Source organism: Erinaceus europaeus, chromosome 1 (assembly GCF_950295315.1).
Source record: "Erinaceus europaeus chromosome 1, mEriEur2.1, whole genome shotgun sequence".
Lineage (NCBI taxonomy): Eukaryota > Metazoa > Chordata > Mammalia > Eulipotyphla > Erinaceidae > Erinaceus > Erinaceus europaeus.
This window is the reverse complement of record NC_080162.1, coordinates 175,468,360-175,612,538: the sequence shown is the minus strand read 5'-3', so window position 1 is coordinate 175,612,538 and position 144,179 is coordinate 175,468,360. Positions and strand designations below refer to the sequence as shown.

General features: G+C 36.7%; 1 protein-coding gene across 3 annotated transcripts; it reads left to right on the top strand.

Moving 5' to 3' along the window:
- Nucleotides 1-52,106: 52,106 nt before the first annotated feature.
- Nucleotides 52,107-133,920, top strand: PKIA (cAMP-dependent protein kinase inhibitor alpha). Of its 3 annotated transcripts, none has more exons than XM_007531896.3 (3): nt 52,107-52,257; nt 126,196-126,373; nt 130,470-133,920. In XM_007531896.3, exons 2-3 carry the CDS (start codon nt 126,223-126,225, stop codon nt 130,547-130,549), a joined length of 231 nt encoding a protein of 76 aa, XP_007531958.1. In that variant the 5' UTR covers nt 52,107-52,257; nt 126,196-126,222; the 3' UTR covers nt 130,550-133,920. The 3 variants fall into 3 exon arrangements, with proteins under 3 accessions (XP_007531958.1, XP_060055837.1, XP_060055843.1); XM_060199854.1 differs by lacking the exon at nt 52,107-52,257 and adding an exon at nt 101,467-101,579; XM_060199860.1 differs by lacking the exon at nt 52,107-52,257 and adding an exon at nt 115,746-115,875.
- Nucleotides 133,921-144,179: the final 10,259 nt, after the last annotated feature.

The window sequence follows — 144,179 nt, the reverse complement described above, 5'->3', positions numbered from 1 at the left end:
TGCAGTCTTTAGGATCCTATCTTTATCCTTACTTCTTCTCATTGTGACTATGATGTGTCTTGGTGTCTTCAGGTCTGGGTTGATTCTGTTTGGTACTCTCTGGGCCTCTTGAATCTTGATGTCCTTTCTGTTATTCAGGTCTGGGAAGTTTTCTTCTATTATTTCCTCTAGAATGTTTGCTTCTGCTTCCTCTCTTCCTCTGGCAGGCCAATTATACGAATGTTACTTCTTTTGAGATCATCCCATATGTCTCTGTTGTTCTTTTCAGTGTCTCTCAATCTCTTTTTAAGCTCTTTCACCTCTTTCTTCATTTTCTCTAACTCATCCTCTGCCTGACTAATTCTGTTTTCTGATTCTGTTAGTCTGCTTTCCCTTGCCTCAGCTTCTTTCTTCATTCCAGCTATTTCAGCTTTCAGTTCTCTAATTGCCTCAAGATAATCAGTATTTTCCTTGGGGGTCTCAACTGTTGTTTCCCTAATACTGCCATTCCTTTCCTCCAATGTTGTTTTCATTTCTGTGATTAATAAGTTTATTATTGCTTGCATACTTTTCTTATCTATGGTTACTTCTGGCTGATTTGTAGTTTCTTCTGGGCTCTTGTCTTCATTCATTAGAGTAGCAGTTTATTTGTTTTTGATCTACCCATTTTTTTGATTTATGTGTTTCCTTTTTTTTATGCTCTGTTGTTCCTCAGTTGTTGTGTCTTGAGTACAAGTAACACTGTACTAAATACCTTTATGACAATTGCACTCACCAACCTCAGGAATTACAGTAGCAACTGAAGCAAGTATTGAATCAGTTTAATCGTTACCAGTTAGCCAAACAATTTCTCCAATCCATGAAAAAATAGTAACCAAATCCCAGTGAAGAAAGAGAAAATAAAGAAAGGATAGCAAGAATAGACAGTTATGCAAGTCTACTATCCACTGTATATTCTAGGGGTAACAAGAGGGGAAAGGGAACTAGAGCAGAGATACACACATAGAGAGTCCACTCTGAGTCAGATTTCTTCCCCAAAATAATTCACAAATTCAGAAAGGCATAGGAGAAGGAAGAAGTGTATGACAAGATTAAAAAAGAGAGAGAGAGAAAGAGACGAGAGGGACAAAAGGGAAAAGATAAGAAAAAGAGCTGTAATTAAAGAGCAGTGAAAGGAAATTCCCAAATGTGTATCAGTGAATTCAAAAAAGCACACTATGGTGTGGGGGCTGGGGGCTGTGACTTTGGAAGCTGTAGGATTAAGGAAGAAGGGATGACAAGAATGAGAAAAGGAAAAAAAAGAGAGAGAAAAAAGAAAAAGGTAAGAAAAAGAACAGTCATAAAAGTGCAGTAAATGGAAAGGGTTCTTTTTTGTGTATTTATTTTTAATTATTTAATTAGCTGTGTGGGGTGAGGTGGGGGGGGTTGGCTATTTAGAAATAAAAAAGGCCAGAGGTTTCAGAAGGGTATAGACTTAGAATTAATGATACTCCCTGGTGGGCAGGAATTTGGTAAAGAAAAGGAGCTCCCCTCCCCTGCTAGGAGCTGGTCCCCAGGGTCTGGTTATGGGGGGGGGGGGCAGGAAGGAGGTATGCTTGAAAATTAAAAGGAAGAAAAAAAAAATTTTCCCCTTTTTTCCCTACTCTAATTCTTAACCCAAATTAAGTTATAGTCACCTCCTTGGTGTCAACGCTAGGACCCCTTATTGGGAGGCCTGCTAAAGGCAGAAAATCCTACCGTTTCCAGGAGATGTGGTCAGAGCTCAGCCACTAGCAGCTTCTCAGTCCACCATCTTCTGGGAAAACCTCTGCCTAGGCTTCTAATAATTATTTTGTTACTTTGAAACAAGAATCCCTTAATTTTTACATTTATTCTTCTATAAATTTTTTTACTCATGTATTCCCTTTTGTTGCCCTTTTTATTATTATAGTTCTTCTTATTATTTTTTAAATAATTTATTTCTTTATTGGGGAATTAATGTTTTACATTCAACAGTAAATACAATAGTTTGTACATGCATAACATTCCCCAGATTCCCATTTAACAATACAACCCCCACTATGTCATTCATCATCTTTCATGGACCTGTATTCTCCCCACCCACCCACCCACCCACCCCAGAGTCTTTTACTTTGGTGTAATACTCCAATTCCATTTCAGGTTCAACTTGTGTTTTCTTTTCTAATCTTGTTTTTCAACTTCGGCCTGAGAGTGAGATCATCCCATATTCATCCTTCTGTTTCTGACTTATTTCACTCAACATGATTTTTTCAAGGTCCATCCAAGATCGGCTGAAAATGGTGAAGTCACCATTTTTTACAGCTGAGTAGTATTCCATTGTGTATATATACCACAACTTGTTCAGCCACTCATCTGTTGTTGGACACCTGGGTTGCTTCCAGGTTTTGGCTATTACAAATTGTGCTACCAAGAACATATGTGTACACAGATCTTTTTGGATGGATGTGTTGGCTTCCTTAGGATATATCCCCAGGAGGGGAATTGCAGGGTCATAGGGTAGGTCCATTTCTAGCCTTCTGAGAGTTCTCCAGACTGTTCTCCACAGAGGTTGGACCAATTGACATTCCCACCAGCAGTGCAGGAGGGTTCCTTTGACCCCACACCCTCTCCAGCATTTGCTGCTGTTACCTTTTCTGATGTATGACATTCTCACAGGAGTGAAGTCATAACCAAAGAAGTGAAAGACTTGTATACTGAAAATTATGAGTCACTACTCAAAGAAATTGAAAAAGACACAAAGAAGTGGAAAGTTATTCCATGTTCATGGGTTGGAAGAATTAACATCATCAAAATGAATATATTACCCAGAGCCATCTACAGATTTAATGCTATCCCCATCAAGATCCCAAGCACATTTTTTAGGAGAATAGAAAAAATGCTACAAATGTTTATCTGGAACCAGAAAAGACCTAGAATTGCCAAAACAATCTTGAGAAAAAAGAACAGAACCGGAGGCATCACACTCCCAGATCTCAAACTGTATTATAGGGCCATTGTCATCAAAACTGCTTGGTACTGGAACATGAACAGACACACTGACCAGTGGAATAGAATTGAGAGCCCAGAAATGAGGCCCCACATGTATGGACATCTAATCTTTGACAAAGGGGCCCAGACTATTACATGGGGAAAGCAGAGTCTCTTCAACAAATGGTGTTGGAAACAATGGGTTGAAACATGCAGAAGAATGAAACTGAATCACTGTATTTCACCAAATACAAAAGTAAATTCCAAGTGGATCAAGGACTTGGATGTTAGACCAGAAACTATCAGATACTTAGAGGAAAATATTGGCAGAACTTTTTTCCACATAAATTTTAAAGGCATTTTCAATGAAATGAATCCAATTACAAGGAAGACTAAGGCAAATATAAACCTATGGGACTACATCAAATTAAAAAGCTTCTTCACAGCAAAAGAAGCCACTACCCAAACCAAGAGATCCCTCACAGAATGGGAGAAGATCTTTACATGCCATACATCAGATAAGAGTTTAATAACCAACATATATAAAGAGCTTGCCAGACTCAACAACAAGACAACAAATAACCCCATCCAAAAATGGGGGGAGGACTTGGACAAAATATTCACCACAGAAGAGATCCAAAAGGCCGAGAAACACATGAAAAAATGCTCCAAGTCTCTGATTGTCAGAGAAATGCAAATCAAGACAACAATGAGATATTATAGTTATTATTGTTGTTATTGTTGTTGTCGTTTCTGGATAGGACAGAGAGAAATGGAGAGAGGAGCAGAAGATCAAGAGGAGGAGAGAAAGATGCACACCTGCAGACCGGATTTACCGCCTGTGAAGCAACTCCCCTGCAGGTGGGGAGCCAGGGCCTAGAACCAGAATCCTTACTCCGGTACTTGCACTTGGTGCCACCTGCGCTTAACCCACTGTGCTACCGCCGGACTCCCAATGTACATTTGTTCTTCTTCTTCTTATAGCGTTTGCCCTTCTTCCATAGCCAGTCAACAGCGTCAGGTTGAAAGCTGTCAGGAGCTGCTTGTTGCTGGCTTTGAAAGTGACTGGGATCCATGTGGATTCAGTCGGCTAGGAAGGATCGTCAGTTTCCCCAATGAATGGGTACTCACGGGATGCACCACGAGAAGGTCGATCCAATGCATCCCACATTTGTTCTTAATACAGTTAAATAGCAGAATGTAGGAATAAAGCTGGAAAATACAATTAATAATGGTGAGTAGTGATCAAACAATCAGTGATATCAAGATCATATCATAGTAATCAATCATGCATTCGATCAATATCAAATATTTCACAAATTAAAGAATTGGTATACAAAAACACTAAAGCAATCCCTCTCTCTCTCTCTCTCTCTCTCTATATATATATATATATATATATATATGTATGTATTCCATAAGTACAATAAGTTATAAAAAGCTGACATAAAAGTAAATTTTACAAGACCAAAAGTAAGTTTCTAGAGATTAGAATACAGTGCTTGAGATGGAAAATACACTGGGTGATTAAAAATACATATTAATTTCTAGAGAAGGAAATCAAATAGGTAATCTAGCATATGTATCAAGTGTTTGATTTAAATACAACTAATATCAGCAATTTTATTAAAGGAAAGTAGTCATGAAAAGCCAGTTAAAAGTGAGAGACCACCAGATCAAAATTTCATTCTCTTCCTCCCCCATCTCTCTCTTTGGTCCTCTCTGCCTCTTTCTATCTGTCTTGTTCTGAAAAAAGTCAGCCTGGAACAGTGAAATCCCAAAGATGACAAAAACAAATATGCAAACAACTATCACTGAGCCTGCTACATGACTCAGAATTACTGCCCTTAATATTTATGCCTAAGGCCTTGAATTCTACGACGCTTAGACTCCTTCAAGGTACAGCATGAAAGCAACACATCAAAAAGGATGGTGGAATAGTGCTTTTTTGCTCTTTTCTTCTTTCTAGTCTACGCTTTTAAAATAAAATTTTAAAAAGGGCAGAGGATATGGGTCATCAGTAGAAGGTCTGTGTGAAGTCCTGAGTTCATTTCTAACCTTCTCATCAATTGAAAACAAAGGGATATCAAAACATGACATAGAAAGGAAGAAACATTTTCTCATAGTTCAATGAGTTAAAAAATGGAGATTTCTGGGTAGAGGTAGATAGCATAATGGTTATGAAAAGAGATTCTCATGCCTGAGGTTCCAAAGTCCCAGGTTCAATCCCCTGCACCACCATAAACCAGAGCTGAGCAGTAAGTACTCTGGTAAATAAATAAATAATAAAATTTCAAAAAAAAAATTGAGACTTCTTAAGTAGTATAAGCAGCATGAAAAGTCTAGGCCATTTTGAGGTTGATTCAAAATATAGTTTTAGCAAATGATCATACATCTCTCATGTTGATGTTATTGTCATCCACCACATAGTGTCATTAATTTGGACTCCTTGATATATTTTAATTATTTTGTAATTTGTTTAGTTGTGTGATATTACAAGTAACATAATTATACTAGTTTTACATTTTTCACTATTCTTGTGAAATAAGGTAACAAAAATGGGATGACTCAACAGCAAATAAGTCATTAGAATTTTGTTTGCTCCATTTAAAATTTTTACAGATCACCTAGTGTGAGAAGCATTAAAGAATCTTTTCTAATATTCTCTTTGGGTCTACATTTATATAGCATTCTCTTCTCTCTGTGTGTACATATGCTATTTAAATCCACTAGAGAACAGTAAGGCACTTAAATTGAATATGAAATATTTTTTCAAATAATTTATAACTTTATTGGGCAGTAATGGTTAACAGTACAATTATTGGCAAATGAATATAATTCTCATCTGTCCTTGATAGGCGTCTACACAACACTCTTGGTGCAAACTCAGGTCTTTTTCCACCATTATGTACCAAGAATGCAATGTCCTCTCTACCACCTCCCTTTCCCTCTTCCCCCAGAGTCCTTTGCTTCAGTGCAAGATACCACACCCAGCTCAAGTTTCATTTTAAGTTTTGCTTTACCCTCCTTTCTTAATTTCCACCTATAAGTGAAATCAAAATGTAATTTATTTTTATCTTCCTTCTGTTTCAACAAAAAAATTAGGACTGAAATTAGGATAAATATATATATATACATTAAAGATATATGCTCAACAATTTGTTTGGCTTTGTATGTTAACTCTCTTTTCAATCACCAGGTTCCAGATGCCATCAGGATGCTAGCCAGGCTTCCCTGGATTGAAGACCCCACCAATGTGTCCTGGAGCTCAGCTTCCCCAGAGACACACCCTACTAGGGAAAGAGAGAGGCAGACTGGGAGTATGGACCGACCAGTCAACGCCCATGTTCAGCGGGGAAGCAATTACAGAAGCCAGACCTTCTACCTTCTGCAACCCTCAATGACCCTGGGTCCATGCTCCCAGAGGGATAGAGAATGGGAAAGCTATTGGGGGAGGGGGTGGGATATGGAGATTGAGTGGTGGGAATTGTGTGGAGTTGTACCCCTCCTACCCTATGGTTTTGTTAATCCTTTCTTAAATAAAAAAAATTTTTTTTAAAAAGATATATACACACACAGAATGGACTATAAATTGAATTTGAAAAAGTAATCCTGACATTTGTGTTAACATGGATAAACACAATAAGTGAAATAAGTCTGACAACAATGAAAAACCACATGATTTTGTTTATATGTGGGATTTTAAAAAATCAGTGACAAAGAAGCAGACTGAAATGGTGTTTGCCTGGGTTGAGAAGGTGGAGGCAAATAATTGGTCAAAACATACAAAGTTGAAGCTCTGAGGATAAATCTTCTTCTTCTAGCATTTGCCCTTCTTCAGTAGCCAGTCAACAGCGTCAGGTAATGTACTACATGATGGCTATATTGTTAATACTGAGTTGAGTACTGGAAACTTGATAAGGGAAAATTTCACATTTCTAATGAAAGAAAGAAGGAAGGAAGGAAGGAAGGAAGGAAGGAAGGAAGGAAGGAAGGAAGGAAGGGAGGGAAAGACAAAAAAAACTATTCAAGGAGATGTGCATATTAATTAGCTTCAGTATAGTAATTATTTTGCTATGTGCATGCATTTGTTTGTTAATATAGCATCATACTGAACTCCTAAGATGTAAACAATTACTACTAATGATAATATTTTTTTAAAAAGTCGAAGGACAAACTGGTAGTAGTCTAGTCAATAGCATACCAAGTACATCAGCCTCATTTACAGTACTGGAGTTGATAAAATTGCAGGGTCTGAGGTTGAGTGGTGGACACGCTGTTTAAGAACATATATTACCATGTACATGGTCTTAGGTTCAAGCCCCCAGGCCCCACTTGCAAATGGAAAACTTCTTAAGTGGTGAAACAGTGTTGCAGGTTTCTCTTTCTCTTTTTTATTTATTGATTATTTTAATGAGATACAGAGAGATAGAGATACAGAGTGTTTCTCACTTCTTTTTTTAGTTTTTCTGTGTCTTATCAAGTAAAATAGGATTATAAAAATGTGGTGCATTCATAGTGCAGGCACCAAACCTTGCAAAACAACCCTGGTGGCAATTTTTTAAAAATTACAATTTCTTTAGGCCCTGCCTCAAACAAAATCTGAATATCTAAGGAAGAACAGAGAGAGAAAGATGTCAAAAATCTCCACAGGTGATTCTTAGATTCACCAAAGTCTGAGGAATACTACTTTATAGGGACAGTTTTAAGTCCGTAAGTGGGCAAAAGTAAATCAAGAAAGGAAATGTAGTAACGCACCACTGCTAGGTTCATCTGGAGATGAGCTTTGCAGAATCCCATTGAAACAACTGCAAGAGAGCCTCTATTTTATTTCCCTTTTTCTCGTTAGTCAGTGTTGACCCCATGGTTTGTTATTTTCCTGTTTATTAAGACTTACATGACTGCCAGGTGATACAGCTTTCATGCCCCATAGATTTCATCAGATTGGGGAAGATTGAAAGGAGAAATACATATTCTGAAACTTTTCAGAATACATTCAAGTATATTTCTTCATTAGTGTATTTTATTGTACTATGCTGTAATTTTTTTAGGATATGAGGATAGTATGAAATAAAGAAGAATTTTATAAACCATTAATTTGAATTTCTCTGTGCTTGAGAAGGAATGTCAGTTATGTCAGAAATGTCATGTGACCCTAGAGGGCCTCCAAAGCAGACTTCCAGTTGTCTCACTTACTTTCATTCTTTGATCTAGAACTGGAAGGAAATAACTGCCTATTAAGTGTCACTTTTTATTCTTGAAACTTACCTATACCACCTTCAAAATGCTTGTATGAGCTTGTAGAGAAGACTCAGCAAATCTACCCTAAAATGTGTGTACTTTTATTGAGAATGAGAAAAACTTCAGAACTAAGATGGCAACACAGCTCCACTCCACTCCATCACCTATCTTAGCTCTCTGATTTCTTTAAAAAGGGCTTTTATTTATCTTATCCCTCTCTTTTCTACATTTGCCAAACAAAAATCTTAATAATCTGAGTACAGTGGCAGCCAGAGTCAAACCTGGCAACATTGTAAGCACAAGGCAAGTAAATTATCCACCCTTCCATTCTTCTTTCTTTCCTACTTTCCAATTGAGTGGTGTTTTGTATTTCCTACTCTGAAGAAAAAAAAAAAAAACCTAGATCCTTTAGTTTCAAAAACCTTCGATTAGTCATCTATCTTACCTTCTATGATTCATTTCATAAATCCACTCTAGTCTATAGTCATCTTATTCTATTTTCTTTAAAACACATTATATGGGAGTTGGGTGGTAGCGCAGCGGGTTAAGCGCACGTGACGCAAAGCACAAGAACCAGCTTAAGGATCCCGGTTCAAACCCCCAGCTCCCCACCTGCAGGGGAAGTCACTTTACAGGTGGTGAAGCAGGTCTGCAGGTGTCTTTCTCTCCCCCTCTCTGTCTTCCCCTCCTCTTTCGATTTCTCTCTGTCTTATCCAACAACAACGACATCGACAACAATAACTACAACAATAAAACAACAAGGGCAACAAAAGGGAAAATAAATAATAATAGAAAAAAAATTATATATATTATGATTCCGGAAGTCAAAATATGCTAGTGTTTTAGTTAAGAAAGTGAAATTTTGGGGACCAATGAGATAGATCACTTGGGAGTGTGTCTGCTTTGCTAAGGGTTTGCATCAGGCTAGAGCCACCTGTGAATCACATGGTAATACTTAAGCACTGAGGGAAACTTTAGTGTTCTCTCTCTCTCTCTCTCTCTCTCTCTCTCTCTCTCATCTGGAAAATTTGGACTGGAGTGAATTCCTAGAAACAATAGCAACAAAGAAGAAAATGGCTTTTTAGAAACATACACAAAGTAAGATCTTAAACAAAAAAAAGAAAAAGAATACTGGACAACTGAGAGGGAAAAAATCAGCATAATTAACTGAAGCAGAGTCATTCGTTAACTGAGTTCTCTTGGGACAATTTATGCAGGCACTAATATTCAATGTTGCTTGTAAACTGACAGAAGAAGAGTCATCATTTTGAATCTGTTCATTTTCAATGAAAAAATATTTTCCTTTGAATGTGACAAATAAAATACCAATATGGGCCATCTGGTATCTGGACAGAATCAATTTCAAATACTAATCAAACTCAATTCAGTCAGGACCATTAACACAGATGGGCTTATTGCCCAAAAGTTATAGTTTCGAGAATCAAATGAAAATGGCACTCTTCCAGTATCACAAGTGAGCTAGGTTTCTGAAAATATGCTACTAAGACTTATTCAAATAAAAGGCTTTAATAGTAAACATATGGTTATATTTACTATTACTCTTTCATCCTTAAATAATTTTATTCAATATTCATTTTGAAATTGGTATGAAGCCATGACAAAGAGGCCTAAGTATTTGGCAGCACAAAGCTGAACAATTTATCAATATTTGGTAAAGCAGAAACAGCATTTATAAAGACCAGATGGTCATTGCATATGAAACTTGAAGTAATGGATATCATTTACACATGAAGCACAGGGTGAAAAATTGAGGGATAAAGAGTTTTTTGGGGAATGGGAAAGGAGAGTGATTTTCGACTTACTCCTCTATTCCTTACATACAAGATCATAAATAATCTCCATTTGCTTTATATAAGAACCTAACAATTGTGTATCATGACAATTACTATAATTTTATCAATGATGAAGCTACAGTGGCTATTAGAGTTTATCTAATTTCCCAGTTTTACAAATCGCAATACTGCGATTTAAATGATGGTGTTGCCTAACTGCAGGTAAGTAGGCTCCCACTGGTTATAATTATCCTTTTCACCAATCATTTGTACCATGCTTCCTCTTAAGATAGGTCACTGGATTATTAATGTGCTCTAACTAGTGTAGAGTAAGCTGAAGACCCAAGATATGTAAAATAAAAATTAATTTAGAATTAGTTTAGTACACAGGTAAAAATAAAATAAAAAAAAAAAAAGAAATATGAGACTGGTGCGGTGGGACCTGACTGAGTGCAAAGATTACCCAGGTTTCAGCCCGTGGTCCCCACCTACAGGGAGAAAGCTTTGAAAGTGGTGAAGCAGGCTGCAGGTGTCTCTCTGTCTCTGTCCCTTTCTATCTCCCTACCCGCTCAGTTTCTGACTGTCTCTATCCAAAAAATAAATCAATATAATGATAAAAAAAGAAAAATGTAATACTCTTTATTGTTGTCAGGGCTAAGCATAATGTTAGATAACTTACATTTTCATAGGCAAAAATGAATGAATTGTATCTTATTAGAATGTCAATAATTAATATCTGAAACTGAAATATGCTTCTGTTTAGACTTTAGAACATCAGAGTTAATTTGTATAAATCTCAGGGATAAATCTGAGTATAATTTATCCAAACTCACAATCTGATTTCTGTTGTAATTTAAAAAGCCCAAGTTATAATAAATACAATAACTTGGGTATCTGGCATTAGCACAGCAGGCTAAGCGCACATGGCATAAAGCACAAGGACAGGAGTAAGGATCCCAGTTCGAGCCCCCAACTCCCCACCTGCTGGGGGTCACTTCACAAGCAGTGAAGCAGGTCTGTAGGTGTTTGTCTTTCTCTCCCTCTCTCCATTTCTCTCTGTCCTATCCAACAACAAGGATAGCAATAACAACAATAATAATAACCACCACAACAATAAAACAACAAGGGCAACAAAAGGGAAAAAAAATGGCCTCCAGGAGCAGTGGATTCATGGTACAGACACCAAGCCCCAGCAATAACCCTGGAGACAAAAAAAAAAAAAAGCAAAAATATATAAGTAAATAGATATAATAACCTAATATTAAATTTGTAAGGATGGAATTTAAGCTTGACTGATTATGTCTAAAACCATATTTCAGTAAAAGAAAAACAAAGCACATTCCAATGATTCCAATAATATATAAGCAAGCTTATTTACTTCCAAATCCAAAATTTCATAAAAGAAATCCACCTAAAATAGATATCTTAGCTTCTTCCAACATGAAGACACCAAATCTCATTTCTATACTCTTACCTTTAGGTACATGATTACTGATCTATCTGTTCTGCTTTATATCTTAATGCTTTACAGCTACAAAGTTAGAGATGCTACCATGACACCAACCTGACTTCCCTGGACAGACAACCTTAGTAATGTGTCCTGGCACCCCACCTCTCCAGAGCCCTGCCCCACTAAAGAAAGATAGAAACATGTTGGGAGTATGGATCAACCTGTCAATGCCCATGTCCAGCAAAGAAGCAATTATAGGAGACAGACCTCCTTCATTCTTCACCCCATAAAGACCTTTGGTCCATACTCCCAGAGGGAGATAAGCATAAGGAAGCTCCCAATGGAGAGCATGGGTTTTGAACTCTGGTGGTAGGAATTGTATGGAATTTACTCCTCTTATCCCACAATCTTGTCAATATTTTTCCATATAACAATTCACCCCCATCTAGGTCCTCCTCTTCCATCATGTTCCAGGACCTGAACCTACCCCCTCCCCACTCCAGAGTCTTCTACTTTGGTAGAAGTTTGGTACTAGTTGGTGTAATACAACAACTCTAGCTAAAGTTCTGCTTTGTGTCTTCCCTTCTGTTCTTATTTTTCAACTTCTGTCTATGAGTGAGATCACTCCATATTCATGCTTCTCTTCCTGACTTATCTCACTTAACATGATTCCCTCAAATTCCATCAAAGATGAGGTGAAGAAGGTGAATTCACCATTTTTAATAGCTGAGTAGTATTCCATTGTTTATGTTGTTGCTGAGTTTGGTGAGTTCTTTATTTTAATTATTGGCCGCTTGACTGGTGTTTGGCATGTAAAGATCTCCTATTCTGTAAGAGGTCTCTTTTTTGTGGTGGTGGTTTCTTTTGCTGTATAGAAGCATTCTTATTTCTTTTTTTTAAATTTTTTATTTAAGAAAGGATTAATGAACAAAAACATAAGGTAGGAGGGATACAACTCCACACAATTCCCACCACCCAATCTCCATAACACACCCCCTCCCCCAATAGCTTTCCCATTCTCTAGCCCTCTGGGAGCATGGACCCAGGGTCGTTGAGGGTTGCAGAAGGTAGAAGGTCTGGCTTCTGTAATTGCTTCCCCGCTGAACATGGGCGTTGACTGGTCGATCCATACTCCCAGTCTGCCTCTCTCTTTCCCTAGTAAGGTGTGTCTCTGGGGAAGCTGAGCTCCAGGACACATTGGTGGGGTCTTCAATCCAGGGAAGCCTGGCCAGCATCCTGGTGGCATCTGGAACCTGGTGATGGAAAAGAGAGTTAACATACGAAGCCAAACAATTTGTTGAGCAATCATGGATCCCAAGCTTGGAATAGTGGAGAGGAAGTGTTAGGGAGGTACTCACTGCAAACTCTAGTGTACTTCTGCTTTCAGGTATATATTTTGCAGTAGTTTATGGGTACGTGTGAACATAAGCTCTCTCTCACAGAAACTGGTGTATATCTAGGTTATGGGACTTTGTTAGAAAGTGAACTACCTGAGATGGAATTAAAGTATACTATAAAAGGAAAGGTCTCACCCAAGTAATGAAGCTGAAGGGTTGTCATTCCACACGTGAAGTCTCTGGACACAGTCTGAGGTGAAGCATGTTGAGGTGGCAATCGTTGCGTTGGTTAGGTTGTGATCGGCGGATGCAATATTATTTGGTATGGATTGGGAGACACATACGGGAAAGTGGGCCCTATCCAAGGGTTCCAGGACTGGGGGAAGTAGGGGCTCTATAGTGGAGATGTGAGGTTCCTGCTGTCTTAGGGTTCAAAAAGACAATCGATAGTTAATGTTATCATCACATTATTTGTTAATTGGGTTAACTTTGAAAAGTCCTTTTGTTATGGTTTGCTGTACAGTATCCAGTATCTTGTATATAGCTGTGCTATTGGATGCTTCTAATCTACTTGGTCTAGGCTTTTGAGAGAGTCCGCATATCAAATACACAGCCTATATATTAAAAAGATTCAGTTTGTGTTTTGAGAAACTTTGAGACATACAATTGATTTCCCCCTCTCATATTAATTAACTAGTGATTTATATGTCTACATTTTGCTAGGAGTGTACATAAACACCATTCACACCACCAAAAGACTGTGGCCCATCCCTCCCGCCCACTCCCACCCCCCACTGGCCCAGGAAGCTGCATGTCTACCCCTCACCACAGGGCTATTACTTTGGTGCCCTACTTACAATTTGATCAGGTCCTGCTTTTAGTTTCCCTTTCAGATATTCTTACTCAACTTCTGTTGATGAGTGGGATCATCCCATACTCATCTTTATCTTTCTGACTTAGTTCACTTAACATAATTCCTTCTGGCTCTGTCCAAGATGGGTCAGAGAAGGTGGGTTCATTGTTCTTGATAGCTGCATAGTATTCATTGTGTATATATACCACAGCTTTCTCAGCCACTCATCTGTTGTTGGGCACCTGGGTTGCTTCCAGGTTTTAGCTATTATGAATTGTGCTCCTATGATCTTATTTCATGTATGAACATATACAACCCTTTTCAGAATTCACTCAAGGTACAGATTTGTCTGAGATAAGAAAGTACAGACCTAGAAGGTACTACATTAATAACTTAAACCACTATTTGAACAGAAAAAATATTTTTAAGATATAAAAAATGCATAAAGTATGTTGACTCACTCACCATGTATACCTGAAATACCTAACTGAAAACCTCTGGGTGCTACATGAAACTATGATTTGAACTTCCTACAAAAAAATAAACCCTAATGATGTGGGTGGACCATACAGAAATTTCTAAAACATCTTTCACAAAATAGTGGCTTGCAAAGTAACCAACATCACAGATTTAAATCTAAAGTTAAAATTACCCTTCACAGAAGTACTGCACTGAGTCAATGTGGCTGAATCTTTATATTTCCACATCAAGTCATTTGGTTAGGGCTACAACCAAGAATAAGAAAGACTCCTGAAAAAAACAGCTGTCTTAAACTGAAAGACCTATGTGCAGAGAGAAATGAAGCTGTGAGCAATATCAGTCAGCACTTCTGGAAAGAGCTTCTTACTCATGAAAGAGATTCTGGAGAGTAAATCCCTGTGCTATTACAAAATACAACATAACTTCCGCAAATCCCCGGCTAAGACTGAGGAGTCAAATCATCAAAATATTAAGCCAGTATCCAGTGTGAAAATGGTGCATGATGGCAGATAAGGGGCTAGGTGTGGGGAGAGAGGGTTAAAATGTTTTGCAGAAAACTGAGAAATTTTACACATGTACCAACATGTATTTATTGTAGGCTGTAATCATTAATTTCCCCAATTAAAAAACAATCCCAGATTATTTAATATTGCATTTGGGAATAATTTTTCCTACAAACATATGTGAATCAGAATGGCAGTTAAAAGATTAAGAAGTTGAGCACAGGGTTTGTTTTTTTTTTTTTTTCTAAACACTGCAGCACTAATGGGAAACAAATACTGAGTGGTATCAGTAGGTGATTTTAGAGTTCTGAAACTTTGAATTGACCTAGAAGTAATGCAACCAGAAATTGTTCATCCCAAAAAGAAGTTTCAAACCAGCTTTAACTCTTCTGATGATGTCACATTACTATAATTCAGGATTGTTTTATGCCTTTAGTTGGCTCCCAAAAGCAAACACAGATCCTTTCTAGAGAAAGGGTGGGATGGGTAGGACATAGGGCATGCAAAAAAAATTTTCATACCTGAAGCTCTAAATACCAGGATTATCTCCTTTTACCAATCTAATCCAGATTACAAACTAAGGAGTACTACAAACTGAGTAGTGCTCTGGAGAAGGAAGGGAGGGAGGGAGGGAGGAGGTGAAAAAGGGAGGAAGGAAGGAAGGAAGGAAGGAAGGAAGGAAGGAAGGAAGGAATCATTACATTAGAGCATAATGTTATTATAATGCTTGATATAAAATAACAGGACATAAAACTAGTTATGCACATAAGGAAACAATACAACAGAAAAAAAAAAACTAAATTACCAAACAACAGACAGAAACATAAAAGGATTCAAATAAAGGAGGTATCAGAAACAGATTTCAAAATAACTACTTCCAGTGTTGCAAAAGAATATAAAAATTTATTGTTTTGCCAAAGAACAAGAACCTACACACACACACACACACACACACACACACACACACACACACACACACTTGCATAAATGGAGTCTTGCTTTATTACCCTTTGAAGATACAAATTAACAAGCCCACTTGCTATATACTAGGGGATATTGATACAGGTGAGAGGGGTTGCAGAGGTCAGTTTGAAAATAACCAAAGTTGGGGCTTGAGAATATCTTAAACTGTTGTTTGTCCCATGGGGGGAGGGCAAAAAAAATCAGTAACACTGGGTGGGGTCAGAGGGTAAAGCACACAACTTGCAGGTGTGAGGTCCTGGTTTATTGATGCTATGCGCTGCATACTGACAGGTAGTCTAGTTTCTATTGATTTCTCCAAATGGTAAATATAATGCACATGATTTTTAAAGAAATATCCTAGGCAGTTTATAAAAATTTTTCATCTTATTTTGTGTGATAACATTTGGTACTTGTGGTCCGGGAGGTGGAGCAGTGGATAAAAAATTGGCTTCTCAATCATAAGGTCCTGTGTTTGATCCCTGGCAGCACATGTACCAGAATGATGTCTGGTTCTTTCTCTCCTCCTATCTTTCTCATGAATAAAAAATTAATTCTTTAAAAGAAAAACAGTTGGTATCTGACTATTCTTTTCATAAAGTAGGGCCAAGAGATCACTCACTGGAGTGCACTATTAGTTTGTTGAGATTTTAAGACAGAGCTTCAGCTTTTACTTGGTTTTAAATATGTGTGGAATGTTATGATAAGACATATTGGTGGCCAGACAAACAGAAATTCTAGAGAGACAAAAAAAAGTCAAGTGATGTCAATAATTTAATAATGTGGAATAAAACAAATATTGATTTTGATTATATATATATATATAAACAATTTAATTTTATGGATCATGCTTGAGGCTTCTTACCTAAGATATTGTGTCAAAACTAAGGTCACCTTTTACTCTGTTCTGAAGTTTTGCAAGTTTTGGCTTTATACATACTAGGCTTATAATCAATTTGGATTAATCTTTCATACAATTCCAGATCAACCAAAGTGTATTGTATATGCATGATTTTGATGAGGCAGCACTTCTGAGAAAATACTACTCTTTATTTAAATAATTGCCTCTTCAAATTTGTATATCATTTGGCATTATGTGTATACGGGTATATTTGTAGCCTCTATTTCTTTCTGTAAAACTCTTGTCTAACTTGATGCTAGTACCATCCATCTTGTTTTTTGTACCTTAATAGGTCTAGAAGTCAGGAGATATAAGTATTCTAATTCTGCCATTCATCCATATAGTTCGTTGTGCTATTCTAAATTTGTTCTTGCAATTCTGCAAGAATTTGGAGGGTCTACTTGCTACTTTCTAGGAGGAAAATATCTTCGAGCATTTTAATTGTAATTAGCAAAGCTACATGTCCACTTGAGTAGAATATAATAAAAAATATTGTATCATCTTATCCATTAAGACCTAAAAAATATTGTATCCTCTTACCCATTAAGACCTAAAAAAGACAACATAAACTACTTAATCAAATAGTTTCTACCTAGACCTAGATAGGACATTGTTTTTTAATTGTTTATTCATTTTTTCATTTAAATTTTTAATCATTTATCTCAGCAGTAATTTATAGTTTTCAGAACAAAGTATTTTCATATCTTTTGTAACATGCATCCCTAAGGATATTCTATTTGCTATGATATTTTGAAAACATAGCATTTTTTAATATTTGAGTGTCCAATTATTAATTTTTTGCTTTTTAACCTTCTGTACTGGAGCTGTGCTAATCTTTGCATGCCATTTATCAGACAAGAGGCTAATAACTAAAATATATAAAGACCTCATCAAACTTAGCAACTAAAAAGCAATTCAAAGTGGGGAGAAGATATAAACAGAATATTCATTACAGAAGAAATACAAAAGGCCAATAGACATGAAAAATTGCTCCAAGTCACTAATTATGAGAGAAATGCAAATAAAAACAATGAGATACCCTCTCACCCCTGTGAGAGTGTCATACATCAGAAACAATAGTAGCAATAAATGCTGGAGAGGTTGTGGAGACAAAGGGTCCTTCCTGCACTGCTGAAGGGAATGTAAATTGGCCCAACCCCTGTGGAGAGCAGTCTGGAAAACCCTCACAAGACTAAAAATAGACCTTCTTTATGACCCTGTAATTCCTTTCATAGGTATATATTCTAAGGACTCAATCATACGCATTCAAAAAGATAAGTGTACACCTACGTTCATAGCAGCACAATTTGTAAGAGCCCAAACCTGGAAACAACCCAGGTGCCCAACAACAGATGAATGGCTGAGAAAGTTGTGGTATTTACACACAATGAAATACTGCTCAGTTATTAAGAATAATGAATCCACCTTCTCCAACCCATCTTGGATGGAGCTAGAATTAATTATGTTAAGTGAGATAAGCCAGAAAAAGAAAGATGAGTATGGGATGATACCACTCATAAACAGAAGTTGAGAAAGAAGAACAGAAAAGGAAACCCCATTTTGGAGTATTGCACCAAAGTAAAAAATTCTGGAGGGAGGAGAGGGTAGATTTTCAGCTCCACTATAGGGGTGGGGGGGGGGGGCATGGATGCTTGGTGGTGGTAATGGTGTTAATATATACTTCTATTAACTTACAGTATTACAAATCACTATTTAATCAATATGAGAGGGAGAAATAGCTTGAAATTCTCAAGCTTTTTAATGCATAGACTTCAGCTCTGAGAATATATTCCTTTAAGTACTTAAGGTTTCAAATTAGTAAACTGACTGAATTTCAACTCTGGGCTTAAGTTGTTAATGCATTTATAATAATAATATTTTTTAATAGTAAATCACCTAAAATCTTAGATCAGGGAGACCAGAAGCAACTGGTCTTGTCAGTATATAAGATATGTGTCCTGGGGCCCTGCTTCCCCAGAGCCCTGTCCCACTATGGAACAAGAGAGACAGGTTGGGAGTATGGATCAACCTGCCAATGCCCATGTTTAGCCGGGAAGCAACTACAGAAGCCACATCTTCTACCTTCTGTACCCCATAATGACCTTGGGCCTATTCTCCCACAAGGTTAAAGAATAGGAAAGCTATCAGGGGAGGGGAAGGGATACAGATTTCTGGTGGTGGGAACTGTGTGGAGTTGTACTCCTCTTGTCCTATGTTTTTTCTCAGTGTTTCTTTATTACAAATAATTTAAAAAAAAAAAGATACAGTTATGTAAAAGGGTTCCTTTGTCCCCACAGCCTCTCCAGCATTTATTGCTGCTGTCCTTTTTGATGTATGCCATTCTTACAGGAGTGAGGTGGTATCTTAGTGTTGTCTTAATTTGCATTTCTCTGACAATCAGTGACCTAGAGCAGTTTTTCATATGTTTGTTAGCCTTTTGGATCTCCTCTGAGGTGAATGTTTTGTTCATATCCTCTGCCCATTTTTGGATGGGGTCATTTGCTTTTTTGGTGCTAAGTTTGCTGAGCTCTTTATATATTTTAGTGATTAGTTTCTTGTCTGATGTATGGCATGTGAAGATCTTCTCCCATTCTGTGAGGGGTCTCTCTGTTTGTTTAATAGTTTCTTTGGATGTGCAGAAGCTTTTCAATTTGATGTAGTCCCATTGGTTTATTTCTGCTTTAGTCTTGCAATTGGGTTTGATTCATCAAAGATGTCCTTGAGGTGTATGTGGGAAAGTGTTTTACCAATGTTTTCCTCTAAGTATTTGATTGTTTCTGGTCTGACATCTAGGTCTTTGATCCATTTGGAGTTGATTTTTGTTTCTGGTGAGATAAAGTGGTTCAATTTCATTCTTCTGCATGTTTCAACCCAGTTTTCCCAGCACCATTTATTGAAGAGAGCCTCCTTTTTCCATTTAATCCTTTGGGCCCCCTTATCAAAGATTAGATGTCCATAGGTGTGGGGATTTACTTCTGGGCTTTCAATTCTGTTCCACTGGTCTGTGTGCCTATTTTTGTTCCAGTACCATCACTAGAGTTTGCAGTGAGTACCTCCCTAACACTTCTTCTCCACTATTCCAAGCTTGGGATCCATGATTGCTCAACAAATTGTTTGGCTTCGTATGTTAACTCTCTTTTCAATCACCAGGTTCCAGATGCCACCAGGATGCTGGCCAGGCTTCCCTGGATTGAAGACCCCACCAATGTGTCCTGGAGCTCAGCTTCCCCAGAGACACACCTTACTAGGGAAAGAGAGAGGCAGACTGGGAGTATGGACCAACCAGTCAACGCCCATGTTCAGCAGGGAAGCAATTACAGAAGCCAGACCTTCTACCTTCTGCAACCCTCAATGACCCTGGGTCCATGCTCCCAGAGGGCTAGAGAATGGGAAGCTATCATGGGAGGGGGTGTGTTATGGAGATTGGGTGGTGGGAATTGTGTGGAGTTGTACCCCTCCTACCTTATGGTTTTGTTCATTAATCCTTTCTTAAATAAAAAAATTTTTTTAAAAAGATACAGTTAATGTAAGTAACATTAAGTGTTATAAATCATGGTAAGGTCTTGTATGGAACCTCAAGAGCTTTGCTCATTTTCCTTTTATGCTCCTGTTAATCCATATCATTTCATACTTCATCTGCTGATCTCAGCCAAATCATTGCAGCCAGTGCCACTTTAACATGCTTCACTTTGGACTATGTTCAGAGATGCCAGGCCTGTGATTTAACCCCCCAGCTCCAATACTCCAGTAAGAACTTTCCTAGCTCATAGGACTCCTTAATTCCAGTTTGAGTGGATCACTTCCTAACAAAGTTACAGAGATACAGACCAAGATCCATGAGATAGGGCTCACGTGCACATAAGTTATTGGAAAACATATACCTTAAAGTGTACAATAGATTTCAGTGACTCAATATGTGCGACAAGCAAGTAGAAAGACCTAAAAAAGACCACGATATAGTACTTAATCAAAGAGTTTCTCCATCAGGAACAGCCTTATGGACCCACTTGTGGGCCTTTTCAGGACCTTGCCCTCTATGTAGAATAACAGTGATAGAAATTGCCCTACTCTTTGAAGACAGACTGGGTAAATATACTCTCCCACTAGAGGAAGATGGGTCCTAAACTGACTGAAGTTTAGAATGTTTAGAATGTTCTCATCTATGACCATGGAATGTGAGCTCAGACCTACAGGGATACAGAGGTTACACAGGCCCCTGTGTTAAGTATGAATAGACATGGACCCTGGGTCAAGTCAATGGGGTTTACAGTTGACGGTATTTATATACTTTTCCCATATTTGGGAACTACTCTATGTCCTGATCCAGCTTTCTGGTCCTATTCCCAACTCTGAAAAACTTCTTGAAACAAAACTTTTGGTTACCTGAATGTTAGCTGTCCAACCCAGGCAAAATTAGTAAAGTTACAGGCCCATCAGAATATACCTAAAATAGACTTCCTGTCTTCTTCCAACATGAAGATTCAAACCTCACTTGCTATACTATTACCTTTAGCCTCCTGATTCTATCTATCTATCTATCTATCTATCTATCTATCTATCTACTTTATATCTTAATTCTTTTCAGCCACCAAGTTGGATATGCTACCATGATGCCAACCTGACTCCCCTGGGCAGATAACTTCACCAATGTACCCTGGAGCCCTGATACCCCAGAGTCCTACCCCACCAGGAAAAGAAAGATACAGATTGGGGGTATGGATCATTCTGTCAATGCCCATGGCCTGCAGAGAAGCAATTACAGTAGACAGACCTCCCACCTTCTGTACTCCATAAAGATCTTTGGTCCATACTCCCAGAGGGATAAAGAATAAGGAGACTTCCAATGGAAGTGATATAGAACTAGTGGTGGGAGTTGTGTGGAGTTGTACCCCTCTTATTACACAATCTTGTCAATCATTATTAAATAACTAATAAAATAAATTTAAAAATTTATTTTACAATGTTCAACATAAGACAGTATCTAAGGGAGAACTCTAAACAATAACACTATGCAAAAATCCAGAATGATTACAATATGTGTATTGTATCAGCATGACTGCTCTGTATTAACAATACATACATTTGTTGAGAATGAGAAAAAACAGTGATATTTCAAAACTATTTGTTAACAAAATATACATAGAAGCATACTTTCATATGATTGTTGAGTAAATGATGAAGTGAGTCTTGTGAACATTTACTGCTGCAGCTTTTTCTTTTATAGTGGCAGCTCATTATATGTTATTAGGAAGGTTAATCTTGTCAATTAGTACATTGATTAGGTAAAATTACATCTTTGTATCCAAGCCAGAAACAATAAAAGTGTAGATACCTAAAGAATACCACTCTCAAAATTTAACATATTTTCATGATACAGTGAATTTGTCCAAGTCCAGTTCTGTCAAACTTGGAAGAAAAAAAAAACTGAGACAAGAGAATGAACTGTTAGGCTGGAGAGATAACTCATTATGCAGAATAGCTGTATTGCCATGCTCACAAACCAAGCCCAACCGACCCACCACATACACACTGTATAGGAACTGAGGAAAATTAAGTGCTGCTGTATCTCTCCCTCTCTTTGTCTATCTATGAGAAATAAGTGGCACAGAGTGATAAAACTTTCTGAGTGTGAAGTTCCAGTTCCACAAAAAGAAATCTCAAAAGGTAAGCTAAAATTACAGTAAGAATGATTTTAGTGTTGTGAGATCATAAAAAAGCACATTAGGCATATAGATTATTGCCATATACACTTTAAGAGTTACATAGCTCGTCTATTGTTTATATCGAAAAGATACAGATATTATTAGAAACTAGTGAGTTGAGCCAAGGTGAGACAACTATAGGACTGAATAGTGAGTATTATAAATCTTAAAGTTTATACCATTATAATGTGTGAGTGGCTACCTAAAGCTTAAATGTTGGTCATAGCACATAGCAAGTGATAATGAAACTACCTAGGTAGAAAATTGAGAAAGATTTAAGAGGAGACAAGATTTTGAGTAAATTAAATGTGTTGCATGTAACCGGAAAATTCACCATGTGCTAATGGCCACCAGAAGAGTTCAAATGTATTCTTTTTCCTAAGGCACTAAGAAATCATTATGTAAAAGATATAATTCAGTGTAATCTACTTTTAATGCTAAGATTGACAACTATTCATGCTACTGTGCTACTGAATTCTTCGTATGAACAAGAATAATGCATTTTCAACTTCTCTACTCCTACATTCTGGTTCCTATTTCTTGTTTAATTTTATTGTTTTATCTTTAATTTTATTGTTTTGTATCTTTTTATTATTTTTTGTTTGTTCAATAACTATCAATAAGGTTGTAGGATAAGCGGGGGTATAAATCCACACAATTTCCACCACCAGAGTTCCATATACCTGTCCCTTCCATTGGAAGATTTCCTATTCTTTATCTTTCTGGAAGCATGAACCCAGAATCATTATGGGGTGTAGAAGGTAGAAGGTCTGGCTTCTTTAACTGTTTCTCTACTGGACATGGCAGGTTGAGCCATACTCCTAGCCTGTTTCTGTCTTTCCCTAGTGGGGCAGGGCTCTGGAGAGGTGGGATTCCAGGACACATTAGTGAGGTCAGCTGCCCAGAGAAGTCAGGTTGTCATCATGGTAGCATCTTCAACTTGGTGGCTGAAAAGCATTAAGATATAAAATAGAACAAATTGTTTAATAATCATGAACTTTAAGAGAATATAAAAGATGAGATTTGAGGTCTCCATTTTGTAAAAAGCTAGGAAGTTTACTTTAAGTATATTCCAAAGACTTTACAAATTTTACCTGAGCCCAACAGCTAACATGCATATGGACTCAAGGTATTATCTGGGAAGATGGTATGAGAGTTGGAAATAAGACTAGAAATCCATATATGGGAAGAGAGCAGTTCCTAAATATGGAGTGAGTATAAATACTGTTAACTATAAACCCCATTGAACTGATCTGGGGCCCATATTCAGCACAGAAGCCTGTTACCTCTGAATCCCTATAGATCTGAACTCATATTCAATGGTCATAGCTAGGAATATTCCATTACTCTGGTGAGACCTTTCGTAGCTCATAGGACTCCTTAATTCCATTTTGGGTGGTCTACTTCCTAACAAAGCCACAGAACCTAGATATAGACCAGGGCCCATGAGATATAACACAAGTGCACATGTATTCATAAGTCAGGGAAAAATCTACACCTTAAAGTAAAGGTATACCATAGTTTGCAGTGACTCAATTAGTGCAACAAGCAAGTAGACATTAAAAAAAAGAGACCATAAGGTACTTAATCAAATAATTTCTACTTAGAACAATATACTCTCCTTACCTACTTCCCATTTCACTTCCCTTAATCACTCCAAGGCTAAACTTGTCAAATTAGGGACTACAAATGCTGGATAAGGGCAAGAGGCAGGCATACTTTAATTATGGCTCTTTTGGTCACTGCCAGGCCACCCCATCCCTAGTCAGGGAATCCTAGAATTCCCACATCAATATGATGTGCCTAGACCTCTAGCAGATCCCTTGCTCTCCCATTGAGGGTCATCTCCATCAGGAACATCATAAACTCTCTTGTGGTCCTCTACAGGACCTTGCCTTCAATGTAGAACAACAATAGTAGGGACTTCCCCTCTCTCTGAAGAGAGACTGGGTCAATATACTCTACCACTTGAGGAAGACTGGTCCTGCAATGAGTGCAGCCTAGAATATCCTTGCTTTGGATCTTAGTCTTTCAGTCATAAAGTTGCAGATGCTACTATGTTTCCATTCTGACTTCTCTGGGCATATGACCTCACAAATATGTCCTTGGAACCTCCTTTCTCCAGAGCCCCACCCTACTAAAGAAAAATAGAAAAAGTCTAGGGGTATGGACTAACCTGACAATGCCCATGTTCAGTGGAGAAACAATTACATAAGCCAGAACTCCCATCTTCTGCACCCCTAAAAGAATACTGATCCATACCCCCAGAGGTAAAGCAATGTTAAGGGAAAATAACAGAGGGCTCTGAACTTCAATTCTATCAAGGTCCCAAGACCTGGAGAGAGAAAAGGAAAAAGAAAGGACATTCTGAAGTAGCAATAGGTACAGGTGTGACTTGAAGGTGGGACCACAGGAAAAAATGGGAATACACTTCATAAAGAATTTTGGTCCATACTCCCATAGGGATAAAGAATAGGAAAGTTTCCAATGGAGGGGATGGAACACAGAACTCTGGATGTGGGAACTGTATGGCATCATACCCGTTATCTTACAATCATGTTTGCCATTATTAAATCAATAAAAATTAAAAGATCAAAGTAACCCTGGTAACAATAAAAAACTTAATAATAAAAAGAAAAATGGGCAAATATATATATAGATAGTTACAGAAATAGTAGTCAATCCATATCTGTGACCTTTCAAGAACTACTACAGTTTCCAATGGAGGGAATAAAGATCCAGAATTCTGGTGGTGGAAACAGTATGGAATTATACCCCTATTGTCTCATAATTTTGTAAATCAATAATAAATCAATAATAAAATTGAAAATAACAAAAAATAATGAAATTTATTCAAAAGTTATGAAAACACAAAGTTGAAGGTACACATATACACTAATGGTCATAGCTGCATTATTCACAACAGCCAAAATTAGATAAAAGAACTTATGGAACATATAGTCAATGGGGTATTACTGGGCAATAAAAATGATGATATTGTGTCATCTGGCATAAAATGGATGAAACTGGAGGAGATTATGTTTAGTGAACCAACTAAGGAGGTAAAAGACAACTACTGGATGGACTATAGAGAATTGAACACATGAATTTGGAAGAAAAAAGTCGATGTATATCTAAGACTGTGGAAGAACTATAGTGAGAACTACAATGGTTATGGTAGAGGGCTGAGAATAGGGGCACAGATAGAAAGAGTGGTGTGGAACTATACCCCTAGTTAATATAATCTTATAAATCATTATTTAGTCACTATGACAGCAAAAAATAATAATACATTCCTGGAATAGAGATCCAGTGATGATAAGTCATTATCAACAATAATGTAAGTATAATTACCATAACAGAGGAGATACCAAAATATTAGTCAGCCCTGAAGACTTCTTGAGTCTTATCTCATAAAACATCGTGTTCCTAGATGTGAGATATATGGGAAGTAGATTATAGTATTTTATGATTTATAAAACAATGCAGTCAAGACTTGGCAAGAAGGATGACATCATCCAAATTACATATCAAAATCACTCACCCAACTTCTCGATCCCAGTTCCTTCTCATACGCTGTGCTAATGAGTTAGTTTCTTGACAAAGTGCATATTGATAAATAACTCTGTAAAGATGCATCAAATATAAAAATATAAATGGCAATCTATGTAGGTTTATCTTCAAAGAATCTAATAAGCAATATATGTAACTGCATAGAGGAAAATGCCAAGATCTTTTGAAGTCTTTTGGATACAAGAACTGACATGACACTAATAAGAGATACAAAGTGTCATTATAGACTTCAGATTAGAATATGGCTTATGAAGACCAGATAACAAATATTATTATGACCTCAGTACATCTCATAACATTACTTATTTGTATGTACACAGATTTTGTAGACATTTTTATTGTTGGAGAATTCAAAATTGGGAAAGATATTTCTAGCAGATGACATATAATTCACATTTAATTTTCGGATCTATGGATTGAAAGTCATGATACTAAAAGTAATCAGCTAAAGTCTATAAATGTAGCTGAAAAAAATATTAAATCACAAACAATATGCTATCCAGATGTACTTGAAGATACATATGAAACATTGAAGGTTAAGAGAATAACTAGCTTGTGATGACATTCACATTGTCCTTAATCTTTTCAGATTCAGATTCATTCTCCTGTGACAAACCAGTAAATATCAAAGCTTCTCAATTCAATCTAGGGCATCATCTTTTTTTTTTTTTCTTTATTTTATTTTATTTTTTCTTTACCAGAGCACTGTTCAGCTTTGGTTTATGTTGCCGGTGGGGGTGGGAGGTGACTGAACGTGGGACTTTTGGAGCCTTGGGCATGAGTGACTCTTTGCATAACCATTATGCTATCTACCCCCTCTTGGCCATCATCTCATACTACAATGCTTTCGCATATAATTTCAGTCACTCTCATATTTGCCCATATTGTGTAATGTAAACCTCTATTCAACTTATTGTTTGAGTACCACATACCTATGTCTCTTTGCTTATACAGCACCTCCATTCTGATAAAATAATCATCTCAAATGTTTCTCAAAGCAGAGCCATGACATTTTAATACTCAAATCATATCTGCTTCTACTATGCTATATTTCAGTAAATCACTGTAACTATTATTCTGTAATCCAAAAATAATCAACTTTATCTCCAAATCTCAAGTTTGTTCTCATCTGTTTCTCTTGCTTTCAACCCAAGTGAAACTATTTCATATCCTTGACCTGGAAAACCACAGCAAACTCTTAGCTAATCTCCCACATCCACTTTTGTCCTCTTCCAACTTGTTTTACATGTTGTACCCAAGTGGTATTTTCAAAACAAAAATGTGATCATATTTCTCATTACTAAAGTATCTTTTCAAAGACTTCCTCTTTCTCTTTGATAGAAATCAAAATACTTAGCATTTCTTCTACTTTCCCCACTAGCCTCAACCTGTGCCATTTACTCCTTGCTGTTACCTTCCCTTTCTTTTTCATCTTTCAAGTGTACCATCATACCCGGGGCACACGACTTTCTCTTCAGGAACTGTAGTATCTTCTAAGCACTTCTTTATTCTTCACCTAGTCAAATTATACTCATACATCTTATTTTATTTCACTTGTCCATTTTTCAGGGGAAAAAATCCAGTATTAGCACTCTCTATTATGCATAGTATAGAGGGTAAATTTTTGATATTTATTCAGAGTATATTTAAAATGATATCATACCAAATGAGTAGAAACAAATGGCTCCCTGTTACACCTCAAGCTAGAAAAAAAAAAAAAAGGCAAGATAACATTTCCTAAAGACTCATTAAGACAAGGGTTCCACCACTACTTCAAGGGAATCAATAAAATAAATGAATAAATCTGTGACCTTTCACATACTGCTCTCTTAGAGAAGATTGTGTAGTATACTGCTTTGCTGTGCACACTGCCCAGGTTCAAACCCAGTCCCCACCACATGGAAGGAAGCATAGGTCTCCTGGTCTGTCTCCCTCTCCCTCTCTGCCCATTTCAATAATCACTTGAGGTAGAGGCTAATATCTTAAGTTTCCTACTTCTTCAGGATTTTGTAATTTTTGTTAGTAAAAAAAAAAAAAACCTTCCCTTTAATAATAATAATGGTGATAATAATAATCCTGTTAGTGTTCTCAGCTGAAAGTAATCTCTTCTTCCCACCTCTAATTCACCACAATAGTTTAGCCAGAGGAAGAAGATTTATTTCACAAAACAAAATTCCAGAATTGTGAAATTATGTACATGTTAAAATTTCAATAATATTCTAATAGTTGAAATTCATTAAGATATTTATTTTCAAACATTATATACTTACTACTCAATAACTAATATGTACGAGAGTTTCTGACGTAGAAAGTAACTCATAAATATACATGTATGACTGTTCTTGACTGAATATGGCTCTTCCTCAAAATAGTTTAAGCAGAGAAAGATTTACTTCACAAAGCAAAACTATAGAATTAGGGAAGTTTTATGATGAATGTGGCAGTTTTTAAATATTATCAAGCCTTGGGATACTTTACCTTTCATTCTGTCTTCTGTTTAAACAGTAGGTTGTTTTTGTTAAAACATAAGCCACTTACTTAATCTCTGTTTCTTAGTTTCCTTGCTTATTAGATGGTTTAAGTGATAAGAGCTTCTATTTTAAGAACAACAACAAAAAAAGTTTCTATTTTGTAGGTTTATTATGAAAAACAAATGAGTTTGAGCACAGAATAAGAGTCAAACACACTAGCATTGCTCCCAGCTCAAAAACAATGTCTGCTCCATATTAAAGTGTTAAACAGCAAAGAAAAACAATTAGAACGCGAGACAACAGAGGGATGGAAGACAGGCTAGCTAAATCATGTGCTTTATCTTGCATGAAAAGCCCTGGGCTCAAACCTCAGAACCACGTGGGAGCACCACAACACTGGGGAAAGCTCTATAGATGGTGATAGAGTGCTGTGGTATTTCTCCCACTCTCTCTGTCTGAAATAAAAAGATTGAGAAAGTTGGCCCTGTAACAGAGGTTTCACAGATACACAAGGCCACAATTTCTTTTTTTTAATTATTATTATTATTATTTTAAATCTTTATTTATTGGATAAGGACAGCCAGATATCAAGAGGGAAGAGGGTGACAGAGAGGGAGAGATACAGAGAGATACCTGCAGCACTGCTTCACCACTCGCAAAGTTTTACCCCTGCATGTGGGGACCAGCGGCTCGAACCTGCATCCTTGCGCATTGTTAATACATGCACTCAACCAGGTGCACCACCACCTGGCCACTTCAAGGCCACAATTTCACTCTCTCTCTTCTCTCTCTCTCTCATCCCCTCTCATACTTATATATAGCAAATAGACACACACACACACAATTAATTTTTAAAACAGTACTGCTTTTTTCATCTTTGTCTGATGGGCTTTCAATTAAGACCTGTAATCAGTATTTACTTATAAGAACAGCTTTCTTGGGAGTCGGGCTGTAGTGCAGCGGGTTAAGCGCAGGCGGTGCAAAGACAAGAACTGGTGTAGCGGTGCAAAGACAAGGACTGGTGTAAGGATCCTGGTTCGAGCCCTGGCTCCCCACCTGCAGGGGAGTCGCTTCTCAAGTGGTGAAGCAGGTCTGCAGGTGTCTTTCTTTTCCCCTTTGTCTTCCCCCTCCTCTCTCCATTTCTTTCTGTCCTATCCAACAACAACAACAATAATCATAATAACTACAACAATAAAACAAGGGCAACAAAAGGGAATAAATAAATAAATATTTAAAAAAGAACAGCTTTCTATATGATTACTATAACAGTGATAAATGAGCCATACATAAAAATGTAATGTAAATGGCCCATACATTTTTCCTAGTTTTACTGAGAAATTGGCAAATAACCTATGCAAGTTTAAGGTGTACAATACAATAATTTTGTACACGTGGACATTAAAAAAATGACTGTTATACCTTAAAATCTACAAAGTACCTGAAAAATCTAGAAGCAGTCCCAGAGAATCTATTGGAGAAATTATAACAGTTTTCTTCTCTTTGAATGGGTAAGTTCTTACAGCTCTGATTCTCACATGTCATTAAGATGGCTGGCTAAGAGAAACATTTGTTCATTTGTCTGAGTCCTCAGGACTTAGAGGAAACTCCATAACAACTTTTGAACCCTTAATCTCTGCACAAAGGAAGTAATAAAAAAAAAGCCCATAAAATCCAAAGAAAATCTTCTGGAGATGGGAGGCAGAGAGAGTGATAACTTTAGAAAATTAACCAAGATTTGTATGCACTCATCTTGTCAGATCTCAAAAGTGAAAGAAAGCTACCTTATCTCTTTTACTACACACACACACACACACACACACACACACACACACACACACACACACACACACACACTTACACAGTTGTCCTTTCCAGGAAACAAGCAAATGGGAAGATGGTGCAGAATTGGGCTTAAGAAACTGCTGAAAGTGGCTCAGAATGTAGAACAGTGAATAAAGTGCAAAAGGTTCTGAGTTCTATCCCTGGTATTGCCCGTGTCAGAGTGATACTCTCTCCCTCTCTCATTCATATAAATAAAGAAAGGAGGGGGAGAGATGAATTCATTGGAAAGGAAGTACTAGAAAAATATTATCTCTAAAAAATTAATCAAATTATTGTATGCTCATTCAATCCTATTTGTTTAACTTTGTAAACCATATAAAATAAGGTGATGAGATGTTGTCACACTGATTTCATGTGTTTTATTTAAGTCCAAATTTATGCGAACAGGAAATGACATAAGTTGTTGGCCCAGATGTGCTAATATTGTGATTTAAACAAATTTTATATGTTAAAGTCAGTTCACAAATCATATCTTTTATAACAGTGGAATAAATCACAGCTTTGAGCACCTCCCCAGCTATTCTTACCCAGCTTGGTTTATTTTATTATCATCAGGGCTATTGCTGTGACTAAGTACATGCAAGACAAAAACCACAGCTGCAAGCAGTTATTTTCTGTCCTTTTTTTGATACAGAGAAAAATTGAGAGGGAAGGGGGAGACAGGCAGGGATAGAGAGAGACACCCCATAGCACTTCTTCACCACTCATAAAGCTTCCCTCCAGTGGGGACAGAAAGCTTGAATCTAGTCCTGGTACATGGCAACTTGTGAGCTCAACTTGGTATACTAACTGCTCTTCCCTCCACTATGATTTTAAATTTGACTTTATTTAAGTTCTGTTCCAAAGGCAAAATTTCTTTATTTTTATGGCATAGTTTATAGTATCTTATAGCATATACACATATACATAAATATATCACATTTTAAAATATATTATTGGGAGATTAATGGTTTACAGTAAACACAGTGGTTGGTACATGAATAGATTTTTCTCAGTTTTCTGCAAAGCATTCTTACCCCTATCCTAGTTCCCCCTGTACCATCATGCACCAGGACCTGAAAGCCCCCTATACTCTAGAGCCATTTAATTTGGCGCAATATAGCAAATCCAGTCCAAGTTCTACTTTGTGTTTCCCCTTTCTGTTCATATTTCTCAGCTTCTGTCCAGGTGTGAGATCATCCATATTCATGGTTCTCTTTCTGGTTTATCTCACTTAACATGACTCCTTAAAGTTCCATCCAAGATGAGGTAAAGAAGATGAATTAATTATTCTTAATAGCTGATATATATATATATATATATATATATATATATATATATATATATATATATCACAGCTTTCTGAGACACTCATCTGTTGTTGGGCACCTAGGTTTTGGTTATTACAAATTGTACTGCTACAGACATAGGTATACACAGATATTTTTGGATGGATGTATTTGATTTCTTAGGATATATTCCCAGGACAGGAATTGCTGGATAATAGAGTATGCCTATTTCTAGCTTTCTGAGAGTTCTCCAGACTGCTCTTTACAGGGATTGGACAATTTGCACTCTTACCAGCAATGTATGAGAACTCCTTTACCTCCTCCATATCTTCAACATCTGTTGTTACTATTCTTTCCAATGTTTGACGTTCTCACAGAGGTTGAGGTATTTCATTGTCTTTATTTGCATTACTCTGACAATCAATGACTTGGAGCATATTTTCAAATGTATATTGTCTTTACTTTCGTGTTTCTGACAATCAAGGACCTGGAGAATTTTTTTTATATATCTGTTATCCTTTTGGATCTCTTCTTTCATGAATATTCTGTTCATATCCTTTCTCTACTTTTGGATGGGGTCATTTGTTTGGGTTTTGTTGTTGTTGTTGTTGCTGCTGCTGCTGCTGCTGAGTTTGGTGATCTCTTTACATATTTGGGTTATTAGCCTTTTGTTTGATGTATGGCATGTAAAGATATTTTTTCATTTGGGAAAAAGTCTGTTTTGGCAGTGGTTCCTTTTCTGTGCAGGAGTGTTTCTATTTGACGTAGTCCCATTGGTTTGTTTTTGGTTTTGTTTTCACTGCAATTGAACTTATGTCATTGAAGATGCCCATAAAACTTAGATGGAAAAGAGTTCTGCCAATATTTTGCTCTAAGTATTTGATAGTTTCTGGTCTAACATTTTTATCCATTCTCTTTCCATCTCTCCTCAAATGTTGGTTCATTTCATCTCCCTGCTTCACCCAGATATAATCCCTAAACTAGAATCCTTGACTGTCCCTAAGGCACTTTCACTGGCAGAGTTCTTCACACTGATTCTTTCTGGGAGTGTGGAGAAGGAGTAGTTGAAATTTGGACAGAGCTAGAAGGAATTATGTTAAGTGAACTAAGTCAGAAAGATAAAGATGAGTATGGGATGATCCCACTCATCAACAGAAGCTGACTAAGAAGATCTGAAAGGGAAACTAAAAGCAGGACCTGATCAAATTGTAAGTAGGGCACCAAGGTAAAAACCCAGTGGTGAGGGGTAGGCATGTAGCTTCCTGGGCCAGTGGGGGGTGGGAGTGGGCGGGAGGGATGGGTCACAGTCCTTTGGTGGTGGGAATGGTGTTTATGTACACTCCTAGCAAAATGTAGACATATAAATCAGGAGCAAATTAATATGAGAGGGGGAAATCAATTGTATGTCTCAAAGTTTCTCAAAAGACAAACTGAATCTTTTTAATATATAGGCTATGTATTTGATATGCGGACTCTCTCAAAAGCCTAGACCAAGTAGATTAGAAGCTTCCAATAGCACAGCTATATACAAGATACTGGGTACTGTCCAGCAAACCATAACAAAGGGACTTTTTTCAAAGTTAACCCAATTAACAAATAATGTGATGATAATATTAATTATTGATTGTCTTTTTGAACCCTAAGACAGCAGGAACCTCACATCTTCACTATAGAGCCCCTACTTCCCCCAGTCCTGGAACCCTTGGATAGGGCCCACTTTCCTGTATGCATCTCCCAATCCAAACCAAATAACATTGCATCTGCCGATCACAACCTAACCAAAGCAACGATTGCTACCTCAACATGCTTCACCTCAGACTGTGTCCAGAGACTTCACGTGTGGAATGACAACCCTTCAGCTTCATTACTCGGGTGAGACCTTTCCTTTAATAGTACACTCTAATTTCATCTCAGGTAGTTCACTTTCCAACAAAGTCCCATAACCTAGATATACACCAGTTTCTGTGAGAGAGAGCTTATGTGCACACGTATCCATAAACTACTGCAAAATATATACCTGAAAGCAGGACTACACTAGAGTTTGCAGTGAGTACCTCCCTAACACTTCCTCTCCACTATTCCAAGCTTGGGATCCATGATTGCTCAACAAATTGTTTGGCTTCATATGTTAACTCTCTTTTCAATCACCAGGTTCCAGATGCCACCAGGATGCTGGCCAGGCTTCCCTGGATTGAAGACCCCACCAATGTGTCCTGGAGCTCAGCTTCCCCAGAGTCACACCCTACTAGGGAAAGAGAGAGGCGGACTGGGAGTATGGATCGACCAGTCAACGCCCATGTTCAGCGGGGAAGCAATTACAGAAGCCAGACCTTCTACCTTCTGCAACCCTCAATGACCCTGGGTCCATGCTCCCAGAGGGATAGAGAATGGGAAAGCTACCATGGGAGGGGGTGGGTTATGGGGATTGGGTGTTGGGAATTGTGTGGAGTTGTACCCCTCCTACCTTATGCTTTTGTTCACTAATCCTTTCTTAAATAAAAAATTTAAAAAAAAAATAAAAATAAATTTAAAAAATTAAAAAAAAAAAAAAGAAAGAAATTCTTTGGCTGCTAGTTTTCAGCCCACACTTTTGAAAGCTGAGCAGTGAAGTGGCAACCAAGACAAACTACTTCTTATTATCTCATCAAAATGCCTGTATTCTCAGCCCTAGCACTTTCTTATTCTGGAGATATAAGTGGTGACAAAAGTCTACTAAATGTATTTCATTGTTGTTTATAAGATAGTATCAGATTCTTTTCCTGTTTTCATACTGGCCCATTATGCAAAGCAAATCTCATTTCATCAACTTTCTGTCTTGTTCCTCTTTTTCTCTCCTATTCACTTTATACATTCTAGACACACTTTTTCTGTGTTCTCAAAATGTGTAGTAAAGGCTAAAATTTCAATCAAGAGAAAAGCAAATCTTAGAATGCACAAAGAAAAAGTCCCAAATAGTTGGGGTTTTTTGTGTTTGTTTGCTTGTTTACAGTATTCTTGCTTTGAATCAACTCTGCAAGACACTGTCTCTATAAATCTAGTGTGTTTATTTTATTTACTTCATATGAGGTAGAATTTTACATGAAAGAGAGAGAGAGTAAACTTAGAGCTCCACTCTGGTACACCAGGAGCCTCAAGCTTACAAGTCCTGTGTTCAGTGAGTTTAGCTGTTTCTCAGACCACAGTCTTAGCCTTAAAGATTCTAAAATTGTATAACTTCCACTATGCTTACGATATGAATAGAAATCTGGGCATGGAATCTGTATAAATCCTATTGTATGATTGCAAGACTACGTGGGTAAGAAAACAATAATAAAACACCAACTGAAGACAGTAAGTCTATGAAGTCAATTCACACTTCAGGAAATTAAGGGTTGTGATAGGGACTGCTAATTGTGCTATTATCTTTCAATAAATAATTTAAGGTTTTGTTAATGGAGGCAAATTGATCTTCAATACCGATGCAACTGCAGATGTCCTGATAATACTCTATGTTATCAGGACATCTGCACTTTATAATCTGCATATATTTTGTTTGTGTGTGTGTGTGTGTGTTTCTTGCTGCTGCCTGGCCCTTACCACTCCAAACCAGGTTTTTTCAGTTGGTAGAGCAGAGACAGAGACAACAGGAAAGGGGAAAGTTACCACAGAACTGAAGTTTCCTCCACTGTAGTGGAGCCAGGTTCTAGCCTGGTCACATGCTTGGCTCACAAAGCAGACATACCATCTAGGTGACCAACCTTGACTATCTCTTTGGTATTTAGCTTAATTTCAAAAAAAAATATTTTTAATGTAATAAGAGTTTAATGGTTTAATGTATGTATGTATTTTTGCATCCAGGGTTATTGCTGTGGCTCAGTGCCTGTACTACAAATCCACTGGAGGCCATTTTTTCCGCTAGGCAGGACAGAAATTGAGAGGGCAAGGGAGATAGTGATGTGAAAAGAAAGACACTTGCAGACCCGCTTCACCACTTGTGATGTAACCGCCCCTGCAGGTGGGGGACAGGGGGCTCAAACCCGGATCTTTGAACAGGTCCTTGTGCTTCATACTATGTGTGCTTTACCCAGTCCGCTACTGCCCGGCCCCTCTGTAATAAGAATTTTATCTATCTAACAATCGATCAACTTATTTATTTATATTTATTCCCTTCTGTAGCCCTTGTTGTTTTATTGTTGTAGTTATTATTGTTGTTGTTATTGATGTCGTCGTTGTTGGATAAGACAGAAAGGGGGAAAGACAGACACCTGCAAACCTGCTTCACCGCTTGTGGAACGACCTCCCCTGCAGGTGGGGAGCCAGGGCTCAAACCGGTTCCTTAACGCAAGACCTTGCGCTTTGTGCCACCTCCGCTTAACCCACTACGCTACTGCCCGACTCCCAAGAATTTTAAAGTAAAATATTTCTTTAATTAGTGTTTTTTTCCATGAAATCATGATTTGCTCAGACTCCGTTTTTAGTCAAGTTTGTTTTCTACCTATGAAATTTTATAGTATAGTCCAGCCTGAGTTGGAAAACACATGATTTAATGTGTTTACAGCACTGAAAAGTCAATAAAATTAGCAAGAATGGATCTCTCCGGTCATATAAGTTCATAAATCGTCACAACCTCTCTGCCCCATGAAGCAGTTCCACTGTAATAAGTGATAACACTCACTGATACCTAAATGCAGAAAAATATTTTTACTACACCTAAATAGCTCAAGATCTTTTGATTCCATCCTATATAAGTGAGAGTAAAGACCCAAGACATTTAAAAATTTTTGAAATTCCTATGAAACTTTAAAAATCATTAATTCCAAAATGGAAGAATCTGAGGTGAAGTTGAAAGGAGGTAAAGCTGTGTACTGTAGGTAACTGGTATAGGAAGGAATTATCTTTGGCCAGATCTTTGCTGCTGAATTATTTCTCACTGTTTTGCCTAACATTTAAAAGAAGCTGCTTGAAAAGTTTAATCTATTGTCAAATCTCCTGAAAATGCTGCTATTTTGCAGCTATGATTGGCAACTTTTTGAATCGCAGGTAGAGACACAGATGTTTCTACCTGGCTCTGATTTAGCTTAATTTTATATTGCAAATAGCACCTCTTTCATCAAAGCACCATGTCCTATAATCTTCAATTGCTGTTTGGTTGGCCATAACCCAAGTTCATCCCTCTTCTGAAAATATGCTGAAAGCAGCAAGAAGCAACAACACATAATAAGTAAGTGCATAGTAAATAAATGCACATAATACACACTGATAAACATAGTACACATAACAAATAAACACTAAAAAAATAAATACGAAATGTGGATTGGGTCAGGTAATCATCCAAGTTTCAAAAAATACTTGCCCACAGCAAACACTAGCTCTCCAGGAGGCTGCATGGGGTACAAAAAAGTAGGGCTTGTAGTTAAAGATAATAGGTTTAATGACTCCAGCAGAAAAAAATTTCTTGTCAACAGAAGATAAGAGATGAAAAGTTGCTGAAGTTATAAGTAAACTAGGAGAAGGCGGTAGCATGAAAGTTACAGGTAGTAAGTGCTTTGAGGTGGGCAGGGGGCAGTGATTAAAATGGTCAGAATAGTTTGTAAAATTACCTCCTACTTTTCACACCCCATAAAAATCTCTGGTTCATACTCCCAGAGGGATAAAGACTAGAGACCCTTCCAAAGGAGGGGAGGGTATATGGAACTCTGGTGGTGGGGTCTATATGGAATTGTACCCCTCTTATCCCACAATCTTGTCGATCATTATTAAATCATTAATAAAATAAAAATGAATTATTTCTAAGAACTGATTCTTGGAGGGAGCTGGGTGTTCACATACCTGGTTGAGAACACGTTACAATGTACAAGGAGCAAGTTTGAGCACTCCATACCCCAGTTCCCGCCTATAGGGGGAAAGCTTATGAAGTGGTAAAGCAGTGTTGCAAGGGACTCTCTCTCTCTCTCTCTCTCTCTCTCTCTCTCTCTCTGTCTCTCTCTCCCCCCCTCCCTCTCTCCCTCCCTTCTTATAACCTCTTTCCCTCTCAATTTTTGGCTGTCTCTATACAATAAAAAATAAAGATAATAAAAATTATATAGAAAGAATAATATTGGTGTGGTACAGTTAATTATAAATATGTCTTTGACTTTAGTATGAGAGCTACTCTCTACATTAATCCAGTTCTCAAGTCCTACAGTCTACTCTAATACCATCCTCCCAATCCTGCCTTTATGGCAATACTCAAAGATCATTAGAGTCCTAGTGTCCTGAAAGTGTTTATATCTGAATAGATATAGTAACTACCACTCCTCCTGAGTTTCTTATTCTCAGTGATCCTAATCCTATTCTTTGACCCTCCATTTATTAAATGTTTGTATGCCTTGCCACCTTCCAGACATCAAGTTCCAGATGCTGCCATGACCCCATCCTGACTACCCTGTACAGATAGATGACTACATGGAGAAGTGTCCAGAAACCTCATCTCTCTGCAGCCCTGCCCCGCTAGCAAATGCTAGGAACAGTACAATTGTGTCTAGGAGCATGGATCTACCAGGCAACAGCCCACATGTCAGCAGGGAGCAGTTACAGAAACATTAAACTCTATCCTTCAACATCCCCCAAAGAATTTTGATCCATATTCCTGAACAGAAACGTTGAGGCTAGGGAATAAACAGGCAGAACCTGGGGAACACTGACAGTACTGTGACAAGCTAGAGTACTTGCTCCCCAGACAGAAGGGCTTCCAAAGTTATTAGAGAAAGAAGTATTACATAAAAGGTAGTAACAGATGTGGGTGTGGCTTAGAGAAGAAAACAGGCAAGCTTAGAATTTTATAAATTGATGCTATGGGTATGGTTTCTCTCTGCTCATGAGAGCATGTCAACATGTTAGTAAAGTTTATAACTGAGTGCCTAGAAACAAGTTAAGTTACAGCTGGTAGAGAGAATGCAAACTGGGGTAATCCAACACATCAGGAATGATTTCCTGGGTACAAGAAGAGAAGAGAGAAGAGAATGAAATGAGTAATCTATAGGCTCCTGGTAGACGCCCACTTCTACATTCCAACATCCCGGTGGTGGGCTCTGATGGTAGCCAACCTGTTCTCACCTTTATTGTCAGCACCTTTTTTTTTTTTAAAGAAAGGAAACATTAACAGAACCGTTGGATAGGAAGGGTACAACTCCACACAATTTCCACCACCCGATTTCCGTATCCCCTCCCCTCCTCTGATAGCTTTCCCATTCTCTATCCCTCTGGGAGCATGGACCCAGGGTCATTGTGGGTTGCAGAAGGTGGAAGATCTGGCTTCTGTAATTGCTTCCCTGCTGAACATGGGCGTTGACTGGTCGATCCATACTCCCAGTCTGCCTCTCTCTTTCCCTAGTAGGGTGGGTCTCTGGGGAAGCAGGGCTCCAGGACACATGGGTGGGGTCGTCAGTCCAGGGAAGTCTGGTAGGCTTTTTAATACATAGGCTGAGTCTTTGACATGTTGACTCTCTCAGAAGTCTAGACCAGGTAGAATAGAAGCAACCAGTGGCACAGCTATATACAAGATGCTGGGTATTATACAACAAACCCTAACAAAGGGAAAGTTAAAAGTTAACCCAATTACCAAATAATGTGATTATAACAATAACTATCCATTGTCTTCTTGAACCCTAAGACAGCAGGAACCTCACATTTCCACTATAGAGTCTATATTTTCCCCAGTACTGGAACCTTAGGGTGGGGCACACTTTCCTGCAAACTTCTCTCAATTCATATCAAATAATACTGTATCCACCGATCACAACCTAATCAACGCAATGAGTGCCACCCCAGCATGCTTCACTTCAAACTGTGTCCAGAGACGTCAGGTGTAAAATGACAACCCTTCACCCTCATTACTTGGGTGAGACCTTTCCTTTCATAGTATACTCTAATTCCATTCCAGGTGTTCCACTCCCCAATAAAGTCCCCAAACCTAGATATAGACCAGGTCCCCTGAAATAGAGCATATGTTCACACATCCATAAACCAGGGCAAACTATATACCTGAAAGCAGACGTACACGAGAGTCTGCAGTGAGTACCCCCCCAACACTTCATCTGCACTATTCCAGCCTTTAGGCCCATGATTGTTCAACAATTTGTTTGGCTTTGTATGTTAACTCTCTTTTTAGCCACCAGATTCCAGATGCCAGCATCCTTGATGGACATTGTTTCTAACCAATCAGCTCGTGCTGCACCCAGTTGGAAACTGATAAAAGCTGTGTGCTGTGGGACAAGCATGTGCAGGTCTGGTAGGAATCGGCCTGTAACCCGTTAAAGTAATAAAGTATCTCCCTGCCCTCCAAAAAGAATTTCAATGTTTATACAACTATGACACTAGTTCATAATATACTTTAAAAGAATATCAAATGTTTAACAAATTTTACTCTTTTCTTTCAGATAAAGTTAGTCTAGTTATTAATGGAATCCCCAATTTTCAAATTAATAAAAGAGTTATTCCTCCAGTGATTTCATTCTCTTTTGATCATGTTCACCATTTCTTTAATAAATAATTTTCCTTGATTACAATATTCTACACTTTGTTTTTCTTTTAAAAAACAAGCTAAAATTCACAGAGAAAGTTCCATAACCTCCCACAAGGGGGCAAACACACACCATAAACACAATTTATGGGAAAACCACAATTTCACAATAAGAAATTTGGGGTTTGGAGAAACAATAAAAATGGACTGAATAGCAAGGTTTAGTCCATATTTTAAAAATATATATGCTATAGCATCTCTTTTAAGATAATATATTTGGTTTATTTTCACTTTTGTTTTTTCTCTTTCTCTTTTTCCTCTACTTCCTTTCCTCCCTTCCTCCCCTTTTGTTTGTTGCTGTTGGTGTAAGGGCTTGAAACCAGGACCCATGCATGAGGAGAAAGGACTCCATCACCCAGCTCCAAACCTAGTCCCTTACTTTCTATTTTCAATACCAAGGAAAACATGTATAAGTTGAAGTTAGAAGTAAAAGTCTTCCAAATATCTCTTTAGAGGTGAGTGAAGGATTCAAAAATGATGCTGTTTCTGTTACATTTATTCCTAGTTTTAAATTAAAACATCTGTTCTTTTGTAAACTTCATTTCTGAAAGACTATATCAAGATCAACACCTCAATCAAAAGGCATCACCAATTTAAGCATCAAGAAATTGCAAACAGACTTCATCTGGAATTGAGCAGTTCCTGTATGGCAGTGAACTCTGGGGGTTCTACCTATGTTTACTTTCAACATAACATTATAAGTTAATATTTTTTGCTCTTGCATTCTGACTTAAAATTAATATCAAGTGTGATGTCTGAGGTCTAATTCCTCAGTTCTCTGCTTAAACACATTAAACTCAATGGTACGTCACTAAAATCACTCTCATATACAAACTAGAAAGAGAAGGATGAACATGTGATGATGATTCTACTCATAGACAGAAGTTGAAAAATAAGAGAAGAGAAAATGCAAAGCAGATCTTGGACTAGAGTTGGTGTACTACAGCAAAGTAAAAGACACTGTGGTGGGGGACCGGGCGAGGGTTGGGGGGGGGGTAATTCAGGTCCTGGAACATGATGCAGAGGAAGACCTAGAGGGGGTTATGTGGAAAGCTGAAAAATGTTACACGTGTACACTACTGTATTGTACTGTCAGCAGTAAACCACTAATCCCCCCAATAAAGGGGAAAAAAGACCACTCATGTGAAATCCCTTGTCATCAATTTAAATCGTGTCTGCCATGTGAAATGCCAACCCTAGTGAAACAGGATCTTATGTCAATTCAGCATCTGTGCCAAGCAGACAAACATAGGTGAAAAAAACCATGATGCTGGTTTCATTCCAATTCATAAGTACTAATCCTACATGAATTCTTACTATTGGAAATTAAATACCACCTCTTTTTCTCACCACCCTGAGCAATAGTTTCATAATTTCTCTCACATGCCTTTTAGTTCACTGAACATATAGGTGGAATCAGAATAGAGTCTCCACACATTCAAAATATTAAATACATCAACATCCTCATATCTATCTGGAAACACACACTGCATTCTTTCCACTTTGCCAGATGAGACACTTATCCTCTTATCTAAAGTCAGAACCTCCACTCTGCACCACATCCCTTTGCTTCTGACTCATAAAGAAGTTTCCTTGTTCTGTGGCTCCTTTCTTGCATAATCTATTATTTGCTCTCTCTTAGTTCCCACCAATATATAAAGAAGGTAGGCAACTCACCCTAAATGGAGAAAAAAAATCTTTTTTTTTTGTTCCTGTATTATGTTCTTATTATTGTTCTGTTGCTCTGTTCCTTCTAACATCAAAAATACTCAAAACTTAGTGCTATTAGTTGTTTCCATTTCACTTTCTCCCATTGACTTATTTTTGCCCTCTTCACTGCACAGAAACTATTTTTATCAAGATTATTATTTCCCTATAGCCAAATCCTATACTATCACTTTCCTTTTATTCAGCCTAATACTAATACTATCGTGTAACTAATACTTATTCTTCTTTCTATCACCTTCCCACTTGTTATTTAGAAGAATCTTTACCCTGATAATTTCATCTTCTCTTTGCCTATCCTCTAGATATTTTTTCTATTTTCCATGACTCAGTCCTCCAGCATTATCTGTTGTCTGTCCAAAATTACGTTTAAAGTGACTTATTTGGTTTAAAGACTTTAAATACTTTGATGACTTGAAATTTTCCCTTTAGAACCACGAAGTATCTCTCTGGTATTCCAAATAATTAGATTTAGTTGTCTACTTCACAACACTACTAAGATCCAACAAGCATCACAAATTTAGCAAGCTCATACACAAATGCTTGAGCCCATAACTCTCTCTCCTGATCACATCCTAAAAGGCTGTGATTAGAATAACTCACTTGATAATGTGCTGTTTTGTCCTATGTGTAACCCAGGCCCCACTACACTGGAGGAAGCTTTGGTGTGATGTTCTCTCTTTTTCTGTCCTCTTCCTCCTCCTCTTGTTCTTTTTCCTCCTCCTCCTTCTCATCCTCATCATCTTCCTCCTCTCCCCTCCCTGTCTCTACCTTTTAAAACAAATTCATAATTGATTTACTTGCATACAATTCTAATTTCATCCTCTAACAATGTTCCCCCTTTGATTATATCACTCAAAGCTGATATTTGCCTCGCTAGAGCACATCAAACAAATGCTCACTCTATGACTCAAACATCTTTAATGTATTTGTATATCTCACTCCTAAGAAAATTAAGTGATGGGGGGACAACATAATGGCTATACAGTCTCTCCTGCCTGAGGCTTCAGTCTCAGTTTCAATCCCCTGCACCAACATAAGCTGGAGCAGAGCAGTGCTCTGTTTAAATAAAAATAAACAAACAAAAAAGAAAGAAAAATAAATTAAATGATCTAGTTTCCTTCAAATCTCTGTACAAATGTCTTCTGACGTTTTACAGAACTACCCATTTTTGCATTCTTCTGCTATTTCTTTAGTTCACAAGTTTTTTTTAATTTTATTGTTGGTATGCTTCTAGTTCCGCTTCTGGGATCCCTTCTGTTACATTGCTTGACGTTGTGGTCTATTTACATGGTCATTCTGTTACATTGGTTTGGTCTCACTCCCCCTGCCTCGGGGAGATTTGGTTTAGCCCTTGCTAGTTTTGCGCTTCTTCCTTCTCCCCTACACTGCGTACTTCCTGGGTTCCTGAAGCTGCCTGTGGAGGAGAAAGATGCAGGACAGATTTGTGTGGTGATTAGATTAGATTAGTTTTTTAAACCGTTTGCTCATGAATAAAGAAATACTGATTCTCTGCTCAGCCGTGTGTCCCTGGTCTCTGTCTCCCGCCCGTGAAGCTAGCCCGGCATACTGGCGCCCCGAACATTGAGGACAATTTATATTATTTATTACTTTTTGCTGGGCTACCGTTGCCAGAGAGAGAAGAGACCAAGAACTCTTGGTGGCATGGTAATACAATTCTTTATTCATGTGGATGCACCAGAGTTCGGTGTGAGCACAGCAGGTTTAGACCACGTGGAGCTAGCCAAATGGCCATCTCCCTAGCCAAATGGCTGCCTCCTGCTATGCGTGCCAGCCCTTCTCCAGGTTGAGAGGCTGAAGAGAAAGAGAGAGAGAGAAGAGCAGTGGGCTTTATAGGGTAAAAACAGAAGAGGCAAGTCGGGAACAGGATTGACTAGGAAAGGGAGTGGAGAAAACAGGGCACTCTGGGAAGGTAGAAAGCTTCCGCAGCAGTGGTTGCTATAGTTTTTTTAGCTCGGGGGAATGGGTGATACCCTGAGGGGGTAATCTGGTGGTGGAGGAGTCATTTTTAAAACAAGGCAGAAGATTGATGTGTAAGTAATAATACTTGCATGGAAATACGGTGGTTTGTGGGTCCTGCCTAACTCAACATCATCTGTACAATATCCCAACAACTTTTAACAGATCAGTGCTAAACTCTGACTTCTGATGATATAGAGGTTTGGCTTCTGAAGGTACTGTGCTGCTGTTTCTTTACTGGCAATTGAAAACTTTATGGGTCACCAACTAACATGCATTTGTTATGCCGTTATGGTCATCTCCTTAAAATGAAATTTAAGGTCTACAAAGATGAGATTTATTCATTCATTCCTGTATCACTGAGTAGTGGCTTGCCTGATAACCCCAGTTAATCCAAAGAGTGATGTTTTAAAAGGTTTATGCAGTGCAAAACCTCACTCTAGTCCGCTACTCACTGAATGTTATTATCCAACATTCTGCTTTCTGGTATGTTCCAAGAAGAGAGGTACAAACTATTTATATTGACATCAGACATTTCTCATTTATTTTCCCTTCTCTTTCTTGTTCTCAAAGCTTTGCCTTTCACTATGGTACAGTTTCCAAAGCAGTTAATTCCTGAACTTCGATATCTTTAATGTTTATATTTTCTCTAGTAATTATCAATAATGATTTCATTCTGTAAGTAAAATGTCACTGGTTTTTGCTTTGATGGATGAAGGAGTCTAAGTTATCACAAGAAACTGACTCACCTCCAGTATATGTGGATTCACACAATGGAAATTATACCGGGAAGGACAATAAAATAGGCAATGGGACTCTCTCAAATAACCACAGTTAATTTTAACTATGCCTCAGAGAAGTTGAAAGACAAGATCAAATGTCTGTGTTCACTCCTCTGTTTGTTGAGGAAATATTGATTTAGAAAACTTTTTTTTAAGTCTACTGCTGTGGCTTGAATTTATGACTTCTAAGTGATAAGAGTTTTTCAATAGCCGTGGAAATAAGTTTATATTCCTCAGGTAGTATAGATTAATAAATTTTAAATGGTATTTTATTTTACATATCACTGAAGTTGTCTATAAAATTGAGATGGAAAATAGTTCTACCAACATTTTCCTCTAAGTATTTGATAGTTTCTGATCTAATATCCAAGTGAAATATAATGATTGAGTTTCATCATTCCTCTTCACATTTCAACCCAGTTTTTCCAACATCTTTTGTTGAAGAAACTCTCCTTTCCCCATTTAATTGTCTGGGCACAAGATTAGATGTCCATGGGTGTGGGAGTTTATGTCTGAGCTCTCAATTATATTCCAATGGTCAATGTGTCTATTTGTCTTCTAGTATGAGGCAGTTTTATTACAATGGCCTATAGTACAATTTGAGTCTGGGAATGATGCCTCCAGTTCTGTTCTTTTTTTTTTTTCTTTCCTCAAGGTAGTTTTGGCAATTCTAGGTCTTTTCTAGTTCCAAATAAACTTTTCTAGTTTAAAAAGTTCCAAATTTGTAGTTTTTGTTCTATTCTCCTGGAAAAAAAAATTGGATGGGACCCTGATGGAGACAGCATTAAATTTATATGTGACTCTGAGTAGAATATTCACTTTATTGGGGAATTAATGTTTTACATTCGACAGTAAATACAATAGTTTGTACATGCATAACATTTCTCAGTTTTCCATATAACAATAGAACCCCCACTAGGTCCTCTGTCATCCTTCTTGGGCCTGTATTCCCCACCACCCCCATCCCAGAGTCTTTTACTTTGGTGCAATACGCCAATTCCAGTTCAGGTTCTACTTGTGTTTTCTCTTCTGATCTTCTTTTTCAACTTCTGCCTGAGAGTGAGATCATCCCATATTCATCCTTCTGTTTCTGACTTATTTCACTTAATATGAACTTCTCAAGGTCCATCCAAGATTGGCTGAAAACAGTGAAGTCACCATTTTTTAATAGATGAGTATATATTCCATTGTGTATATATACCACAACTTGCTCATCTGTTGTTGGACACCTGGGTTGCTTCCAGGTTTTGGCTATTACAAATTGTGCTGCTAAGAACATATGTGTACACAGATCTTTTTAGATGGATGTGTTTGGTTCCAGAATATTCATTTTGATGATGTTGATTCTCCCAGCCCACGAACATGGACTATCTTTCTACTTCTTTGTGTCTTTTTCTATTTCCTTGAATAGTAACTCATAATTTTCAGTACAGAAGTCTTTCACTCCTTTTGTTAAATTTATTCCTAGATATTTTATTGTTTTTGTTGCTATAATTAAAGGAATTGATTTCTGGATTTCTTCTTCTGCTACCTTAGTGTTTGCATAGAGGAATGCCACTGATTTTTGTATTTTAATTCTGACACCTTACTATATTGTCTGATGATTTCCATAAGCTTCCTGCTAGATTCTTTAAGTTTTTCTATGTATACTCTCATATCTTCTGCAAATAATGAGAGTTTGACTTCTTCTCTTCCAGTCTTTATCCCTTTGATTCTTTGCTTCTGCCTGATTGCTATGCAAGAATTTTCAACACTGTGCTGGATAGTAATGGTGATAGTAGACAGACAGTCTAGAACCTGATCTAAGGGGGAATGCTTTCAGTTTTTCACCAATGAGTATGATGTAGACTGTAATTTGCTATATATGGACTCCACTACCTTAAGAAACTTTCATCCATTCCTTTTTTTATTTTTTAACATTTTGCTTATGAAGGAATGTTAGATTTAGATTTTGTCAAATGCTTTCTCTCAATATATTAAGATAATCATATAATCATGTGATTTTTGGTTTTGCTTTTATTGATATGCTGGATCATATCATATATGATTGATTTACATATACTAAATATATAAATATATTTACATATATTAAACCAAACTTGAATCTTGATAAACCTCACTTGGTCATGATCAACAGTCTTTTTAATATAGTGCTATATCCTGTTGGCTAGAATTTTGTTCAATATTGTAAGGTCTATGTTCATCAGAGATACTGGTCTGTAGTTTTCTCTTTTTTGCTGTATCCCTCACTGTCTGCTTTTGGTATCGGAGTGATGTTGGCTTTATAGAAGCTGGAAGGGAGTATTCCTGTGTCTTCAATCTTTTGAAAGAGTTTTAAAAGTAGAGGTATTAACTCTTCCTTGAAGGCTTTGTAGAATTCATTTGTAAAACCATCTGGCCCAGGACTTTTACTCTTGGGAAGGTTTTTGATAACTGTTTTAATTTCTTTGGCTGTGACTGTCCTGTTCATATTTTCTAGATCCTCTTTATTTAATTTTGGAAGTTTGTTGGTATCTAGGAACTAGCCCATTTCTTCCAGATTCTCTAGCTTGGTGGCATATAGTTGTTCATAGAAGCCTCACATGATAAGTTGAACTTCTTTGGTGTCTGTTATGATATCTCCTCTTTCATTTACAATCCTATTTATTTGAGTCTTCTCCCATTTTTGTTTAGTGAGTCTGGATAAGAGTTTGTTGATGTTGCTTACTCTTTAGAAGAACTAAGATTTAGCTTCATTGATTTTTGTATGGTTCTCTTATTTTCAAAGTTATTTATTTATTTATTTATGCCCTACCTTTAGCTATTTCAGTCCTTCTAGTTGCTTCTAAGTTTTTTTTTAATTTTTAATTTAAGAAAGGATTAATGAACAAAAACATAAGGTAGGAGGGGTACAACTCCACACAATTCCCACCTCCCATCTCCATAACCTACCCCCTCCCATCATAGCTTTCCCATTCTCTAGCCCTCTGGGAGCATGGACCCAGGGTCATTGAGGGTTGCAGAAGTGCTTCTAAGTTTTTAAGGTGTGTAATCATGTTGTTTATTTGAACTTTTTCTCATTCCCTAATATGTGCTTACATGGCTATAAACTTCCCTCTCAGTACTGCCTTAGCTGTGTCTCAAATATTTGATATGATAGCTTGTGTCATTTTCACTGAACTCTCAAAACATTTTGGTTTCCTCCTTAATTTCCTCTTTGACCCAGTAGTTGTTAAGTAGTGTACTGTTGAGTTTCCATATTTTGGAATTTTTACTAATTTTTTGTTTGTTGTTAAATGTTAGCCCTGTGGTCTGAGAAGATGCTTGGGATGATTTCAAAGGTCTTAAATTTGTTGACACTGTCTTTCTGGCTTAACATATATTCTGTCCTTGAGAATGTCTCATGTGGACTTGAACAGAATGTGTATTCCAAGTTTGTGGGTGTAAATTACTCTGAAAATGCCATATATATATATATATATATCCATATCTTTAATTCCCTCCTTTCTTTATTAATTCCCTGCCTCAATGATCTGTCAGTTTGAGAGAGTGGAGTGTTGATGTGCCCTACTATTACTTTGTTGCTATTGATATATTGGTATAGCTCTTTTATTAGATATTTGATGTATTCAGATGCCCCCTCATTGGGTGAATAGACGTTAATAATTGTTAAGTCCTCTTGGTTGACTGATCCCATGAGAATTAAATAATGTCCATCCCTATCTCTTATTATTTTAAAGTCTTTTGTGTCAGATATAAGAATATCTGTTCCTGCCCTTTTTTATAGTCCATTAGCTTGTATAATAGTTTTCCATCCTTTCAGTTTGAGTCTGTGTTTGTCTTGCCTCCAGGGTTACTGCTGGGGCTCAGTGCCTGCACCATGAATCCACTGCTCCCGGAGGCCATTTCTTCCCCCTTTGGTGACCCTTGTTGTTGTAGCCTTGTTGTGGTTATTATTGTTATTGTTGATGTCGTTCGTTGTTGGATAGGACAGAGGAAATGGAGAGAGGAGGGGAAGACAGAGAGGGGGAGAGAAAGACAGACACCTGCAGACCTGCTTCTCGGCCTGTGAAGTGACTCCCCTGCAGGTGGAGAGCTGGGGGCTCCAACCAGGGTCTGGGTTCCTTACATGGATCCTTGCGCTTTGTGCCACGTGCACTTAAGCCGCTGTGCCACCTACGGACCCCCATCTATGCACTTTAATGGGTGGATTCAGGCCATTGACATTTATTGATATTATAGATTTAAAATATTTTAATGTCATTATTCTAAACATTTAGAGTGTTCTGATATATGGTATGCTTTTGGTGATGTGATTCATTATAGGAAATCTTTTAGAATTTCTTAAAGGGCAGGCTTGATAATAGTTAATTACTTCAAGTGTTGCTTAGCTGTGAAGGTTTTTTGTGCCTCCGTCCAATCTGAACGACAGTGTAGTAAAATACAATAATCTTGGTTGAAAGCCTTTCTGATTGAGTGCTCGATATATATATTTGCCCTTCTCTTTTTGCCTTTAGAGTTTGTATGGAGAAATCTGCTGCTAATCTTATGGCGTTTCCTCTGCAAGTGATTCTTCTTCTCTTACAGCCTTCAGAATCCTTTCTTTTCTTTTTTCTTTTTCTTTTCTTTCTTTCTCTCTTTCTTTCTTTTTTTTTTTTTTTAATCAGAGCACCACTCAGCTCTGGCTTATGATGCTGTAGGGCTATTAAACCTGGGACTTTGGAGCCTCAGGCATGAGAGCTTCTTTGCATAAGCATTATGCTATCTACCTCTGCCCCAGAATCCTTTCTTTATCTTATTTCTTTTCATTCTTAATATGATGTACCTTTACATCTGGGTCGGTATTGTTTTGGACACCCTGGAATGCTTGAATCTTTATGTCCTTTATGTTAGAATAGGAAAGTTCTCAGCTATCATCTCCTTAGAATGTTTTCTTCTCTGTCCCCTCTACTTCTGGCAAGCTAATAATGCATATATTACTTCTTTTGAGATCGTCCATATGTCTCTGTTGTTGTTTTTAGTATCTCTTAATCTCTTTTTATTTCTCTTCTTAGTTTTCTCTAACTCATCCTTGAGCTTGATAATTTTGTTCTCTGCCTCAGTTATTCTGTCCTTTCTCCCCTCAGCTTTTTTCTAGAGCTCAACTATTTTGCTACCCTGTTCAGATATTGTATTAGCTTGTTCAGCTACCTGTAGTCTTAACTTGACTATTTCAGCTTTCAGCTCCCTAATTACCTCAAGATAGTTAGTGCTTTCTTTCAGAGTCTCCTTTGTTGTTTCTCCATTTCTGATAATATTACTTTAAAAAGCTTTCCTCACTCCTGAGATTACTGCATCAGTGTTCGGATGTTGTCCTCATTCTTATTTGCTTTTAGCTGTTTAGTATATTTTTCTAGGTTTTTGTAGTGGTTCATTTCTCCAATGTTTCTTTTTTGGCTTGACCATTATATTTGGTGTGTTATGAAATTTACACAAATTTCCTGGCTATTTCTATTTATATATGGTGTGAGGTGATTTCTGGTTGGTTGGCTACTGGATGCCTGAAGCTGCCTGCCATTGACTTTTGCTATGTTTCAAGAATGAGTGGAACTGTTAGTCTAATGTTGACACAACTGCTTTTCAAAGATAGGAGGTAGGGCATCTTGTGTTGAAATTGAAGAGAGTAGTTGGTGATTGGAAGAGCAAGACAGTACCTCCTTATGCTGAGTACAGCTCCTGCAGTATACTTTTCAATCCACTGATCACACTTGCCTGAATTGACTTGTGTCTAAGAAAGGTACTTAGGAATTCACAATTACAAATCTTAACAGTTGCCTTTGTTTTATCTCAATCCCTGAGGTAAAGTACAGTAGCTTTAAGCCCTTGTTATATTGACATTCTGTAATTAGAATTTTTAAGAGGAGATGTATGCCTGCTCATATGGAAAAGGATATCTGCATCTGACAACTTCACTTCATTATAGAATCAAAATAATCTTCTATGGTTGGGATTTACATGTACTTATTGCTTTCAAAGAGGCAAATATAATTCCCCACTTCTTAAACCCTGGATTTCTTGAATATGAACTTTCTTTGAATAATTATGGTATAATAATGATAAAGGAGTCACTCTATAGTGGGCGTATTTGATTCATTACTACAGCCAGGTGGTCAAAGTCAACACTGATAATCATAAACTATGGGGATTACATTAGAGTCTTGATATGATCTTATAAAAGTGAAGGAGATAGTATACTGATTATGCAAAAAGAGACTTTCATGCCTGAGGCTCCAAGTGCCCAAGTTCAATCTACACACCACCATATACCAAAGCTGACCAGTATTATCAGCTATGTAATATTTTAACCCAGATCCTACTTGATACAGATTAAAATTCCCTGACCTGTGGTGATATTAATAGCCTAATTTTGTGATCATGATGCTCACAGTAGTGAATTAGGTTGTTTCAGTTCTTTAAAAGCACATTCACTAGGATCAAAAATTCTATTTGAGTTTTGCTGGACCTCTGCTAGACTACCTCCCAATTTTGGAATTGCTAGGCAGAAAGACAGAAGCACTTCACTGGGGGAAAAAAGGTGCTTTTCTGTTCTTGTACAATACAGTAATTATTGAGCAAAAAGCTGGCCTGGACCGACTTACCATCAACTTCAAAATGCAAGGCAATTTTAAAAGAGGCAACTCTACTCCTATAAAACGCTAGCATAAAGAAACCTCTCTACCTGGGAATGACTCAAGATGGAAAAAGAAATCCCAATCAAGTGTAAAGAGAGCAAATCCTTGATCCCCTTATCCCTTAACTCCCCAAGTTGCTAATCTGTTCAGTAGACACTGAGGAGCTAGAGAATGAAAAAAGGGGGCGGGGAGAGGTGGAGGAAGCAGGGAGAAGGCATTAGCCCTAGCTTCAAACCTTGCTAATACCTGGTGACAATTTAAGGGGAAGAAGAGATTTTTATGTGTATGTGTTTGTTACTGAATTAAATTCTGATAAATTCAGTAAAGAAAGAGATGCAACATCTATTACTGTGAATTCTGCTTCTTGGTTTTCACAAGTTACAGCTGTCACCAGAGCAGTCAGTACAATTAGGAGCCTGAGAGAATTTAAAGAGAGCATCTATCCTCTAAGTGCATCACTAAACAGCTACAAAATCCTGGAACGTCCCCTCAGTTTTCTAGAGTATTTTCTCCGTCGGCCCTGCTTTCCTCTTCCTTTAGGAATTTCCCATTCCATTACGTAGACTAGAGGGCGAAAGGTCCCAGCTTTCATAGTTGTGAGTGGCGCCTGTGGACGTGTGTGCATGTATGTACTTGTCTGTTGGGGACAGTGGAACAAGCGAGCAAGCTACAAGCGGCTTAGAAAGAATGATAAAAAGATAATAAACCACGCTTGGAATGCTTGGATTTTTGTCTTAAGAGGCAATTTCAAACTCAAATTCAGCGATTTGAACAATACTGACCAAGGAAGATGAAGAGGGTGGGAAACCCGCACAGTATAATGGATCTGTCCATGCTGCGGGAGAGACAGGGGAGAACCTGCAGGAGACTCGCTATGCAGAAACATGTCTTTGGCTCCTCTCTCTCCACCCACAGTATGGAAATTTTTCCTTTCCAAAAGCCTTAATTGAAAATAAGCCTAAAATCGGAAGGGACAGTTGTCTTTGGAAGCGGTTTGTAGACACCCTTTTCCAAGACCGGGAGAGGTCCCTTTCTCCCCCGCAACTGGCGCGGAATGTGGTGATCCGGCCCGGGGCGGGGGATGACTTCATGCAGCCGAGCTCGGCGGCCAGAGCAGCTGCTGCAGCTGGCAGGTGGGGTTGGGGCCGACGGAGCTGACCATTCACAAGGCCAGAAAGGAGACACTGCAGCCCAGAGGCAGCAGGCGCGAGGGGCATAGCACTGATTCGATCCAGGGAAGGTAAGCCACCCGGTTATTATTAGCCTCGGCCACTCTGTTTGGTGCTTTCCCCTAGGTTAATAAAGGGATTAGCCTTACAGAGAAAAGGACATTTAGCAATGGGAAAAAGGAGCAACAACTGGAAATGGAATGCTAATTAGACAAGTGCATACAATTAGAGAAGTGGCAAACAAAGACCTTGATCAGACTGTACTCTTAAAAATAATCTACCATTTCAGTAACAGAAGATCCAAATGTAAAATATTCTCAGTTATACTTTCGTCTTTCTGCTTTTAACCCTCAATTGGTTGTTTTCTGGTTTTGGAGCAGCAGGTCCTTGGATGCAGCCTGGGAAAGTAATCAGAAATCTTCCCTCTCTTTCTACAGCCCTGTGTCCTCTTGTCCTCTCCCTTCTCGGTGGTCAGATGGGTCTGTGCTCATTTCTATGCCAAACACCTAATTTTAAAATACTGAACCTTACAAAGAGTCCTTTTAGAAGGGAAACTTGGCTTATCTCTTGTAGTTTATCCTGGGTACTTGAGCGACTCCTGTCTGCTTCTCCTTTCATTCACCATTTTCAGAAAATGTTCTGCCCATTTATGTGTCAACTCCTGTCAGTTCCTATTCCCCATCACTGTCCCATGACTGGTTTGTTTGTTTTTTGCTGCTGCTGCTTCTTCTTCTTCCTCTTCTTCTTCTTCTTCTTCTTCTTCTTCTTCTTCTCCTCCTCCTCCTCCTCCTCCTCCTTCTCCTTCTCCTTCTCCTTCTCCTTCTTCTTCTTCTTCTTCTTCTTCTCATTCTTCTCCTTCTCCTTCTCCTTCTCCTTCTCCTTCTCCTTCTCCTTCTTCTTCTTCTTCTTCTTCTTCTTCTTCTTCTTCTTCTTCTTCTTCTTCTTTTGTCAAGGGCTCAGAAAGGGCATTGCCTTGCACCAGTTTTGGTGTTCCCACTATATACTGTTACCTGTGCCCTTCCTCCCAGCACAGAGAAGCAGGAGATGTCCTGCTCTCATCTCAGTACAGTTTCCCATAACTCCCTTGATTTTAGGTCACTGTGCCTACCATAAGGATGGAGAGAAAAGCAAAATGTGTTTAGTTGTGTGTAACAAAGTCACAGCTACATATTTTGCAACTTGAACATTGGCATAGGTTGAAATATAAATGTGAATGATGGGTCTACCCAGATTTTCTTGAAGCATTTTTAATCCAACTAGTTTATAAAACACAAAGCTGAATAGGCTGGTTGTGGCAGGGAGGGGGCTGCAAACACTGCCCTCAACAAGCAGTTTGACTTAGGGTTCCCCAATAACTGCAAGACTTTTCAGAGAGACTTCCAAGAAAGCTAATGGAACTGCCCAATTCAAGTTTTACTGAAGTAACCTCCATTTAGTCACTGGAAATTAGTCACTCCATTTAGGGGTTCCTACCTCTTGTCCTGGGACTACCATATAACCAACCCTCTTACTGCTGGGCCCTATTTATTACTGTCACCACCTAGGGATGCCATTTGAATAATATGGTGTGAAATGGTTAAAATGGCTGTGATGGGGATTGCTAATGTGCCACTTCACCAACAGAGAACAGTTGCAGTAAGCCAAACTGTGTGGTGTCAGTGTGCTAATATGCCCTTTTAAAAGGAGATCTGTTATCTTTCAACTGGACATCAGATAGTTTGATTCTATCATCATGTAATCTTCCCCCCAGCAAATTAAAATAAGGGAACAACAAGAAAAAAGGTCAGGCTTTCTAGATAAAAGATCACTTCTGTTTACACTCTCGTTTTAACACCATCTGTAGACAATGACACTTGTTCTGGGGGGGGGGATCATGACAATTTTATTATACATTATTTTGTTTTTCTGATTACAAATTCTCTGTCTCATAAAAAGGTGTGAGGTGGTTTCTTTGTCTGCACCTTCAGGATGCAAAGCAGAGGGAGTGGAGGAGGTGGCAAATCCCACTCTAGGTAGCCCACTCTAGATAATGTTCCCCTAACTCATAAAAACCTCAGAGTTGATTATTTGTTTGTTGTTAATATCATTAGTAATATTGTGCAGCAAGTGTGGTCTGAGTTTGAAAAATAAGATTTTCAAGATGCTAGGATTTTAACACAGACCCACCAGCTAGAAGAGGGAACAAAGAATGAGAACAAAACCCTTTATTCTACAGTGTTTCTTTCCTCTTCTAAAAATATCTTACCATATAAAATTATCCTAAGTAAGAAAGAAGATTATAATTTATTTTTTAAAAATTAGCCCAAGATATATTAAATGCAACTTACTGCAACTGTTCAAGTATAATAAAATATTCTGTGAGTTTAAGTCATCTTTATGTTGAGAATGGTGCATGAGTATATCCTAATGATGACTAGATATTAAAATGTTTATAACCTGGTCTCTAAAGGAACTAAATTATTTGGCAAAGAATATGGATCAAGAGTAGGGGATCAATGCTACCTAATCTGGCATGGTACCTGCTGGTGATTTTCTACAGGAGATGAATCCACTGAATTCTGTACTAGACTTGGAGAAGCTTTTTTTTCCCTTTATTTTTATGGACAGAAAGAAAATAAGTTAGAAATTATGATGCTTTGTTTCACTGTAACTGAGGAAGATAATTAAACTTAAGGAATATCTGCATGTGGATTACTATCCTTAAACCAATTCTGAATAGAGTTTCTAAATTCAGAACCACAAGATGAAATACAGAAGTGATTTCATGATTAAAACTGATTCATTATTATTTTTCTTTTTTTTTTTGTTAAATATTTCCTAAGGAAAAGTTCAGTCAATCATCTGGTGTTCATATATGGAAGAGAAATGAAAAATAGGGAGCTTTGCATTATTAGATGCTAAATGTACAGTTGGCAATCTTACAGGTTTGAGGAGATTAAATTGAGTCCATCTACTATTTTCCAATTCTGTTATAAATAAATTTTGATAGCTAGTAAGTATCAATATCTTTTTAAATTTTTATTATTTTTTATTTACTTATTTCCCTTTTGTTACCCTTGTTGTTTTTCATTGTTGTTATAGTTATTGTTGTTGTTATTGATGTCGTTGTTGTTGGTTAGGACAGAGAGAAATGGAGAGGAGAGGAAGACAAAGGGGGAGAGAAAGATAGACACATGCAGACTTGCTTTACAACCTGTGAAGCGACTCCCCTGTAGGTGGGGAGCCTGGGACTGGAAGCGGGGTCCTTGCGCTTTGTGCCACTTGCTCTTAACCTGCTGTGCTATCTCCCGACTCCCCATCTTTTTTAATTTTTAAATTTCTTTATTGGGTGATTAATGGATTACAGTGAACAGTAAGATAGACCAGTTTGTACATATGTAATATTTTTCAGTTTTCCACTTTTCCATTCAATGCCCACTAGATCCTCCTTTGCCATCATGTTTCAGGACCTGAATCCTCGCCCCAACCCGAGTCCTTTACTTTGGTACAATGCATGTGTTAATACCTTAAAAAGCACCAGTTTGAGATTCAGGTTTTTCATTTTATAGCAAAAACATTTTCTGGTGTTGCATTACTGCTACCAGCTACAATTACACTAGTCTTACCTTGAAATTTTAGAAAACGGGAGAAATAAAATAAAACTAGGAAGAGCAGCCTAGGAGGTTGTACAAGCAGAATGTCAGACTTGTACAAATGAGAACCTTAATTTGAACCCCAGCATTGCATATGCCAGAGTGATGATTTAGTATTTGCAAAATGTATTTCATTTAAGTAATTAATTATTTAATCAGTTAATTTTATTATTTATTTTACCAGAGCACTGCTCAGCACACTTGGGAGTTGTGGTGACTCAGGCATGACAGACTTTCTGCATAACCATTATGCTATCTCCCCAATCCTCAGTAAATAATTTAAGCACTAGCAGTAGCAAGACTGAAGAAAACTGGCATACCTTCGCTGGGAATGGTTAGAAAGTGTGTTATTTAGAAAGTTTGTCTGTCGCCTCTTTTTAAAAAATTTTAGTTTTCTTTAATTTTTTATCATCTTTATCTATTGCATAGAGACAGCAGAAACTAGAGGGGAGAGGGAGAGAGACAGAGAGACACCTGCAGCCTGCTTCACCATTCATGAAGCTTTCCCCTGCAGGTGGGGACCGGACCGGGGGCTCTAACTGTGGGCCTTGCGCATAGCGACGTGTACTCTCTGTGCATCACTGCTCAGTCCCCAGCAGCCTCTTAACTGCCAGATTTCTCTAACATTTCACCCTATCATTATGTCTTTATGTTTGCATCTGGTACGCTTTAAGTACTTGGATATAAAACTTCCTCAAGGTGCCGTGACATCCCTTATAGTTTCCATTAAGTATTCCAGTGTCAGCCTAAAGGAGTGGTATTTCTTTCCAACTCATACCCTCCACTGCTGTGCCCATATGTCGTCATTTAGTCCTTTTTCCTGTTACATGTTGAATCCTCGATCTCACCCGGCACTGATTTTTTGGATGAAGCCTCTCCCAATCCCTCCTTCCTCCCTGGGAAACCCTGTGACAATTGTAATGATTTTTTTTGGTCTAAATTCCCATGACAGTCTAACTTGTTTTGTCCCCCTTTTGTGTGAATATGTTTTTCTCTTCTAAAATAGCCTTGGAGTTCAGGGTCTGTCTCTGAGAACTTCTTACTGCCTGCAACTCCTAGGGTATTGTCTAATGCATAGGTGCATAGTAACAGCAAAAATCAGATTTTAATGAAGAAAGCATTATTTCTCAGTAGTATCTCTTTACCTGCTTTTCTTCATTTGCCCAGGTAGGCTCTCAGTGTGTTTTCAAACAGCCAATTCGGTTTTTGTTTTTTTAAACCATATGCAGGTTGGGGCCATAATGGATATGCAGATGACTTTCATGTCTAAGGCTATGAGCTCCCAGGTTCAATTCCCAGTACCAGCATAAACCAGAGAGGGGAAAAAAAAAAAGGAAAGAAAGAAAAAAGTTCTTATGCAATAGTAAATACAGTGAAAAAGTTGTCATGTCCTTACATACTATATCAAAAGCATAGTAAGCAAAACTATAAAAATATTATTCTTGTTTTCAGTGCTTAAATTCTATTGAAAAAGGAAGAAAGAAAGAAAGAAAGAAAGAAAGAAAGAAAGAAAGAAAGAAAGAAAGAAAGAAAGAGAGAGAGAAAGAAAGGGTGGGCAGAAGGAAATATTTTACCTATATAAGCATTTGTGTAGTTCCCAGCTACTCTGCTAGGTTCTTTCAGCTATAGTATCAATTTTCAGTATCCAATTACATGTTAATTTCGCAAAGAGGGAACTGGGACTCAGAGACTCACCTACATGGCAAAGGCTCTTTCTGTATTACCATACTGCTCTTTGTAGAGTATGGTGAAGAAATGCAATATAAAATCATAAGATCGGAGATATCAAAGTCATTTAAAATTGCTTTGTGACTATTTTTTTCAATGTTTGAGACTAATAAATCTTACCACTTTTGGTAATTCAGTAAAGGTCATGCTGCTACTCCCTACCTATCAAACTACAGTATATCAATATTGTATACTGTATACATAAACTATAATGCACAATATATAATATAAAATTAGGCATACAATCACAGGTGTTGAGGGGCTCACTAAAACTCCTCTCCATAATAAATGGTCTATAAACAGTTTTGTGGGTTCACTTTAACAATGCCCTTTATGTTCTTTTTTAAATATTTATTTATTTATTCCCTTTTGTTGCCCTTGTTTTATTGTTGTAATCATTACTCTTACTGATGACGTTGTTGTTGGATAGGACAGAGAGAAATAAGAGAGAAGAGGGGAAGACAGAGAGGGGGAGAGAAAGATAGACACCTGCAGACCTGCTTCACCGCCTGTGAAGCGACACCCCTGCAGGTGGGGAGCCTGGGGAGCCGGGGCCTGGAACCGGGATCCTTACTCTGGTCCCTGCGCTTTGTGAAACCACGTGCACTTAAACAATGCCCTTTATTAACCTAGACATTGCTGGTACTTGAAATGAGGGTCTCCTCCTATTATTGTCCCTGTTATAGAGCCTGATGGGAAACTCTACTAGCACTGGCACAAAGGCAGCTACTAGGAAGAGCTAGGGAGGGAAAAGATTCAAAGAGCCTTGATTCACAGTAAAGGAATCCAAGAACAGAATCTAAATGCTAAAATGATTTACGTAGGGTTTTCCAAACTAATTTTTACAGGAAAAAAAAAAAAAAAAAAGAACAGTTCTCAGATTTACAGTACAGTGCTGCCAAGCTTGTACAGCATTGCCAGGAACAGTGCTGTGGTCTAATTTAAATATGTTCAGGTTTTTAAGGATGAACTATGCCATTCTCAAAGTTCTTTTTGTTGTTGTTGAGCTAAAGTTGCTTCAAATTTTATTTTATTTTTTCTTTCTTTTTTTTCATTCTCAAAGTTCTTAGAGAAGCATTTGAAGAATCTTTTTGCTTTTTGAGTCAATTTTTTTAAAAAAATCACATACATGTTTTTTTTTTGGTTTTTTTGGATGAGATTACCACACAGCACTGGCTGTTGTTAAAGTTTAGGATTAAACCTGGAGCCTCTTGCATGCAACAAGTTTTACTGGCTGTTTTTCAGAATTTAAAAGAATTGGTTTAGGATTTCAAAGTAATTAGTATATGAATGAGATCAACTACTCACCTACTTCTGATTGCTATATGTGTTTATATATTCATGTATATGTTTATATGTATTTGATGTCTTACACTTGCTCTTACTAGGTTTTAAATGCTACCTGATTATGTGACAATAATGGAATAGACACCTTTCATCTTGGCCTTTCATTTGATGTTCTTTTTTATTCATAAAAACTGACATCAGCTTTTTTTTTGCCTTGAGCAATACATTTTACAGTGCATACAAAATTTTCTTCTGTATGTGAGTTTCATGCCATAATTTCCAGTGTTCACCAAATTCAATCTAGAATCATCTCTTCAGAGTAGAGAACTGCAACCTTATGAATCATCATATGTTTGGGGTCAGTAGGTATTGTTCTATTTTCAGGTTGGAGAATAAGTAGAAAAAATGTGAAAGAAACTGCATTATTCCAGATTTAATTTAGCACAAAATGTGTTAGTAATAACTAACTGAATATTGAATTATTGACTATGAATATTGAATTATTCTCCACAATATACTTGTCACTAATTATTAGCAGAATATTAGGGAGGTAACATCTATAGAATTTATTCAGGTTTTTATTTAAACTAAAGTACAATTTATTTCATCTACTATTTCAGTTAAACAGAAGTTTTCTTGAACTTTTAGGCTAGCTTTCCAGTGGAGTAGCCTTTCACATTTTTAATTTAAAAAAGCAAATAAATATTGATATGGTCATATTCAGTTATTAGTCTTAGAATAGTGTATGAAATGTCTGATATAATTAAACACACATAAATGTTGATACATTCTTTAAAGCATATGAATTTCCAATTTATTTATTTCATTGTTCTATGCTGGACATTTATTCACTTTACAAAATAACTCACAGGTAACTTTTACTATTAATTATTCTGAGATAGAGTAGGAGATAATATCTAATACTGTAAAAATTTCTTTTGTAAAGTGTTAAAATGAGAATTAAAAAAAATCTTCAGTGTGGTCTTAAATTAGAATACACAGAGCAATAGGGCACAGAGAAAAGTTTAAAAAGTCAATTATACAAATGGTTAACTGAAGTAGAGGCTTTACTTAATGTTTATTCCATTCTGTATTTCCAAATTTATTTAATGTGTAGATGATGATGATGGTGATGGTCTGCCACCAGGGTTTGACTGGGGCTTCTCACTTGGATAATTCCACCATTCCTAGCAGTCTCAGTTTGTTTGTTTGTTTTGTTTTTCTTTTCCTCATACAGGGTGATAAAGAGTGTTTGGTGGGGGGCATATTGCTCAGGTGGACAGGACTACGGTACCTTCCTACTAGCCTCTGATTGGGTCACCTAACTCTAACGGTGGTAGAGCAAGGATTATCCTCATTCATGATGTTTAGCAATTTGTCTATTTAAGGATTTTATACAGTAATAAAACAGCAGGACCAGAAATTTGGACCTCTTTCCTGCCATGGCCAAACCAGTGCTTTCCTCCATATTATTATAATTAGGTGTGTTTAAGATGTAGGCACAAAATAGAAATATGCCTGATTGTTCTGTTACAAATTTACCTATTGATGTCACTGGAACCTGAACCAGGAAAATCTTTATGGATCACTTTGCACTCAGAGAGAGCAATGTCAAACAATTTATTAAGATGTAAAGAAAAGTTAATTGTCTTCATTAATACCATTGTGTATATCTAGCAGTTTCTTCAGAGAGCAGTGCCTCCTACCTAAAGGATGAAATGACTTAATAAATAAGGATTGGCTAAGTCGATGGCCTACTTGAGTTAAGTAATGAACATGTCTGTTTGCATAGACAGAATGCTGACATTCATGATTTCTGTGCACACACATTTGTTAGTCTGAGGAGTAATTTTTGTTCCAAGTTAGAACATTACTTATATTATCTATTTCCTCATAACACATCCTTATAATCTGCATATTAAAAGGTAATAAATCTAATCCATGGTAAATTTTTATAACTATATTGGATGATTTTAATTAATTTCTACTAAGTTTCTCTGTTAAGTACAAAATCTATTTTAAGCAAATCATTTATAAGACCTGCCTTTTTAATTAATTAATTAATTTTTATTTATTTATTTATTTATTTTATTTAAGAAAGGATAAATTAACAAATCCATAGGGTAGGAGGGGTACAACTCCACACGATTCCCACTACCCAATCTCCATATCCCACCCCCTCCCCTGATAGCTTTCCTATTCTCTATCCCTCTGGGAGTATGGACCCAGGGTCGTTGTGGGTTGCAGAAGGTGGAAGGTCTGGCTTCTGTAATTGCTTCCCCGCTGAACATGGACGTTGACTGGTTGCTCCATACTCCCAGTCTGCCTCTCTCTTTCCCTAGATAGCTAAAACCTGGAAGCAACCCAGGTGCCCAACAACAGATGAGTGGCTGAGAAAGCTGTGGTATATATACACAATGGATTACTATGCAGCTATCAAGAACAATGAACCCACCTTCTCCAACCCATCTTGGACAGAGCTAGAAGGAATTATGTTAAGTGAGCTAAGTCAGAAAGATAAAAATGAGTATGGGATGATCCCACTCATCAACAGAAGTTGACTAAGAAGATCTGAAAGGGAAACTAAAAGCAGGACCTGACTAAATTGTAAGTAGGGCACCAAAGTAAAAACCCTGTGGTGAGGGGTAGACATGCAGCTTCCTGGGCCAGTGGGGGGTGGGAGTGGGTGGGAGGGATGGGCCACAGTCTTTTGGTGGTGGGAATGGTGTTTATGTACACTCCTAGTAAAGTGTAGTCATATAAATCACTAGTTAATTAATATGAGAGGGGGAAAATCAATTGTATGTCTTGAAGTTTTTAAAACACAGATCTGCCTTTTTTTAAGGTTTCTGAAATATCAACACTATAACTTTCTTTTTAAAATAGTCTGGCACCTACTGAGTACTCTTTAACCTCCTAAAAGAAAGCAAGGAAAAGAAAGAATTTATGTTTTTAATTTAGTGAAGGGTCCTTGATTTAAGAATTCGTCATTTCCTGTCATTTGAATTTATACTGCAACTCTCTGGGTTTTCTTTCCGTATGACTCTCCTGCAGCATCTTTACATATATCACTCTTTATTTTATCTTCCAATTGCTATTAGTAAAATTACAGCACATTTTTCTATTATTTTTTTAAAAGATTTGTATGAGGTTGGGTGGTAACGCGGCTGGTTAAGCACACACGGTGCGAAGCACAAGAACCGGTGAGAGGATCTGGGTTCGAGCCCCCATCTCCCCACCTGCAGGGCTGTCTCTTCACAGACGGTGAAACAGGTCTGTAGGTGTCTATCTTTCTCTCCTCCTCTCTGTCTTCCCGTCCTCTCTCCATTTCTCTCTGTCCTATCTAACAACGATGACATAAATAACAATAATAACTACAACAACAATAAAAAACAAGGGCAACAAAAAGGAAAATAAATAAATAAATGTAAAAAATAATCAAATTAAAAATAAATATATATTTATAAGAGAAAGTGACAGAGAAGGGAGATGGAGAGAAGGAGAGTAGAAGAACAGTGCACTGTTCAGTTGTACCATAAGATGATGTCAGGGATTAAACCTCAGGCATAAGTTTCATTCATTTCAAAATTTCAGTACCATAAGAACTATATTAGCAACAGATTATACTAGGGAATGGTGATTCTATTTTTCAGGGTTTTTTTTTTTTAAGTGAGAAGCTAATGGTATAATTACTACAGCATTTCTTTTCTCCATTTAGCTAATGAGCTATTCACACCAGTGAATGTTATATTTTGAGACTATGGAACTAAGTACTAAGTATTTTACATACCCAGAGCAGAAAAATATAATACTTAACATGCATACTCTGTACTAAAGCAGTTATAAAACGAAATGATTTCTACAGCTCAACAATCATAAAAGATAATAGGCACTATGATAACCTAGTTTATAAAGAGGAAAACATAACAGAAAATAACAGTAAGTTAACAATGGTCATACAGCTAAAAAGACACAGATAATTACTTTAACTTAGGTTGTCTGCATTCCCGAATCCTATAGATTAATGAATATAATGGTTTTGATTCTCACTATGGTAAATGCTAACTCACTTTCATTATAGACTAAAGAATTGGGGGGGGGGATAAAAGAGAGAAAAAAAAAGAGTAGGTAGAGATATCAGGAGTGATTCCAAAATTCTGCCACTTTCTTGATTGTATATACTATAAGTTATGGTGAAATTCAATTTAATTATTTGCAATATTTTTGCAAAATAAATTATTTAAAACTTCCTCAAGTGAAATCTTTGGTAACATCAGATTGGAACAAGTAAGCTACTATTTAATTAGAATTATAATTGAAATGAAATAGCAGACCATGTTTGGAACAAAAAATTTTTTTTGGTAATTTTCACAGTAATCATTTGCTCTTCTATTCTATCATCAAGGTGGATTTAATCCAAATGAAAAAATAATAATAATAAACCTTCTCTCACTGATTGTTCCACCAATGAGGTAGATGGTTGGAGCTCTGCGAATCTTGCAAGTGCACTCTCTCCAGTGCAAGATTCAGTGCATACTCAGAAAGTAATAACATGCTACCAATAAGCCTTTAGCAACACTGTAAACTATGAGTTACCAGAAAATAATTCCAAATAGCAGGCATGTTCTGTGTCTTAGGCAATAGATAATTTGTAATCATGAGCAACATTTCGTCTGGACTATTCATGTGTCCTTAAGCAGTCATCCCGTGAGTACCCATTCATTGCGGAAACTGACGATCCTTCCTAGCCAACTGAATCCACATGGATCCCAGTCACTTTCAAAGTCATTAACTGGCTACGGAAGAAGGGCAAACGCTAGAAGAAGAAGAAGCAGTTAGAACCTATTTCTATCTACAAGTGCTTAAAATTAAGATACGTATGGATTTTAATCAAAGTAATTTGGGAATCATATTATGTGTCTATTACATACCAGACACTGTCCTAGCCACTGGCTGTAAAATTACTACATTCAGAGATTATAAACCGCATCTAATGATGAGCAAGGTTGTTAAGAAAGAGCCTTTAGCGTTAAAGTTCAAGGAGAAAATAGATGTAGAAATCAGATGCAAAAAAACAAGTTTCAGTTTAATATGTATTGTTGACATTTTAGGAAGAAAAACATCAGACAAGAAATTTTCAAGATGAATGATGTACAATTACTTAGCTGAACTTATTTCAAACAAGCAAGTTTCTTTTCAGACTGTGTTTTAATTTGTTTCTATTGATTTATTTTATGAAAAAGATACAAAGATAAAAGTACAGAATGAGAAGAGAGAAAGAAACAGAGAGAGACCAGAGTACTGTTCATCTCTGGCTTATGGTGGTGCTGAGGATTGAATCTGAAACCTCAGAGTCTCAGGTATCAAAGTCTTTTGCTTAAACTTTCCAGACTGTGTTAAAAAAGTGTTGACAGTAGTTATGAAGCTTTATGAATGATTATTTAGTGAAGGTAGAGCATATTTGCTGATATGTGACCATTTGAATATTTTGAGAAGCTTATTTCAGAAATTAGGGGTTTTTTTCATTAATGTGTATCTAACAGTTACCCATTAGTCTTATTTCATACCTCCAAAATGAATTGAAACTTTCCAATTATAAATTACAAACTGGTATATTGTTTGTTTATTCTAGGGCTTCATGTTTAATCTTAAGGTCAGGTAGCAAGAAGAGCCCATGTATTGAAAACATGTCAAAACTTAAATTTTTTATTGGTTATTATATGGAGTTATTACGTTATCATCAGTAATGACAGAAGACATGGTGAAACTGTTGTCAGTATTCAATTCTGCATTAAGTTTTGAGAATTCCAGCATTTCTTAAAATACTTATTCTAATCTTTGACAAGTTCATGCCTACTCTGAAAATCTCTTGACATTTCAAAAATATTCACAAAAAACTCAAATATAAATAAAATGCAGATTTGTACATTGAAAGATGATTACTGAAAACATTGAACTATACAGATGTCAAGCAGGCCACTGGGGAGTCAAAGATAATGAAGGTACAGTTTACAACACTTTACAATTTCCCATGTAGTGACTGGCTGCTGCTTATTCTTTACATGACATTGACTTTATATACCCACTGTAATTGGCAGTTAAATGAATGTATGAATTGTATGTATGAATTGAATGTATATAACAGAATGTATGAATCAGATGCTTTTTCTAAAAACAAAAATCACATTTAATCAATGAAAGTGCAAGACATTTGAGCTTTTCCTTTGATGAGCATAATTATCTATTTTTGAGATGCAGTAGAAGTCAGTGAATAATTCATCAGCTACAGTTCTTTGGGAACTAAAATGAATGGTGTTTTCTCTTTTAATCTCTGACTTTCTACAGATGTAGCCAGGTGTAATCAAGTCACTATCACTTTCCTTGCCAAAAAATCTCCAATAAACAACAGTGATGGTAGATGCAGGCTATTTACTGCCAAGAGGCTGAGAAAATTAGTAAGCTGAACTTGGGACTATTTGAAAAGCATTTTGACATCTTGGAACTGAAAGTGCTATTTAAATAAAAGGAGTATTTGTTAAAAATGAGTATTTGTTGTTGTTGAATTGTTAGTCAGCCCCTATAAGGAAATATCCTGTCAGGTAATAAAATAGAATATAGAGGAACTGTCATGATGTAAGATTGATTTTTGCTAAAGAGACTTCAAAGTAACTGTGTGTTTCAATTTGAGGTTATTTCCAATCATTTGTAATGTTCATAGTAAAACCCAGCATGCTTTCCTCCACACTTTTCTCTTGAGTTTATTCGTTTTCTATTTATCTCTCTTTTCTCACTAACCAAAAGGAGAGAATCTAGTCTTAAGTTTTAGTTAGTGTGACTCAGAAGGCTTGTCCAAATAATTACAGCACTAGATTATGGGAAGACCATTACCTGGAAATGCCGTGGGGTTTGTTGTTGTTGTTGTTGTTGTTTGTTCCAGTAAGTTCCCGGAAGTTCTGATGGTACACATTTGATATACCCACTGCTCAAGTAAAAGTTTTTTTTTTTTAAAGCAAAGTAAAATGAGAGAAAGCTGACGTCAGCCTCTGATCCTCAACTATGTATTTTTTTAAACATTTTTTACTGCCCAGCTCCCTCACCTATGTATTTTTAAGCCTGGGTTAAGTTGTAAAGCTTAACTATTTTTACTAAAATATAAAATTCCTGCTCCTACTGCCCAGGACTAGACATTTTCTTGGCTGTGTCTAAAAGGTGGGGAGAAAAATGTAAGAAAACATGTAAAGAGACTCTAGGGGCCGGGCGGGTTAAGCACACATGGTGCAAAGCAAGGACCAGCGGTTCGAGCCCCTGGCTCCCTACCTGCAGGGGAGTCGCTTCACAAGTGGTGAAGCAGGTCTGCAAGTGTTTATCTTTCTCTCTCCCTCTCTGTTTTCCCCTCCTCTCTCCATTTATTTCTGTCCTATACAACAACAACAATAATAACAACAACAATAAACAACAAGGGCAACAAAAGGGAAAAAATAGCCTCCAGGAGCAGTGGATTCATAGTGCAGGCCCCAGTCCCCAGAAATAACCCTGGAGGCAAAAGAGAGAGAGAGAGACTAACTCTAAAAAACTCTTATTTGTACTCCCTCCTCCATCACTAGTTCTCCATTTGTTTTTCTTCTAACCTTCTCAGACTAAGTAAGGAACAGCAGTCTTGCTGGTATGCTTTCAGCATACCTAACATTCTCCCACTTCAAATCTCTGCCCTTACAATTTCATCTGCTAGAAATATTCTGGGAAAGTAATCCCTTTACACAGAAACAAAATATAATAGGACTTATAATAGAGAGGCTAAGACTACCTTTAAGATTCTGATAAAATGTTACCTTACCAGTAAGGTCTTAATTATCTTATTTAAAAAGTTCTGTGCCTGCACACATTCAATTTATAGTTGTAGACATTAAAACACTGGAAGTCTATTCTGTGCTTTATTTATTTCTGTATATACATTTTTCTTTAACTGTATTGGTTTGTTTTCTGTCCTACCCAGCTAGGATGCAAATTCTTTGAGAGGAGGACCTTGTCTTTAATTTGAAGAAACTATAAAAAACTGTAACTCTTCAAGTAAATATTTCTCAAAAAGTGAAAAAATACTGTAAATTCCAGCAATTTATGTGCTGCTGTTTGCTCAAAGGGCTGTTATACTTCAATCATGTTTAACTACTGGCAGAACTTTGGAACCACTATTTTTCTTAATGTCTTCTTGTTTCAATCATGCTTTTACCTCTGACCAAAATAATCACTTACAAAACATTTTTGTTGTGTTTTTACACTTCTGCATTTGATTCAAATTCAGATGTTCTGTCCCCACAGGTGTTTTATGACCAATTTATTATCTATATTTCCCATCCCTCCTTAGCATCCAATCTTGGTATTTAAACCACTCTTCTTTTTTTCCCCAGAAATTTTAAGTTTTATTCAACAAAAGTGAGAACATACATATGGCAGACGACGTAAGGATCATAAAAGGCGGGGCTGGGGGGTGGAGGGCAAGGGCGGAATGGAGCAAGAGATTGATTGTTACATGTTAAAGTGTGGTCAAGCCAAAAGCCTGAGTTACCATTCTTTATATTATTGTGTCTATTTGAAATTTATTCTAGTTTTACTTTAGATCAAAAGCAATGGCAGGGGAGTCAGGCGGTAGCGCAGCGGATTAAGCGCGTGTGGCGTGAAGCACACGGACCGGTTTAAAGATACGGTTTCGAGCCCCGGCTCCCCACGCCTGGGAGTTCCTTCACAAGCGGTTGAAGCAGGTCTGCTGGTGTCTACATTCCTCTCCTCCTCTCTGTGTTTCCTTCCTCTCTCCATTTCTCTCTGTCCTATCCAACAATGACGACAATAAGAATAACTACAACAATAAAAACAAGGTCAACAAAAGTGAGTAAATAAATAAAACAATGGCAGAATGTCAGGCACATGCAAATTCTTCATAAATGTTGACTAATTTAACAGCAATCTACCTTGTGTTTTTCCTTAGAGAAAAACTATTCCTCAGACAGTAACTATTTTTTACAACATTAAATTTTTCAGTTGCCTAGGTGAGTTACAGGAGATAGCTCACTTAGTAGAGCATGCAAAAAGCACTGTGTTTAAGTCATGGAACCACAAAGGGAGAACCAAGGATAACAACACTAGGACAGCTCCAGGAATGGTGTAGTGTTGCCCTGATAAGGTGAAAACCTTCTCTCTCCTTTCTGTCTTTCCTTTATCTTTCCTGCCCCCTAAAAAAATAGAGTAAAAATAAATCTTCCCAGAAGATCACTCGATGGTGGTACTGCATATGCGCAAGTCCCTGGGTGCCTCCAAATAGAAAACAAACAAACAAACAAAAAGACATTGGAGATATTAGAGTAATAAAAAAATGTGTGTGAAATGAAGAGAATGGACATGTCAACTTGAAAACAAACCATATGCAAGTCTTAGACTAACTTGAAATACTTTCAAATATAGAATATAAAAGAGCAGGGAGTCGGGCTGTAGCGCAGCGGGTTAAGCGCAGGTGGTGCAAAGCACAAGGACCGGCATAAGGATTCCGGTTCGAACCCCGGCTCCCCACCTGCAGGGGAGTCGCTTCGCAGGCGGTGAAGCAGGTCTGCAGGTGTCTATCTTTCTCTCCTCCTCTCTGTCTTCCCCTCCTTTCTCCATTTCTCTCTGTCCTATCCAACAACGACGACAACAACAATAATAACTACAACAATAAAACAACAAGGGCAACAAAAGGGAATAAATAAATAAAAATAAAATATTTTAAAAAAGAATATAAAAGAGCCATGTGAGCTCATTTAAGGATAATAACAGTGGTGCTGCAGGCCATATTGTGAAAGATAGAAATGCCCTGGAATGAAGATCCTAATACTAAAGAAACTGCAGTATTTCTCAAATATGTGTCATTACAACAAAACCTGTCACAAACCTTATGGACGGCCTTGTCTGACACCACTTGGTGTGTTTAAGAAAATTTGAATATGCAGTTTATGTTGAAAGAGTAGGAAAGCAAGATACTATCTTAGCCCATTTATTCATGTTTCTATAATAAAATATCTCGGACTAGGTAAGCTATAAACAATAGAAATGCATTGCTCAAATTTCTGAAAGCTAAGAAGTCAAAGCATGGTTCCACTATCATACTTGAGCACTTTCAAAAGGCTCCACCTATTAATACTGTCATATCATGCATTAGAATTTCAAGATATGAGTTAGAGACACAATTTTTCGCCCATAATAGTGTACAAATTTGTAGCCTAGGAGACAGGCACACTTGTAGCAGTTACAATAGTGCGTGGTTTAGGTTTGGGCATGTTTCAAGAGGATAGTGACCCAAATTCAGCAAGCAGATCTTGTACTCCATGAAAAGGAAAAACGATTCTGATTCTTACATCATCAAATTTGTACTTCCCTAACTTGAATTTAGAAAGAAATACCATCTATTTATCTAGCATAACCAGTGTTCATATATACCTTCTGGAATGAAGTAAACTACAGTTCACTAACCTAAGCCTCTTACCATTCTGAATCGACATCTCAATATTTCAGCTCCTAGAACTCCATTGGAGCAATGAACAGAGACCAAATTAACATGCATGAAGGGATCAGAAGTTAAAGTATTGTGGCCATGTAAAAGTAATATAAAATCTGAGAGCCATCTGTTCTTCACGTTAACTTCGTAGTTTGCAAAAGTTGTCGTCTCCTTCTTTCCAGTATTTACCTTAGTTGCATATGTCAGGTATTTCCATATATATCAGGTATTTGTTTCATTTTTCTCATTGAGTATTGAAATAGCTTTTGTTTGTTTTCCAGAAAATGACAGCTTGTTACAATAACTAGTATAGTTTATTCCAAATACCATGATACCCCTCCTGCCCATCCTCTCTTTTGTGCCCCCCCCCCAACTCTTAGTTAAGGCTCTTTTGCTTTTCACCTCAATTCTTGTTAACAGTCACTTGTATACCCACTTCCTATCTCTCCCATCTGCTGGTCTTCTACAGTACAGTAATAGCAGTTGTGAAGATGATCTTTTTAGATCATTGTTAGTCTGGAGTCTATGGAATTCTACATTGTATTCCAAGTATTTTAAGCCCGTGTAATAATGTATACAATTGTGTGTACATTTTTATCATCTATTCATTAATTTATCTCTGCCCTATCAAATAAAAGAAAGAAAGGATAGATTGAGACTATCCTCCAAACTAAGTATATTGATGCTTTCACTACTGGAAATAATGGATGGAATAAAAAAAATGTATGCTAATTACAGTTGCAACTACTTGAAAATAGACACCCTTGTTAAAGGATTATACAAAACAAATTAGCTATATTAGGGTGCCCCAAAGAGAATTTTTTAAAGGAAAGGTGGAGATCCTCTCATTTTTATTTTACTTATTTATTATTGGATAGAGACAGAGAGAAATCAAAAGGGGTGGGGAAAATTGAAAGGGAAAGAGACAGAGAGATACTTGCAGCCCTGCTTCACCATTTGTGAAGCTTTCCTTTTGCAGGTGGGGACCATGGACTTGAACCTGTGCCCTTGCACACACTATGTGTGTATTTAACCTGCTGCACTACAGCGTGGCCCCCAATAGAAATGTTTTTTTAAATCAGGTATTTAATTTGGAATTATTTATCCAACCTCTGTCTCAGAAGAAAACTTTAGAAATGTCTTTTGGATCTTAAAATTGTCACCTGGCAAGCCAAACCAGGCTACTCTGGGTAAGAGTTGAAGAATATCAGCTGTGGGCTGAGCTAGAAATTAGTGTCATGGCAACCACCAGAGATTTTCTAGAAAAGGTTTGACTTAGATTTTTTTTTTTAATGGGATGACTAACAACATCTCTCAATATAATTCTGATACAGAAAGATACAGAGAACTTGATGATGAATTTTGCTGAAAATTTAGGACTGGTTGATTTAACAGCCTTAAACTCAGAAGAGAGAAGCTCTTGTGTCAGTTTAGCACATCTTATGTATTGATTAGATTTGAGCACCGTAATGCTAGTATGATGCCACTGTATTCTGTACACATAATTATGTAATGAGAAAACACCAATATGATAATTTTCCCTTTATATTTTTCAACTGACATGGCAGAGAGAAACTGAGAGGAGAGGGAGAAATAGAGTGGGAGAGAGAAAAAGTGACACCTGTAGCACTGCTTATCTCATGGAGCTCCCCCTCTGTAGGTGGGGACAGGGGGCTTGAATCGTGATCTTGATACAAGGTAATGTGTGCACTCAACAGGGTGCACCACCACCTGGCCCCTCAATATGATAATCATTTTATTTCCTGTAACACAGAGTACTTCACATGAGACAGAGATAATTTTGTAGAGATAATCATTTTCAAGAAAGGAATTCAAATCTCCTTGTCAGATATATATATATATATATATGTATTTCTGATTCCTGACTTTGTGTTCTTCTGTGGTCTTCTGTGTAATGTCCTGGAAACAGATCTGAGGAACTAGTGATAGCAATAGAAGTCATTGCAATGTATTGATTGTAAAGGGCATATCCCATCAGTCTCATTACCTCATTTACTGAGTAATACATCATTATCTTAGGTAGTGATTCCTTATAATGGTGTCCAAACTTCCTTCAAGAATTTGTGAGTGTAATCCCATCCAGTTTAAGGTCAGATTAGAAGTGCCTCTTAGATCATTTTGTGAATCCAGGTTTGCTTACCTTGTACAAGATGGACCAAACTACTGACCATGAGAGAGTATGTAATGAAGGCTGCCTAAATGGTAAATGACATCTTTGGCTTTTTCTAATAACAGCAACTATTGCAGCTAAAATGCTATTCTTACAACTATAATAAAACTATGAGTGGCTTCTTTAATTCATCTCCAAAGTCTGTTTTTTGGCAGCGTCACTGAGTAGAGTGAACTTTAGTATCTTTAAAAGGAGTACAAATATAAGAACATAAGTTTAAGATGAACGAAATATCCACAATTACATTTAAGTGGAAAATTTAATTAGCACCTTTTAGTCTGAGTTTGAGGAGAAATTTGTTAACCTGGATACATCATAGAGTTTACCCAGATAATTAAATTTCTCATAAAACTTCTGTACCCAATGCTTTATAAAAGATTAAATTAACAAAACCAAAAATAGTCAAATCATCTTAACAGAAAAGGTCATGTGACAACATTGGGAAGCATTATGAAGTGAGCTGAAATTAACAAGGTGTGGGCCAAGTTTAAAGCCCAAGCAATTCAAGTCTCATCATTGAACTGATACATAATAAAAAACATTAAATGCGGGAGTCAGGCGGTAGCCCAGCAGGTTAGTAGCCCAGCAGGTTAAGCACACATGGTGCAAAGCACAAGGACTGGCCCCTGGCTCCCCACCTGCAGGGGAGTCCTCCACAGGCAGTGAAGAAGAGTTGCATCTTTCTCTCCTTTCTGTCTTCCACTCCTCTCTCTATTTCTCTCTGTCCTATCTAACAAAGATGACATCAGTAATAACACAAACAACAAAGGCATAAAAGGGAAAATAAATAAAAATAAAAAATTTAAAAAAACATTAAATGCATTTAAAGTAAATATAAAAGAGAAAATAAATAATAAAAACTGACAACTGATTGTGTAATACCTTGTTCTTAAAGCAATTAAATATATACTACATATATCTCAGATCTTCTAAGGCATATAATGCGTGTTACTATTTTTCTGAATTTACTAATAAAGCTAAACTTTTTAACTAACCACTTATCAGAGAGGCCACTTCTTAAATTAAATAAAATATTGACATTTCTTTTCATTTTTAAGCATTTGATCACAAAATTAAAATGCAGGATTTTAAAGAATTAATCACTCTAAGATGTATGTTTAAAGTTACTTTACTCTGCTATTTCGTATGAAGACTATTGCAGTGGGTTTAAAATATCTGAAGAATTTTCTATTTATTTAATAACCACTCATATTAAATTTTAGAATCAGGAAAAGAGATGTGCTAATATTTGCCAAATTTTATACATAAAAAAGGAACATAAAAACACTTCTTCCATTAAAATCATTATTTCTCTATACTAAATTGACATACATCTTGGACATGTGTTTTAATGAATAAAATGTTAATCAACCAAACTCATTTTGTAAAATTACTACTGCTTTAATTCATATGAAAACTTGTTGCTAATTTGAGGCTTTCTAAATGTAAAGTCATAAGGTAAGTTGAGTAATTATTAACCTTGAAATTTAACTAGGAAAGTGACTGAGTTGGATTAGCCATGAAGTACTTCTACTGGTTTGATTTATATAACTCTACCCTAACAATTCTTTTAATAATCAATCAAAATGGAACTATGTAACTATTGTGTCTTTTGACAACTGTCATGTAAACATTTCTCCAGTAAAAATTGAAACAGTAAAAATATCAAATAAATGCAAAATTAATCATTTTTAAATTTTAGTAAACTTTTGATAATATTCAAGATTAACCAGAATGAATTTAAGTAGTAATGGAAGAAGGAGAATTATCTAAATTTAATTTCTTTAGTCTACTAAGCACAGACATATTTTGCCCAATTTATTTAACTTCAGAATATTCATTTACATTATTTGAATCTGGAAAGTTACCTCTATTAGTCTATTAATGTTTTAAAATTCTAAGAGTAAATTGTTATTAAAAAATTTTAAAGCCAATACAGTTATTTATAATGACCCCACATGGATATTGAGATAAATAGCTATGAAATAAGTTAAATATAATGAGTTTATTAGTTGAAGTTTCCCAAAGTATAAGAAAAGTAAAGTGATTTTGAAAAATCATACCTCAAGTTAGAAATGTATAGATACATTATTTAGTACATATCCACAAAAGATGAAGACTTAACAGATAGCTTACTCACTAGGATTTACTGTAGCCTTAGTAGGAGCCATGGCCTGGATTAAAACCCTGGTATCTCTTGGGAGCATCATGACACAGGTCGGGAAGCCCCACAGTCGGTGTAGCAGTGCTATGGTGTCTCTACTTTCTTTCTCTTTCTCTCTATCTTCCTACATTTTCAAATAACGAGATTGTGATTCAGGGGGTTTTCTAACCAATTTGTATATTCACAATATGCTAAAACCAAGGGTAGAATTATAAAATGCCATGCCGCCTAATGGATAAGCACAAGATTTTTTATCTTGCTCCGTTTCTGGTCTAAGCCAGTTCACTCCTCCTCAGGCAACCTCATGGTCCCCAGCTCCTCAGAGATGGCAAAATGTAATGGAAAGCATGTACAACGGACGCCTCTGAGATCCAAATGGTCCTCCAGTGCCACCACACCAGGCCATATCAAGTTGAAAGCATAAAGTTTAATTCATCAAATTCATAATTATAAGAACTGTGAAAGAGCTATCTGAGCTCTCAGTATATAAAATAAGCTTAATAAAAAATTTACAGAAAGGCAGCTGGGATAATAAATAGTAATGTGGGTATTTACATGTATGGTACATGATGTAAATTACACATGTGCTATCTATGTGGTATGGAAATTCCATTAAAAATTTGAAAAGGAAATTACATATAATGCAGCAACACCACTCTTAGCCATTAATTTCAATGTTGTGAAAACACTGACCTTAAAGGATATTTCTGTCCCTATTTTCATAGAAGAAATACTCACTATAGAATCAACTTAAATATTCATTTATAGATGTCTGAATAAAGAAGCTTTGGTATAGGGGCCAGGTTGTGGCGCACTTGGCTGAGATCACATGTTACACTGCACAAGGACCTAGGTTCAAGCCCCCGGTGCTTACCTGCAGGGGGAAAGCTTCACTAGTGGTGGAGCACAGCTGCAGGTGTCTCCCTCTCTATCTCCCCCTTCTCTTGATTTCTCACTGTCTCTCTCCAATAAATAAAGATAATAAAAAAATTTAAATAAGTATATTGGTATAGATAGTCAATGTAAGTCAACTACTTGAAAGATAAAATTATGCCTTTAGCAGCTCTGGCTTACAAGGGATTGAACCTGGGACCTCAAAGCCTCAGGCATAAGAGTGTTTGTGTAGCCATTCTGCTAAACTCCCCTCCCTATTACTTGGTTATTTCAAAATAAAGTAGATTGACATTTTTTTCTTAAGAATTTTAGATTAGAAAAAAAGTTAAATTAATCCAATCAAAGGTTAAAAGCAGGGTTATTATATATTTTCTTTGAAATTCTTTGTTAAATCCATCTACTTTATCAGCTGACTGATTTTACTCTTCTCCAGAAAAAAAAAAAGAGTAAAATAGAAAGTAGTCTGTGCCTTTCCAGCTCATCTTAACATCTTCCAAATTTTACCAAACATCATTCTTTTAATTATATTCTGATAGAATTGTGAATGGAAATGAAGAAGTATCTTACATAGCCTCTTAGTCAAAGTGTTTTTAAATAAAATTTTCAGGGTATTTTTAAAAAGTCAGCTTCCTCAGAGGCAGGCACATTTAAAATAATTGACTTTATCATCATGCTCCAACAAGACTCCAAGGCTTCTTGGCAACATAATCAGCATCCTTTGTTGGGACATGTATGAGAACAATGGTGAAAGGTGATTGAAATATTCTTAAAAAGTCAAATTCTTTTTTTTTTTATCATCTTTCTCTCTCACTCTTTCCCTCTCTTTTTCCCCTTTCTTTGCTGCCAGAGTTTTCTGCTTGTGTGATTTCATTAGCCATGATGAACTTTTTTATTTACTTTATTTTTGATAAAGGAAAACATAGAGGGAGACAAAGGAAGAGAGAGAAAGACTGGGGAAACAATACAGCACTGCTTCACAGCTGGAGAATTTTCTCCCAAGTACACTACTACCTTGTGGTGCCTGGGCTCAACCCTGTTTCCTCAAAAAGGATAATTTGTCCTTTCTGCCCAATGAAGCACCTTATAAAGCAGTTTTTTTAACTAAATCTTTATGAAAACACAAAACACCATGGGGATAATGAGATTTTAAATTTAAGAATTGGTTTCTGGTGTTGGTGCAGCATTGTTTCATAGTTAAATATAAGCAGATTTTCATAGATTAAATGGAAAATATTGTGCTTAATGAAAGTAAGTACTAAAATCACATTTTATTAACACAAATGCATTTTTGTGGGTGTGGTCTTTTTATTTATTTATTTATTTATAAGAAGGAAACACTGACAAAACCATAGGATAAAAGGGGTACAACTCCACACAATTCCCACCACCAGAACTCCATATCCCATCCCCGCTTATCTTCATCCTATCACTTCTCCCCCTGGAAATGTGGATCAAGTTTGTTTTTTGGGTGCAAAAGGTAGGAGTTCTGGTTTCAGTTATTGCTTTTCTGCTGGACATGGGCATTGACATGTCGATCCATACCCCCAGCTTGTTCCTATCCTTCTCCAGTAGGCCAGAGCTCTGGAACGGCGAGATTCCAGAACACACTGGACAGAGAAGTCAGGATGGAATCATGGCAGCATTTGCAACTTGGTGTCTGGAAGATGGCAGGACATAAACTGAGACAAAATGGTCAGTGATCGGGAACCAAAAAGTAGGAATAGAACAGATGAGATTAGGGACCTTAGGGTGGTAGAAAGTCCATCTTACGCATGTTCCTGGGGGCACACAATATGACAGTTTTCCCTGAAGTTGGATAAAAATATTGTCTGAAAGTTAGAGAACTGAACACACATACTTAAACAAGACACAATACAACCCATATTTATATTGGAAAACTATAATGGTTACCTAGGGGAAGGGGACAGGGCACAGACTCTAACAATCTTCACCAATAAAAGGAGAACTTTGAGATTCTTTGCATGTCTAACATGTGTCTAATGTGTCTGAATTTCATGTTTATCACTATTAGGAGAACCACTTTTTCTAATCAAGAAATAATGGTCTTACTGAATTGTTTGGGAAGCTACTGTCTTTATATGCAAATAGCAAAAGTGCCCAGTAGCATAGCTAGCCTCATTTTAGCTTTTCTATGTGTCTGATTATATAATGCAGAGTGCTTTTTAGTTTCTGGAAGCTGAAAATATGCTAATATGTTACATTCTTTGATAGGTAGACTTTGTGTTTAAAAAATAAAAACTTTCAATGTAATCTTTATAAAAGGGTTAAACACATTTATTTTATCTTTCTTGAAGTATTATAACATCACCAAAAGATCATCTTTAAACAGTCAAATAAGAGCTTCAGAAAACCTTGGGAGACAGTCAATATATCAACAAAACAAACCCAGAGGACAGTTTATAAATGTTAAAATTAAATAGGCAGTAATTATAACAGAGGGAAGGGAAAATGACAAAACTACTTTGTAGACATACACAAGCAATAGCTTCAAGAAATTCTTTATATATATACACATATATATATATATATATATACATATTTTTTATTTATAAAAAGGAAGCATTGGCAAAACCATAGGATAAGAGGGGTACAACTCCACATAATTCCCACTACCAGATTTCTGTATCCTATCCCCTCCCCTGATAGCTTTCCTACTCTTTAACCCTCTGGGAGTATGGAACCAAGGTCACTGTGGGATGCAGAAGGTGGAAGGTCTGGCTTCTGTAATTGTTTCCCTTCTGAAAATGGGCATTGATAGGTCGATCCATACTCCCAGCCTGCCTCTCTCTTTCCCTAATAGGTTGGGGGCTCTGGGGAAGCTGAGCTCCAGGACGTATTTGTGGGATTGTCTGTCCAGAGAAGTCTGGTCGGCATCATGCTAGCATCTGGAACCTGGTGTCTGAAAACAGAGTTAACATACAAAACCAAACCAATTGTTGACCACTCATGGACCTAAAGGCTGGAATAATGCAGATGAAGAGTTAGGGGGTCTTAAATTTTGTAGATAGCTAGTAGGCATATTTTAGTTATATTCCAAAGGACCTGTGGCTATACTAGTTTTTTTTTTTTCCCCTGATCCTGAAATCTGATATGCAGGTGGATCCAAGTTATTGTCTGGGGAAATAATGTCATGGCTGGAAAAGGAACAGATAGCTGGATCAGGGAAGAGAGTAGCTCCCTAATATGGGAAAGGGGTATAGATATTGTTGACTGTAAATCGCATCGATTAGATTAGGTCTGGGGCCCAGAAATTAATAATGTTCAGCCAAGAGAAATAGTGAACTTCCAGAAAATGTGGATGTCACTAATAAAGAAATAACAGTAGAAGACAGTGACATGTTTTATTTATTTAATTCATTTATAAAATGAAAAATAGAAAATATTTACAAAACCACAGACTAAGAGGGGTAAATTTCCATACATTTCCCACCACCAGAACTCCATAACCCATACCCTCCACTGCAAGCTTTCCTATTCTTTATCTCTCTGTGAGTATGGACCCAAGATCATTATGGTATGTAGAAGGTGGAAGGTCTGGCTTCTGTAATTCCTTCTTTGCTGGACATGGGCATTGGTAAGTCGATCCATACTCTCACCCTGTTTCTGTCTTTCTTTAATGAGGCATGGCTATGGAGAGATGGAGTTCCAAGGTTCATTGGTGAGGTTGTTTGCCCGGGGGAGTCAGATTGGCATCATGGTAGCATCTGCAACTTGGTGTCTGAAAAAGCACTAGGATATAAAGAAGAACAAATTATTTAATAATCTGGAACCTAAAGGTATATATATATAGCAGATGAGATTTGAGGATTCCATTTTGGAAAAAGTGGATTCATTTTAGATATATTCTATGACTTCACTAATATTTGCCTGAGCCTAACAGCTAACATGCAGGTGGGCCAAAGGTATTATCTGGGGAAATTGTGTTAGGGTTGGGAATAGGACAGAAAACTGGATCAGGGCAGAGAGTAACTCCCAAATCTGGGAAAAGTATGTAAATACCATTAACTGTAAACCTCTTCAATTTGATCTAGGGCCTATATTCAATGCAGGAGCCTGTGTAACTTCTGCATCCCTGTACGTCTGAGATCTCATTCTGTGGTCATAGCTAGGAACATTCTAGGTTCCACCCATTGCCAGACCCATCTTCCTAGAGTGGTAGAGGATTTTGGTCCAACCTTGCTTCCAAGAATGGAGCAGTCCCTACCATTATTGATTCACATTGAGGGTAATGTCCTATGGGAACCCACTTAGGGATGCATTATGTTCTTTCTGATGGAGATGACCAGTGACAGTGGAGAGAGGGATCTATTAGAGGTCTAGGCCCATCGTGTCTGTATGGGAATCCTAGGATTTCCTGAATAGGATCCCAGGAGATGAGATGGTCTGATAGTAAGCCAAAGAGCCATCATTAAAGTACACTGGACTCTTGCCCTTATTTAGTTTTTGTAGTCCTTACTTTGTCTGACAAGGTTAGCCTTGGAGTGACTGAGGCAAAGGAAATAGGAAGTAGATGAGGAGAGTATCTAGGTCTAAGTTGAAACTATTTGATTAAGTACTTTATGTTGTCATTTTTTTAGGTCTTTCTACTTACGTGTTGCACTTATTGGGTCACTGAAAACTACTGTGTACTTTTGCTTTAAGGTCTATATTTACCCCTAACTTATGGATACATGTATACATGTACTCTGTCTCTTGGGCCCTGGTTCATGTCTAGGTGTTGGGGCTCTGTTAGGAAGTGCACTACACGAAATGGAATTAAGGAGTCCTATGATCTAGGAACGGTGTCACCAGAGTACTGGAGCTGGAAGGTGTACATTGTAGGCCTGTTATCTATGGGCACAATCCAAAATGAAACATATAGCAGTGGTATTGGTTGCATTGGTTAGGCTGAGATCAGCAGATGCTGATCAATTGGTATGGGTTGAGAGAAGCCTACTGAAAAATGAGCCATGTCCCAGATGATCCAAAACTAGGAGAAATCTGGGTTTTATAAAGGATGGGGAGGGTTCCTGTTATCTTAGGGTTTAACTATCTTCTGATAGTTATTATTATAATAAAGTTATTTGGAAATTTAGTTGACTTTGAAAATCTCATTAGGATTTTTCTGTATCATACATGACCTCGCCATGATGTATGTCATTTAATGCTATTTACATATAGCTCTATCTAATATAGTGACTCAGCTAGCTGCTTCTGGTGTCTCTGGTATAATATTATAGTTGATTTACTATTTTGGGGGAAAAGCCATATTGGAAATGTATTAACAATTTAAGTCCACAATTAAAATTGAATCAAGGTACCAATTTGAATCCTTAAATGCTTAGATTAAAATGTACTCAGAACTGGGGTCTATCAAAAAGTTTGAGGCATGCAATACATTTTCCCCCTATTGTATTGATTAAATTGTAAAACTCTGGGAAAGGGGGGAGGGTAGATTTTTCAGCTTCACTAGAGAGGGTTGGGGGTAGAGACACAGACCTTTGGTGGAGGGAATGGTGTTAACACACACACACACACACACACACACACACACACACACCACGTATTTCACTAACTCTGTAAGGGAGATTTGCTATTGTTTGAGCTGAATTTGATATAATTGTAGCTAATATAATTTTTAGATTATGGGAAACATAATGTTTACATAGGAGAAGCAGTCACTAAATTTTCAATATTGCTTTTTAGTACTAAATGATAAGCTGTTTTCAATGACTACTTGTTCACTTTTTAAACAGCCTGAATTAAAAAATTTTTTTTCAAATTTGAGGAATGGGAAGTTAAATAAGACAAGTCAGATTTCTATAACCCAATTTCTGATGCTCAGAGTGGACAGGATACAAAGTAGTACATCTTTGAAACCTGTGGAAATAGACATCTTCCTTGCGCTGTCTGAATGGTAATCTGTAACATTCGGGGGACACAAATCACTTGTGGGTTATGCTTTTGGGAGGGAATTTCAACTCCGGAGTAGCATTCATCTTTGGGAGACTCTTTTCTTAGTGGTTAGAATAGACCTTGTATAAAAATGTTATCTTGGCATATTTCATCAAATTTCCATTCTAATATTCATATTTTAAAGACTTTAGAAATTATTTTGAATCTTCATTTTTTTGATAGAACAGAGAGAAATTAAGAAGGGAGAGAGAGGGAAAGGGAAGGTGAGAAGAAGAGAGATACTGCTTCACCATTTGTGAAGCTTCCTCCCTTGCAGTTGGTGACCAGGGGCTTGAACCTCGGTCCTTAGATGAGGTAATGAATTGCTGGCCTCTTTTTATTTCAGATTTTCTTCTCCTTCTAATTTTATTATTCTGTCCTCTTTATTACCTAATCTCTTCTGCAAAAACTTTATGCCCTCAAGTTCTCCTCTCTCCTCTGAAAAATCAAAACATGCTTCTGAATCATTCAGGCTGAGATAAAAATGACTGAGATCTTAAGAGTGTTATGGGTATTCAAATGTCAGTGTGAAAGAATGACTTAAGCTGAAGGGATGAGGTTGGGAAATAAAATGATGAGAAATGACTGCCAAGTTTCCAGTCAACATGAAAAAGGAGTTGGATAAAGTAACCTTAGTGTTGTGAATGGCATGGAAATTACAGAAAAAAACAAGCAAACAAACAAAAAAACTAGGTATCAAAATGATTGTGTCTGTTTGTACCAAAAACAAAACAAAACCCAGACTAGGACTATTAAGTCTCCTTAAATTTATTAATGTACTGAGAAAAAGCTATAAACTTCAGCATCATTTTATTTCTAAGTTGAGTCACATTTGAAGGACAAATCAATAATAATAGCTAACTAGAGAGGTCTGTCAAGGCTATCAATTTTTTATGGCCTCTGTATGCTAGTTTTTTTTTTCTTTTTTCTATTTATTTAGTCCTTTTTGTTGCCCTTGTTGTTTTATTGTTGTTGTAGTTATTATTGTTCTTGTTATTGGTGATGTTGTTGTTGGATAGAACAGAGAGAAATGGAGAGAGGAGGGGTAGACAGAGAAGGGGAGAGAAAGATACCTGCAGACCTGCTTCACCTCTTGTGAAGCGACTCCTGGGATTTTTACACAGGTCCCTTTGCGCCACCTGTGCTTAGCCCACTGTGCTACCGCCCAACTCTCTGGTTTTTTTTTTTTTCACAGTATAAGCAAGCAATACAGCCTATCAAGAATTTTGGTAGTAGATAATGAAAAAAATAAAATTTTGGTGACATGCTTGAAAGTACCTGCCTTACATGTTGATGCTCTGGGTTCAGTCTCCAATGGTGTTCTGGTTTATCTCTCTCTTTAAAAAAAAACCACAAAAATCACAGTTGGCATTTGTCTCATATATAAAAAAATAATACTAAAGGGAAAATACCAGGCACAAATTAATAGTATTTGATTGATTGGTTTTTTACTTCATTCATAGAAAGTAAAAAGTAATGTGTCTGGAATTTCATCATTTATTTTTTTTTTAACCTAAGTGTAATTTGTGTAATTTTCTTTTTCTCATCAGCTACTCTGTCCTTTGTTAAAAAGTGAGAAAATGAGGAACTAAACTGATTGTAAGCACAGTAGCTCCTAAGTTCCTAAACACGCCTGGTGATTGTGAATAAAGGCTTTCTCTATAGTCAGTGGCACTTTAAAAGAAAAAAAAAAGTCTGGTGCTGACATATTCTACAAAAGCATGTCCAGATACAGTCAGAACTCCTTTCCAGTTTATTTTTTTTTCAAAATTAAAAAAAAACTATACCTTTCACAAATCTTAATGTTTTCCCAATTCACTTTCATCATGGAATTTATAGCACCCTTGGGAATTAAATGTTAGTTGGATACTATGAGATTTAAAGATGATAAAAGAATTCATATATTTCCATATGTGACACCAATGACATTTAAATTTTAGCGCTAAATTATTGTTTCATAAGCAGTAAGAGCTTGTGGAAACAATATATTTTTACCCCCTTAGCTTTCTATTGTTTGTGAGCTTAATTATACCAGTTGGCCAATTAATGGCAACATATGACAAAATTTCCCTGACTGCTAATTAATTGAGCTTAGTTTCACTTGTTTTGTTACTGGTAGATAAACCATTAATTCTATATATGAATATATTATTCTATTCATTCTTTTTCTCCCCCACCCCAATATGCCACATATGCAGAAAACCTTATCTCACTTAATTTTGAGTCAGGTTACATTTATTATAATGAAGAGAAAAGCAAAAAAGAATTAATGTAATGTAGTATGACTTAATTCACAGCTACACTTAAAGGGCAAAATAACAGAGAGGGGATATAAATTTTAATAGTCTGCTTTAAAGATAATTGGACAACCAAGGGGCCACAAGGATAACTGAGCACACTGGGGCACAGAAGTTGTAATTCTGAGGACCTAGATTTTGTTCCTGGCACCACCACCACATTCAAGATCTGAGCAGTACTGGTCTTCCTCTTTCATGTTCATTCCTCTCTCTCTCTATTTCTCTCTCTCTCTCTCTCATTCATAATTGTTAGAAAAATAGAAGTTGTAGAATATAAATAAGCCCCTAAATAACACCACAGATAAATTTCCAGGGATATATATATATATCATGCACCTAATTTGTCTTCATGGGTAACAAATAATAGTTACAGATAATCAAATGGTTACATATATGGATAAATCAGATTATAAAAAGATAAGTAATGATGGCACCGTTTACCTTCATTTCTTTCATTATACTAGAACTCTTTGTTTTTTGTTATTGTTGCTTATTTATTTGTTTTTGAGTCATCCCCAGGGCTTCGATGATCCCAGCTGACTTTTTATTGATTGATTTACTTTTAGATAGTGAAAGAAGCCATAGCACCAAAAGCTTCCTTCAGTGTGTTGGGGGCTGGACTCAAGTCTAGGTCAGACACTTGATAAAGCAACTCACTATCCAAGCAACCTGTTTTCTTGGCCCTATACCAGAAGTTATATAAGATTATTTGATTAAAAACATCACAGTGATTTAAGCACTGTGTGACATGAAACAAAGATGAGAACATAGGGCAAAGAAGAAAATAAGTAATGAAAAAAAGAAACAAGAGTTTGCAACTGTGGGAGTCAGGTGGTAGCATAGCGGGTTAAGTGCACATGGCCCAAAATGCAAGGACCAGTATAAGAATCCCGGTTTGAGCCCCAGCTCCCCACCTGCAGGGGAGTGGCTTCACAAGCGGTGAAGCAAGTCTGCTGGTGTCTTTCTCTCCCCCTCTCTGTCTTCTCTTCCTCTCTTCATTTCTGTCTGTCCTATCTAAAAACGACATCAATAACTACAACAATAAAAATCAACAAGGGCAACAAAAGGGAAAATAAGTAAATATTATATATCTTTTTTAAGTTTGCAAATGTATCAATTTGCTGTTGTCTGCTAGGATGGCTAATGCTATACAAAATTTCTCTTTTTTATTTTTTATATTTATTTATTTACCCTTTTGTTGCCCTTCTTGTTTGTTGTAGTTATTATTGATGTCTTCGTTGTTAGGACAGAGAAATGGAGAGAGAGAGGGGGAAGACAGAGAAAGAAAGAGAAAGATAAAACACCTGCAGACCTGCTTCACTGCCTGTGAAGCAACTCCCCTAAATTGGGGAGCTGGGGGCTTGAACCGGGATTCTTCACAGGTCCTTGCGCTTAACCCACTACGCTACTGCCCGACTCCCCCAAATTTTCATAATGTTCTTGCCATAATCATAATCATTCATTTTATTTTTCAATATTCATATTTTATTATTTAAAATAATTTATTGAAATAGCGTTCCACCATGCCAGTGCACAAGTTTCAGGTGCAGATCATTAAAAAATCAACATGTACATAATCGCGCATAAAGCTCACCACTGAAAGTTCCATTCCTTGCATTCTTCACCACACTTGGCTTTTTTCACCTGATTTTCTCTCCTTCTTTACCATTCTTCTTATAGCCTCTGGTCTTATAGAGTACAAGTTTGTTTTTGTCTTATTTAGTTCACTTGTTTATTTTCTTTATCTATATGCCACATAGGAGTGAAATCAGAAATAAGCCTGATAGGAAAGATACACCCATATTATAAACAAGGAAATGAGGCCTATGAAATGCAGATTGTGGCCACCAGCTACTCAGGATTCTGAAGGGGACTCATGGCGGGAATTTCAATTCCAGTTAAATGAAGAGATACTGTTATAGATGCAAATAAATTTGATTCAAAATTATCTATTTATTTTACTATTTCTACTGCCACGAGCATTATCACTGGGACTTGGTGCCAGCACTATTAATTAACCCACAGCTTCCAGTAGCCATTTCTTTCTTTTTTTTCTATTTTATTTGATAGGACAAAGAGATATTGAGAGGGGAGAAGAAGCTGGAGAGATAAGCAACTACAGACCTACTTCACCACTCATAAAGCATCTCCACTGCAGGTGAGGAGTGGGGCCTCGAACCCCAGCTCTTGAGCATGTTAATAGGTGTGCTCAACCAGCTGTGCCATTACCCAGCTCCATTATTTTCCTTTTTTGAAAAAATATCTTTTGGTAGTTGGGCGGTAGCGCAGCAGGTTAAGCACACGTGGTACGAAGCGCAAGGACTGGGGTAAGAATCCCGGTTCGAGCCCCCAGATCCCCACCTGCGGGGGGGGGGGGGGGGGGGGGCGTTGCTTCACAAGTGGTGAAGCAGGTCTGCAAGTGTCCCTCTTTCTCTCCCCCTATCTTCCCCTCCTCTCTCCATTTCTCTCTCTGTCCTATCCAACAGTGATGACATCAATAACAACAATAATATACAACAATAAAAAAACAAGGGCAACAAAAGGGAAATAAATAAATATATAAAAATATCTTTTAATTTATTTACCATTGGTGTACAGTTCTTTTTTAATATTTATTTATTTCCTTTTGTTTCCCTTATTGTTGCTATCGTTGTTGTTGGATAGGACAGAGAGAAATGGAGAGAGGAGGGGAAGACAGAAAGAAGGAGAGAAAGACACCTGCAGACCTGCTTCACCACCTGTGAAGCAACTCCCCTGGAGGTGGGGAGCCGGGGGCTTGAACCGGGATCCGTATGCTGGTCCTTGCACTTTGAGCTACCTGCGCTTAACCCGCTGCGCTGACTCCCCACTGGTGTACAATTCTATAAAATTTAGGAGTATATTTCACACTTACACACACACACACATACATATATAATACATACTATGCCACTTGCTACAGGAAAAATATTATTCTAGCCATTGCTCCCAACTTCTCTCTTTTATTATTTATCCTGTAAAAAAAAAAATCCCTATTTGGATCCATTGATCTTTTTGAATAGTCCTCTTGGTGACTTTTTTTTTTAACTTCTGTTCTAAATTTTATTATTTCACTTCTGCTAACTTTTGGGTCTGGTTTTGATCCTTTCTGCTTCTGTAATGTTGCCTTGTATATTTGATATCTACAGATTTTTTTATTATTTACTTTCCCTTTTGTTGCCCTTGTTTTATTGTTGTTGTAGTTATTGTTGTTGATGATGATGTCATCATTGTTGGGGAGGACAGAGAGAAATGGAAAGAGGAGAGGAAGACAGAGAGGGGGAGAGAAAGACACCTGCAGACTTGCTTCACTGCCTGTGAAGCGACTTACCTGCATGTGGGGAGCCAGGGCTGGAACCGGACTCTTTTCTCCAGTCCTTGCACCTCAAGCCACGTGTGCTTAACCCACTGCCCGCCTGACCTGCTTCAGATACTTTTTTTAAAGCAGGCTTATGTTACTATGAAATCCCTCAGAATGTTACTTTTCTTACACCCTATAGAACCTGAAACATGCCCCTTTGTTTTCATTTTTCTCTAGATAATTTTATTTCTTTCTTGATTTATTTGTTAAACCAGTGTTTGTTCAGACACATGAACTTTTGTTTATACAAATTCAAGATCTTTCCTAATCTCTTCTTGTTACTGGCTTATCAACTCATTCCATTTTGATTGAAAAAGACACTTGATATTTTAAATTTCACATATTTATTAAGAATCTGTTCAAAAATTTTTCCACATTAAAAAAGTTTAATTATCTTTCTGAAAAGGCATACGGCTAGATTAGAGGTCTAGTACAGGTTGTATTGTTATTTGAAAAATTCGGAAATGCTATGCATATACAAACTATTGCATTTACTGTTGACTGTAAAACATTAAGATCCCAAAAAAGAAATTAAAAAATCTAGTTTTTCAATTTGATGTAATCCCATTGGTTTACTTTTGTTTTTGTTTTTCTTGTAGTTGGACTTAAGTCATTGAAAATGTCTATAAAACATACATGGACAAGTTCTGACAATATTTGATAACTTCTGGTATAACATCCAAGTCTTTGACCCATTTGGAATTTACTTTTGTGTGTGGTGAAATATAGTGATTCAGTTTCATTCTTCACGTTTCAACACAATTTTCCCAATACCACTTATTGAAGAGATTTTCCTTTCTCCACTTAATAGTTTGGGTCCCCTTGTGAAAACTTAGATGTCCATGTGTGGGGGGATTTCAAACAATAATTTTTAAAAATACTTTATTTTAGTAAGGGAAAGAGATACAGAAAGAAAATTATATAGAAAAAGTCCAGAGAACTACCTAGCTCTGGTTTATGGTGGGGTTGGTGGCTTGAACTTGGGACCTCAGAGCATCTGGTATAAAAATATTTTGCATAACCATTATGCTTCCTTCCCAGCCCATCAGGCAACAATTTCTAAGAATTTTATATTATATACAAAAGAGTTTCACATGAAGCAGAGAGATTAAGAGAGAGATGAATCAGAGTATCAAATTTGATCACTAGTGGTAGTGATCAAACTGGGAACCTCAGACATGCAAGTCCAATGTCTCACCAGCTTCTCTGGTAATACTTTTATGCAATATTTTTATGATTATTTATAATCTTTATAAATGCTCCTGAGTTCCTATTTTCTACAATGAACAGTATGGAAACTAAGATATAGAGAAGTCCATGTAAGTGACAGGGCTGAAATCCAAATGTAGGTCAGTTTCAGTTTTGATCACCATCAATTCTATACCCTGTACTCCCACTCTCTGCACATAATCAATAAATGTTTATTGATTTCCTTTGGCCAAGGTTAAGAGTAAAGAACACCAATAGCATGTGATTATACTGTAGAATTACAAAGAAAAAAACTGACCTAGTATAGATTAATTTCTTTTTTTTAAATTTATTTACTGGATAGAGACCGACAGAAATTGATAGGGAAGGTAGTGATAGTGAGGGAGAGAGACAGAGAGTCACCTGGAGCTCTGCTTCACCATTTGTGAAGCATTCCCCCTGCAGGTGGGGACCGGAGGCTTGAACCTGGGTCCTTGAGCATTGTAACATGTGCACTCAACCGGGCGCACCACCACCTGGCCCTACATTAATTTCAATGTAAATCAACTATTACAATTCTAATCATTAGTCATCAAGTACTCATATCGTACTGATCGTTAAGTACATTAAGAACATTCTTATTTCAGTATCTCAGAAAGAAAGAGAGGGAGGAGGTGAGTGAGAGCACAGGAGAGTAAAACAGAAGGCTGGATAAATATAGTAAGGTAATTTAAAAACAGAAAGATTAGGCACCAGCAATGAAACTGAGAAAGAAGTTTCTTGCCTGATTGTTGAACTTTGACCAAGATCTTAAGGAGAAAAAGACAGGTGCTGATGGCTAGACTGGAAGGTACTCCTCATAGTAGAAAGAAAGTTTTAGTGTAAGCATTGTATTGTTTGCTTAAAAAGTATGGACACAGAGAATTTGGGAACTGAGGATCTAATGAAATCTTACAAGAACCTCATACTAACTGATTGTGCCACTAGAGCTGCCCCAGTCAGACCTTAAGGAAGATTATTTTACAGTTTGAAAAAGAAAACAAATCGATATCTTTTTATCGCATCGTGTTTGAACATGACTGCTTTATGGCTATGTTGAAATGACTGAACCAAGTTCCATATCAGATCTGGAAGAAACGTCTGAATCACAGAAGTTGAATACATGAGGCAGGTTTTTGTTGTTGTTTTTTTCCAACTCCATAGATAAAATTCCACTCCACTTCTTAGTGTTCTGCATTCTGAAAAACAAACAACAATAGCAATAACAAAAATGTATTTCTTTTTATCTAGTCTTGATCTAGTAGAGAAATTCCAACTTGATAAATATATCAAAATATAAATAAAATATTTTCTACCATCAGTTGGGCATAACTATTCATTGATAAGTTTTCCAGAGGGAAGGAGAAAGAGAAAGATAGAGGGAGAGAGAGGCCACAGCATAGATTCTTCCTCCAATGTAGTAGAAGCTAAGCTTGAACATGGGTCTGATTTATGCTCCTGGCAAAACAGGTGCATTATGTAAATGAGTTACTTTCTCAGCCCTAAATAAAACTTTTGAATTTAAATAATCCTTCTTATAAAAAAAATTATTCATCCGTTCAACATACACATGAAGGTTTTTGATAGTACCATAGTAGCAACATGATAGCCTGTATTCTTTGACTCTGTATTCTACATTTAAAAATGAGTGTTCCACAACTCTTCCTAAAGAACTGTTGTAATTCCTCCCCAAAGATAATTTATGATTCTGTATGCCTTGCTTTTACATATGGTTAGCATTATTTTGATTTTCACTCTTCAGTTTTGTGTTTACAAGCCTTTTGTTAAAGCAGCTGGCATACATACAAAAATCCCCTGGTTATCACATGTAGAATACTAATTCTGTTTGTGTTTTGGAGTCATTAGTCTTTACAACTAGCCCAGTGGACTTGCAGGCAAAACAGTACTTCTTTTTGGCACATTCAGAAAAGAATGTTTATAAATCTGCCTTAATAACTAAAGATAATTGTTTTATTATCACTTTAAATTTCTGTGACTTTCTTTTTTTAATTCATCACAAAATTTAAATTAGGTTAATGCTACGCTGCCTTTCCCTTTACTTCAGCAAATGAAAATAACATTTTGTATGTAGAAAAATGTTTTTCTATTCTCATCTTGAATCATCGCTCTCTTCTTTGAAGATTAGTTCAGATTAAGATGTATTTATAGCTCATGGAGTTGTTGACAGATTTTCTTCTTTAAAGAATAATTTATTAAGTATAAAAATATGTTAAATATATAAACAGTAACTGATTAGGTGATTAACATTTCTAGTACTGAAATTTGATTCACCAAGAAGAGTATATTGGAAAGGCTGGTGGGCAGTGAAAGAACAAACATAACTTTAATTAAATCTTGCCCAGATTGTGAGACCATTAGCCAGAAATATCATGAAAAGTAGAAAAACAGGTTTCATCTATTTTAAGGGAGTATATTTGTGAATCACTTAAAATATAGTGCGTTTTTTTCACTGTTTCAATATATATATATATATAACATTTATATGTGTCATTTAATTTAACTACATTCCTCTAATGGACAGTTGTGTCTATTTATAGATAACAACAAATTTAGAAAAACTAAGAATGTTACCTATTTTTAGTACTCGTTAACAAGTTAAAGTTCTAAACTGCAGTAAATCCAAAATGATCTAAGTTCAGAGTAAAACTCTTTCAGACCTATCAATGAGTCTTTGTCTCTGAGAATTAATGAATTCTGTGAGATTTATTCCAGAAAAAAAAGCAAAACCAAACAAAACAGAGGATGATGATGTGTCAGTACAAATCTCAGTAGACATTTGGTGTAGGCTTAACTTGCTTTTCTGATATAACTTTTGTAAAATTGCTTCTCTCATATAGCGGTTTAATTATTTTCTTTTAAGTCTATATTTTACATATCAGAAAAGTGTTTTGTTTTAAAGAAAAAATTAAGAATTTATTTAACTATTATTTCACTCAGGTACCAGTTTTCATAGTATACACTCTACGTCTGCCAGGACTCAAGATAAAAATGTATCCACAAATTTCTCATTATATTATATTTACTCCTGGTATTGAAGTAGATGCACTTTAAAAAATATGGTGACAAAAGAATGAAATGAATAATAAAGTTAATGCTGCTATCAGATCTTCTGAAACCAAATGCTGCCAATATCCATAGCTAACTATGTAACATGGGAAAAATCACTTACAGTTCCTGAAAGCATTTAATTTCTCATCTGAGAAATGGGATAGTAAGTGTGTAGGCCTTTCTGGTTAATGTAGGAGTTAATGCAAGTAAGATGGTGGATATTAAATGCTAGCTCTTGGTAGTATCTGCTATTATTATTAATTCTTGATTATGTAGGCTCCCTTACGCTCCCCACACACACATCTCAGCACCATGCCTAACATATAGTAGTTTTTTAGCAAGTATTAAGCGAATTGAATGGATTCTGAAATATTAGTAGTTCATAAGCAATAGCTTAGTCATCCTTTCCCTGCCAGAGAAGTCAGATGATCATACCCTCTTTACTTAACTCAACCTTTCATCTTGTCCCTAGTCATAAAATAACATTCCTGAACATCAAAAAGTTCAAACATCTTTAAAATCACAGTTATAAATAGCCTTTTCTTTCCTAGCTTAATACACCTTAAAACTCCACAGTCACCAAACTTGTGTTAGTGCAATTTAGTTGTGATTAAAATGATGATAACTTGTGAAGTGTTATTAATAAGCTTGTTGGAGTCTTTAAAATGTTTTACTGTTTAATCCACACTTCATAGCAATTTTGTTTCAGTAGGAGGCTCAACAATCTAAATAATATTTCAGAAAGCACAAATCAGCATCTAAAGGCTATCTGTTGCAAAGACTAAAATGTACACTACTGAGCAAAAGATGCAGGCGTCATGTGTCCTGACCACAACCAGCATCTTTGCTTACTTTAACTCTGCCCCAGGCATATTTGCTTTATTCAGATCCTCAAATGCAGTAACTTTTCACTATCTCACAGGTTTGTGTTTTCAGCTTCATTTACTTATGTCAATCTCCCATTACTAGCTCTGTTTGAAGTCACTATTGCTATTTTGGTCAGAGATACTCACTCCTTAGTCCCTCTTTCCTAGTCCTTTGATCCTGTTGTCTTTCTTTCATTATATATTTGTTTATATAGTCATTCTTTCTCTCTACATCCTCAGGGCATATTTTTAAAACAAACACTCTGACTTTTGCTCACCATTGATTCTTTTGTGAATTTAAGCAGACTAGTGCATGAAAATAGTTCAGGAAATGTATTGAATAAATAAGTAAATATGAAAATGGCTGAAAAAGATGAAACCTTGTAAGGAGAAAATTTCTATTTGAAAGGAACAGAGTAATGAGAAATGATGACATGCAAAAGAGTCAATCATACATAATTACTAGTATATAACTTAATAGTTCACATTCAAGACAAAATGTTCCAGTGCTTTCTGATAGTTTACAAGTCATTAATTAACCTTTGCTTCAATTAAGGTCAATCTGTGAGACATTATTTAACTTGCTTACTGTAAAGTTCCAGCATTAACTTAGCCATGGACATCACCAAATCCTGTTCTTGTGACCTTATGAAAATTATAGGTAGTGCCTCTGTATCTCAGTTTTCTCTCTCTTATTATGGAGTATCACATACAATTATGAAGAAACACATGCACACACAATACTCAGTGTCTTAGAATAGTGTCTGATACATGATAAGCATTATAGACGTGTCTGTCGTTGCTACTAGCATTGTCATGATGAGACCTAAAGCTGAAAATGAGTTTCATACAATTATACAATTCACTAAAGATAAATAAATCTAAGAGGATTTTTAGAAATCAGACTAAATAATGAAATCCAATAAGATGTTCTAAGGTAGGTGATTATAAAGTTGCAAAAACATAGAAGTATAAAATCAAACTTGAAAGGAAAGAAAATAGAAATATGAAGACAGAAACTATATATTTGCTGACATAAAGAGCGCTGGTACCCTTCATAATTAAGATGGTAGGACAATGTGCAAATAGGTTAGAATGTGAGATGTTAAGTGGGAGTACATTATAGAGTAAGTGAAAATAATTTTGAAAGCTCATCTATTGCATAGAGATTTGTAGGGACCTAGGAGGGTTTACTATAGCATGAACATTGTAAGCAACCATTAATAGTCTTAAATTAATTTGAATTTTGACAAAAGTAATTCAGTAGGAGAAAATAGGTTGTAGAAAACATAATGCTGTGAAGTCCTTTAGATAAGAGAAAATAGAATTCCAACTATGTGTAGTAGTACAAATGACCTTTTAGTATTAACTCTTATACTACAAGGGAATTAAAGATCAATGAAATGCTAATGAACTAGTGGATTAAGAAGGAGCTATTTACAGTTATTTTTAAAATGTTCTCAATGAGATATAAACCGACTCATCCACTGAAAGCAGAAGCACTGGGAATTTGAGGAGAGTAGGGTAAACTTGTTCAAAATAAAAAAGTTTTTGAGGAGAATTAGAAGAAACCTACTGAGTTAGTACATTTCCTGTCATGAAAATCCATTTGAAGTTCTTAATCATTAGTCTTTTAGAATGCCAATATGTCCTGTCACATGATTTTTCTCTAACTTCCCAGATGTAAGTATATACCTATCAATTTAATCTTATTAATTATCAGAGTATTTGGTTACAGCTTAATAAGTGAGCAAAATTAAAAGTCATATGTCACAATATCTTATGTTAGTGAAGTGTTTACTGTACATCTTGTTTCAAGCTTTTGAAATGTAATTTGATGGACCAACAAGATGGCTCAGTGCATTAGAGCATAGAATGACTGCTTGAGGCTCCTAACCTCCCTGGTTCAAGCCTTAGGACCATCATAATGCAGAGTTTAGTGTTGTGCTGATTTCTCTCTGTTAAATAAAGCTTTTATATAATAAAGTCTCTGTGTATTTTTTTAATGAAAAGTAACTTGACAATGGCTATAACTAGCAAGCTAAAAAGATTCTTAATTTTTTTTTTAAGATTAATTAAGATGCTGGAACATTTTTGTTAGGGGAAAATTAGAGTCAGATGAAGGTCCTGGGGGAAGCATCTCCTGAACAGTATGTCCACATCCATTTAGAACAAAAAACAACTATTGTAGGATGGACTACAGCACCCCTATACAAATGAGGCAACCTGAAAAGATGTATAGCTGCTGGCCAGCTAGAGTGATGACCAGTGCCCATTTAGGCCCACCAACAGCCTATAAAATACTTGGCCCTGCCTTGTAGTTTGTGTGGTCTGGTACAGCAGCGTTCCATTGATTCTTTGAGGCACCTTCCTTGAGGGACCCACCACTGGGAAGGCTTCCCTAAGGGCTAGAACTGGGCCTGCTTCCCCCCAGTGTCTACTAGCCCAGCAGGGCTCCCCCAAGAGAATGAGAATCTGCTTTGTCTGCAAAAGCATGATTGAGACTTCCAGCTCTGAGGTTCAATCCCAATCACCACATTGTGCCAGAGATGAGCAGTGTTCTGGTCTTGATGAAAAGAACTAAATTGTTTTTGTCTTTTTCTCTTACATATATTTTATTTACTTATTGAATAGAGACATAAATTGAGAGGGGAAAAGGAGATAGAGAAGGGAGAAGATGAGAGACACCCATAGCACTGTTTCACTACTCATGGAGTTTCTCCTCTGCACGTAAGGACCTGCAGATCGAACCAAGTCCTTGTGTACTGTGACATGTATGCTCAACTAGGTGTGCTGCAGCCCCACGTCTGCAAAACGTAATAATGCTTAATGGAAAAAATTGATTTCAAATTTGCGTCTATATTGTGACAGCAATGTCAACATATCAGTCAGTAGTTATTAAAATTTAATCAAACTGAAAATGTAAAATCTCTGTAACAGAAACAAGAATGTTTTATTTATTTCAAAATAATATTTAATATGGCTCATAATAATTTTGCTTTTTAAGAAGAGTAATAAAAGAATTTTTCTTAACCACTTTCTTCAGGCTTCCTGATTATAATATATTATATTTTTCAAGTAAAATTCATGATTCTATTCTGAAAAAAGGCTAGGCTATTTGACTTTAAAATTTTGACGTCAAGCAGAAAATATCATTGCAAAATTTCTCTTGCTTAGTCTTTCAAGTGGTGAGATTAAGCAAACTGCCTAAAGTTGGGGCATTTGCTTTCTTTTATTTTCTCATTTTTATTTATTCAACTTCCTCTTCATAGATATGATAACAAGTGAGGCTACAAGTACACTTCCCAATGTTTTAAATCCTCTGTTATTCACATTGTGAAACCACATTATTGTGCTTGGATTCACAATTTTCAGAGCAGTTAGTTATAGAAATCTATATTAACTTCTTATAATACATATCATAGGTACATATAAAACTTGGATTCAACTTCTTAAATCTTCAATTTCTTTTTTTTTAACTTGCTTTTTTCCCCTTTTGTTGCCCTTGTTTTTTTATTGTTGTTTTTTGTTTTGTTATTGTTTTTTTATTTTTAAGTACAGACTGATACTATAAAGTCTTTTCCTTTTAAGTTTTTTAAAAATATTTTTATTACATTTATTTACTTATTGGGTAGAGACTGCCAGAAATCAAGAGGGAAGGGAGAGAGACAGAGACACACACAAACAGAGAAGGGGGGGGGGAGAGAGAGAGAGAGAGAGAGAGAGACCTGCATCTCTGCTTCACCACCTGCAAAGCTTTCTGCCTGTAGGTGGGGACTGAGAGCTTGAACCCAGATCCTTGCACATTAATTGTAACACTGTCTACTCAACCAGGTGCACCACCACCTGGTCCCTCATTATAAAGTCTTAAATTTTAATGTAGGGCTAATTTCACAGTAAGAAGTAATCTAATATCTTCTGCTAAACAGAGGTTCCAGTTATATCAGACACCTTCTAAAAATACACCCCCAATGATTTGTAGGAATCTAGTAAAGATTATCTAGTATATTATTTTAATTCCTTTTACAGAGTTGAGTACAAAGCAGGTACTGTATGCATGACTCTATATTTGCTACTTCACAATTTTTTAGGTCTTGTTTGCCCTGATCTGAGTTCTAGTAATGAAATGCAATTTCCCAGTAAATTAGTAATACCAGTTATCAACAACCATGTTTTAATTACTACCCAATGCCAACTCCAATTAATTCTCTTCCCTTGTTTTATTCAAGTGTATATTTGATAGATATTTATTTAATGAATAAGGATGTTAATGTGTAAATGGTTGGATACTTTTGTTATATACCAGAACAAATATAATGCATGGAGTGGAGGAGAAAATGACCACTGAAGGGGAAAAAAATGGCTGACTTACATGAGTTTATGGTCAGACTAGGAAAAATTAATTTGTTTTGAAAGACATAAAACACAGTTTATACTTGTTTTGTTTTAGTTATTATTATTATTTTCTATTTTTTTATTAGATAGGACAAGAGAAACAGAGAGGATAAGGAGATAGAGCGAGAGAGACACCACAGACCTGCTTCACTGTTTGTGAAGCAGAACCCCTGCAGCTGGGGAGCTGAGATTTGAGCCCATGTTCTTGCACTTGGTAATATATGAACTTTAACACTTGGCCCTTGTTTTAGTTATTTGAGTAACATTGCAATATATATATATATATATATATATATATGTACATATATATATATATGTACTTCACATGTGAATCACTGGAAATCAACATGTGAATACTATATATTAGAAGTGCAGGTCTCTTTTAATCACTTATTTATTCCCTTTAGCCTGATAGTCCCTATTTTTCCCTACTCTCACTCTCCCCCATTCTAGTGATTAGCAATTGGTCTTAAGAGTTCAGAAGTTTATTTATTTTTATTTATTTCATCTATTTGTTTTCTGTCTCTGCTGCATAAGAGTGAAATCACATGGTGCTTGACCTTTTACATCTAGGTTATTTCACTAAGTACAATACCCTCTTGATGCAAATAGGATAATTTTATCTTCTTGGGGGCCAGGCAGTGGCACACTCAGTTAAATGCACACATACTACCATGCACAATGATTTGGGTTCATCCCCAATCTCCACCTGCAAGGAGGATGCTTCATGAGCAGTGAAGCAGGTCGACAGGTGTCTTTCTCTCGTCCCTACATTCCCTGCCTTCTCAATTTCTCTCTGTCCTGTCAAATAAAATTTTTTTTAAAGTAGAAAGAAAAAAAAATAATAATAATATGGAAAAAGTGGCCCCTAGGAGCCATGGATTCATAATACCAGCACCTAGCCCAGTGATATCCCTGGAGGCAAAATAATAATAACAATAATAAGAATAATATTCCATCTTCTTTAATAACTGAATATTCTACTGTAAAGATGTACTATATCTTATTTATTAGTCTGTCAATCAATGGGCACATTTTTCTAGCTATTGATTACTGTGAATAAAGTTTCAACAATCATGGGAATGCATGAATCTCCTTAAATTAGTATTTTTGGATATTGGGGGATTCTATGGAACTTATATTTTCACTTTTGTGTAGAATTTCTTTACTCCTTTGCATAATGTGTGTTTCAATCTATATTCCTATCAGCCATGTAGGTAATAAGGTTTTCTCTCTCTTCACATTTTCAACACTTGCTTTTTGTTTGTTTGCTTTCATTTTGTTTTGATAATTATGTTGTGGGTGTGAGTTGATATCTCATTATTGTTTTGAATTATATTTCCCTAATATTAAAGCTGATTAACACTCTTTTCATATGCCTATTAGACATATGTATGTTTTCTTTCAAAAAGTATCTATACAGATCGTCTGTTCATTTGTTTGAGTTAGCTGATAAAAAACAAAAGATACTGAGTGACCTAGCAATAAAAAGTAATAATAAAGAGAAATGATATTTTTTAGACATCACTGTGTCTCTAAGTAAACACCTGAAAATCTAGATATAAAGGTATATGTTGTATGGCTTGCAAGTACCTGTTGTGTGGATGATTACACCTGTATGTACATAACAGATTTTGCCAGGGAAGAGATTTGTGAAAACAGGCTATTGCCAGTACCACTGGCAACCACAAGTGCAAATAAACTTCAGTTTTAATCGATGAATGTACTAGAAAATCAATAGTGGTATTGTTTTCATTCAGGATGCTTTTTAAAAAAAATTAAAGTAGGAAATGTACAAAAATGAATTCTTTATAGACTGAAATAGCAATGCATCTCTCTGCATAGAAAGTAGATCAACGTCTTGAATTCACTTTAGATTAGACATTGCCCACAATCAATGCTTATGATAGCTTTTGTCTCCTGAAGTGGAAACTTGCCCAAGGCACATATTCATTACATAAAAGACTAAGCACTGAACCAAAAGTCAGAATTTAAAGATAATTTATATTGATTTATTTAGGTTGTTCTTTCAAAAACGTTATATCTAAAATTAGTACTTACTGTATGGGAGTTACAAATTCTGTTAGAACTACTTAATTTTTCCTTCGGCATCAATATCAAAAAAAGCTAAAGCAAGTTTATATATTCATTCTGAAATACAGGCACATAGCCATAAAACAACAACAAAACAATTTTGGGTATTATTTATTATAACATTTTAACAGAAAAATAAAAGAACAGTGCATATATATATATATATGTTCTGTATATATATATATATATATATATATATGTATATACAGAACATCTACTTTCTTCTACTAGTTATTTGTACTAACATATTACATTTTAATCCTTTTAGTCTTATCCCTCTATTTCCCCCCTTCTCCCTCTTTTTGGTAGTCTAAGTTCTGCTTCAGCATCTTAGAGTTTGTTTTTGTTTGACTATGTTTATTTTTTTCTTAAGCCACATAGGAGTGAGATCAACCGGTTTTATTTTCACGTTCTTCTTCTAACGTATTTCACTTTGTATGACTCCTCTAGTAACATCCATCTTGGGACCAAAGGAAAAAAATCACATCTATTTGAACTTCGGAGCAATATGCTACTATGTGTAGATACCGCATATTTGTGGGGGGAGGGGCAGTGATACAACTCATACACCACATATTCTTCGTTTAATCTTTGTTCTTTGTATACTCGCTTGTTTTCATATCTTGGCCATAGTAAATAGTTTTGCAGTCAATATATTGTGTATATATATATTTCTTTGAATAACTGTTCTTGTGTTTTATAATTAGATAACTAGGAGAGGAACTGTCAGGTCATATGTTAAATACATATATATTTAATATTTACTTATTTTCCCTTTTGTTGCCCTTTTTATTGTTGTAGTTATTATTGTTGTTGTTCATGTCGTTGTTGGCTAGGACAGAGAGAAATGGAGAAAGGAGGGAAAGACAGAAAGGGGTAGAGAAAGACACCTGCTGCCCTGCTTCACCACCTGTGAAGTGACTCCCCTGCAGGTGGGGGAGCCGGAGGCTCGAACCGGGATCCTTACACTTTGTGTCCTGTACGCTTAACCCACTGAGCTACTGCCCAACTCCCATTAAATATATTCTTAATGTGTTGAGGAGACTCCAGACTATTTTCCAGAGGGGTTAAGTCAATTTACATTTCCTGCAACAGTGTAACAGTGTTCCTTTTCTCCATATCCATACCAGCATTTGCTTCTAAAATTTTTGGTATTCTCACGGGTGTGATGCAGAATCTCACTGTTATCTTGACTTGCATTTCTGTGATAACAAATGATAATAAGAATTTTTTTCATGTTCTGTTGGTCATTTGCATCCTTTTTTGAGATAGTGTCTATTCTCTGTTTTTCCTAAATTGTTGATGGAGTTTTGCACTTTCTTGTTGGTGAGTTTCTTAGTTCTTTATATGTCTTGCATATTAGCCTGTGTCTGATGTACCATGTAGAATATTTTCTTCCATTCAGTAGGATAGATTTTTGTCTTGGTGGTTTCTTTTGCTGGGCAGAAGATTCTGAGTTTGATACGGTCTGATTATTTTACTTTTGCTTTTGTTTCCCTTGCCATTGAACCTAAGTCACCAAGGAAATTTCTGAAGTCAATATCAAGCAGTGTTTTTATTTTGTTTTTGTCAATGTATCTTGTGGTTTCCAGCATAGCATCCAGGTCCTTAAGTCACTGTTGGATATTATACAATATAATGATATTATTTTATTTACACAGTGATTAGGATAAGTCTGAGTCATGTTCTGTAAAATATAGCAGAATGCCTCTTAAGAACTGACAGTTCCACCCCAGTCACTTGCTCAATAATTCATCTGTATTTCCTTCTATTCTTCTGTTCTTTAATTTCTTAGAACCACTTTCCATACGAAAATTTTCCATTCAAATTCTCACCTTAGGTTCTATTTCTAGGGGTTCTCAAGCTAACACAATCCCCATTTATAACCACCTGCCAAGTCTCCTGCTCCTAACAAATCTTGTCACCACTGGGAACAGCACCAAGAAGTGACAGGTTATGTGTCACTCATCCTAGGTCCTGATGTTTTTAAACAGAAAGGCTAGCATGATTCTTGAATAGAAAAATATTTTCAATAAGAAGAGACAGTGGAGGAGGTAAGGCGATGACACACAAACAGTACAATGTGCAAGGATTCCAGTTAAAATCCCCGGCTCCCCAACTGCAGGGGGTCGCTTCACAAGTGTTGAAGCAGGTCTGCAGCTATCTCTCTGTCTTTCTCCCTCTCTATCTTTCCCTCCTCTCCCAATTTCTCTCTGTCCTATCTAATAAAAAAAAACAAAAGTGGCCACAGGAGTAGTGGATCCAGTTCAGGCACTGAGTCCCAGCAATAAGCCTGAAGACAAAAAAAAAAAAAAAAGGCCTGTAGAGAGAGAAAAGCAGAGAGGCAGTATCTTATGTTTTCCTTTAAAGATGGTATGGAATTTATGGGCAAGTGGGTCTGCAACATGTGTGATTGTAGAGGAAATTGCCCCCATAATTACTGAGAAAACTGTTGCTAATGGTTAATTCAGTAATTACCTATTATTTAACTATACCAAATTAATAATTTCACACATATCTAAGTGAACACTGAACATAGGAAATAAATTTTAAAGACAAGGTAATAGAAAGTTTGTTTTATTTCAACCTCACTTTTTATCTTAATGAACAAAGGCTAGCTAGATCTTTCTGTGAAGTCTTTGACTTAAAATTTCCAAATGCCTGGGGGAGTCAGATGGTGGCACACCTGGTTAAGCATACAGAGGGTCCATGCAAGGACCAGTTGGAGCTCCCCACCTATAGGGGGGAAACACTTCACCAGGTGTCTTTCTCCCTCTCTACTTAACCTCCTCTCTCAATTTCTCTCTGTCCTATCCAATAAAATAGGGGGCAAAATGCCACCAAGAACAATGGAGTTGTAGTGATGACACCCAGCCCCAATGATAATCTTAGATATACAATGATATATATATGTTGTTTTCGCCGGGGCTGGCTTCACAGGCGGGTAACAGACGACCTGGGACTCATGGCTGGGTTGTACGCAGTATCTCTTTATTCATGCAGGATGCAGTGCAATCTATACCAAGCTAAGCTAAACTAAAACTACAAACAATCTTGTCCTTATAAATATACTAGCCCAGTAGGGTGGGAACAGGATGTGACACAGAGAGGGTGGAGAGAAAAGTGACTGGTGAAAATTAGGGTATGACAAGGAGAGGATCAGGGTGTGACAAGGAGAGGGGGCAGAGCAGGTGAGAATTTTACCACTAAACCACCAATGCCCTGGAGGGAAGGTGGTGCTTGTTAACAGAGGTTATGTAAATAGAATGAAGTGGTTATGTAAATAGAATGAAGTGGTTATGTAAATAGAATAGTTGTAAGCAGGGGGGGATTTAGACCAAATGAAACAGAAAGGGTTTTTAAAAGCATACCAACATATACATATATATATATATATATATATATATATATATATATGTACTTTATCATACTGCATTTGCTTCATGAGTACTCAAACCTATACACTGTGCATTTCCTTAAAGTTACTATGCTTTTTTTAGAAGATGGATGCCAAATATCTATTTAAAACCATGAAATCTCCATGTACATACACTTCTCCTTTCTCTTGCTGTCTCCATTTCAGTTTCCTGTGGTTTTGAAAAGACCTGGTTTCCCCCAAAGGACCAATTCTGGTAGAAGTCTGAAGGTCTGATCCAGTCTAGCCAATGAATTAAGGACACAAAGGTTTCTACTCAGGTAGGTACGCTTAAAGCTACATAGCCAACCACCTTGTATAAAGTGTGCTAGATAACTGCATATACAGTAAGCACTTGGGAAGAGGTGGATATGTAACTACTCTACAAGGAAACTTTGAAGTTTCCCTGGAGGGTATGATGTTTATCAGAGAGTCCCTTAGAGAAAAATAAGTATAATAACAGTATGGTGCTTCTTTTCCATTTTTAGCTCGTAGTTGCCAAGTATACCTAGTGATTTTGGTGACTTAGTTAACCTCAGGAGGTTAGGCATGTGGAGCAGCAGGTTAACCCATTTGCTACTTTTTCCCAAATCATTTTCTTATATGTTGTCTCCATGACTTTCCAGTTGCATATTAAAATTAAGGCCAATGATGGTGTCATGTCTTCTAATGAAGACTAGTCTCAGTCATTAGTAGAGAAATTGGCTTAGTTCTTGTTGCGGAATAGCTATTATTTGTACTAGTATAAGCATAATACATGAGGAGAAAGAATAGAAGAAATTGGGGTACATGAAAAAGGGACTCTTTTCATTTACTTATATACTTGAAAAAACTCCATACTCTTATTTCACTATAAATTTGAGATTAAAAACTTATAACAAAAGGAGTAAATTTTGCCCCATTTTATTTATTTCTTTTTGTTTATTTATTTGTTATTGGATAGAGACAGAGAGAAATTGAGGGGAGGGGAGATAGAGATGGAGAGAGACAGAGAGAAACTTGCGTCACCACTTGTGAAACTTTCCCCTTGCCAGTAGGGGCCAGGAGCTAGATTCCAGGTCCTTGTGCACTGTAGTAAGAGCACTTAACCAGGTGTGTCACTGCCTGGTCCCTGCCCCATTTTATATCAAGACAAAATTCTGCAGTGATATTAAAATAAGGTCTATCCATCTCATTTGAAGTTATATACTACTTGACCATATGTTGATACTCTATATGAACACGTGGTAAAAAGTGATGTAAGAATAAATATTGGGGCCGGGTGGTGGTGCACCTGGTTGAGTGTACATGTTATAGTGCTCAAGGACCCGGGTTTGAGCCCCTGGCCCCCACCTGCAAGGGGAAAGTTTTGCAAGTGGTGAAGCAGGGCTGCCGGTGTCTCTGTCTCTCTCCCTTCCTATCACCCACTTCCCTCTCAATTTCTGGCTGTCTCTATCCAACAAATAAATAAAAATAAAAAATTTTAAAGAATAAATTTAAAAGATTAATAGAATAGATAAGGTATTTTATCCTTATATTTCCACATTTAAAAAGTTTTTTCTGACCAGGTAATAGCTGTGGCTCTATAGCTTCATGACTCTACCACCTTTATGGTGATCTTTTTGGGTTTTTTTCTCTTTTTCTCTCTTTTTCCTTTCTTCTTTCTCTATTTTTCTTCTTTCTTTTCTGTTTTGTGATAGAAGGTGAAAGACAGAGAGATAGATAGGAAGAGCAAGGAAGGAGAGTGAAAGAAGTATTTCAGTACAATAGTACTGAAGTTTTCCTCTTGCAGGTAAAGACTGGGGAGTTGAACCTGAGTTCTCGCAAATGGTAATGCACGTACTCTACGAGGTACGTCGCTGTCAGTCCCCATTTGTATTTCCATCACCTATGCTCCACAATTCTGAGCTGACTTCTTTGCAGATAGAGACAGAAGGAGAGAGGGAAAACACCACCACAACAAAGCTTCCTCTTGTACCATGGGGGCTGGACTCAAAACTGGGCTGTGTGTTTGACAAAGCAGGTACACAATCCAAGTAAGTTATCTTTATAGCCCAATGTTGGAAAGTTGTTTTCTGTAATATAATTTAAAAGTTATAGAGAATTTCAGAATCATAAACTGCTCAAATTACTATTCATACATAGGTAGATAGTACAGTCATAGAGCGTAGCCGGTATTTCTCTGTAATCTGCTATTTCTATATTTTGGATTTCCAAGGGAGAAAAAAAATGTAAAATCAGCATAAGAATACAGAGCTAGCGTATAGACTCTTGGAAAAGCAGGCACTACCCAAGTGAGTTATTTCACTAGCCTTCTTCCTATACTTAAATATGATGTTTCTAATTTTCTGTTTTGTTTTTATTATTCAGCATTCTTAGGTTGATCCATCTATTTTTTTTATAACTAATGTTCATTCATTTTCACCACTGTATATACTGGTTTTTTTTTTTATTTAAGAAAGGATTAATTAACAAAACCATAGGGTAGGAGGGGTACAATTCCACACAATTCCCACCACCCAATCTCCATATCCCAGCCCCTCCCCTGATAGCTTTCCCATTCTCTATCCCTCTGGGAGCATGGACCCAGGGTCATTGTGGGTTGCAGAAGGTAGAAGGTCTGTCTTCTATAATTGCTTCCCCGCTGAACATGGGCATTGACTGGTCGGTCCATACTCCCAGTCTGCCTCTCTCTTTCCATAGGTGTGTCTCTGGGGAAGCTGAGCTCCAGGACACATTGGCGGGGTCTTTAGTCTAGGGAAGCCTGGCCGGCATCCTGATGACATCTGGAACCTGGTATATACTGTTTTATGTAGAAAGTATGTTTACTAGCATATGGATGGTATTTTGGTTGTTTTGGACTTACTGTGAAGTGTACTACTATGAATATGTATTTTAATATTTTTTGATACACTTGCACAAGATTTATTTTAACACATGCAATTAAAGGTACAATTTCTGTATTACAGAGAACTAAAATGTTCGCCTTTACAAAGCCAGTGGGAAATCCATTTATGGATTCAATTGTAGCCATATTGCTCCATAGCATCACCTATAGAAATAAGAATATTTATTAAAATTAATAAATATAATGGTAATGAAATCTTACTTGCTCTTTGTGTTAGTTTGCTAGTGAAATGCCACAACTTGGTTGATTTTAAAGACTGAAATTTATTTTTCCACTACTTTCAAAACCCTTTTTTTTTCCATTTTGAAGTCCTTAGTAGCCCCAAAATGTTAATAAGTATCAATTATAAAATACAAATAATGGATTATAACTTCTATTTACATTTCATATTGTTTATAATAAATAAGAGAGACTAAGTTAATAGAAACAAATTTGTCTTTCACATCAATGTCTTGTGTCTTAAAGAGTCTTTTCCTGAGTATTTCCCAGCTATAAACTATACATCATTGTAAATTTTCTTCTCGTGTCTGTTCTATATTCAGTACATTAAGTCATCTAGAATTAATTTGGTGAAAGTCTGTATGTTCAAACAGAAATGCAACCCAAATCACTTTCCAGGTCAGGTTATGTAACATGTGAGCAATTCAGTAAGTCAATTCAAACAATTCTTGTTTACAAAAAATTGTAAATTTTATCCACTGGGAGGTGGAGCAGTGGATAAAGCATTGGACTCTCAAGCATGAGGTCCTAAATTCTATCCCGGCATCATCTGTACCAGAGTGATGTCAGGTTCTTTCTCTCCTATCCCTCTCATAAGTAAATAAATAAAATATTTTTTAATAAAGAAATAATATTAAATTGACAGAGAACTAAATTGACAGAGCAATGAATAACTAAACTAGTCTTTGACTCCCGGAATTGATAGAGTAAAGAACAACTAGCCATTGATTCCCAGAAATCTGAGCAATTTTAGGGAAGGAAACTGTTGTCCTACTAGCCCACAACTGATTATAAATAGCAGTGAGACTTGAGAACACCCCTGCAGACTGGACAGACTTTCTATATATAGCTTTTCTATTCTCTAAAGGCTTTTTAGAAAAAAGCTTTCTTTCGTTAAAAACTTGGCTTCTGTAAAGGGTGCTTAGATACTAAATTTCCTGATCTTTTAATGTTGTACTATTGCACAATATCAAGTATAGAAGCATATTTCTAGCAGAGAAAACAAGTGTTGTGAGTAACAAAGTGATGGTAGAGTTGACACCTTAGAGGGAAATGGGAGAGAAAGGAAACCCAACAGAAAAATCAAATTAGATAATATTTGGTTGTATCTAATATATAACTTTAAGTTTTAGGATAAATGCATTGTCACAAATTAGAAAGTAACAAAAATAATAAATTTATTATGGTTCCACCATTCCATATTACATTCCTAAATATTTCTACAGCTTAAATACACAAAAGACTAAATTTTTATTATTTTCTCAGTTTTGCTACCATGTTTATAAATTAACAGATACCATTTAAGTTCAGTAGTTTTGATTAATTCTGTCCTACAATTTTAAAAAGTGTAGTGTCTGAGTGTGTGTGTGTGTGTGTGTGTTTACCTTTGCAAACACTTTTGCTAACACCAAGTATGGCATCTTCTAGACAATACTGTAATAAAGTTCTCAATCAAAATTTATCACCTAGACAAAAATGATATTTAATAAATGGGATCACACACTGGTTAAAACCAATGTTCAGCACATTCATTTCTTAAATGGGTCATGAGTGAAATAGAGACTATGATGATTTCAAATGAAAATAATAGTCAATAGTAGAGACATCCAGTATGACAGTAATGTACTTTTGATAACCTACAAAATGACATAAGGTATTCCAGATAGCAACTAATCAGCTGGTTAAGTTAAATGCACTTAATACTTACCTCTTTATCTTAAATGTTTCTTATTTTTTAACATAGTGATTTTTAAGGCATTTTAATTTAAGATATCTTATCATTGGGTTATCTCATTTTGAAGGTTTCTACTTATTTATACACCCATAATATATTATGAAAATATGAATACATATATTTCTCAGTGATAAGATTATTTTTTAATTACACTTAGATTTACTTAACTCGCATTACTATTCTCCAGTATTATCTCTCAAGAATATAAGATACTAACTTTAAAAAAATGTTGAAGTATCTGGGTATGCCATTTAAAGAGGAATGTGGGGGAGTTGGGCAGTAGCGCAGTGGGTTAAGCGCAGGTGGTGCAAAGCAAGGACAGGCGTAAGGATCCTGGTTCGAGCCCCTGGCTCCCCACCTGCAGAGGAGTTGCTTCACAAGCGGTGAAGCAGGTCTGCAGGTGTTTATCTTTCTCTCCCCCCTCTGTCTTCCCTGCCTCTCTCCATTTCTCTCTGTCCTATCCAACAACAAAGACATCAATAATAGCTACAACAATAAAAAACAGGACAACAAAAGGGAATAAATAAATAAATAAGTAAATATACATATATATAAAGAGGAATGTGTGTTATAAATGAAGAATACTAAACATTGTGCTGAAAAAATCATACTATCAATATAGGGATTAATCAATAACTCTAACATTCAGACATAATAAAGATGAAAACAATTATTCCAAGAGCATTTTCAGTAAAGAGTGCTATTAAATACTATATAGGAAACTAGCATGCAAAGCAGTTACATTGGCAGTGATCACAGATATATTTAAAATATGTTAAAACATAATCATAGCAATTATTTTTCTTTTTGGATGAAAAGAGGCATAATTGAATATTAAAGTAATATTTCAATCGCAATAGATACTGAGGCAATCTGCAGGCAACCTTGATTGCAAAAAGCAGATATTTACATGTCTGTGAATGTGATTTTAATTAATATATTTTTATTCATTCTGAAGAAAAAGAATGCCAATTTTACTTTAAACATAGCATTTTTACAAGTCAAACTAATATTCTGAGACTTGTCTAAGCTGCTGTTTTTGTTCCTTTTCCATTTTCCAAAGAGTACTATCCGATCCAAGTTAGAAATCATAGAGAAGTAATCTACAGATTGTTTTCAAAATGAGGCCCCCTGGGAAGTGGCATACCTGCTACACTATAATGCACAAGAACCCAGGTTCAAACCTCCCTCCCATTCCCATCAGTATGGGGGGGAGCTTCATGAGTGATGAAGTAATGCTGCAGGTATCTCTCTCTTTTTCCCTTTCTATTTCTCTCTCACTCTATCCAATAAATAAAAATGAAAAAATCAGGGAGTTGGGCTGTAGCGCAGCAGGTTAAGCGCAGGTGGCGCAAATCACAAGGACAGCATAAGGATCCCGGTTCGAACCCCGGCTCCCCACCTGCAGGGGAGTCGCTTCACAGGCGGTGAAGCAGGTCTGCAGGTGTCTATCTTTCTCTCCTCCTCTCTTTCTTCCCCTCCTCTCTCCATTTCTCTCTGTCCTATCCAACAACGACAACAACAAGAATAACTACAACAATAAAACAACAAGGGCAACAAAAGGGAATAAATAAAATAAATATTAAAAAAAAATTTTTTTAATCAAAATAAGGCCCTCTACCTTTATGCTGCCCAATCAGTGAGTAATGAATTTCTGGTTCTGTGATACAGGATAGCTCTTTCCATCTATCTTCATCCCTGCAGGCCTAGCAACACTGTTTCTCACTTTTATTGATGTTGCTTCCAGTTGGAATTGTTCTGGTTCATTGAAAGAAGGGCCATTTGGAGGACTTATGGAATAGTTCATTTGGGTAGTGCACTGCTTTGCATATGGTTGACTCAGGTTCAAGCTTGGTCACACCTCAGTGAAAACAGTACCTGGAAACATTATCTATCTGTCTGTCTGTCTGTCTATCTATCATCATCATCATCTATCAAAAAAGATAAAAGCTCCAAAAGCAAATGAGAGAGAGAACCATATTTTAAAGTCTTTTTAAAAATTGTATTTATTAAGGGGAGGGGTGGGTGTAATCAGAGCATTACTCTGGCATATATATGGCCAGTTTTAAACTTGAGACTTTATGCTTGAGAATCCACTGCATAACCTCTCCAGCCACAGAAAGGCCGTTTCTTAAAAAACCTTCCTCATACTAGACAATTTCACTTTAGGATTCTCTTCACTATATCTTATCATGTATTTTGATATATGCCTATACCATTCTATATAATTTATTCTTCACAATATATGAACTGTTATACTGTAGTTGAAAAGTTGTTCTAGTATTAGTTGAAAATATTAAACATGTCTATTCTCAGTTATGTAGATTTTCTTTTTCAAGTGTTAAACTATGTCTTCAGATAACTAACATTTTTGGTACGTCTTCTCAAACTAATGGTCTCCAGAGAGGGTATTTTGACTGTCACTGGACTGATCAGTGAGACACTTAAAGTTGACAATGATGTTCTGAATGATTAGGTCATCTGTGTTGGAGACATAATGCAAAGTGTTTTTTTTTATCTAAAATAGAATTAAAAGAAAAAACAGTTGTGTTAATTTATATAACATGCATCAGATTAATAAAAAAAAGTTTAAAAAGTTCTGTGAGAATGTCAGAAAAATGTCTCAACATTTTGGGAACGTAGTTAATACTAAACTTCATACCAATTTCAGGATTAAATGTTTTCAAATCTGTGTTATTTCACCTTTAAATTGAAGGCAATTATAGTATCTGTTTTATATAGTTGTTGAGAAATGTAAATTGTTTTTATCTTTTTATTTTTTTATTTAAAAAAAGAGACATTAACAAAACCATAGGATAAGAGGGGTACAACTCCACAAAATTCCCACCACCAGATCGCCGTATCCCATCCCCTCCCCTGATAGCTTTCCCATTCTTTCACCCTCTGGGAGTATGGACCCAAGGTCATTGTGGGATGCACAAGGTGGAAGGTCTGGCTTCTGTAATTGCTTCCCCGCTGAACATGGGCTTGACAGGTTGATCCATACTCCCAGCCTGTCTCTCTCTTTCCCTAGTGGGGCAGAGCTCTGGGGAAGCAGGGCTTCAGGACATATTGGTGGGGTAGTTTGTCCAAGGAACTCTAGTCGGCATCATGCTAACATCTGGAACCTGGTGGCTGAAAAGAGAGTTAACATACAAAGCCAAACAAATTGTTGACCAGTCATGGACCTAAAGGCTGGAATATTGCAGATGAAGTGTTGGGGGGGGGGGTCCTCCATTTTGTAGATAGCTAGTAGGCATATTTTAGTTATATTCCAAAGGACCTGTGGCTATACTAGGTTTTTTTTTTTTTTTTCCCTGAGCCTGAAATCTGATATGCAGGTGGACCCAAGTTATTGTCTGGGGAGATAATGTCATGGCTGGAAAAGAACAGAAAGCTGGATCAGGGAAGAGAGTAGCTCCCTAATATGGGGGAGGGGTATAAATATTGTTGACTATAAATCCCATCAATTTGATTTGGTTTGGGACCATATTCAGCTTAGGATCCTGTCTGACCTCTGCATCCCTTTAGATCTGAGCTCACATTCTGTGGTCATGAGTAGAAGCATTCCAAGCTGCCCCAATTTCAGGACCCATCTTCATCAGGTGTAGCATAGAGTATGTTGTCCATCCTCCCTTCAGAGGATGGAACATTCTCTACTGTTGTTGATCCAAGTTGAGGGCAAAGTCCTATGGGGGCCCACAAAGGAGTCTATTTTGTTGTTCCTGATAGAGATGACCAGTAACAATGGAGAGAGGGATTTATTTGAGGTCTAGGCCCATCATGTCTGTTTGGGAATCTCAGGACTCCCCAAATAGGGCCCCAGCTGATGGGGTGGCTTGCAAGTGACTAAAGTGACATCATTCAAGTATGCCAGTCTCTTGCCCTTACTCAGCTTTTGCAGTTCTTGCTTTGCTAGGGTTAGCTTTGGAGTGAGTTGGAGAACTGTAATAGGAAGTAGGTGAGGAGAGTATCTAAGTCTAATTATATACTATTTCATTAGGAACTTTATACTGACTCACTGCAAACTATTGTGTACTTCTGCTTTCAGGTATATATTTTGCCCGAAGTTTATGGATACATGTGAACATATGCTCTACCTCACAGGACCTGGTCTATAAATCACTATTTAATTAATATGAGAGGTTGAAAATTGATTGTATATCTCAAACTATTTAAAGCACAGACTTGAGTCTTTTTAATACATAGGCTGAGTCTGATATGCTGACTCTCTCAAAAGCCTAGACCAGGGAGAACAGAAGCAACTGGTGGCACAACTATATACAAATAATGTTAAAGGACATAAATTATGTTGAGGTTGGGTATTATACAGCAAATATTAACAAAGGTATTTTTCAAAGTTAACTCAATTACCAAATAATATTATTATTACAATAACTATCTACTGTCTTCTAACCCTAAGAAATCAGGAACCTCACATTTCCACTATAAAGCCTATATTTCCCCCAGTCCTAGAACCTCTAGGGTGGGGAACACTTTCCTGCATGCTTCTCTCAATTAATACCAAATAATATTGCATCCACCGATTGCAAACTAATCAATGCAATGAGTATACCTCAGCATGCTTCACTTCAGACTGTGTCCAGAGACGTCAGGTGTGGAATGACAACCCTTCACCCTCATTACTTGGGTGAGACCTTTCCTTTCATAGGATTCCAGGAGGTTCACTTCCTAACAAAGTCCCAAAACCTAGATATAGAGAAATATAAATTGTATCAGTGAATAAATTTTTACTGTCCTGCTGGCACATAATTGATGATTTTACTATAACAATCATGATTGAAATACTAACAAACAATAATTTTCAAGGTGCTTATAATTATTGTTATAGCTTGAAATAGACTATAAGATATTACTAAACTTGATTTATTTGCTGTGATTTTTCAAACCAACAAAAGTTAACAATGAGTCATTTTCAGAAGAAATGTGTCAGTGTTCTTATATCCTTTTAAAAGTTAAATATTTATTTAATGTAGATAAGAACAATCTTAGTTAAATGGATAATAATTGATTTTAAATTACTCTTTTCTACTTGACCTCCTCAGAACCAGGTGATAAGATAAAGGATCTACTGAATAGAAAGTATTATATAACAAACAACACACTTGCTGCAGGAACTTACTGCTTTTGTGATGTTTATGTTAATAGACCTGGGCCCCTATTCTGACATCAGTACTACCACTGACTGCGTAAGACATGGTCAAGTCGATTAACCTCTCTGCTTTAGTTTATTCATGTGTAATGTACAAAGAATATTACTTGTCATTTGCTAACCTGCAGTATGTCTTCAGTTAATTGACTCTCTCAGCTGGGGTGCTGCAAAGATTAGCTAATGAATGATTTATAAACCTTTTAAATATTAAATAAATGATGTAAAAAGGACTAAGAAGAGAGGAATAGAACAAAGCATTCCATTAATTAATGATATATATATACATATATTTATATACATATACACACATTATATAGACAGAGAGAGGGAGAGATAGAGACAGAGAGGGAGAAACAGAGGGAGCCTTCAAAAACTATAAAATGTGATAGCATCCTAGGAACTCTAGTGTGCTCTTTGTTGCTGTTATTTTTTAATACTCTTGTTATAATGGAACAAACAGAAGGAAAAACATGTTAGAGGAATGATTATAGTTTATTGCTTTAAACTGATGATCTTATAAGGCAGAAAAATAAATTGAGTAAGAATATGATTCCTAGCATACTTTTGATGCTATGGTGGCCCTGAAATTAGCCTTTACAAACTTTACTTAACTACTAAGGATCCTGACTAAGATAGTAAAACCAGACCTCAAAAACACTTATTGTAGGTGTAAGAATAACATAAAAAGTCGGTGAAGGGCATTGTGAGGACAAATATAAGAGAGAGAACCATGTGAAAATAACCATTACCCAATGTGAATTTGATACTACTGGTGATAAAAACACTATAACAAAGGTATTTCATTTAAATGAAAAGAAATGGAGAAGACTGGAGTTGAAAGATGAGGAAAAAGTGACAATTAGGATAGAAGGGTAGTAATGGCTAATAAGTAAACACAAGAAAGACAATTTGAGGGAATCAATGACATGCAAGTCCTAGCTATTACTGAATCTAAGTATGAATAAAATAGAAGGAAAAAAGGCTAGTAAGGTAGGTTGACTTCAAATTTTAGATAGCCACACAAAATTAAAAACAAAATGAATCTTTTTATGTGGTTCAAAGACCCAATGAAGATGTTTTCAGTTCAATTTATATTTAAATTTTTTATTAGTAGTAATTGAAAAGTAGTTTGCAAATGTATAAGATGTTAGGGGTAGAATGTCACACCTCTATATGGTATGTGTAAGTCATGGCATGTGCCACTAGAGTCTTTGTCATCCTCCGCCCCCATAACCACCATACTTCTCCCAGACTCTAAGAGGTCATTTGGTTACTTTGGTTTTTTTTTTTCTTTTATTCATGTTTTATTCATCCATATTTCATATATGAACAAAACCACACAGTAGCAGTCTTTTGCTTCTTATTTCACTTAACACAATCACCTCCTGTTTCACCCATTTTGTCCCAAACTGTACAATCTTAACAAATTTTTTATTGCAGAGTAATATTTTATTGGCTATGCATCCCATGGCTTCTCTACCCTGTTATTGACGTTAAGTGTTTAGGTTGCTTCCATATTTGGCTGTTATGAATAATGCAACCTTGGCACACCATGAATGTACCAGAATTCCTTTACATCCTTGCCAACATTCATCTTTTCCTCTGTGTAAAGTGGTGTATCATTATTATTTTGATTTGTGTTTCTCTGCATGTGGGTTGAGTGAATTTGGGTTGACTTAATCGTGTCTGGTTGAATTTTTTAAATTTTTTATCAGTGATTTAATAATGATCAACCAGATTGTGGGATAAGAGGGGTACAATTCCACACAATTCCCACCACCAGAGTTCTGTATCATCTCTGCTGCACTGGAAGCTTCCCTATTCTTTATCCCTCTGGGAGAATGGACCAAAGATCTTTATGGGATGCAGAAGGTGGAAGGTCTGGCTTCTGTAATTGCTTCTCCACTGGACATGGGCATTGACAGGTGAATCTATACCCCCAGCCTGTTTCTATCTTTCCCTAGTGGGGCAGGACTCTGGGGAGGTGAGGTCCCTATGGAGGTGAGGTTGTCTGTCCTGAGAAGTCAGATTGACATCATGGTAGCATCTGCAACTTGGTGACTGAAAATAGTAAGATATAAAGCAGAAAATTTTTTTAATAATCAGGAACCTAAAGGTAAGAATATAACAGATGAGATTTGGGGTGTTCATGTTGGAAGAAGCTAGGAGGTCTCTTTTAGATATATTCCAGGGGGTCCATGACTTCACTAATTTTTGCCTGAACCCAACAGCTCACATGCAGGTGGTCATGTTAGCAAGGAAGATGGTGTCAGAGTTGGGAATAGGACTAGAAAACTGGATCAGGGCAGAGAGAAGCTCCCAAATATGGGAAAAGTATATAAATACCACTAATTGTAAACTCCATCAGTTTGACCTAGGACTCCTGTCTATCCATATTTAGCACAGGAGCCTGTGAAACCTCTGCATCCCTGCCAGTCTGAACTTGCATTCCATGGTCATAGCTAGGCATGTTCTAGGCTGCACCCATTTCAAGGCACGTCTTCCTTGAGTAACAAAATACGTTGGCTGAGCCTCCCTTTGGAGAGTAGGGCAATTTCTACCACTGCTGTTCTGCATTGAGGGCAAGGTCCTATAGAGGCCCACAAGAGGGTTTATGATGTTCCTTATGGAAATGACCAGTGATGGTATAGAGAGGGATTTATTAAAGGTTTGGGCCCATCACATCTGTTTGAGAATCCAAGGACTTCCTGACTAGGGTACCTAATAATGGGGTGGCCTGGTAGTGACCAAAAAGGCCATCGTTAAAGTGTGCTGGTCTCTTGCCCTTTGGATGAATTCTTTAGATGAACTCTTGGTCCATGTTTTTGATAGCTTGTTTTTGCTGCTGTTGTTATTGTTGAGCTATAGACTTTCATGATAATTATATGATATTGATCCTTTGTCAGATGTGTGATGTGCAGATATCTTCTCCTATTTGCTAAGTTGCCTTTCTATTTAGTAGTAGTAGTAGTAGTAGTAGTAGTAATAGTAGTAGTAGTATTTTGCTACCAGGGTTATTGCAGGGCTTGGCGCAAGCACTATGAATTTACCACTCCTGGTGATCATTTTTTCCTTTTATTTTATTTATTTATTTTTTGTCTCATGCCTGCACTATAAATCCACTGCTCCTGCAGCCATTTTCCGATTTTTTTTTTTATAGTACAAAGAGAAATTAAGAGGGGAAAGGAAGATAGAGAGGGAGAAATAATGGTCAACCTTTTCCTGAAACATTGGAAGAACTACTGTTGCTTCCATTGGATGGAATGAGGATACAGAGCTCTGGTGTTGGGAACAGTGCATAATTATATCTGTAATAATTTTGTGAGTTAATATTAAGCTACTAATAACATTAAAAAAAAAAAAAAGAACATAAAGGCTACTAAACAGGCTGGGAGGTGGTGGACCCAGATGAGCGACACATTACAATGGTCAAGGATCTAGGGTCTGACTGAGCCTTAGCATCCCACCCGCAGGGGGAATGTTTCATTAGCAGTGAAGCAGGGCTTCAGGAGTCTCTCATTCTCACTTCCTAGCAATTCAAAGTAGAAAATATTTTATCTCCCCACGACAGGCATCTGCAGAACACTCTCACCCCCAGTGTGGGTCCTTTCCCCCAGCGTGCACTAGGAGCTTAGCAAAATCATAACCATGTTATTAACAACTGTACTATAAACCATTAACCCCCAATAAAATAATAAAACAAATCATAAAATAAATAGTAGAAAATAAATTCAATAGAGTATGGAAAGTATTTGCTATGGCTTGAGGTTATACATTGCAAAATGTAAAAATTCACAACTATCTGAAAAAGCTGATAAAATTCCTCTTTTTTTCCAACTCCAAAATCTGTGTGAGCCCATATTTTCCTCATAGACTTCAACTAAAACAACATATTGAGGCAGACTAGATGCAGAAGCAGATATATGAAACCAGATGTCTCCTATTAAGCCAGACAATTGCAGAATTAACCCAGACAAACTGTAAAAACAATGCCACTGGTGTCCTTCTTTGTTGCTATTGAAAATGTATTCCATTAAGCATACTTCTTATAGAAACATTTTCTGGGATTATTGTTTATATTTTTAATTATTTAATAAATATTATTGTTTTCCTGTTTTAATTTCTTATGTAATGAATAATGATAGATAAAATCCACATAAATAATAACTCAGTGGGCTTCTCATTAATTTTTGAGAATAATCAGAATGCTCCAAAAACACTATGAACAAATAATAAGCAGATAGGAAACTACACTTCCAATTTTTTTTTGATCATATAATTACCAGAAAGGAAGAATTTTCACTCTTTTTAAAAAATTAACAGGTGTCATGCTATTCATAGTAGAGAGACATCTTCAGTGCACACTGATGGCATTTTCCCCATTCTTTCTCCCAAGTCTGTGAGTCTTATTTCATGTGTCCCCATTTGCGGGAGTAAAATTAGCGTGTTATCCAGTCACCGTTTGGCTCATGACTCAATGTCACTATAAAAATCACTTTAGCAGCTTCATAGGCCCAACTTCTAAGATACAACAAACGCTTCAATTTGTTTAATATAGGAGAGGTAAGTACAAAGTTTTCCTATTTTCTTACCATCTATAGGAATCTATAAATTCTACTAGAAAAAAATCTTCTAGTTTATTTTGTCAAATACTTTCTATATGTGATATTAGAAAAGGAAAAGGCATGAACAACGAAAAGGCTCGTATAAATCATGAATCTCAGCTGAGGAGTCCATTGTACCACCGGAAAATTTTTAGAATGACAATAAACTTCTTGTTTGTCTTAAAGAATAAGGAAGTGAGGTTTGTTATAAAAAGAAAAAAAATAAAGAGCAAGCTAAGTTTACTCTTGAATTTTTATGTAACTATATTAAGAGGTTTGTGCTTTATTTTTTCAAAATCATTCAGCAGTAGAGGAACTAAGTAAAACATTTTCCCCTACTCTACTCAGATTTTATTTTAGTATGATTGAATATTTTGTATGGCTGAGTTAAAAAAAAAAAAACACCATACTATTTTGCCTTTATCCGAATCACCACTTTTTATGTCTAGAAAATTCTAATTATAGTGACATAAGCAGGAAGCTGGAGAAAAATCAGAACCCACTTCAATTAATTTTCTAGGTTTTACTATTATTTTCCAAGTTTATGTTTATATATTCAAAAAGTATGCCACTTTACAACTGCTGAAATTAAAGACTTTCTTTGATTATGTCATTTTTGTGAACACCTGTAATAAAATCATTTGGTGATAATTTCCACAGAATTTTAAATTAGAAGTAAATATCATTTTGCAGAGGTTTCCAGATCACATATAGTGATATCACTAAGTAGTACAAAACCTGTTTAACTGACAGAAAAAAATAACTCAGTTGCTGTGCATGTTAAAATAACTATTTTAAGCATTTTAACTGAAACAACTATACACAGCTACAGATAAAGTTATTTAATACACAGTGTCTATATTATGTTTAAATATAAGTGTATCCCTTTTTTCATGAATATTGTATGTATTATATGTTAGTCTTTTTTTCTTTCAAAAAAATGAACTTGAAATTGTCTGGAGAAAGATGAAGACATGATGAAATGCTACTGTTATAATACAGACAACAGAATAACTGTAATTATTATAATAGTTGGATGGCCAGTATTGAGTTTCTATGGTAATTTAAAGGTTTAAAATTAGACGTGGGGAGCTGACCAGTAGCACAGCAGGTTAAGCGCACTTGGCACAAAGCACAAGGACCGGCTCAAGGATCCCAGTTCAAACACCCGGCTCCCTACCAGCAGAGGGGGTCACTTCACAAGCGGTAAAGGAGTTCTGCAGGTGTCTACCTATCGCTCCTCCTCTCTGTCTGCCCCTTCTCTCTTGATTACTCTCTGTCCTATCTAACAACAAGAACAACAAAATATGGGGGGGTGGGGGGAGCATCCAGGAGCAGTGGATTCATAGTGCAGGCACCGAGCCCCAGTGATTAAAAAAAAAAAAAAAGTTAGATGTGGACCAGAGAAATAGTTCCTTTGTATAGTGTGATGCTTTACCATTTGCAAAACCCTGGTTTTAGCCCAGTCTAGCTGCACTAAAGGAAGCTTCCAATGCTGCAATCTTTCTCTCTCCCTCTCCCTCTCCCTCTCCCTTTCCTTTCTCTCTCTCTCTCTCTCTCTCTCTCCCTCCCTCCCTCTCTTCTTTTTTGTCTCTATCTAGAGTAAGAACAATGAACTAATAAGTTGACTCAAGAGCGGTAAAATTATGCATACACATGGATTCAATGTTCAGAGAAAAGAAGAGAAGTTTACAAGAAAAAGCACTTCTCCTATTTGTCATTATTGTCTTTCAATTCAGCTGAAAGCTCTATATATGCATTTCAGATATGAACAGATTATGCAAGTTTTCCTTTTTTAAAAATATTTATTCCCTTTTGTTGCCCTTGATGTTTTATTGTTGTAGTTATTATTGTCGTTGTTGTTGTCATCGTTGTTGGATAGGACAGAGAGAAATGGAGAGAGGAGGAGAAGACAGAGAGGGGGCATAGAAAGATAGACACCTGCAGACCTGCTTCACCGCTTGTGAAGCACCACCCCCCGCGCAGGTGGGGAACCAGTGGCTCGAACCGGGATCCTTACAATGGTCCTTGTGCTTTGCGCCACCTGTACTTAACAACCGCTGTGCTATCGCCCGACTCCCAGATTATGTGTGTTATCTTTCATAACTGACTATTCTTCCATGTGCTTATTATTTAGGAGCACACTAAGTGAAATTCAAATTCAATTATTTGTTTCCTTTTTACAAGTAGAGTTTCCACCAGACTCTGTTTCCCTCCATCCTGCCTACCTTTCTTCCTTTTTGTCACAGTGGAACCTTCACTATTCTCTAGGGCAGATCCTTTGTTTTCAGATACAGAGACAAAGTCCGAAATGAAAACTGTAACACTACAGAACTTCCAGTGCCATGGAGGCCAAGCTCAGACTCTATCACACATGAAAAAGCAGATATACTACCTGAGTAAGCTATTTTGTTAGCTCAAGATCTTTTTAACATTCCCAGATACACAAATTATAACCGTATGCCTTCTTTAACTCATATCATTTCATGGAAAAATGTCACTTTTTTTTTCTATTCTTCTTGATATTTTAAATCTCCTTAATACTAGTATCAGCCAAGTGAAATGGCCATGTGTAAATATCAATAGCACATGTATTTTTGGCCAATGCTAGGACTTCGCTGCTCTAGGCTTCTTTGCTTTAGACTGACTGTTTTTCAGATAGAGAAACAGAAGGAGAGAGAGGGATACATCAAAGCTTTCCCTGGTGCCCACTGAAATGGTGGCCAGGCTCAAACCTATGTTATATGCATGGCGAAGCAGGCATCCTCCCAACTGAGCTGTACTACTTGCCATATAGAACAATATATGTAGTTATATGTATTGTTGTATATATGTATATGGTGGTTATTTCCAATGTACTGGGGGAGTGGGGTAATTGTTTATAGGATGGTGGTTGACACATGCATTCAGTTTCTCTTCTCCCCGTGCAGAAAACTCTCAATCCCAACTTGGGACCTTTTCCATCATCATACGTCAAGAACCTAAGCCTTCTTTACACCTCCCGAACCCTTTCTTCCCTAAAGTCATTTTCTTTGATGCAATTTTTTTAAGGATCTATCCTATGAGAGAGAGAGAGAGAGATGCCAGACCACCACCATCCTGGCATTTGCAGTAGTCAGGATGGAATATGGGACCTCAAGCATAAAAGTCCATGTTGAGTAATTTCCTGGGATACAGCACATCTATTTTTATGACTGTCTATATATGAAAATAATAGTACTAATATAATGTTATTTATTAACCCCCACATACACAAGTTTAAGCCATAGTTCTCTGTGTTATTCAGCAGTCACTTAAGTCTGAGATTTATTTTCTTCATCTGAAGATATATCCTTGTCTACTTCATATCATTCATATTAGATGATAAATAATAGCAGATGTGTTCTTGATAGGTCTGTGATTTAAACAGACATAAAAACATACTATACAGTAAAAGAATGATATGTCTCTATAATTCTACCTCCCCTTAAACTTGTTAGGTTGATGTGCATATCCAGGTCTAAGCTTTCTAGTAACAAAATGGTTAAATACTGTTTTAATGGTAAAATACATAGTGAAATATCTTTATAACTAATAGCATGTAATTATTCCAAGGTTAAAAGTTTTTTTTCTTTATTGGGGGGATTATTGGTTTACAATTGACAGTCAAATACAGTCATTGGTACAAGTGTAACATTTTTCAGTTTTCCACATAACAATCTAACCCCTCACCAAGGTCCTCCTCTGCCATCCATTCCAGGACCTGAATACCTGCCCTCAGAGTTTTTTAATTTGGTGCAGTAACCAGCTTCAGTCTCAAGTTCTGCTTGGTGTTTCCTTTCTTCTCTTATTTTGAAACTGCTATGAATGGGATTATCCTATTTTTATCTTGTTCTTTCTGAATTATCTCACTTCACATTATTTATTCATCCAGGAGCTTGAATTCAATTTTGATAGCTGAGTAGTATTCCATTGTGTATTATATCACAACTTTCTCAGCCACTCATCTGTTGTTGGATTCCTGGGTTGCTTCCATGTTTTGATTATTACAAATTGTGTTCCTATGAACTTAGGTATACACAGATCTTATTGGATGGGTATGCTTGGTTCCTTAGGATATATCCCCAGGAGAAAAATTACAGGGCTATAGGGTAGGTCCTTTTCTAGCCTTCTGAGAGTTCTTCAGACTGCTCTCCACATAGGTTGAATCAATTTACATTCTCATCAGCATTGCAGGATGGTTCCTTGGTCACCATAACCTCTCCAGGGAGTCGGGCTGTAGCACAGCGGGTTAAGCGCAGGTGGTGCAAAGTGCTAGGACTGGTGTAAGGATCCCGGTTCGAGCCCTGGCTCCCCACCTGCAGGGGAGTCTCTTCACAAGCAGGTCTGCAGGTGTCTGTCTTTCTCTCTCCCATTCTGTCTTCCCCCATCTCTCTCCATTTCTTTCTGTCCTCTCCAACAATGACGACAACAATAATATCTACAACAATGAAAAACAAGGGCAACAAAAGGGAATAAATAAAAAAAAACTTTCCAGCATTTGTTGCTGCAAACTTTTCTGAGGTGCGACATTCTCACAGGAGTGAAGTGAAGTGAACAATTTCGTTGTTGTCTTATTTGCATTTCTCTGACAATGACTTTGAGCATTTTTCCATGTTTATTTGCCTTTTGTATCTTTTCTTTGGTAAATATTCCTCTCATATTCTCTCTCCCTTTTTGGATGGAGTCATTTGCTTTGTTGTTGTTGCTGCTGCTGAGTTTGGTGAGGTCTTTATAGATTTTGGTTTTAGCTTCTTGTCTGATATATAGCATATAAAAATCTTTTCTCATTCTGTAATGGGTATCTTTGCTTGGGTTGTGGTTTCTTTCGCGGTACAGAAGCTGTTTAATTTGATGTAGTCCCATCGTTTATTTTTTATTTAGTTTTCTTTGTAATTGGGGCTGTATCATTAAAGATGACCACGAAATTTAGTTGGAAAAGAGTTCTGCCAATATTTTCCTCTATTTCATAGTTTCTGGTCTAACATCCAAGTCCTTTATCCATTTGGAATTTACTTTTTTTGTCTGGTAAACTATAGTTGTTCTGTTTCATTTTTCTGAATATTTCAACCCAATTTTTCCAACACCATCTATTGAAGAGACTTTCTTTCCCCGTTTAATAGTGTGGGCACCTTTGTCAAAGATTAGATGTCCATAGGTGTAGGGTTTATTTCTGGGATCTCAATTCTATTTCACTGGTCAATGTGTCAATTTTTGTTCCAGTACTAGGCAGTTTTGATGATAATGGCCCTATAATACACACTGGAGTGTGATGCCTCCAGTCCTGTTCTTTCTTCTCAAGACTATTTTGTCAATTCTAAGTATTGTTTTCTGATTCCAGATAGATATTTGTGGTTTTTGTTTTATTCTCCTAAAAAAAAAAATTGGATGGGACCTTGATGGGGATTGCATTAAATTTGTATATGGCTCTGGGTAGAATATTCATGTTGATTATGTGAATAGGTTTTTATCAAACCCATAATTTATTCACAGAGGCAACCTTTTGAAGCAGAAAGAATGGATTGAGACTTTGGAGACCCATTTCTTATATAATTCAGTGTAAGAGACTAATCATTTAAACAATATGGTCCTCTTATCCTTCATAGAAAACTGATTTTGTAGTTTAGTATACAGGGAATAAGGGAGCTCTCACCAAAGTGATATGCCCCACATGTGAGCAAAACCATCAGGTGGTTATCCTTCACTTCTTTACTTACTTCATGGACTTAATTTTTTAAATCATGCTTTACAATATGTGAAGCACCATATGAGAGCTGCATGAACAGCACTGGGGGATCAGAATGCATGGTGGAGTTGTGCTCTGTTATTTCTCACTCCCCCTACCTTCTGAATCTCCCTTTTCCTCTTTCACTACTCTATAGTAAAGAGTGAAAAAATTGATCCATGACCATGGTGTGATGCATGTGCAAGGCCCCATCACCACAGTAAAAATAAAAAAGGAACTTAAGAAAACTTGCACTAGATATTCTATATCTTCTCATAGCATAAAGATAACAAAGTCATATCCTAAGTAGTGGTGACTGGTTCTGTGGTTCGGAACCTTTCTCACCAAGGAGAGTATAAGGAAGTGTCAGCTAGAGATGAACAAAAAACAATTCAGAACAACTGGTAGTGTATACTAATAATAGACTCAGAAATGTCTTGTGGAGCCAACTGGCACCATTTTGAAACTTTTTCTGGGATAGCTCAGCCACCAAGGAATGAGATCAAAGAAAACACACCCCCTAGTGTTTTCCTAGATGAGGCTTCGGAAGGTCAAGGTGACAAGACATTAAAGGGTCATCTAGGTATGAATAAGAAGTTACATATAGCGTTGGGTGATTTATCCAGATTGGATATGGAGAAAACTAAAATAAAAACAGGTGTAAAGGATTAAAGTTATGTTTAAAGCAAAGAGCAAACTCAGTAAGAATAAGAGAAGAAAAAGAGTAGCTCAGTATAGTCACAGAACAGAATTTCCAAACTCAAGATTTTACACTAGGTAATTTTGAGTATATCTGCAACTTAAATATATCTTTACATCTTCATTTGAAGTATCATTGATTATTACATTGAAGACTCATGGTCAAGTGACTTCCCAGAAGTCACTCAATGACTCACTAGTAATGACAGAACTAGACTCTAAATCTTCTGATGAGTATTTTGAAAATTCAGATAAAGTAATAACTGTAAAATGATATCCCCACTAAAAATAATGGCACACAGAGTTACGTGAGTGGAGCTCAATATTATCCACATCATAGTCACAATAAAGTATATAGTATACACATTATTTTATATTTTAAAACTTGTAGTATGGAATGCCTCTAATTTTCTTGCTTCAGCTTCCCCTTAAGGAGAATACAGAGCTAACAAGCTATCTCACTGGAATAATGCTCTTGTTCTTTCATTGACATGACACAGGGTGAAGCTTTATCCCCCACCGCATTGAGAGAAGCTTCTGTGTTACAGTGTATTTCTCTCTGTTTCTCTTTCTGAAAAAGATGGCATGGACCCCATCATCTGGGGCACTATTCAGGGAGTCCTGAGGTTCCCAAACAGACATGATGCGCCTAGACCTCAAATAAATCCCTCTCTATTGTTACTCGTCATCTCTATCAGGAACAACACAACAGGCCCCTTTGTGGGGCACCCATAGGACTTTGCCCTCAACTTGGATCAACAATGGTAGAGAATGTTCCATCCTCTGAAGGGAGGATGGACAACATACTCTATGCTACACCTGACAAAGATGGGTCCTGAAATTGGGGCAGCTTGGAATGCTTCTACTCATGACCACAGAATGTGAGCTCAGATCTAAAGGGATGCAGAGGTCACACAGGCTCCTAAGCTGAATATGGGCCCGAGACTAAATCAAATCGATGGAGTTTACAGTCAACAATATTTATACCCCTTTCCCATATTTTGGAGCTACTCTCTTCCCTGATTCAGCTATCTGTTCCTTTTCCAGCCATGACATTATCTCCCTATACAATAACTTGGGTCCACCTGCATATCTTATTTCAGGCTCAGGGAAAAAAAAAACCTAGTATAGCCACAAGTCCTTTGGAATATAACTAAAATATGCCTACTAGCTATCTACAACATGGAGGACCCCCCCCCCAACACTTCATCTGCAATATTCCAGCCTTTAGGTCCATGATTGGTCAACAGTTTGTTTGACTTTGTATGTTAACTCTCCTTTCAGCCACCAGGCTCCAGATGCCGATCAGATTTCCCTGCACAGACAACACCACTATTGTGTCCTGGAGCCCTGCTTCCCCAGAGCCCCACCCTACTAGGGAAAGAGAGAGACAAGCTGGGAGTATGGATCGACCTATCAACGCCCATGTTCAGCGGGGTAGCAATTACAGAAGCCAGACTTTCCACCTTGTGCATCCCACAATGACCTTGGGTCCATACTCCCAGAAGGTTAAAGAATAGGAAAGCTATCAGGGGATAAGATGGGATACAGAGTTCTGGTGGCGGGAATTGTGTGGAGTTGTACCCCTCTTATCTTATAGTTTTGTCAATATTTCCTTTTTATAAATAATTTTAAAAAGTTGGCCTGGCAGACTGGGAGTATGGACCGACCAGTTAATGCCCATGTTCAGCGGGGAAGCAATTACAGAAGCCAGACCTTCTACCTTCTGCAACCCTCAATGACCCTGGGTCCATACTCCCAGAGGGATAGAGAGTGGGAAAGCTATCAGGGGAGGGGGTGGGATATGGAGATTGGGTGGTGGGAATTGTGTGGAGTTGTAGCCCTCCTACCCTATGGTTTTGTTAATTAATCCTTTCTTAAATAAAAGAAAAAAAAGTTGGCCTGATATGGTGAAGCCCCAATAACAACAACAAGTAAAAGAGACTAAAGGGTCTGGATAGTGCGCCACCCAGTAGAGTGCATTATGCATTTTTATCATAATGGCCAGGGTTCAAGCTGCTTGGACCTCTCCTACAGGAAGGAGTCTTCATGAGTGGTAGAGCAGTGTTACAGATGTTTCTCCTCTCTATCCCCCTCCTCTCTCTCTCCCTGTTTCTTTCTGTCTCTCGCTTTCTAGAAAGTCTAAAAGATTATGCTACTGGATACCATTCCAAATTGCATTGTAAATCTCATCAAGTTATTGCAGAGTGCCAGCGTGCATGCCCAAGATGTTATATAGTAGGTTTCATCATTTTATCTTCCTCCATATTTTTACATTTGAAAATACACTCTTCTTTTAATTATTAGAATGAGCTTTTAAATTATATAAAAATATTTAATTGTTATGTTTAGTATTTGGAGGGTAGTATGTGTTTAAACAAGTAACCAAACAGAAACTGATCATTTCATATCTTAGTGTTAATTTGTCTTTTACCCTTCAAGGTTAAGACATAAATTTAAACAGAGAAAAATAAACTAAATATTTGCACTCAGTAGATTTTTGTTAATAACCTTTGAATTTTATAATAAAATATGTCTTAATTATTTTTAATTTTATTCATTAATTTATTTGATAGGACAGGGAGATAATGAGAGGGGAAGGGGAAATAAGCCAAATTGTGTCCTATGCTTACTTCTGTAAAAAAACAAAAATACGTTTATTCCATTTACTTAACATAGTCTCTTTGACTTGGTTTATACTACAATTACACCATTTAGTAGTTGGGAGGGGAGCAGGAGAGAAAGAGATAGCTGCAGCACTACTCCACCACTAGTGAAGCTTTCCCCCCTGCAGATGGGGGTGTTGGGCTGGAGCTTTGGTCCTTAAGCATTGTAATGTGTGCACTCAACCAGGTGCACCACCACCAGGTCACTTCTTCATTGAATCTTAGGTATATATTGTCATATAATATTGTTTGGGGAAAAACTTATTTTCTTTTTTTTTTTTTTTTTTTTTTTTTGGAAAAACTTATTTTCACGGAATCCTTTGCAAATGACTTTTTTTTATTTAAATGAATCAATCAAGAATGATTATTGGGCTAGGGGAGACAAAATAATTGTTATGCCTAAAATATCTCATGCCTGAGGCTTCAAAGGCACAAATTTAATCTTTTTTCCTTTACAACTAGTGATAGCTGAGCTCTGTCTAAATATATATATAACACATTTATTATCATTAATACTATTAGTCCTTTCTATCAGTGGTCTTCGAGGCCTACATGGGAGTACTTGATTACTGGCACTGTTTAGAATTGCTAGTATGCATAATACTAATTAAAAAAAAACTGGATATGAGTCAGATTCATTAGTGGTTTTAGTCTCTACTGAGAATACACTCGCCTACTGCCTACCACCAGAATGGGTCACTTTCACTGTACATCTCAAGTTGGTATGCTACTGATCCCAAGTTCTCTCTGGAGTGGAAGATTAATTAAAATGGCATTAGGATAAAATATGATGATTCAAGCAGATGTTCATTAGCTGTGGTATACAGGCCAAATTGTGTCCTATGCTTACTTCTGTTAAAAAAAAAAACTTGCTTATTACATTTATTTAACTTATTTTCTATGATTTTTTGTACTATAATGACACTGTTTAGTAGTTGGGAAAAAGAACATACAGTTCACAGCATAAAATATGTGCTGTCAGGACCTTAACAGAAAGTTCCTTGACCCTTGATCTAAATACATAAAGTAAATTTCAAAGCATTAGTTGCTCTGTGAACATGTAAGCTAGACCATTGCTTTGCATTCATATTGTAAGCCACTCAGATGCCTTCAGTAATTATTTCCCTAGACCCAATTTATATTTACCTATCAAATTTTCTCTCCTTTGTAGTCCCTGCTATGTGGATATTTGTTAGCAATGACTGATGTGGAAACAACATATGCAGATTTTATTGCTTCAGGAAGAACAGGTAGAAGAAATGCAATACATGATATCCTGGTATCTTCTGCAAGTGGCAACAGCAATGAATTAGCCTTGAAATTAGCAGGTCTTGATATCAACAAGACAGGTGAGTTTCTTGACACACATCTTTCATATGCTTTTATTAAGTGGAACTAAGATATAAAAAGTCACTATGAAAAGCAGCCTACTAGGAAACTAGGAAGAGGCTAGGAACAAATTTACCCATTCCTTCTAATTTTTACTTTTTGTTTATTTATTTTTATTATTTCATCAGCTCCAAAGTTTCACTACTTTGGGTTGAATTTTTCAGACAGAGACAGAGAGGAGGGATAAGAAATTAACAGCACCAAAACTTTCTTCAGTGCAAGGCCAGGTCCAAACCTGGATCAAGCACATGGCAAAGCAGACTTCTCAATAACTTCTTTTACAGAGTTTCCCACTTGGATGCAGAGACCTTAATCTGCCTTTACTAGTGCAATCAATAAAACAGGTGGCTTTTTGAAATTTCTGGTGCAGAATATTTGATAAAACTGAAGACCCTGCTCTTGAAAATATTGACCATTTCTAACATAACAGAGTTAGATGCTTAGTAAGATTGAGAGGTGAGTCTGATAGATCTTAATTCTAAAAACTTAAAAAGAAAAGAAAAAGGTGGGAGTCGGGCAGTAGCGCAGCGGATTAAGCAAGGACAGGCATAATGATCCTGGTTCGAGCCCCTGGCTCCCCACCTGCAGGGAAGTTGCTTCACAAGCGGTGAAGCAGGTCTGTAGGTGTCTTTCCCCTTCTCTGTCTTCCCCTCCTCTCTCCATTTCTCTGTCCTATCCAGCAACGACATCAATAACAATAATAACTACAACAATTAAAAAAGAGAGAGAAACAAAAGGGAATAAATTTTTTAAAAGTATCGGGACCAAATTTATTTAAAATGGAAGTATTATAAAATGGCTTATTTAAAAAAATGTCTTCCAAAAATTATAATTACTTCTATTCTTAGCCAGAGGATCCAATTTTACCAATGAAAAGGTAAAACAAGTTTGGTAATACAAAATATAGAGAATCCCTTCTTCAGTAGCTTATGCAAGCATGAAGATGAGCTTATTTACCTGGAAAAAAAGCTTGTGCAAAAAAGGACCTTAAAATTAAAAAGATGGGAGGGAGCAGAGGAATAGCGACCTGGATATCCATCTCACACATTCCAGATCCCTGTCCTAGCACTGCTTAATAGGCCATGGCACTGGGTGCAGTGTTGCAGGTATGTCTCTCTTCTCTATTTTATTGATCTGTCTTATCTAATCTATCGATCTGTCTGTATGTCAATCTATACTTGAATGAAAAAGTAGCAAAGGAACAGTGAAATCCTGCATGTGTGAGACCCTGGCTTGTCAAAAAAAAAATATTTAAGGGGTTTATAATGTTGTATTCATGAAAAACACTTGTCAGTCTCTGACTCATCGTTAACTGTTCAGTATTAATTCTCTCATAGTGCTTTAATGGCAAGGTCTTCCAGTAATTGAGAAACTGAATCATGCTATATCTTAAATTAATTACTTGGCAATAATTCTTTAAAATACCAAACAACAGTAGTTCATTCAGAGACTACAGTCTGCAGATCACAGACTGATATTTTAAAATTCAAGTTGAAAATACTTTCACGTCAATCACACTGAGCTATATAGATTCATGTATATTTTACATATTCTTTTTTTCTCTGTTCTTACTGTCAAGGCAGCTCTGCAAAAAGGTTTCGAAAATTATTTCAATTTGGTGGCGTGAGGCAAGCAAATATATTTTTCTGTGAAGTTTGAGAATTTTCTATTTTTTTCACAAGATTTAAGTTTTAGGTGAATATCCTATCTAAATAATGTACATTAATTTCAGCAACCTTACTATCAGGTCTTTTGCATTTGCATTGTGATTTAGCTTCTTTTTGAGTTCACTGACATTCAGAGTCATTTGTTTCAAGAGTTTTCTTAAGAGAAAATTTAAATTATTATAAAACAATTTTATAAATTTATATTCTATAGAAATAAGTGAAATAAATATATTTTATATTAATTATATTTTACTACTTTTAAAATAATGTGAATGTATTTTTGCTTCCAAATATCTTCTTTACTGAATATTTCTACATGTAAATTATAATTCTCTAGAACCTTGAACTTTGTCTTTTTTAAATCACAAATCCTGAACAAGACAAAATAGAAATAGTCCTGATTTTCTTATATGTACAAAGAACTAAGAAATAACTAGTCAGTACAAAAGTCTAAAATATAAAAATGACAAATACATATAGCAAATGAAATACAACTAGCTAAGTCCTTATGAAGGACAGGCTTCCTTTGCAACTCAGGAGAATGTTTCCTTTTAATTTATACTTAAAACTATACTTTAAACTTTCATGTTTACCTTAACTTGTTAACAGCCCTCTATTTAACCCCGACTCTGTGTTTTCAACATTAGGCTACGTCCTGAGAGGTATCCCAGGTACCTAAGACAGTCCAAACCCTAAGGGAGTCAATGTCCTCCTCTTGCATTTTTTGCAATTTTCTTGCTTTTGCCCCAACTTGACTTCATCTCTTTTCCAAGACCTTTGCTCAAGATTCTTGTTTTATGCTCATTTTCACATCTTAGACTCAGGTTATTAGCACATCTTCAGAGGCCATTCATTCATTGTTCTAATAAAGAAAGTAATGTATGAAAATGATAAATAAATAGGACCACTTTAGAACAGGATGTTTTATGGAGAAGAGCTGCTTTTAATTTCCATACAGTGTGGGTTATAGTGAGATGTTCCATGTATGCTTGTTAAGACAATAATAGAGAAATTGCCTTTTAAGATTTCCATCTAAAAAAAAAAAAAAACAGACTACCCTGTTCACCTCTATCCATTTTACATATGATAAAAACTCTTGCAAAAAAATTATAAAGCTTATTGCAATACCCCAAAATGTTGTGTGGACTAATCCGTAACTAACATATGCAAATATTTGAATTAAGGACTGCATGCAACTTGCATTCAGATAAAGTGACCTAATGTAGAGAGAAAGCAGAGAATACTTTCAATGTTCTTCTATGTCACTGGTTGAAATTGCTGTGGAGGGTGCATTTATGAAGGTGACTTTACTAGAAATGCAAATGTGTTTTGTAAGAACTGGTCAGCTCAGCAGGTTAAGCACACGTGGCGTGAAGTGCAAGGACTGGTGTAAGGATCCTGGTTCGAGCCCCTGGCTCCCCACCTACTGGGGGGTCACTTCATAAGTGGTGAAGCAGGTCTGCAGGTGTTTTTCTCTCCCCTTCTCTGTCTTCCCCTCCTCTCTTGATTTCTCCCTGTCCTATCCAACAACAACATCATCAATGGCAATAACAACAACAACAGGGGCAACAAGATGGGGAGAAAATGGCCTCTAGGAGCAGTGGATTCGTAGCTGAGCCCAGGCAATAACCCTGGAGGCAAAAAAAAAAAAAAAAGGAACTGATCAAAGGACGGGCCTGGGCATTGGCCCACTGGGATAAGCACACATAAGAGCACATAGTACAAAGCACAAGGATCCTGGTTTGAGCCCCCACTCTCCAACTATGGGGGTGGGGGGCGGTTGCTTCATAAGATCCCCCCCAAAAATGGCTACAGGAGCAGTGGATTCGTAGTGCAACCACCAAGCCCCAGAGATAACCCTGGAAACAAAAAAGAACTAGTCAAAGGTCATTATAACTGAGAGATAACTGGCCAGCTGACATAAAGTCCTTTCTGATTTCACTAATGCTTTCTTCTTTACAGTAATTAAACCCTTAAAATACCAGTAATGCTTTCACCAAAGGCTATTAATAATGTCTTGAAATAAAACATACAAGCATAAAAAGTAAACTTACTCCTCACTTCTGATTTTTGCCCAAAGGCAGTTCTACAACCTGTGGAACTATATTTCAGTGTCATTACCTGGGCATGAGATTTTTGTATTTGTCAAAAGTAAAGATGGCTAATACCACTGATATTTTTATTTATTTATTTATTTATTTATTTATTTATTTATTGAGCCATGCTGTCCAGTATCAGAATTAGACCTTAAAATCTTGATGGGTAATGCATAACCAAGAAAATATACCTATCAGACACTCTTGAGTACTTCTGAATGTCCAACATGATAAAGTGAGAGTACATTTAAACAATGCTTTTTTATTTTTATTTTTGCCTTCATGCCTTACAGAAGGAGAAGAAGATGCACAAAGAAATTCAACAGAACAAAGTGGGGAAGCCCAGGGAGAAGCAGCAAAATCTGAAAGCTAACACTCCACTGTGACCTTCCTGAATATCTGACAATGTCTCAAATCTCCAGGCCCTGCTGGAATGAGTTTGCTTTCAAGAATGAAGAGAGGAAAAAGAAAATGGCTGTGCTGCATTGCAGGAACCTGCTCACTATCATGTTAAAAATGGGGGCAGAGGCTGTGTCTGCAGACAGATTTTTCTCTACCTCTGTCATTAGTAATGGTTGAAATCATGTGGCTTGTGTTTGGAAGTCATGTTTGTATGGATCCTTTCACTTGACCATATGATGAAATGCTTTTAGAGAGTAGCTCGATCTAGATGATGATTCTTCCTGTAGCAACTGGCCCCTCACAATGTCAGAGGATTTAATTGTGTCTAATTGCAAAGGGTTGGTTGAACCCCAGAGTTTAAATATCTCTGGCCTAAGCATTCGCCCAGTAAAAGCACCATACAGAAAGCACTGTTTTTAGCATTATGTATCCGTGTGTTCTTGCTGTGTTACACTGTTTTGTATTGTACAATATAGATGCTCAGCACTGCCCCCTTCTTTGCTTACGAAAACAAAAATGATGTATGTTACTGTGAATTTTTATACCACTCGTTTTTAAAGGGCTGCATTTTTTCTTCTCTATACTGTGGTGGTGTACACAGGATAAAATTACACTTTTTCTTTAAACTTAATCTTTTCCCCCCTTGATAATTTTATTTCAATGGATTCATCAAGAATCCTTTTCTTTACTATACAAGCATTTGAAAATATCCACTAATGTGAATATTACCTGAATTGACAGGTATTACAGGTTTCTTGCCTGTACAAGAGAATTCATTCTACAAATTTTCCTATTCCCAAGTGGACAACTTTTCATAACTAACATTTTTATTTTTAATCATGAAAATTTAGGAGAATTAGGGAGAGGGATGTCAAAACAGTACTAACAACTAGAAATATTTTGTTCAAATGGGGTCAAATTTCTCACTATGTTATATGCTACTGTTTAAATTTGGAGAACAGTTTTTCCCATGGAATTACAAAAGAAGGAAAAAATAGTTTTGCCATCATGTGGACACCAATCACAAAGTGAAGCCCTTGCATTGTGTCTTTCATGTATTTTTCAGTCCTATCAGATCCAAAATGTTATTATGCACTTTTTAATGTTTGTAAACTAATAACTAGTGTGAACTGCATTCTGAGACAATAATAATTATCATTAGAAGCTAGCAATATCTTCAGTAACACTGGTGATGGTCACTGCTGTGTTTTGACATCATGAATTTTTATGGAACATTTCTGTGAGCTGTGTAATTCTTCTGGTCAGTATTATGAAATCATTTATCTATGGAAATAAATAAGGAACCAGTAATAGGCTAGCAGCTCATGAATGACTGGACAAGGAGTAATTCTGGCAGTAGGAAAGCCTTTATACTGAAAAGACTTCAATTACTGCACTTTAGGTCTTAGCATAGTCCCATGGGGTTGATAGGTTTTGCAGCTTCTTAAGAGGTAATCTATATGGACACACCAGGAGCTCAGCCCTCTGTAGTTACATAGTGGATAAAAGGTAAGTCTGCCCTCATCACCCTTTATAGAACCTTTCAAATGATTGGGATAAGGACATGGTTGTTGTTTAGTCCTCCATTAGTTATTACTTAATGATATTGTTCACAGTGTGAGTCTTGGAGAGAACTGAAAGAGATACAACTGAATTTTAGAGCACTTCCACATATCTAGCCTATCAGAGTCCAAAATGTCCACTTAAAATTCAAGTAAATTCACCTGTCAATGGACTTATGTTAGGGGCAAAGGGTTTCTGGGGAAATTTTAGATAATCTCTGATGGTTCTCCTAGAAATCTAACCCTGTAGTGACATTTTTAAAGTCCGCCTTTACTATCCTCATAGTTTTCTTGTGAATTTGAAGTTCTCTTCACCTTAAAAGTTGCAGAATTTCATGTGGTTTTGTAAAATTTGGACTAGTGCTGAGTATGTGTGGAGGGTTTATATTCCTGTGTGATATATTATTAATGCATGTGGTGTCATGCTTGTCTGTGAATATTTAATAGTGCTAAACTGCAAAGTCATATGGAGCATTGGAATTGTTTGACCTCTTACTGCTGCTTTTTCTTTTTCTGTTATATTTGAAACCCAGAGTCTTTCTTAAGCAGGAAGATAAAACCCTACAAAATGTCCACATTCTAAAAATGTTGCTTAACATTGTCCCTGGAGTGTGATACCTTTTATTTGCAAATCAGTAATACACATGGAGTTGAATAGAAAACTAAGACATTCATTTCTATAATATACAGTGAATGTCTATTAAACAATTAAATTTATACTAATCACTTTGCAGCACACATTCTACTTAATCCTCAAACAATTACACTTAAGAGGAAGCATTCTCCAATTTTACTTACTAGAAAATTATGGCTCACTAAAGCCTAACTTCTGTGTGCTTGGGAAACTAATAAGCTGTGAAATTAAAATATGGCTTCTGCTTTTCTCTGAGGAGTTTGCCACTGCACATGCCATAAAATTAAAGCCGAATGCAGAGTGTGTTTATCCTTAAGGAATTTTTAGAGATGGATTATTTCAGTTTCTTTATTTTATAGAAGTAAACATTCCCAGCAAAGGAAATTGCCTTTCCCAAGATTACCTAAGTGGGTAATGACACAGGTATGATTAGACCACAAAAAGTGTAAATTAATGAGTGAAAGAAAGAGAAAAACAAATGGAGAGAGTATGAAAGAAAAATTAATTTTTGGTGTGTCGTGCTTCCCAGAAGAGCTTTTCTGGCATGTCCTATATAAAATTAGCATTATCTTTCTTTGTCTTGCATTTTTATACCCCATACCGCTCATTTTGTAACTAACTAAAAAAATGAAATTTTCAGGTTTCAATTCAAATTGCAACAAGAGTGAACTTGTCAACTTTTCCTTTTATCAACTATACGTATCCTATGGCATTGTATTATCATCATAAATGATGAATAATGTTTTTCAGTAGGTAATATACAGCCTACAATTTTTAGCCAAAGGTGCACACTGTTAATGCCCTACAATTGAGTCTTAATCAGACACAGTGGGAATGTACCATTTCAGTGATGAATGATACTACTATTTTGCTTCAGTGAAGAAATAAGGGTAAAAAAAAAAAACCATTATAAGCACCAGATAGGAGAGCTTCTGAGTGAAGCCTGTAGTAATGGGCAAACATGTATAGTCATCAACTGAAAACAGAAAAGGCTTTATGGTTTCTGTTGTCTTAATTGGTTCTAAAATGTTCTTTAAAAGAGTGGCAGCCTCTGAAGTCATTTGTGAGCTTGTATGACTTTTGTATTTAGCAATGTTGCATGCTCACATAATTGATATTAAAAGCAACACACTTTTCTGAAATGTGCACAGTCTATTAAGAGTATTTCTTTGACACTCACCATGAACACAAGAAAGTGCTGTGGGTGAAAATGGAGAAAGTATAAGCCTCAGTCATCTTGTGATATATAGCCAGTGCTGCAACCTCACTTTTTCCCTGTCTTCTACTTCATTAATTTTCACATTTATTTGACTCTCACAGCTTATACTTCTGCGACTTTATCATTTGCCTAAGTCAACTCTAAACTTATAAACCCCGTTACCATTCTTTTGGTTCTTACTCGCTCATCTTCAGGGCAGTGATTTTGTCTTTTAATCATAAAATGGGATTTATCAGAATCTTCTGAATGTTTCTCCACCATCCCTTTCCACTTGTTATATGAGTAGTAGATACACACACACACACACACACACACACACACACACACACACACACACACACCTTTTCTCCTCCCTTTGCAAGTTTATTGTTTTCTGCTCATCCTAAGTCACAGATTGAGAACCACTAATAAAGTACAAGGTTTCCTGAAGCACCTACTCTGTTCACCTCACCAAAGAACTCTTGGTAATATGCTGTGTTTTAAAAGCTTTAAAAATGAGTACTCACAGATAACTAGGATTTTACTATATTAGGAATAACATCTTAGGTGAACAAATGTACTGTAAACTATTAGCACTTCCTCCACCCAGTAAAGTGATTAAAAAAACATCTTGGCCTGGAGTCCGGCAGTAGCACAGCATGTTAAGTGGAGGTGGCACAAAGTTCAGGGACCCTTCATAAGGATTTCGGTTCAAGCCCCAGGCTCCCCACCTGCAGGAGGAGTTGCTTCACAGGAGGTGAAGCAGTTCTGTAGGTGTCTTTCTCTCCCCCTCTCTATCTTCCCCATCTCTCTCCATTTCTCTCTGTCCTATCTAACAATGAGGACATCAACAACAATAACTACAACAATAAAACAACAAGGGCAACAAAAGTAAATTATATATATATATATATATATATAGCCATCTTGGCAGGTAGAAGAGAAAAGGGAGAGTTTAACTTCTTTTATCTTGGTGTTGCTCTCTTTATGTTATTGTTTATGCTTATTGTTATCCTCATTAACCATGTACAGGCAGTAAAGGCCCAGCAGAGACTACTGGGGATCTCAGAGGTAAACTTTATTTATTTGTTTATTTATTTATTTATTTATTTATTTTGCCTCCTGGGTTAACTCTGGAGCGGGCGTTTGTTTTTAGATTTTTTTTCTTTTTCTTTTCTTTTCTTTCTTTTTTTTTTTAATAGGAGAGAGAGAAACTGAGAGAGGAGGGGAAGAGACTTGAACCAGGATCTTTGTGCGGTTCCCTGCGCTTCATCTTATTTGTGCTTAGCCTGGTGCACCACCACCAGTTCCCAGAAGTAAATTGTTCAACCTGAATCAAAGTGAGGCTTCAAGCCAGAGAAGCAAAAGGGAATGTCAGTCATTAAGTTTATCTTACCAATATTACAATGATAAAAGACTACACGGGGCTTGGGGCAGGGAGAGAATGCTAGCCATTCAAGTACAAGTACAAGTCTGAATTAACCTTCGGTGTCCATTGCATATTTTTTGCCTCTCTCTAGCCCAGTATGTGGTGGTTGGTCATTCTGACCACCTCCTGTTATAAAGACAAAACTAACAATCAGACTACCACCCATTAATTTTCTAATTTGCACCACATCTATTTTCTAACCATATCAACACGGATATTTCCTCAGAAACACTCCTATCAGTCTGGCACCTGCTGTTAATCTTTCATTGTAGGGCTCTTGATTTTTCATGCTTGTTGTCTGCCCCTTCCGCCCAATCAAAATCAAACAAACTATCTCCCTTCCTCTTTGACTTGTCCTTGGAATAAGTGTAAAAACTTCATGGCAATGCCCATGACTACTTGTAACTTTGACTCAGATGTAAGTGTTGTTTGGCTTTTTATGCCCATAGAGTAAAATGAAGTACAATACAGTTTACTAAAATGTATTTCTTCATCAGCAATTTCAGAGCATTTTCTTTCTGACTTCATCAAGAAACGCTTATGTTTTTATTCTCACTGACTCTATTCTTCCCAATATAGGTGGTCAGATTCTCAAGTTCACCTTTTTTCCTTCACTACTTATAATTGTTAAGTAGTAATTTATATTCCCTGATTTCATTCTTTTCCTCCTTATCTTACACTATTTTGCAATTATATATTTGACTTGCAATTAAAAGTCCTATTTGTCAGTGGCATCTTTATTAGCTCTTGCATTCTCAGTAATCATCACAGATATCATGGCCAATGTGGACATTAAATATATTATCTAAGAACTCAAGCTCTAAATTTGTTTCATAATTTTAATTATTATAAATGGAGCACAGTATATATGCATAGTAAAGACTTTTGAAGAGTGGAATCATCTATATTAGAAGAAAAGTCAGTTTTCTCCGCCAGGTTCACACCTTCCACCATGGATGGTGCTTATATTTGACAGCAGTCTCCCCATGTTGTTAGTTCACTGTATCCTTGATTCTACGGTTCTTCTTTATAGAGGTGGTTGACCCACTTACAGATTCTAAAGTGGATATCCAGAGACCTGCAAAATTGTCTTCTTATGTTTCAGTTCTGTGTACCATTGTGCTCAGTGACTCGTAGTAATGTTATTTCTTTCAATAGTAGTTACATAAATGCAAAAACAATACAATTCTCTGTATTCAGCTCCACTTTTATTTTCTGAATGAAATATAAACAAATACACTAAATATCAATTGTCAGATAAAGTTAATAGTGTAGGTTTGTTTTATTTGCCTGTCATTTAATCTTATTTGCCATGGAATGTTTCTAGATGCTTTTTTGCCTTCATTTTCTTTTTCTCTAAGAATTCATATCGATTTATCTTTTATTCCTTTCTCTCTAACAACTTCTCACACTCCTTTGACTAGTTCTGATAACTCACATATCCATGATCTAGTGATCAACTGCTAAGAAAGCAAGAAGTACAGAACAGCTAATTTCTTAGGGTAGGACTTGAAAATTTGAATTCAGTCTGTAAAGATAAGTGGAGCATACTTTGACAAAATCAGTGAGAAACTGCCAACAAGCATCAAAATGAGCTTTTTAGGAACAAAACAAACAAACAAACAAAAAAAAACAGTGAACAAAGCAAAAAGTCTTATAAAACCAACAGAGGCTAACTTTAAAAATTGTATGCCAAAAAGTTTTATTTTACTAAATTTAAGACCTTTTTAAATTAGAAGAGCAAAACAATTGAATTTATGTATTAAAAAGACATGATCCTGCCTGGTAAAATACTGGGTTGTCAAAAAATTCATGACTTATTTTTCCATGTTTTTTGTATGCAAAAGTGTTTCAGGGCTTTTCCCACAACCCAATAGCTTCTGTTATCCTTTACTGGTGTGTTCTATTTATGCTACAATGCATTCCTAGTTTTTAAAGGCAGCAAACTTCTCTGCTGACAGTGTGCATTGCAAGTATAAAACAAAAAGATATTTTTAAATGACAGCATAAGAAGAGGGTAGGAGACTTACCTTTTCTCAGAGAAGTAATTATCAAGTTCTGAATGTGTATTGGATGATTGACCTCAATTTCTCACAATTACTCTGAGATAACACTACACTTATCTCATTAAAAATCTCCAACCTAAAGTTTAGAGAATCGAGTGGCTTTTCCAAAGTCATGCATGTTTTTGCAAAATCAGAACTGAAAGCTATGTCCATTTGTTTTCTGTATGCCCATACTTTTACAACTACTGCCCAATAAAACAGTACAATTAGCCTAGTATATGCTTTTACAGGTTTTAATAGTCATATTTAAATAAATAAAAATAAAATACACTAATAATATGCCTTAAAACTGCCAGTTAATAGGTAATAAATATAAAAATTAATTAAATATTTCAAGAGAGGGAATTAGTTCTTCAAAATTCAGTTGTTTTGTCACATATATATAAACACACCACATAGAAATTCATAGTATATTTAAGTGAGCTGTCTGATACACTGTACACCAGAAAACCATACATACTTTATTCTTCTTTGCAAGACAAAGATTAAACAGACACAAAACTCATTTGGGGAGTGTGAGGATACAAAGTGTGAGTATATGTGCATAGTAATTTCTTTATGATTCTTTACTCTGCCTGTCAGAATCACATGGAAAATACTGAAGACATATGTTTAAAATTGCATATAACTTACTGATAACCAGGCACATCTCTACCGATTTTGATGAAAATAAATTTAAGAGTGAACCTTAGGTGCTGGAGAGATAACTCATCGGGAAAAGTGTCTGCTTTACCATCCATCCATCCATCCATCCATCCATCAAAAGCAGTGCAGAAAGCTTTGGTGTTGTATATTTGTTTGTTTGTTTGTTTTCCTATTCCTCTGTCTTCTGTCTCTGTTTCTCTCTGTCTGAAGCAGGCAACCTGGAACAGTGAAGCCCTGGTGACAATAAAAATTTTGGGGAGGTCCGGCGGCAGCCAACAGGTTAATTGCAAATGAAGCAAAACTCAAGACCAGCGTAAGGATCTGGGTAAGAGCCCCCGGCTTCCCACCTCCAGGAGGGTCACTTCACATGCAGTGAAGCAGGCCTGCAGGTGTCTTTCTCTCCCCCCATCTCCATTTCTGTCTCCCCCTTCTCTCTCTCCATTTCTCTCTATCCTATCCAACAACAATGATAATAATAACCACCACAACGATAAAACAGCAAGAGTAACAAAAGGGAAAAAAAATTGTGCACAAGTATATGTCTTGGCGATTTTCATACAATTAACACACTTAGGCACTGAGCATCTAGATCAAGAATCCAGACATTTTAACACCCTAGAGCCCCCCCCCCACACACACACACACACACTCATCAGATTACATTTTAGTCACCAATTCCAACACAGGACTACATACCCAAAGACCGGTAAAAAGTGATGGGCCTAGACCTCGAATAAATCTCTCTTTCCATTGTTACGGGTCATCTATATCAGGAACAACAAAACAGACCCTTTGTGGTCCTATGGGGATAGGACCTTGCCCTCAACTTGGATCAACAATGGGTAGAGAATGTTCCATCCTCCAAAGGGAGGTGAGACAACTTACTCTATTGCTACACCTGAGGAAGATGGGTCCTGATATTGGGGCAGCTTGGAATGTTCCTACTCATGACCACAGAATGAGAGGTCAGATCTACAGGGATGCAGAGGTTACATAGGCTCCTAAGCTGAATATGGGCCCCAGATAACATCAATATTAATACACCTTTCCCATATTTGGGAGCTACTCTCTTCTCAGATCCAGCTTTCTGGTCCTCTCCCCAGAAAATAACTAGGATCCACCTGCATATCAGATTTCAGGCTCAGGGGTAAAAACAAACAACAACAAAACAAACAAAAACTAGTATAGCCACAGGCCTTTTGGAATATAACTAAAATAGGCCTACTAGCTATCTATAGAACGGAGACACACACACACCCCCAACTCTTCATCTGCACTATTCCAGCCTTTAGGTTCATGATTAGTCAACAACTTATTTGACTTTATATGTTAACTCTCTTTTCAGTCACCAGGTTCCAGATGCTACCATGATGCCAACCAGACTTCCCTGGACAGACAACACCAATGTGTCCTGGAGCTCCGCTTCCCCAGAGACACACCCTACTAGGGAAAGAGAGAGGCAGGCTGGAATATGGATCGACCTGTCAATGCCCATGTTCAGCGGGGAAGCAATTACAGAAGCCAGACGTTCCACCTTCTGCATCCCACAATGACCCTGGGTCCATACTCCCAGAGAGTTAAAGAATAGGAAAGCTATCAGGGGAGGGGATGGGATACAGAGTTCTGGTGGTGGGAATTGTGTGAAGTCGTACCCCTCTTATCCTATGGTTTAGTCAGTATTTCCTTTTTAATAATAAATAAATAATAATAATGTAAATTCCCATCTGTTCTTACAGGGCTGGCCCTGACACTCAGCCCTGAACTGCCTCCTAACACATCAGTTTGTAGTGTAGTTTGCTCTTCTGCAAGATTCCTTTCTTAGCTCTCTAAGGTCAACTTTTAACTCCAAAATAATAAATTACATGTCAATCTGTCTTCTGAAGGTTCTCTACTTGAGAAAATAAATCCTTTAAACCACTATTTCCCCAGTCCATGAAAATTCAATCTCCATTCAGCCCTGCTTCACTGGATCCATATTCCTTTATCCCTTCTTAAATGCATAATTCTCTCATCCTTTCTTGAACTACCTACCTGTTTTTCCACCTGAGTTTCACACCCACCTCTTTATAAACAGATCAAATGGCTAACAACAATGTGAAGCCAATAACACAGATTTTAATTTCCTGCTGATCAGCCTTTCCCAGGTTTATGCCCTGTTCCACAGTTCTTAATCTCCCACTCTTTTAGCCCAAACTTACTCATTACTGAGTAGAAAACTATTCTTAAAACCCAATTCTTTGGGACCAGGCAGTGGTGCACCTGGCTAAGCACTCACATTACAATGCACAAGGACCCAGGTTCAAGCCCCTGGTCCCCACCTGCAGGGGGAAAGCTCCACAAGCGGTGAAGCAGGGCTGCAGGTGTCTCTTTGTCTTTCTCCCTCTCTATCTCCCCCTCCTCTCTCCATTTCTCTCTGTCTCTATCCAATAATAAATAAATAAATATATTTTTAAAATTCAGCTCTTTAGAAACAGCATAGTTCTTTCTATTGGTCAGTTCCCTTCCAAAACAAGTGATTTTTAAATATATGTTTAAAGAAAAGTTAAAATTAATGTCTTTAGCAAGTGTTCCTTCCTAGACTTAATCAAGGGAAAAAAGTATTAATACATCTCCTAACTCAATCAAATATGAGTGACTATAAAAGTGGCTTGGATCCATGTGTCTCATGCTATAATGGAGCTTCACGAAGAACAAATTCTTAGTGTATAAATAACCCACAGTGTTCAGCTTAGCATGTGGTGAATAGAATTACAATAGCTCCAAAGTGTCATTTTCACCCCCCTTGCTCTCAGAACAGTGCTTTATTGTACTCCCTGGAAATACAAGAATATTTTGAATGACTCTAACTTTGCAAACACAGCATTTGCAGTTAGAAAAAAGGAAAGTCTGACCATCTGTTCTCTCCCTTCATGGTTCAATCTGCCGTTATCCTAATACAGCTGTCTTACTCCTTGACTCCATCCTATTCAGTCCACCTATCTCTTCCATCAGTTTCCTGCTTAAGCTCCATCAATTGCATTATGTCTCTGCCTTCTCCTCCTACTCATTATCACCATCGTCTTCCGTTTTACTGCTTCATGATTTTATTTATAAAAAAAATAACCAACTAATTCCATTACAGTGTCCGTCTACCCAACACCGGATTTCTACCTCAAATTCTGTTTAGTGCCCATTGCACTTTGCTTAGTCACTACCTAACTTAATGGGGTGTGTGTGGGGGGGGATAAAAGGAAAGACACTTCATATTCAGATTCCTTTTTTTTTTCCCCTCCAGGGTTATTGCTGGGCTCGGTCCCTGCACCATGAATCCACCGCTCCTGGAGGCCATTTCCCCCCCCCCCTTTTGTTGCCCTTGTTGTTGTAGCCTCGTTGTGGTTATTATTATTGCCATTGTTGATGCTGTTCGTTGTTGGATAGGACAGAGAGAAATGGAGAGAGGAGGGGAAGACAGAGATGGGGAGAGAAAGACACCTGCGAGACCTGCTTCACCGCCTGTGAAGCGACTTCCCTGCAGGTGGGGAGCCCGGGGCTCTAACCGGGATCCTTACCGGATCCCTGCGCTTTGCGCCACATGCGCTCAACCCGCTGCGCCACCGCCCGACCCCATGTATTCAAATTTCTAAAAATCAATATAAACTTTGCTAGAAGTGGAAATTATCTGTAGATATTGAAGAGAAGTGCATAAAAGAGAGGCAAGTGGAGGAAGACACATAAGTGTTGTGTATAAAAGTAAAATGGTACTAAAATTCTCATTTCTCAGCCAGAATAAAGAGGCTATATTTACAAACCTATTTACTCAAACTGAATAGCTGACTCTAAAATTATTAATAACACCTTTAAAATAAAAATCAAATGCTGGCAGCAAGTTGATGGATCACCTGGTTGAGTGCACATGTTACAATGTGCAAGGACCCAGATTCAAGCCCCCCAGTTCCCATCTGCAAGAGGAAAGAAAGCATCATAAATGAAGCAGTGTTGCAGGTCTCTGTCTCTCTTTCTCTGTGTCTCTCTCCTCCACTCTTATTTCCTCAATTTCTCTGTCTTATTTAATAAAGTTTCAAGTACTTATTAATTTATTTTAATTATCCTTATCTATTTGATAGAAACAGTCAAAAATTGAGAGGAAGGGGGAGACAAAGAGGGAGAGATAGAGAGACACTTGTAGCACTATTTCACCTCTCCTGAAACTTTTTTCCTACAGGTGGAGGAGACTGGGGGCTTGAACCTGGGTCCTTGTGTGCTCAACTAGGTTTGCCCCAAGTTTAAACATATTTAAATTAAATTAAATTAAATACCATATAATAAGTATTCTAGTTAAGCAAATATTTACTTTAGTCTCTGATTAAACATTTCTGTATTTCTGTATGTCACAATTCCCATTCTAATATGAAAAACAATAGCAATAATTAAACCTGATTTTATATATCTCAAGTGAAAAAAATAAAGCTTGCTATCTCGATTGTAACTGCATTTCTGTATATACTGGTAGATAAATACAGAATAATGTGGCCTCCTAGTGGCCACATACAGATCTAAAAAAATATGCTATGTCTCCTAAAACACAAATAAATTTTATGATTTGTATTTAGAAAGCTGTTCACTTTGAAAAACAATGGTAGAGGGGATTGGTTTCAAAAAAGGAAAAAAGTCAGCAATGACAGCCAACATGAGAGTCTTCCAAGGACACTGGAACATAAGTTCCTTTTCACTCAGTTGACTTGTAAATCAGTCTAAATATATTCACAGAAACTCCAGATTCCTCAGGAAAATCTAATTGTAAAACGCTAAAATATTTGCTTGCCTACCATTTCTAGTATGTTTATTACAAGTGTTTTCCCTTAAGCCTCAAATACCTAAGGTTGCAGTTCAAATTGGCATTGTTATCTTTAGCCAAAGGGGAAAATCTTCACATACACTGTCCTGACACAAACTTTTGGGAATTTATCAGATATTGCCAAAGAAATGGTTGTTTTCTTTTGGTTAAATGCCTTTATGTGGCAAGAGAATAAAACATTTTGGGAAATATCACACATGCCTTGACACGAACATAACACTGTTTACTAAATTATGTTCAGACAGCTTTGGCAAGATAGCTCACCTAGGAGAAGCCTGTTTGGCTACAGAAGCAATCCAGATAATGCCCCAACTGTACTGACAGGAAGTTTCCATACTATGATATTTTTCCCTCTCTCCTGTCTCTCTTTTTCTCACTATCTGAAGAAGTCACCTCAGGACGGTGAAACCCCAATGAAGACAAATAAGAAAACATATGATTAACCAGAATGAGTTCATTCTTGAAGTGGTGACTCAATTAGAAATAATAGTAAATCTTACATATCATATCAGTATTAAACATATATACTTATAGGAATTACAGTACAGAATAAATGTTGAATAAAAGAAACACATTTCAACAGTTTTCATACTAAGATTAGTTTATAAAAATCTGTAATTCTGAAATTGTTCAGTGAGCCAAATGAAGACTAGGTTAGCATTATATGATGGTTTAGTTGGGAAAATGATATAGGAACTATATATGACTTATTCCACAAATCTCATAATGTATCTTTGATATATACTAATCAGAAGATGGAAAATAATGGCTATTGTTTTAATATTAAAGATATCACAGTAAAGAAGGAAAATAAACAGAAATTATTGAATATGACATCAGCATGTAATGTATCTTGCCAAATTCTGTCAGGATTTTTAGTTTTTTCTCTTTCAATATTATTTCCGAAAAACAGTTTTCCATCAGGATTATTGCTTAGGCTCTGACAACTCCACCACTTATAGAAGAGTTTTGTTGTTGTTGTTGTTTCTCTGTTTTTACACAGAGAGAAAGAGGAAGTGAGAGGGAGAGAGAAAATGAGGCTTGAACATGGATCCTTGCACATGGTAATGCATACTTTATACAAGTGGCACCACTGCTTGTTTAAATTTTTTTGGTTATTATCACTTATTTATTTATTTATTTATTTATCAGAAACCAAGAGGAAAGGAGGTAATAAAGAGATAGACAGAAAAAGAGACATCTGCAACACTGCTTTACCACTTGCAAAGCTTT

What these genes read in the sequence shown, in the direction of transcription:
- PKIA (XM_007531896.3), top strand. Translation starts at nt 126,223, where the DNA reads ATGACTGATGTGGAAACAACATATGCAGATTTTATTGCTTCAGGAAGA. An exon ending in TCTTGATATCAACAAGACAG is followed by an intron (nt 126,374 to 130,469) that starts GTGAGTTTCTTG and finishes CATGCCTTACAG; the next exon opens with AAGGAGAAGAAGATGCACAA.